At 44.8% G+C, this 144,179-nt stretch overlaps 2 protein-coding genes across 4 annotated transcripts; both read left to right on the top strand.

The window, feature by feature from the left end:
• The first annotated feature begins 44,508 nt into the window (after positions 1–44,508).
• VTCN1 (V-set domain containing T cell activation inhibitor 1) lies at positions 44,509–108,572 on the top strand. Of its 2 annotated transcripts, XM_086717936.1 has the most exons (6): positions 44,509–44,628; positions 78,126–78,190; positions 91,010–91,357; positions 94,214–94,492; positions 104,387–104,556; positions 106,996–108,572. In XM_086717936.1, the coding sequence occupies exons 1-5, from the start codon at positions 44,597–44,599 to the stop codon at positions 104,509–104,511; spliced, it is 849 nt and encodes a 282-aa protein (XP_086574062.1). In that variant the 5' UTR covers positions 44,509–44,596; the 3' UTR covers positions 104,512–104,556; positions 106,996–108,572. The 2 variants fall into 2 exon arrangements, with proteins under 2 accessions (XP_086574062.1, XP_086574063.1); XM_086717937.1 differs by lacking the exons at positions 104,387–104,556; positions 106,996–108,572 and adding an exon at positions 103,964–104,361.
• Positions 108,573–129,506: 20,934 nt separating this feature from the next.
• Positions 129,507–138,993, top strand: TRIM45 (tripartite motif containing 45). 2 transcript variants are annotated; one of them, XM_086717935.1, is made up of 7 exons: positions 129,507–129,611; positions 130,196–130,728; positions 132,383–133,116; positions 134,638–134,767; positions 135,349–135,463; positions 137,505–137,631; positions 138,720–138,993. In XM_086717935.1, exons 1-7 carry the CDS (start codon positions 129,522–129,524, stop codon positions 138,866–138,868), a joined length of 1,878 nt encoding a protein of 625 aa, XP_086574061.1. In that variant the 5' UTR covers positions 129,507–129,521; the 3' UTR covers positions 138,869–138,993. The 2 variants fall into 2 exon arrangements, with proteins under 2 accessions (XP_086574061.1, XP_025767876.1); XM_025912091.2 differs by lacking the exon at positions 129,507–129,611 and having other exon boundaries at positions 129,652–130,728.
• Positions 138,994–144,179: the final 5,186 nt, after the last annotated feature.

Raw genomic sequence — 144,179 nt, 5'->3', positions numbered from 1 at the left:
AGCTCTAACCCTAGTGTGATATACTTGGAGATAAGATCTTTAGGGATATAATTAAGGTTAGACGAGGTCACAAAAGTGGCATCTTAATCTGATAGGACTGGTGTCTTTATAAGAAGAGTAAGACGTAGAAGATTCTTTCTTCCTCTCCCTGTCTCTCTGTCTCTGTCTCTCTCTATCTCTCTCTTCATGTACCCAGAGTAGAGGCCATGTAAGGACCCAGAAAGATGGCAGCTGTCCCCAAGCTAGGAAGAGACCTCACCAGAAACCAACCTTACTGGCACTTTGATTTTGGACTTCTCAGGAAAATAAATTTCTATTGTGAAGCAACCTAGGCTATGGTATTTTGTTATGACAGCCCTAGAAGACTAATATAGTACCATAATAACTCATTTGCTTTATCTTACAAAGCACATAAAATAATACCACTGCTACCACTAATATGATTATTGTAAATAGTTTTAAAATTCTTTATGGGACGCTGGGTGGCTCAGTCAGTTAAGTGTCTGACTTCGGCTCAGGTCACAGTCTCACGGTTAATGAGTTCAAGTCCCACATCAGGCTCTGTGCTGATGGCTCAGAGTCTGAAGCCTGCTTTGGATTCTGTGTCTCTCTCTCTCTGTCCCTCCCCTGCTCGTGCTCTGTCTCTCCCTCAAAATAAATAAACATTAAAAAAAACCTTTTTATTAGTTTTTTTACATAACTTTTTTGTCCTTAGTGACTAGTCAAAGTCACTCTGACCAGTTTCTTTCCATGTGGTTATGCCACCATTTAAATACAAGTTAGAATTGTTTTCTTTTACTTTTCACTCTTAGAGGTTGCTTTTTAAATTTTTAAATTTGTTTCATAATTATGTAAAATATTACATGATTCTAAAGTCAAATCTGCAAAGCATGTTTTATTTATAGATTTCTATCATTAACATCCATATGCCCAATTACAACTCTATTTTTTCAAAAGATTTAGAATATATTTAGGTGGACATATAGCAAACTCTGCCACACCAGTAATTTGTGTTTTCTTTCTGATTACTTCTAATTTTTTTTCTTTGGTGTCTTATAATTTATCAAAATGTGTTTATTTGTATATTTTTCATCACATTGAATATTTAGCATGCTTCTTGAATCTAAGATTTATGTTTTTATCAATTCTGAAAACTTCACCATAATTTTCTCTTCAAATAATTCTTCTTTGTCATTTTCTTTAATCCTTCCTTTTGGAACTAAATTGGTCATTCTTAGTCTGTCTTTCCTGACCCTTAACTTCTGTTTTATATTTTCTATACCTTTTTTATACTTTCTATACCTTCATCGCTTTGTGTTACATTCTGGTTCATTTTCTCAGATTTATCTTACTTCTTCAATTATGTTTAAAATCAATTAAATTATTTAATTTTTCCTTTGAATTTTAATTCCAATTACTAGATCTCCCTTTTATAGAAGTTCTGTAAAAATCTACCTCCTTTCATCTCTTAATCATTTAGAAATACATACTTTATACAACTTCAGGTTGTACTTTTGCCTAAACTTTGCAATATTGTTTTCCTACTATTTATTTAGTTTGTTGACTTTCCTAAGTAATGGATGGCTTTGTCATATATTAATTTTCTTTTTTTGTCACATGGCAATTTTGTATTGTAAGCTGATCTTTAATAACGATATTTTCCCCCTTTGAGCTTTCTTTGTGCTCTGGATCAGAGGTTGGCATGATTTTTCTAGAGCAGAGACAGACAGTGCATATAGGAGCCTCCCCTTATCCACAGAGTATACGTTCCAAGCACCCCAATGGATGACTGAAACCATTGGTAGTGATGACCCCTACACACACTGTTTTTTTCCTATACATACATGCATACCTATAATGAAGTTTAATTTATCAATTAAGCATAGTAAAGGATTAGCAACAGTAACTAATAATGAAATAGAACAATTAGAGTAAACACTGTCATGAAAGATATGTGCATGTGGTCTTTCCGTCTCGCTTTCCAAATGCTTTACTCACTGCATTCACCCTTCTTCTTATGATGATGTGAGATGATAAAATGCCTACTGATGAGATGAAGTGAGGTGAATGGCACAGCCATTGTGACGTAGGATTAGGCTGCTATTAACCTTCTGAATGGATCATCCGCTTCCAGACCGTGATTAACTGTGGGTAACTGAAACCATGAAAGTGAAACCACAGATAAGGGGGGAACTGTATTTTAGTCTTCATAGGTCACATAGAGTCATACAGTCTCTATTTCTCCTTCTCCTTCTCCTCGTTCTCCTCCTCCTTCTTTTTCTTCTTCCCTTTGATAATGCAATAACTATTTGTAACAAACAAGTCATACAAAAACAGGATCTGGGCAGTATTTGGCCCCTAAACCTTAGTGTGCCAGCTCCCACAATTGATTTGTATCATACATTATGTTGCAAAAGTATGCTTCTATCTGCTGAGGTCCCCAGGGATTTGCTAGTCAGAACAGGTTTACCTTAATTTCTTGACTTGGGGATGCCCACACCCCCTGGGCAGCATACATCTGGGCTCCACGCTCAGGCAAAGCACACTCATGCAAAGCCTCCATATTTTGGTTTCGACAGGAAGAATTTTTCCTCTAATGAGAGTTCTAGGCAGATTCAAATTTCCTCATCACTTTTCTGATCCAGGGAATGAAATGTTTCTTGTTTCTAATTCACTGGTCAGGGAGGCAGGGCCTCACCCTTTAAGGTTCCAATCTCAGGCGTTGATCTTAGTCATGGCCTCCCATCTAATGCAGGACCCAAACCATATATCTTATCCCTTAATGAACCAAAAAAATGCTGATTTTTTTTTTACCATTAGAGCTAATATCAGGACTTAATATGTCTCACCCCCCCCCCCCCCCATCTCCTAAATCGTCACTACATTAGCTTATAATTCCGGCTTTAAATTCCTTCATTGTTTAGGTACCTAGTTTTTTCTTTCTTTGGAACCCTACTATTATTTTATTCATTTTTTTAACATTTATTCATTTTTGAGAGACAGAGAGAGACAGAGCACAAGTGGGGGAGAGACAGAGAGAGGGAGACACAGAATCCGAAGCAAGTTCCCGGGTCTGAGCTGTCAGCACAGAGCCCGACGCGGGGATCTAACGAACGCACAAACCGTGAGATTGTGAACTGAGCTGAAGTCAGAGGCTTAACTGACTGAGCCACCCAGGCACCCGGCAGAGCCCTGCTATTATTTTAATTGTACGTGTCATATATTATCTACCATTTCTCCATGTTGGGTGAAGCAAGAGGTCCAAGTTAGCTTTTTCTTCCAAGATGCCAGTAATTCTTAATCAGAAAAAGTGTTGAATTTTAACAAAAGCCTTCATTCATCCCCTGTGATTATAAACTAGGTCTTACTCACTGAAAAAGATATGTCATGTTATATTAACTTTTTTTTTTTCTAATTCTAAATTATCCTTGCATTTCTGCAATAAAGATTTTTTGGTCGCGATGCATGAGCCATTTTAACATACTATGAATTCATTCAATTTAGTGGGTTTATGAATCCAGATGCATAAATAAAATGGCTCTAAAGTTTGATATGCCTTTCTTTCTGGTTAACTTTTTTTGGGGGAGAGGAGGGGTTAAGATTTTATATTAAAGTTGTCTTAGTTCTGTTAAAAATTGGGTAACTTTATATTTACTTTTATATTTTTGTTTTTAAACAATTTTTGATTAGATGCTTATCTTTTTACTTTTCCTCCAAAATAATAAATCTTGGATTTTAAAAAATAAATCTTGCTCTTTTTTGTTTTTGTTTATGCATTTTTGTTACTATTTTTATTTTTCCTTTCCTTTTTAAAGAAATTTTTTACCCTTCTTCTAACTTCTTGAATTGAAATCAGTAATTCCATTATTTTCATTCTTTCTTCACTTATGAGAAAATTTAGAGTGATCAGTTTTGTATTTTCTGCATCCAAGTCTCTAACTTTGATACATAGTGTTAGGTTGTCTCACTGCTGGAATGTTCTTTCCCACATCTTCACATGATGAAATCTTCCCGACCTTCAGATCTCAAAGGCCATCTCAGAGAGGCCGTTCCAACTAAAAGTATCCCTACCCTCATGCCAGTCACATTATTTTGTTTTATCTTTATTAGATAAGCAAAGTGTTAAGTTTCTTGAGTGTTAAGACTATAAGAACAGAGTTTGTCTTTTCAGTGCTTTATATTCTGCTGTTGAAATAATGTCTAGCATCCAGTAGGCGCTCAATAAGTATTTATTGTATAAATTCATAAAATGTGTTCTCACTTCATTATTTAAAAATAGCCTAATATAATGTTATATCTCAACTATACCTCAATTAAAATTAATTTTTTTATTTTAAAATTATTATTACATTATTAAAAATTAACTTTTAAATTTAATTTTAAAGTAATCTTTATTTCATTTTATAGTAACTGGAAGTTTGCTCTCTACATCAAGTGGATGGTTTATTTGCTTGTTTAATTTGTTGTTTTATTACTTTCTTATATGATAAAATGGCTAGAAACTTATTGAGTTTTATGCTTTGAAACTTATTGAGTTCTGGGGTGCCTGGATGGCTCAGTTGGTAAGCGTCCAACTTCGGCTCAGGTCATGATCTCACAGTTTGTGGGTTCGAGCCCCGTGTCGGGCTCTGTGCTGACAGCTCAGAGCCTGGAGCCTGCTTTGGATTCTGTGTCTCCCCCTCTCTCTGCCCCTCCCCTGCTCATGCTCTATTTCTCTCTGTCTCTCAATAGTAAATAAATGTTGAAAAAAATTTTTTTTGAAAAGAAACTTACTGAGTTCATCTTCGCATCTTATTTATGACCACTTTTACTAAATATTCCACAGAAGCATAAAAAGATGGTATATTTTCTCTTTGTAAAAGAAAAATTCTGTCTATGATCCAGGTTTTTTATGTTTTTGACAGTTTTTGTTTATTTCAGCTGTCAACATCTGAGATACGTGTGTTTAAAAGTCTCCTACAAATATTGTATTTCAAGTATTTTTTTCTTACATTTCTAACATACTTTGTTACTGTCACAGAAAGTTTCCAGCTGTTAGGTCTTTATTGTAGATTGTATCTTTGTTCAGCATACCACGTTTTTCTTTGACCCATTTAATGTTTTTCGACATGAATTCTATTTGTCTGAAAGAAGCCACCCTCTGCTTTTGTGTGTTTGTTTGTGTTTGTCTGAAAAGAGAACCTGGGAAACTCTAGCCCTTGGACCCTGATGGCTCCCAGACCCCTTTCCTAACGTGCTACAAAAGGTTAAATTTGAAGGGCAATTTAACACACTGTATGTGTGAAATGCTTCTCTTGTAGGAAAAGAGAGCATATATCGGCGAATTCTCCAGGAGTGCTGAAATTACAACTCTACTGGAGCCAGAAATTGCATACCTGTCAACCAGCTTAGCAATGTCCTCCCTTTGATGTCTCCAGATCCCCAGACTGGCTTTCTGGGACAAGAATGGCACCCTCCCCACTGTTCCTGACAGTCTAAGGAGCAAAAGGCTAGTACAGGGTGGATGGACCACCACGTCTCACGGAAAGCACATTGTTTCCAAGGGAATCTGGGAGACATTGCAAAGTCTGTACCTTTAGTAAGGATGACACCTTGCTTGCCTAGGACAATGGAGAAAAAAATAAATATTATTAATGTCACTAACAAGGAACTACTCAGTCTTTCCAAAGGCCGTTTGCATTGGGTCCTGGCAACATGGCAGCCTCACATTGCTTCTAAAGTTGGCACAGCGGGGATCCCCAACCGACAACTTTGTGATGTGAATACTAGCACTTGTTGGAAGTCTTTCGTCTAGCAAAAATGCCAAACTGGTGTCCCTCTTGGTCAGAAGATGAAACTCTTCGTGCCCCAAATGTTAAATAATGACACTCATTTCTTTGAAAACAGTGATTTTAGTATGGAACGATTTATGAAATAAATGTATTATCGGCTATTAAAAAAAAAAAGGGGGGGGGCTGTCTCCAAAGTGGTTGTACTGGGGATTCGCCGTGGACTGTGTGATTGCCTCTTTTGTGAAGGTGTCCCTGGCGCGGACTGTGATTGGTGACAGCCAGGTTCCTAAGCATAGCTCAGAAAGCAGGGAATGTAAGGGGTAAGGTGTGTGAAGTCCCCTAGTGTCTATTTGCATGAAACCCCCTTGCTTAGTCTGGTTAGCAGTGGTTGGCCCCCTCATCCACTCCCCCCTAAACCTGGTGTTGCTACTGAGACGCAGGAGTGCACGATGCTTGAGAAAGGTCATGACGAAGGCATGAACTGAAGACAGCAAGGCAGAGCCCTGCAAGATCATTATTCTCCACCAAACGAAACCAGAAATCATGATCAGGTCTGGCTTCACGGCATCTGGATATGGCGGCCACATAAGAAATATAGCAATGATGTGGCAGCAGAACCCTGGCCCAATGGCAGGAGAACTGTGCATGAGTCCCTGTCACTGTCCCCGCCTTGCCATATGCCACTTATCACGGTGTGAAAACTGGGCATGAGCAGAGCACAGAGCAGCACCTCACTCCTCAAGAGCCTTCTGCAAGTAGATGAGAAAAATGTGCTAGTTTGTGAAGTGTGGGGAGCTGTTGGGAAGCAAAATACAGTTTAAAAAAAAAAAAAAGACAGGAAAGTACAACTGAGCTGTAGTGAAAACTGTGATCTGCCACCAGCTGCCCCTTTCTTTTCAAGGAAGAGCTGGCTGGCTGTCCCAGCTGCTGGGAAAACTGTTAGCAGTTGACCCTCCGCGACCCCCCGCTACAGAGAGCCTCCCCATCCAGGAGAGTCCCTGTCTCAGGGTGACCCACATCCCAAGACTGATCAATAGGGGATATAAAGTTCTTCTCGTTTTGCTCCAACCCAGGAAACCTTGAAGGTCCATCCAGAACTTCCAGAAGAATCTTCTGAGGCCTTCACTGAGACCACATAGCCAGACTGCTCTCAGGGGGAGCCCAGCTCCCACCTGAGCCATGCAAAGCAGTAGGGATTTTTTTTTTTTCTCCATTACTCTTTCTTCAGAAATTTAAGCATATCCTAAGGATAGGTACACCTGACTTGAAGAAAAACCCATTTTTGAAACAGTGATTTGGTGTTTTGTTTTGTTTTGTTTTGTTTTTTAAGATTCAAACTGAAGGGACATGTTAACAATAGCTACCATTAATTTGGCATTTAATATGTATCAGATCCTGCGAAGTGCTTTCTATCCATTAGCTCATTTGATTCTCAGAATAATCTACCGAGGTAGATACTAATATTAGTTTTTTTTTTTTATAGCTGTAGGGGAGCAAGGCTTAGAAAGTTTCAGTAATCTGCCCAAGTTCACATCTAGGAAGTGGTGGGATAAGACCTGATACCCAATTCTGTCTGACCCCAAAAAACTGGCTAATCAGCAAACACACAACACCATCTCTTGAAACTATGGTACAGCAGGCTTCCCTGTAGTTCCTGTAAATAATAAATTCCTTTGTGGCACTAAGAGAATTGCGTTTGCAAAAAAAAAAAAGAAAAAAAAAAAAACCCAAAAAACCAAAAACAAAACTGGGCTAGGGGAGGAGATATACCATGTTTTCTAGAAAAAAAGGACACTAGGCATTGCATAAATATTAAACCTTTTCTCTTGGTCTATTTCTTCCACGTCCATGAAAAGAACTGGAAATAGAATAAGAAGCATTTCTCAATATTTCAATACACGAGAAATTTATAAACTATTCAGGACAGTAGCGTCCACAGAACAATGCATCTTGAAAATAGGCCTTATCTGTTGTCCAAGAGGTGGGGGCTCTCTGCAATTTCTATGACCCCTTTGGTCTATGCAGAGAGTGTTGGGCAAAAATAACTTTTCGTGCACTTTTTTTTTTAACCTCTTCAAAAGAGAGGTCATTCTATCAAGGCCATTTTCAATGCTTCAGTCCCTCCTGCTGAGCCCTGTGCCTATCCTCCACTAAGGGCTGTGCCCTTTGAAGACCCGCTTGCTTTTGCCGCTGTTGTGTTCCCGGAAGACCCCATCTCTGACCCTTCAGTAAGCAGAAGCAGATCCCCACAAGAGCACCGAGGCCCCCTTAAACCAAGCCGCATGGCCAGGTTAGCATCTCTCGTTCTCAGGTCCTTCCCAACCGTGCTGGGAATGTAACCCCCAGAGCACAGCGTTCCAAAGAACCTTCACCCCCCTTTAAGCCTTCATGTTCCCCAGCAGCCACCGCAGGCCAGATCTCAATCTCACCCACATCATTCACGTATGCCTGACTGGCTGAGACAAAACAGAACAAAATTCTCTCAGGTCACAGGCCACGTGCTTGTATCAGATAATCTGAGCTGTCCCTGGAAGAACATTCATCTCCTAGACCAGGCACCCCTGGCCTCGTATCCGAGGCCAGGCTTCCCTCTGTGCATGCTCGCAGCCCCTGACCAGTGCCTGGCACCTTCCAAGACCCTCCAGAGTGGTTTGAGCTGCCTGCCGTGCCCATTCCTTCCGTTCGTCCAGTCCCTCAGGATAGGTCAGTGCACTGTGTTACCCCAACACAGAATGCTCAGCAGAGATGGTTCAGTTGTAAAGGATGCTGCTCCAGAAACTAGCTGTGAGGGATGATGAGAGCTGACTCTGCTTTAGAGCTTTCTGGGTGGAGCTCTGACTAAGGACCTTCAGGTCTTCTTGATTTAGTGTTATAATAATGGCAGTGCTAACTTTTATTGAGTATTGATTATGTGCCTGGCAGCATTCTAAGTGCTTCAGCTACATTATGTCACTTAATCTTCCCGAGAACGCTATGAGATAAGACCAATGCTATCCTTGCCTTACGGATGAGGAAACTGAAGGTGGGAGGGGTGCCTCGACCAAGGTCACAGAGAGGGGCTGAGCCAGGATCCACTCTGGTCTGTCTGACTTTAGTGTCTGCTTTTGATCCACTGCTATGCTGCAGGTGTCTTATAGACAGCCCATGGGCTGGGCTGTGTTTAGCCTGCCAATGTTTTAAAAGACATTTAAAAATGTGAGCCAGGGGCGCCTGGGTGGCTGAGCCGGTTAAACATCCGACTTTGGCTCAGGTCATGATCTCACAGTTCGTGGGTTTGAGCCCTGCGTTGGGCTCTGTGCTGATGGCTTGGAGCCTGGAGCCAACTTCAGATTCTGTGTCTCCCTCTCTCTCTGCCCCTCCCCCCCTTGTTCTTTCTCTCTCTCTCTCTCTCTCTCTCTCTCTGTCTCAAAAAAAAAAACAAAAAATGAATAAACATTAAAAAAAAATTTTTTAATGTAAGCCAGTATTTAAAATGCAAGAGATTTCACTTATAAACACATATAAAATTCTGTCTCTTTAAAAATAGGTCTGGCAAGATTGGGCCCTCAGTTCCAAAGGCTTTCCTCTACTGGAGGTGAGTATTAGGTGCCTCCTTAGATGAGGCCTGTGCCCCTCAGTGTTCATAGAACCCAGTACAGCAGGCCAACTCCATGGTCACACCTGCATGACCTCCATGTGCTTCTGAATTGCCCAGTCCTGCTAGAGAGTCCTCTCGTCCATGACTTTGGGGTGGTAGGTGCATCCCTGAGCGATACCACCCTGGAAACAGAATTTGGGGCTAACGTTTGTGTCTCTGGCTGGTTAGGAACACAGAGCACAAGTGTAAGCTGGTGATGGTCTGGAGCAATAAGGCAGGTAACTAGAGTTCAGGGTTCACCCCAAAGTCACTTTCTCTCTGAGGAGTGAACGGAAAATGCTGGGAAGTGACGGCACACCAGGAATTTACTGAGTTCAGCGGCGAGCAACTTGGGTGAGCCATGCTGAGTCACTTCCCTGCACCAGGAGACTGAGGTTGGTAAGTTACAGGCAGATGTCAGCACTGAGACTCTTCTGTGCCTCTGCTTGTAAGTCAGATTTTCACACAAGAGGACTGACTTTGGGAGCACACCTTCTGGAAGCGGACAAGTCTTTGTAAATTGCCCTCAGTAGCTACAAGTGAACAGGTAAGGAGCAAACAGCTCTGGCTGGCCAAGGTTCAAAGCAGCTGAGACAGGGGGCCATGGCTTGGGGCACTGCCTCCATTTCAGGTGCCAAATGCCTTGACATTAGTTCAAGGGTCACGTCGAAGCTCGGTTCTTTATTTAGAAAACCATAATAACAACCACTGAACACAGTCCTTGCCAGGGCAAACATCTCAGCCCCAAACAATATCACTGAGAACTCTGGAAGAGAGAATTTCACAATCTTTCTGTGCATTCAGAGGAACCCATGGGAACCGTATTGCTTTCTACTCTCTCTCTTTAAAGCACAACAAAGTGAACCTGTTTCTCAAATTAGAGGAGCCATGAAAATAAATATCCAAAAGACTGCACTGAAAGAAATCAAGGTAGAAGTCAAGAAGTCAGGCACGGGTCCAAGAAAAGCCCTCATAATACATGTTTTCTATATTCTATTTCGTACATCTGTGGGTTTTGTAATTCCCTTGGGCCTGCCACCATCTGTGAGTGTAAGATTCTCTGGTGCCTTAGAGTAAGCCCTATTTTCTCTTTGGCAAAGGTGTTGTGTACCGCCTGAAGTTCAGTTGCTTGTGCGAACATTTGATCTCAAGCACGACTTCCCAGAATCCCCCAAGCCTGGGCAGGTTTGAGGGAGTGGGTGAGGGCCCATAGGAGAAATGCGGCCTACAGGAGAGAGCCAGATACCAACTGAGGCTCTTTGAAGCCCCTTTGTAGGGACCAAGTCGTCCTGGACTCGGCCTACTGGCTTGATCTTCCAGAACTTGCCTCTATATCCAGGGTTTGCTGACTTTGCAGCTTGTGCCAGAGCAGCGACTCTCCTAGAACAGGCACATTCTCAAACTTGAATGTGCATACATATCACCGTTAAATGCGCGTTTTGATTCGGTAGGTCTGGGGTGTAGGGTCAGCCATGCACCCAGGGCAAATGGGCCAGGCTCCTCCTAGTGGCCTAGGTTCTCTAGAGACTGTGCTTGGTGCTTTTCCAGCAGCACATACTAGCGTTCAGGTGAGACCAGGTCGTATGGAGCACTGGGGCTACAGACTGGGGATGGGGGTGAGGGGGGCGGTGCATCAGGGAAGGTTCAGGAGGCAGCACACAGCTGGAGAGCTGAGGAGAAGCTCACAGCCCCATTCCTTGCCTTGGGACTTAGGGGATCAGCTAAGGGCTGGTTATTTATTTCTAAGCCTCAGATTCTTTTTAGGACCAACTGATGACATTTCTGCCCCAAATCAGAAATGCTAGGGGTGGAAGAAACCTAAGGTCATCATGCATAATAACCCCCAACTCCTGCCCTTCAGACTCCTCTAGAGCTTTCTTGCCCTAAAGCCCACCAACAGCTGGGCACATCGGGGGCAATTACTCCCTGCCTCCTGAGCAGGAACTTTCTCTTTGAACTGAATGAAAGTGGATTTTTCTGTAGCTTTCTTCCATCTGTTGTCCCTTCCCTAGAGAATGGTGGCTCCCCATCCCCCCAAACCCCTTTCTCCAACCGATCTTGCTGGGTGCTCTTGGCAACTCATCTTCTCTTTCGGCGCCTGTACCTTCTCTGCCTGTTTGATAGAATTTCTGGCAACGCCAAATAAAATTCTTATGTGAGAGCACTTTGAACAAGTAAATTGGCCCTAGGATATAATGAGTCATGGTGGTTATTGGTTTGCTTAGCTGGCTAGTTCTACCTTCCAGCTCCAAACCCTACAAAAAAACCAGTGTCTTTCCTTTCCTCCTTTTTTTAAGTTTATTTATTTATTTTGAGAGAGAGAGAGAGAGCATGAGCGGGAGAGGAGCTGAGGGAAGGAGAGAGAGAGAGAGAGAGAGAGAGAGAGAGAGAGAGAATCTTAAGCAGGCCGCACACTCAGCCTGGTGCCCAATGTGGGCCTCGATCTCATGACCCTGGGATCATAACCTGAGCCAAAATCGAGAGTCGGACACTCAATAGACTGAGCCACCCAGGGCTCAGTTCTTTCCTCCTTTTCCTCCTGGTTCTCCTTCTTTTTCTCCTCCCCCTCCTTTCTTCAGTAATAAAATGCCAAGATTTATCTGGGCAAATGGTCACTCAGGTAACAACCACATCTCCCAGTGCCCCTTGCAGCTAGGAGGGACATGTGACTGAATTCCTGCTATTAGACAGTGAGTGGAAGTGATGTGAATGACATCAGTACCACATTCTTTATAGAGAAAGGGCTGTGCCCACTCTCTCTTTCCTCCTGTGTGGGGAATGGCAGTAACTGCCACGGCCACATTTAACCAAAGGCGGGAGCCACCATGGAGGATGGAAGAGCTGCCCCAGACCTATACTTCTGATGACCTTGGGGAACAGAGCTGTATGTCCATTACGCAGCTCCAGCCTATCTGTGGACACTTGCAACCAAAGGGTTCAACTCCTGTCTTGTTTTGGACCTCTTTGCAGGGCAGTTAAGCCTGTAACCTAAGTCACGTATCCAGGGTCCACCCCTTGGCATGTCATTAGCTTAGCTCAGGACCACAGAGGCATTTACTCAGTTTGTCATAATCTATATATAGTTACAGCATGAGGTTCTCTTGAGTGATTTTCCAGTTTAAGTGTATCGTGATCCCCATCTGGCCATGATTTCTTTTAACTCTCCAGCCTCTCTTCCTCTGCTCACCTGCTTCTTCTTTCATTGTTCAAGTGCTCTAAATATTTGGAGAAAAATGAATGTCATGGAGTCATGGGTTTTCTTGCCAGGTCACAGTGCCTTGCGGGGGGCGGGCTAGGAGAAAAAGGGTTGTGAATGAGATTCTAAGATTAAGATGAAGACCTTAATTACCTGCAGCCCGGCTAATCACAACTCTCTATTAATGAGAATGTTCTACCACATCTTTAGAAAGAAATAAACTGCAACAACATAAGTTGTTATGAGAGAGATTTACTCAAAATATCTGCTTCCTAAGCCCATGACAGAGTGTCACCCCATTGGCTACTCTTTCTTGGTGGCATCCACAACCAGGTGTGATGGAATAAACTTTTTTTAAGTTTATTTATTTATTTTGAAAGTGAGAGAGTAGGGGCAGAAAGGGAGGAGAGAGAGAATCCCAAGCAGGCTCCTCCCTTTCAGCGTAGAGCCCGGCGTGGGGCTGGATGCCACAAACCATGAGATCATGACCTGAGCCAAAATCAAGAGTTGGACGCTTAACTGACTGAACCTCCCAGGCACCACAGAATGGGCATCTCTCATAATGGGTCTGAAGCTGTCCTTTCCACTCTGATTTATTTCTCCTCTATTAAAGTGGATGCTTTCATAGGAAGGGCCAATGGACTACCACGTCCATTTTTAGGAACTTGTGCTAAAGAAATATCCTACAAATGTACAAAGCTACAGGCATAAGGAAGTTCATTTTGGTGTTGTTTGCATCAGTCATAAAGCTAGAAACAACCTAACGTGCATCAATAGGAAGAAGAGGAAATAAAAAGTATTTGGTTTATCATATGATAGAAACAAAAGGCGGCCACTTTGAAGGAGATAGGTCTATATGGACGACTTGCAAAAATGTATCTGATATATTGTCAGCAAGATGATTGTATCTTTTATTAAAAGGAACAATTGGTGTTTATATATATATATTTTGATATGCCTAGAAAAATAGTCTGGAAGGATACCTGTGAAATTATTAACAGTTACCTCTGGGAAGTAGAATTAGGGGAGATGGGGATAGGTTTTCATATTTTAGTCTATATAATTTTATATTGTTTGTATTTTTTTTTAAATAGTAAGAACTCACTGTGATGCAGGGATCATCTTAGCCTGCCGATTGCCCTTTGATGAATAAAATATAGGAGTGAACAACCATAATAATACTTAAAGTTGTGTGCTAGGCACTGTCCTTTGGACTTTACATATGTCAGTCGATTGGATTTTTGTAAAGATGCTATGAAATAAACACCATTACCATTTCTATTTGATAGATGGGGAGACAGAAGCACAGAGAGGGTGAGCAAGCTGTCCGAGGTAACCAAGTGATGGAGCTGGGGTTGAATACACAGTTTGGTTCCAGAGACTGCTCTTAGCCCTTCTGTCATGTTGTTTAATTGGTAGAATGAACTAATGAATGAATGAATGCTAAAAGTAAAAAAAAAAAAAAAAATTTTTTTTAAAGTTCTGGCGAAGTCTCTGATAAGTAGAAGAGTCAATGAACCAGTAAAGCTCATTTCCAGAGCATTCTGCTTAATCAAGGTTCTACAATTTATCTTTCATTGCAAGGTAATGGGCTGTTTATACTCAGAGCCTTCCAATGCTGAAAAGACACTGATGTTAACAGTTGTTGATGAGTGGCTGGGAAAGGCTGAACATTTTAATTTAAAGTAAGTGAAAGAATTAATTGCCAGCAAATTAAAAGGCTTCATCTCCCATGTCTCTGCTCCTTGGTCATCTGCCTTCCACCCAGAACAATAACAAGGGCGTTGTTGAGCACAAGCGCGGTGGGCTGGAGCTTCTTTTCCACGCTGCCTGGTTTTTCAGCTTGTGCTCACACCTGAACGTTCAGTAGAAGCACTTCTATTCCTTGAAGGGGTGGTTGGGGCTCCTCCCTCGGGGAAAAAGGCTAAAGTGTAGACTGTGAGTTTCTGGAACAGAGAAAGCAGATTGCATCCTGTTTGTAACCTCAGCAGCTGGAAGGGTGCCTGGCACATAGTAGGACCGTTACATAGGACTGGCTATCAGCACTGTCTGATCCGTAGGAATTTTGATGGTATAGAGGACGTTCTAAGAAAAATAATAAATACTCCTTAATTTTTTACATATGTTTAAAAATTTTTTTTTGAGAGAAAGAGAACACGTGTGTGTGAGCAGGGGAGGGGCCGAGGGAGAGAGAGGGAGAGAGAGAGGGAGAATCTTAGGCAGGCTCCGTGCTCAGAATGGAGTCCAGTGCAGGGCTCGATCCCAGCACCGTGGGATCATGAGCGAAAATCAACAGTCAGGTGCTCGACCAACTGGGCTACCCAGGCGCTCCACTCCTTAATTGAAATAGCGTTTTCTAAATTTACAAATTACAGTTATTCAGCAAATAGATACTAAGCATATATGATGTACAAAGCACTGTGGGAGATACAGGTGAATACGAAATAGTCCCAGTGTTCAAGAAGCCTATAGTAGAGTGTGAGAGATATATACACGATGTTGACACTGGGCCTTGGGAATAAGGAGAAGAAATTTGTAAATTTGAAGTCAAGGAAAAACAACATCTCTCTCTCTCTCCCTCTGTCTCTCTCTCTCCTTTCATCTATCTGTCTGTCCCTAATCTTAGAATTTATACAGGAGTAATTGTGTGGGATCTGAAATTTGTATATATGCCTAAACTGATTTTTTGTAGCACAAGTAGAATTATTTCCCTAGGACAACTGAATATAGCTTCCCAGCAGAGTGGAGGTTGACTGATCGGTGCACATCCAAGTTGGGTGTAGGACTGCACACGAGCCAAGCACTCTTCCAGCTGCTGAGGATACAAATGGGATGAAATCTACTTCCTCTCTCTCAGGAACTCACAGTGTATGCTTCAGCCTTTTTCGCGGAGGGAAGAGTCCCAACATCTCTTAAGAAATAGAGATGCTTCTGGAGTACAGAATTCTTTCCCATATTTCCAGGTCCCCAGCTGTAAACGTAAGCTGCAAAACCAGGCAGCTTGGAAAAGAAACTACAGCCTTGTTACTGTAACTGTTACTTGTTACTGCTCTGGGTGGAAGGCAGAAGACCAAGCAGCAGAGAAATGAGAGTGAAGCCTTTTAATTTGCCGGCAATTAATTCTTTCACTTACTTTAAATCTCTTCCGTGGGAAGTCACAAGAAAATCCCACAGGAAAAAGGCATGCCAGCCTGTTTGATGGGACAAATGACCTATTTGGGGGAGAGGAAAGGGGAAGAGTGCTTAAATTAACAATCGTGTTGGCTACTTGATCCTTAACAATCTTCTAGAAAGGGTTGAGAGCGCTGAGTAGCTAAGACACAGAACTGTGGTGGAATCAGAAAGGTACTCAGCCAAAAATTTGGACAACCACACCTCTGTCTTTCTTGAAGCGTATCTGTACAAGCACCGAAGTTCTGAGCAGCAACAAACCAGGGACGTTGCAATTGTTCATTTGTTTCCAAACAGAAATAATACCACCTCATCGAATATTTTTCGTGAATCTTTGAATGTGGGGGAAGATAGCAGAGGGCAGTGGTAAGTAGGGCAATTGTTGGTGTCAGACTGGCAGTGTTGAAAGAGCATCCTCTGTGTTACCCTGGATAAGGAGACCTTACGTAGGCAGTAAGACATTCAAAGGGTTATTGTTAAGATTAAATGAGGGAGGCCTGGGTGGCTCAGTTGGAGAAGCGTCTGACTTCGGCTCAGGTCATGATCTCACACTTCGAGGGTTCAAGCCCCACCTCGGGCTCCGTGCGGACGCTCAGAGCCTGGATCCTGCTTCTGATTCTGTGTAACTCTCTCTCTCTCTCTGCCTCTCTCCTTCTCATACTCTGTCTCACTCTCTCAAAAATAAATAAACATTAAAAAAAATTTTAAAGATTAAATGAGATAATATGGGTGAAATACCTATATTGTAAGTACTCAACAAATGCCAGCTATGATCAGTGTTCCAGACTAACAACAAGAAGTACTATGTGCAGAACCTGAGTTTGCAACGCGTGTTCTGGGATGAAGCACAGATCTTAAGAGTCAGATTTCTGGCATCATACAGATCTGAGATCAACTACTAGTTCCCTTCTCACCAACTTTTCAAACACATGCAACTCAGTTAACCTCTAAGCCTCGGTTTCTTCCTCTGTGAAATGGGATAATAGCAGTACATAAAGTATATAAGAGAGCAGTGAAGGTTAAATTAAATAACGTGCGTAAGCTGTTCAGCACATTCTAAGGGCTCTATAAATGTTAGCAATCATTTATTATCCTGTATCTCCTCCTAACAGCTCTGTGCTGAGGAACGTAAAACTCTGTAGGTCATAGTTTCTCATGTTAGCTGGCAGCATTCCAGAAAGGGGCTGAGCTCAGACTCCAGTGCAAGTGGAGCACCTGGCTGAGGACATTTTCTAGTGGTGACGTAAGGGAGGTGTTTCTGCAAGTGAGTTGGAGGCTTCAAAGAGACACACCAGATACCTGAGCCGGGAATGAAGATTCTAGCCCCAGAGGCCGTGAAGCCAACAATGGAAATCTGAAGGGAGGAGTCCATTTGAATCAGGCGCAGGGACCCAGTGAATCCCTTCGCCTCCCTAAAAGAAGTCATTCAAGTGGACATTTCTCTTCTGGTCGTAGCTCTGGTTATTGGGAGTGGAGAGGGGAGGGGTCATAACAGGTCTTTGATGTGCCCCAAAGGTTCTTGGCTGTCCTCAGAACTCTGCAGATGGACTTCAAATTAAAGAGTGTGCAGATAGGGGCACTTGTACCCCGATGTTTATAGCAGCACTCTCAACAGTAGCCAAATTATGGAAAGAGCCTAAATGTCCATCCACTGATGAATGGGGAAAGAAATTGTGGTTTATATACACAATGGAGTACTACATGGCAATGTGAAAGAATGAAATATGGCCCTTTGTAGCAACGTGGATGGAACTGGAGAGTGTGATGCGAAGTGAAATAAGCCATACAGAGAAAGACAGATACCATATGTTTTCTCTCTTATGTGGATCCTGAGAAACTTAACAGAAACCCATGGGGGAGGGGAAGGAAAAAAAAAAAAAACAGGTTAGAGTGGGAGAGAGCCAAAGCATAAGAGACTCTTAAAAACTGAGACGGGGCGCCTGGGTGGCGCAGTCAGTTAAGCGTCTGACTTCAGCCAGGTCACGATCTCGCGGTCCGTGAGTTCGAGCCCCGCGTCGGGCTCTGGGCTGATGGCTCAGAGCCTGGAGCCTGTTTCTGATTCTGTGTCTCCCTCTCTCTCTGCCCCTCCCCCGTTCATGCTCTGTCTCTCTCTGTCCCAAAAATAAATAAATGTTGAAAAAAAATTAAAAAAAAAAAAACTGAGAACAAACTGAGGGTTGATGGGGGTGGGAGGGAGGAGAGGGTGGGTGACGGGTATTGAGGAGGGCACCTTTTGGGATGAGCACTGGGTGTTGTATGGAAACCAATTTGACAATAAATTTCATATACTAGAAAAAATAAAATAAAAAAAAATAAAGAGTGTGCAGAAGTGGACTCATGGGGGGCGGGGGCAGTGGGGCACTCTTGAATGAGCCCCCACGATGCTGCAGAACCAGGTGACTCAGCCCTGAGATCTGCTGAGTCAGGGAAGACCGTCCCCAGGCAGGTACCTATAGTGATTGCAGTAACAGTCAGGCAGGCACAGAATTCTATTGATCCCATCCCCCTACGGCCTATTCACTTTCCCTCCCCCTCCAGTCACCTCCCAAGTCCCACTTCCTCAGACACTGCATTCTTCCTCTGTAGAGACTCCCACTCACTCAACTCTATTTTTGAGTTATGTGGGTACAACCTAAATGAGTGTCTACGCGTGTTCATGTACAGCGTTACCCCCAGTGTGCTTAATATTTGTATCAGTGTGATCTAGATTTGTAGTCCTCAGGGACTTAAGCCAAAATCACGAAGCCATACCTAAAGGAAACATGCTGGTGTCCTGAACTAAGGCAAATCTGAAAGCTAAACTTTTCTTAGAAGAAAAGCTTAGAAGAAAATAGCGTGGTTCCGTTTAAGACAAGCAATAGAATTTTTCAAAAATCACTTGATCTTTTAAGTAGATAATACACTTACAGGATTCAAAGTTAAATAAATATATATGCACTTATATAGGTATGCATATAGCTCTATTTCACCCTCACAAATGGGTAACCATGTTAATATTTCCTGTGGATTCTTCCAGAGATTTTAAACGCATGCAGAAGCAAATACGGATTTACAATGCAATCTCCTCCTTTCTACACAAATGAGAGCATGCTCCGTGTATTATTTTGTTAGTTTTTTTTTTTTTCGCTTCATAATCCATCTAGGAAATCTTTCAGTTCAATTCGTAAGAAATGCCCTCATTCTCTTTTGACAACTATACAGTATTTCATTGCACGGATGTACCATAGTGTGTATGACCAACCCCTATTGGTGGACATTTAGGTTGTTACCAATGACTTGCCATAGCCAACAATATTATAATGAATAACCTTTTCTGATGGTTATTACTAAATTGCCCCCCTGTGGGTGACACCAATTGACGCTTGGAAGAACAAAGTAGGAGAATGCCCATTTCCCCTTTCCTTGCTAATACCACACACTAATACACTTAGATTTTTGCTAAGTTGATAGTGAAAAATGGTATTTCATTGTAGTTTGAACTTGTGTTGCCATATATATATATAACATTAAACTTTGTCTGTGAAATGAGTAACAAATAATTTGCTCCCAATTTGACATTTGTATTTTTACTTGGCTCGGGGGTTTTTTTTTGCTAAGCAAAGATTTTTATATTTATGGAATTTAATTTTCAAATATTTTACTTTATGCCTTCTAGATTTTGAGTCCTAGTTAGAAAGGTCTTCTCTAAATTAATACAGACATTTTCCTTTCAGGATTTATTTTTTTACATTCAATATTTGATTCATTTGGAATGGATCCTAGTATAATGCATTTCACAATTTTAGCATGAACCTGAAGAGTAGGACAAGGAGGGAAGTCAGAAGGATGTTTCTATGTGGGCTGAAGGCTGGAATTAAAAACATCCAGAAGGTTCTCGTAGCTTTGCCACATCTTTCATGGGTCCCTGCCCTTCCAGCCACAGGCTTTTGGCCGAGAGGTGACTATCTAACCCGATACAGGTCAATCAGAGTCCTTAGGAATTTCTGACCTTGGGACCAGCATGAGAATCAGGAAGTGCTTGGTGGAGACAGCCATTAAAAGTAAACCCTGGGACTTCCATGGGCCAGGCTTCCTTCCCTATGAGATGGCAAGGTAGTAGTGAAAGAGTATAATTAACCCAGAGAAAAATGGTGGAAGTGATAGAAACTACTCAGCATTAAAAAGGAATGAACTATATAGATACACACAACAGTATGAGTCAATCTGAGTGAAAGAAGCGAGACCCAAATAAGTACCTACCGTATGATTCCATTGACACAAAACTCTTAAAAATGTAAACTAATCTAGAGTGACAGAAATCAGGTCAGTCATTGCCAGGAAGAGCAAGGTAAGGAGAGGCAGAGTGGGGTGGGAGAGAGGAATTACAAGGAGGCATGGGGAACATTGGAGAGTGATTGATATATGTACTGTTTTAATTGTGGTGATGGTTCCATGGATGGGTACATATTTCAAAACCTATCAAATAGTACACTTTAAATTTATGCAGTTCATTCTATGTGAGTGGTACCTCAACAAGAGTGTTTTTTTTTTTTTTTTAAATCAGAGATGAGAGGAAAACTTAACACAGAGAGAAGCAGGAGGGAGGGAAAACAGGAGATAGAATGATATTAGATAGTATCTAGTTCTCCTGTTCTAAATGCCCAGCTGCTCCCCAGTTTGGTGTCTTAACCCAAACTTGTATTCTTGGGGCAATATGTTCATCACTTTGCCCAAGCTGAGTTTCTATGCTTTGCAGAGAGAATGATAGAACCACACTCACCTTCTTCCCAAGAAATAGCTCAAAGATTCCATTTTGGCTCTTTCCCTCCTTACCTGTCACATCCAGTTTATCACCAAGTACAACCAATTCTACCTGCAAGCATTTCTTGCACTTGTCCTGTCCCATCCAGATCTGCGGAGAATCCTCCAATATGGAGGCCCTACCCTCCATATTCTTTCCAAAGTTGCATAATCAAAGCATGGATCTGAGCCTTCTACTGCCCTCTTCTTAATAGTATCAACCTTTGGTGATGACAACTTCTTGCCCACTGCAGTGCCTAGCTTGGCCCCAGTATCCCCCTCCAGGGCACCTCGGGGGTCCCCCACTTCCCTGGCAGGCAGCTAACTCCAACTACACCAAGATTATTTGCCCTTGAGTTCTCCTATCCTATTTGTCCTCACCTGACAAACTTCTTACACAGTTACAGCCTGACTCAAGTATTACCTTTTTATAACTTTATTTGGCTCTCTCAGGCTGAATTAATTGCTCCTTCCTCTGTGTTCCCATAGCTCTTATCACCTCTGCAATGGTGATTGATGAATCTGTCTTTCTCACAAGATGATAAACTTGTGAAAAGCAGGAAGGGTGTCTTACCCATCTTTATAAACCCAGAAACCAGCATGATTCACAAAATTGGAGCAGGTGCTTAATTAATGTCTTTTAATTGATTTAAATTGAGGGAATCAAAATAGATCAATGATTTTCAAGTCTTTTGGAACACTCCTTAATACAACTCTTATTAAAAACAAAACGTTACAAGGAATCTCAACTTATAATTTGGATAAAGGTGGAACTGATCTGGTTGAAGAGCAAATTGATGAGTTTGATCCCAAGGCTATTTTGTCATTCAGGTTTTCTTTCTATCTGCAGCCACGTGTAAGGGATTTGCTTTTCTGCCACCTTCCCCTGTCTGCACATATTTTCCACCACCTGATGAAGACGCCACTCACCCTGTCTGGAAGAATCCCTAATGCTCACAAAAAGAACCCCCAAAGATAACTCCCCTGTGTTACCTGGCGCCCCCACTCATAGCTTTCCTGTGCCACAACAAATTCCCAATTATGGGGGGGTGGGAGGGAGGGAGAGACGTTTTTGGACCGAGATTCCTAACCACAAAGAATATTCTTATAAAGAGGCCTCTGGCTACTTGCTGAAATTACTAAGCTAGTTTCCAGAAAGTTACATGAAAGAGAAAGTGTATCTCCAAAGTGCCAAGGAGTCTGGGAATTCAGCCATTGCTGTCGAGTGCTTCTCCCATTTAGTCTTCCTGCATGCAGAGTCTTAATTTAAAATTTTGGGTCTGTGGTCTTTTATTTCCAGAATTCCAATTTATAGAGCTGATTCTCATATCATTTTCTGTCTAGTATTATCCAAGGGGTTGCCATGTTTTAATTCTCCCGACAGTTTTATAAACAAAGCTGGTTCAATATAAAAACCCAATAGGCTACATTTGGAACCCACAGGAAGCATTCACAACATTTGTGGCATATTGAATTTATGATAAAGATAAAACTTTGTAGGCAAAGTGAGGACATTGGACCAGATGATCTCTGAGGGTTCCTCCAGCCTGTAAGTTTATGATTTCTGGGCAGATGAGAACAACAGCATGGGTTCCAGGTGAACTGTGTAAGAAATAAATTGTTCTTTGCACAAACAAATAGCATACAATGGCAATAAATCTCAGAGAGAACATCTCAAAACTTATTTTCAGTGCCTCATGATACGTAGCTTCATTTTGTCTTATTTTTCTTACTTTCTAAAAAATGCCACTTGTGTGAGGTTTCCACTGGGATTCAGCAAATGGTATGTGTACTTATAATGTCTTCCAAACCCCCAGCACAGAGGCCACGGGCTCTAGAGCCATTTTGCAAGGTCAATGGGACTACGTAAAGGAAGGGGAGGATTTTTTCCAGCTGCGTACAAATGTGAAGAAAGGGGGTATTTCAAGAGTCGATCTGTTGGTGGGAATCCAAACTCCATTTGCCCAGACCATTGAGGTTATATGGCTAGTTTACCAGGCTAGATCCCAAAAGCCATTTCACCCAAAATATAATTATAAAAGGACCATTGAAAGCTTTATTTTTATATATTTAGCCTCATTTATAGCATCATTTTCTTAGGGGGGAAAAAAACATTCTGCATTCCCTACTGCAATGCCATGGGCATATCTCCCTCAGTCCAGCAGTAGAAACAGACCTGCCATGGTAGGACAATTGTGGGCCGGTAATGGTAGCCATCCACAGTTTCTTCAAGCTTTACATCTGCCTAAGAGAAGACAAAGTTGTCCCACACTGGGGAACAAGGAAAAGTCATCTAGAAGGGTGGAGTGGTGAATGTCAACTCTCCCTAGTCTTACTTTTTAAATTATTCTGTAAATCGAATATTCACAACATACTGCTTGTCTTTGAATTAATTCAGAACCTGTTTTGTGACCATGATTGAGAACTCAAAGGTTTTTTTTTTTTTTTTTTTTTTTTGGTCTTTGTTATATAATTAGTAAATGGTTTTATGTACCTTCATTATAATAAATTTGTTTTTGAATTTCATTATGATATCTAAATTGATCATTATCATAAACCAATGTCAGTATTTGGCTGTCAGTATTTTTCTTCTAGCAGAAATGAATGATGCAAATTTTTTGAATTAGTTTGTTGTGGGTTTCTTTTTTAACTACTTGAAGAGAAAAAAAAAAACCCAACACAATGATAAAGTATATTTTGAACCAAACATGAGCTCAATCATTCATTCAACAAACATTTATTGAGTACCAACAATTGGGCTGAATCCTCTGGAGTATACTAAGATGAATAAATCATATTTCTGGTACTCATAGAACTTATGAATTACAGCAAATAAAAAAAGATAAATAAACAGCCCCTACTTAAGGTAAAATGAAGAAGTACCATCAGAGACGACAGTTCTTTGGGCAACAAAGGAGAGGAAGAGGATATTCAGCTGAGACAAGAGAAGTTTCCTGGAGAAATTGGTGCATAAACTGATCCTTGTTGGAGAAGCAAGCCCCAAAAAGTGATGGGAGGGGGCTCCAAGGAGGAGGGAATGGAAAACCATTGACTTTAGAAATCAGAAGTGACATGGGTTAGCTGAGTGGTCTGGAAAGCAGACAGATGCTGGCTCAACAATGATTGCCGTGATTCAGATGAACTTTACATGCCTGAACCATATGAGACTTGTGTGAATGGACAGCGCGGATTTGAGGGATGCTAAGGGAGCTGGATCAATAAGCCTTGGGGATCATTTAGAAACAAGATGGAAATACAGATTTGGAAATCAGTAAAGGTAATTACTGAAATGACAGAATAGTGGTTCTTAAGCTTTTGAAGCAGAAGAATTACCTGGGAGCTTATTTAATGCAGGTTTTAGGCTCTGCCCTATGGACACAGAAACTGAGTAAGATTCAGGTTTGGGTCTAGGAATCTGTATTTTTTTTTAAGTCACATCCCAAATGATGTCGATGCATGTGGGGCACTGATCACACTTTGAGAGGCAGTGCTATGGACTTAGGGACTTCCGAGAGTGTACAAAGAACAAAAGGTGACTGAAAATGGCTATTTAAGGACCCAAGGAAGAGAATCTGCCCACGGGAGCTCCAACATTTGCCACAAGCTTCTGCATGTCCTGGCATCAAAGTCCTCACCTTCTTGGAGCTTCTGTTCTAAAGTGAAAGAATACATGCACAGGAATTAAAAGGTTTTAAATGGAGCCATGGAGAAAATAAAGCAGAAGAAGGCTAGAAAGTGATGAGGTTTGGGGAAGTGAAGGGAGCAAAATAAAGTGGGAGGGATAGTATGGGAAGCACTTTTTTTTTTAAGTTTATTTATTGATTTTTGAGAGTGGGGGAGGGGTAGAGAGAGAGAGAGGGAGAGACTCCCACGCAGGTTCCATGCTGCTAGCCCAGATCCCAAGGTGGGGCTCCATCCCAAAAACCATGAGATCATGACCTGAGCTGAAATCAAAAGTTAAGAGTGGGACAGCCAAACAACCGAGCCCTGACTTGCTTTCTGGAAAGGTCGCTCTGCCTGCTATGAACTGTAAAAAGCGGGTGGGGCAGTGAGAGCCATCGAGGAAGCTACTGAGGGGGTCCAGGTGGCGGTTGCGGCAGTTGGGACACGGATGGTGGCAGCGGAGATGGTAAGAAGATGGGAAACCTGACATATGTTTCGAAGGTAGAATGACATAACTTGCTGATGAGATACGAGGGAAATTTCCAGATTTGGGGGTTTTGTTTGTTTGTTGGTAGAAGGAACAATTGAACATTTAAGAGATCAGGATGACAGTATGAAAACAAAGGGGGAGAGGGCTCCAGGGCTCATCGGTTTGGGTATTCCTAATGCCTTGAATCACGATGACACACAGTAAGATCCTAACAAGTATTTCTTGAATGAATTTTACTGAAGGACTCAACATTGCAGAATATCTAAGAAGGTGAGGACTAGAGAAAGCCATTAGATGGTATAATTAAGAGGTTGCTGGGAGGAAGGGTGGAGGATGGGGGTATTAGCCAAGGGAGAGACACAGAAGAGGTTGCAGGGTGAGGGCCAGGAGATAATCGCATATGGCGGCAATGAGGGAGGTCAGCAATGGAGAATGGACCTGGCTAGGGCTGAGCCAATACAGATGACAGGAAGGAGGGGCTTGGGCCTTGAGTGGTACCAAGACACTTGAATAATGACACCTGAAAGAAGTCCTGAAACTATGTGCTAAGTGATTCTTTTTCAATCTCTTATAGGAATGTGTGTGAGTGTGTGCAGATGAGTGTGCTTACACAATTGTGGGGGGGGGGGTGCGGATCCACAATGGGAGTGTCTGTTAAGAGGAAAGCATGTTTCTATCTTCATGGATATATATTTGCGCCAGCAAATTGCAGTTGCTTACACAACTTTCTCCCCCTCCTCTCTTCCCTCTCTTCTTCCTTTTCGCCTTCCTTTCTCCCATTCTTTGATGCAGACTTTTAAAGACTTTGAATCAACGAGCTAAGATGCTCCTTTGAAAAAAGATTCTAATTTAAATATCCTGGTAATCAAGAAGGGAATTCTGACCAATGTCATACCTTAACAGATGAGGGTGGATGTTATCTTTCCAACTTGTGATGTAAAGTGTTTTTCCAAAGAGCCTGCAGCTGCTTTCTGACTGATAACGTTGGTGGACTGCCTTCTTACGAATGCGTTTCTAGGTGGACTTGAGCCTTGTGTTCTCTCCCATCTGCGCCCCCTTTGAACTATTTTGGTCAGAAAATATGGTTATGAAAGGCTTGCGCCATTCCAACCAACAGCATCCATTATCACTTGATGGATGGAATCCTAAAGAAGTAGTTCAATATGTGTAACATTTAATCTTTTTCAAAGTGGCCCATGAAATTAGTTTTAAGCATCTCATAAAACAGGGCCATATTCCAAGTTTGTGTTGCTATTAGATTATCTTTAAATAAAATATCATAAAGACATTTTATCTTGACATAACAAACTGCCTTCCGCCCATATTTTAATACAATTTCCTGAATTTCAGTACATGCCATAACTAATAGAGTAATAACTTCTAAGCGGTCAATCTGCCTATTTTATGCAGACTTGCGATAGCATGGCTAATACCACGCCTCAGTAGTGCCCCACCTGTTTTTAATGACCTTGAGCCAACTAGCTATGATCCTCCTTTGGAAAGAAGTTCTAATTCAAATAGCCTGTTCATCAAGAAGGGCATATTTACATTGAATTTAGAAAGTTCTTACCAACCTTCAAGTCGGCAGTTCTTGACTGCAGACACAGTGCCTTGGGGGAGTTCGGAAATGCATAGACACTTCTGGTTGTCACGGTGACTGGGAGATGCTATTGGCCCCAGTCACCTCAGATCTGTCAAAGGCAGTTTGAAACCGGGCAGTTTCAGGTGCACAGGTATATTTTTGTGTGTCATTCCCTCTTCCTGCAATGTTCTGCCCTATCCCTGTGTCGCTTGTGTGTGTGTATTACGCAACCATTATCACTACCTAGTTCCAGAATATTTTCATCACCCCAAGAGGAACCCCTGTGCCCATTAAGGAAACTCCCCATTTCTATCACCAACCCCACCCCCTGGAAACCATTAAACTTTCTGTCTTGATAGATCTGCCTATGATAAATATGTCATATGGGTGGAATCATGTGATCTGTTGCCTTTGTGTCCGGCTTCATTCATTTGGCACGATGTTTTCAAGGTTCATCCCTGTTTTAGGATATGTCAGCCCATCATTTCATTTTATGCGTAAATAATATTCCTCCGTGTGGATACACAATATTCTGTTTACCCAGTCATCTGTGGATGGACACTTGTGTTGTTTCTACCTTTCGGCTCTTGCAAATAGTGCTAGTACGAATATTTGTTCACAAGTTTTTGTTTGCACTGGTTGTCACTTTGGGGGGTTATATACCCAGGGGTGGAGTTGCTGAACCATATGGTAATTTTATGTTTATCAGTCAATTGGGCATCTTTTAAGAAATCCACTCTGAAGTTTTTGGGAGACTGTTTTTCCCCACCCACCCAAGTCAACCTACCCTCCCTGTATTACCACTGCTTACAATGTACACATCTCTTCTGGCACCTGAACTTGAGTTTAATAATCTTCTGTTTCCTGCTTCCTGTTGGTAGATTATAAACTTCTTCAGGGCAGAACCCAGGCCTTAGTTTTCTTTGTATTGCTTACTGCAACTCCATTTATCTTTAGTGAATTGTAAGCTCTCAATCTCTGCTGAGAAAATGACTGTTCGGGTGCAGAGAAAACTTAGCTTCAAAGGGGCTGACTTTTCATTTGGAGAACCGAGAACTTCAGATGCGACAACATGGTACTTGCTGTTTTTAACTGTATAGGTGCTTGGGCTGTGCTGGCACACCCAGGTTGCTATTATATTTATTTAGGCAAAGAAAGGGAGGGCGTATGCGTGTATATGTGTGGGCAAGAGGAATTTTTTTGTTTTTTTTTGTTTTTTTGATGCTGCAGCTTTTTGACAGTTAACCTACATTTGCAAAATCTGTCTACCAGCCAAGTGACCTCAACCTATGTAGGAGGAACTTCTCAGAACTTCATCTTTGAACAAGCCTGAGTTGCGGGTCTCCTCTCCTGCTATGCCGATATCTGAAAATGCTGCATTTTATAAGCCATAGGTCTGTCTAGAGCTATAGCATTTTTGGCAATCTTGCAAAATCACAAGGTTTTAATTAAATTGCTTTCAAAGTAGCTTTACTTAATGGGTCATAGGACAAAATGTTGAATTAACACAAAGAATTTCTTAATGGAGTGAAAACAAATGGGGGGGGGGAGCGGCTTCTCATGTGAGCTTCCTGTAATTGGAACCACCAATCAGAGGTGGTGCATGAGGGCTCCCTAATGGAATGCCTTTTGTCTCTGAATCAGCATACCACGTTAAATGCTGGAAAAGAGTTGACTTTCCAAGTGCAAAAGCACGGGGTCAGACAGAGAAGTATAAGGCATGGCTTCTCCTTACTAAGAACTTATAACCTAGCCAGAGAGGTGAGAAATAGACATGTAAAAGATAATTATCGGGGCGTTTGGGTGGCTCAGTCGGTTGCACGTCCGACTTTGGCTCAGGTCATGATCTCACGGTCTGTGAGTTCGAGCCCCGCGTCGGGCTCTGTGCTGACAGCTCAGAGCCTGGAGCCTGCTTCGGATTCTGTGTCTCCCTCTGTCTCTCCGACCCTCCCCCGTTCGTGCTCTGTCTCTCTCTGTTTCAAAAATAAACATTAAAAAAAAAATTTTTTTTTTTTTATAAATTTTTTTTTTTTTCAACGTTTATTTATTTTTGGGACAGAGAGAGACAGAGCATGAACGGGGGAGGGGCAGAGAGAGAGGGAGACACAGAATCGGAAACAGGCTCCAGGCTCTGAGCCATCAGCCCAGAGCCCGACGCGGGGCTCGAACTCACGGACCGTGAGATCGTGACCTGGTTGAAGTCGGACGCTTAACCGACTGCGCCACCCAGGCGCCCCAAAAAAAAATTTTTTTTAAGATAATTATCAATGTAGGTCACATGTGAGAGCTAAAGGAGAAGTATAAACACTCGGCAGTATTAAGTGAGGCAGGGGGCTAAGAAAAGATGCTACTTGAGCAGTCCATGAAGTGTGGAGAAGTACTTAAGATAGGCAGAGAGGCTGTGTGTTCCAAGTGAAGAACATGGTGAATGTCAAGAGCGTGCCATGGTCAAGGACCATTGAGCAAATTAGTCTAAATGGAGCAGGATATTCAGGTAAGGGACTAAGGGGGTACAGGAATGGCACGGGCAAATTGGGAATCAGATCGAAAAGAGCACTGAAAACAAAAATCAGTTTAGACTTTATCCTGGAGGGATTGGGAAGCAGTTGGGGCTTCTGAGCAGGAGGGTGACACTTTGACAGTTATATTTACAGAAAAGTAATCTAACAAGATTTTATAGACTAGCTTAAAGGGAGAAAATAATGGGAAAGAAACAAGTCAAGAGACTGTTGAAATAGTCCAGCCCAGACTGAGAAGCTGGACTAGAGCAGTGGCCATGGGGATACAAAGAAGGGTGAGAGAAGGAGGTGGGTTCATACATAAAAGAGCGTTTTCGTTAGTTTTAGACAGACATCAAAAAGTATTCATTTTATGTTGAATTTATCCATCCGTGCTTCATAGCTTCCACACACTGCTCTGTTGGAAACGAGCACCTCCTTAGCTGATGAAGGAGATCAGAATACGACACCCCAAAATATGCCACTTTGGCTTAAGGATTATTTTGAGCGCAAGGCAATTAAAAACCAGCAGACCCAGGAGGAATTCTCTGCCCTCCCCCTTACTGCCTGAAAGGAAGGCATAAGTTTTTCTTTGTAAAGGTAGCACAAATTTCCATTTGTAAAGGTGTCTCCCTTTCTAGCACCAGGAAGAGGAGAATACTTTTAATCACTGGAGATGACACTTATCACTGGAGACAGCACTAACTTCAGTCTGCATAACAAACGTTTTTGAACAAACATCTACCGTGAATTTCCTGGTTACCTTCCCACAAGTTACTGTCCCTAGAAGCCCAAACCGCCCTCCTTCTTTCCTCTGTCTAGTCACTTCTCCACTATCATTCTTTGTTAAAGTGATATATAAACCCCTGGGTCTAAACCCCTTTTTGGATTTTCACTTCTTTTCCAGTATAAAATCCAATATAAAGACTAAATAAACCGTTCTCCTGTTAATCTATCTTTTGTCAGTTTAATCTGCAAGATCTGGGAGCTGAACCTAAGACAGTAGAAGAAACTTTCCCTCCCCTACGCTGACCATTCAACAATGCTCTCAAGCAACTGACCAATAATCACAATCATGTGACCTCTTTTATTTACACTCTGATGCCAAATCTCATCCTAAGTGCTGCCTGACTATCTGAATACATTTCTCTAGTAAATTCACTGGAGTGTGAGCTCCAAGTGGGCAGGGATTTCTGTTCTGTTCACTGCTCTATTTCAAGAGCCTAGCATAGGGCCTGGTACATAGCATGTACAGTGAATGTTATAAGTATTTCACACTTTCTCCTCTTTCCAAAGACCTTGAACCCTTTCACTGCAGTCCACCCTCAGCTACTTAGTTGACTGAGAAAATAAAATGAGTCTGAGAAGACTATCCACACTCTCCCGCAGCAAAAGCAACCACCCCCTTGCAAACTTACCCATATTTGCTCCTTTCCACTTATCACAAAGAACAATTTCTCCCAGCTCCTATCCAAGGCTGACTCTTCTGATTGTACGTGGCATCCTAGCCCCTGCTGCATACTCAAGACTTTGCTCTTGCAGTTGGCTCTTCTCTCTCCTGCATCACCAGTTTTTCCTCTCAACTGGATACTTCCCATCAGCATTCAATTGGTTTAGGAGAAAGCTCTGAGGCAGAAAAGCAAAGAGATGCTTTGGCATGTGCTTGGGTGCTGGCAGCCTGCATAGCACCGTCCAATAAAGCTGTCTTTAGGTGGCCTGCAGGCACCCAAAGCATCTGCTGAAGGAGCTGACTACAGTTTTTCTAACGCATAATTTTGTATCTGAGAATTAGTAGGTGTTCAATAAATATTCACTGAAGGATGGATAAGATCTCCCATCATAAATTATCCTTCTTTTTGGCTATAATCCTGCCAACTACCACCCCATTCCTCTTCCTCTTATTTATTTTAAAAATTTTTTATGTTTATTTTTGAGAGACAGAGAGACAGAGCATGAGTGGGGGAGGGGCAGAAAGAGAGGGAGACACAGAATCAAAAGCAGGCCCCAGTCTCTGAGCTGTCAGCACAGAGCCCAACATGGGGCTTGGACTCATGAATTGGGAGAGCATGACCTGAACTGAAGTCAGAGGCTTAACCAACTGAGCCACCCAGGTGCCCCATTCATTCCTCTTCTTTCCTAACAAAATTCACAAGAGTATTGTTTATATATTTGCTGTCTCCACTTCTGACCCCTTTGTCTCTCTTGATCTCACTCCAATTGTACGTTCGTTTCTACCACTCTACCGCAATTTTGAGATCACCAATGACCTACACTTTGCCAAATTCAGTTCTTAGACCTCATCCTACTTGACCCGTCAAGCAATCGTTTAACCCAGGGAATCATGTCTCCTTCCCTTTTCGTCATCAGCCCTTCCTTCTCAGTCACATTTGCTGGTTCTGCTGGTTCTTACCCAGCATTTAATGTTGGAATATTCCCATTTCTGCCTTCAGACATCTCTTTTCTATCAGACTCACTCCCCTACTTTATAGCTTCTTTACATTATGATGACTAAAATTCATATCCATGCCCTAAATTCAAGACTCATGTACCACCTCTTAGATTTCAATAGACATTTCTCTTTCTCTTTTTTCCTCTAAATTTCAGGTGCACAGAAATGAATTAATCATAACCTTTGGCTGATGACACACTAATTTTTTTTTTTGTCAATGCTTGGCCTTCTTTTAAAAATCTTTTATTAATTATTTTAAATAATATAACAAATATGTATGAACCCATAGCCCAATACAGAAAATAGAATGTTGACGATAATGGAAACCATACTCTATGGTCTTCCTCCGTCCTATCCCTGTATCCCCACCCCCACCCCCCACAGTTAAACCCCTCTCACCAGCTCCATCACCATGAGTGTCCCATACACCATCAGCTGTCTCCTGGACTCACACAATAGTCTTCTAACGGATCTCCCCGCTTCTTCTTTTGCATCCCACCCCCACCCCCAGCCAATCTATTATTTTCATTGCATCTGGAGTGATTCTTCAAGATCATCTCACATAAACCCTTGCTTCATAACTTGCAATGGCTTCCCATCTCATGCAGGATAAAATCCAAAGTCCTTACAATGGATTATCAGAACTCATATGACCTGACTCTCGGTGCTTATCTGCTACCATCCTCCTCACTGTTCCTTTGGCCTAAAGTCTTGGAAGTTGCTATTCCAACTGCCCAAAATATCTTTCCCAAAATATCTTGTCACTCTCTTATTTTATTCAGGCTGCCACTCACCAGGGACTCCTCAGCTTTCATTAGGAACAGCATCCTTGTCTACTTCCTGAGTCATTTTCCAACTCCCTTATTCTGTTCATGACAACCCCCCACCCGCCTTAACTTCTTATATGTGTATTTGTTTATTGTCCGTCTTTTCTCCATAGAATAAATGCTCCATGGAGGCAGGGCCTGGTATTGTTCACCACTCTAATCCCACCACCTAGAGTAATATCTGACACTTGTTATAGGTTGGGGTGCCTGGGAAGCAGATTCTGAGATAGGGTTTGGTGTGCATGACTTCTATAAGGGAGTACTCTTGAGATTAGTGGCTATAAAAGGGAAGAGAAAGAAACGGAACTGGACAGAGGGAGCAGTTGGGTGATGATACCACCTTAATGAAGGCCTTAGACAAACCCATCAAGCTGGGATTGCCTTTCAGAGTGGTACCAAATTGGGGTGACAAGCCTGGGCCTTGATAAGCCCATGTAGATCAGTCATTCCTGGGGTTCCCTGAGGAAAGGGGCATGACTTTGGAGGAGGGGCTCTCTTCAGCTCGGCAATTGTGTAGTGGGCTGACAGCTGAGTGCTGCCTACAGCACTCCCAGGAGCTGGGGAAATCATTCCTTCATTTCTGAAGGGAGATCTGGGTGGCGTATCACAATACCCACTATAGCACTCAATAAGGTAGTTCAACAAATAAACTTAATGGGATCCAAGAACAGAACAGATGGCATGAGGATCCATGACGTGTGAAAGAGGAGAGAAAGGAAAACAGGTCAGTGAATCCTCATGCCCAAAGTCCTCCATTTGCCTACTATGGGGAAGGCCCTGTGGTGGCGCTCTACAGGATATAATGTTCAAAACAATGTCACCCTTGCTTTTGAGAAAGAGAATGAAACATAAGCACAAACATCTATGGTACCAAGCAGTGTATTTTAACTTCCATGTGTAGCACAAACCAGTGCTCATAGTGGGAAAAGAGGAGGAGGGTAACAGGTGTAAAGATCATCACCAGTGTAACCTTACAGATGAAGGAACTAAGCTCAGAAAGGTAAAGGGACTTCCTCAAGGTCATGCAGCAGATCAGTGTCGGAAGTAAAACCTTATGATAAATACACAGCCCCCCTTCCCCTTAAATTATTGCCTAAATATTTGGCCAGAGCTCCTTATGTGATGTCTGCTTCCCCATTCTTTAATTACTAGCAATGGGGGTCACTGGCCAACCCAGTTGCTGGGTCAAGTAAGAGCTCTCACCTAACTGTTACCACTGCAAAGAAGAATGACATCACTTGAGTCAGCTCAGAGTCTTATTTTCCTGTAGCTCATGAATTTGTTGTTGGGGTAACAGGATGATTTAGAAGGCTCTAGCAGAGGTGTGATGGGAAAAAGAAAATATTCTAAGGTTGTGATTTCAGAGAGGGACAGATGGTCACTTGAAACCTTGGCTTCAGCTTGAGGTTCCAACTTGGCTTTGTGTTTTCCCTCAAGTTAACCAATCTCCATTTGCCTAAGCTAACCAACCTGAATAGCAACCTCCTGATATGCTTCTAGAACAGCCTTCCCTTCCCCTCCTTATGTCATGAGGAAGACCAAAAAAACCCCTTTTGTTGAGTGTTTTCTATGTACCACGCTCTGGGTGGCCTTTTACATACTTAAGTTTACTTACATAGATGATCAATACAGTCTCTGACCATAAGGAACTAAACATCATTTACATTAAAATAAGACAAATACATAACAAAAAGGTAACTACCCCAAGTGTTGTATAAAACTAAAAATCAAGACATTAAGAGCAATGAGAATTTAGAGAAAGCAGAAGTCACTGCTAAGGGATGGGGTCTTGAAAGTCTTAAAAAAATTTATTTATTTATTTTGAGAGAAGCAGAGAGAGAGAGAACAAGGGGGTAGGGGCAGATAGAGAGGATGAGAGAACTCCAAGCAGGCTCCCCGCTATCAGTGCACAGCCCAGCATGGAGCTCAAACTCACGAATTGTGAGATCATGACCTGAGCCAAGATCAAGTGTTGGTCACTTAACCGACTGAGCCACTCAGACACCCCTGTCATGAAAGTCTTTAGGAGGAAGGATGGATTTGATATGGGCCTTGAAGAATGGGCAACATTTGGGCAGGGAAAGAAAAAAGGAGACCACCTACTCAGGTGCATGAACAGATCCTAAAATGGGAATGAATCTCAACTGTGCCCATGAGACAGTGAAAAGCCATTCCTGAGGATGGGGTGGGATGACCCCCACTCCCCATGCCAATAACCAAGAGGTAACTGCTTCAGTGTCAAACAAACTTGAACTCAAACCCCACTCGTGTCACACAATAGCTAAATTAATAAGCCTGAGTCTCATTATCCTCATTTCTAAAATTGGAATAAAATACTTCATTCCTAAGTTGTCAGTTGAGGATTCAACGAAATGATAATGTGCCCAAAGTACCCAGCCCTTCATGCTGGCCATAGTGAGACCAGAAAAATGGTTAGACATCATCTAGTATGTGCAGATCAATTGAGCTCTCATGGTTAGAGCCTCCGGTGGTTTGCAAAGCACTCTCACAAACATGAACTCATCAGAGTGAACCTCCCAATAGCACTGCTGGGAAAACTGGAGTTTAGAGAAGCCTTGACTTTCTCCAGTTCCTATCTTTAGGGGCAGACAGACCTGTGCTCAGAAGCTAACTCTGCTACCTCGGCTAGCTAAGGCACCTTGGGACACTTGGGCTCTCTGAGCTTCAGCTTCTTTGCATTCTGTGGTCAACTTTTCACATCCATATCTACATCCTTTCCTAAATATTTGATTTGATTCTTTACATTTTGAATAGATCATACATTATAAGCTTCAAAAATTAAACAGTACAAAAGCTACAAGATGAAAAGTCTCCCTCTCACCCCTGTCCATTATCCACCCTTTGAACCACACCCAGTAAGTAACCTGTGCATTCTCCAGTAATTTGCTGTGTATCCTTTTCTGAGTCTTTACGCACATAGAAGTCAATCTAAATGCATATAAATATGTTTCTGCAACTTGCTTTATTTTTTAATAACACATCTCAGATATGTTTTCGTATCAGAACGTACCAGCTCCTTATTCGTTTTTACAGTTGCGTGGTATTCGATTATATGAATGTCCCATAATTCAACTAGTTTCCTATTGACGAGCATTTAGGTTGTTGCCATAGCCCTTTGTTATTACAAACAATACTGCTGAGAATAGCCTGTACCTAGGCCATTTTGCGAGTGAGTACATTCATAAGCTAAACTCCTAGAAGTACAATTACTGGGTCAAATAGTTTGTGCATTTGGCATTTCCATAGCTATTGCCAAGCTGCCCTCTATCAGGTTATACTTCTGCTTGCAATGTCAACATATGAGGGTGCCTGTTTACCCAAACCTTGCCAACTCTTGTTGTCCTTGTTGCCAATCTGACAAGTGAAAATAGCATCTCAGTGTAGTTTCGATTTGAATTTATCTTATTAAAAAATGAGTTTAAGGGTGTATTCATAATTTTTAAAAGCTATTTGTATTCTATTTACTTTAAATTGTATGTTCATATCCTTTGCCCCCTTTTCCATTGGGTTGTTGACCTTCTCTATTTGTAATAAGGAAATTTCTAGAAGAAAAATTTTATGTCAGAAATACCAGCCCTTCATTTGTAGTATGAGTGGCAAATAACTTTCTCAATTTGCCATTGGCCTTTTGATCTTGCTTACAGCATCAGTTGTGTGTGTGTGTGTGTGTGTGTGTGTGTGTAAGAAACCATCCCCAAACATATTGGCCTAACGTAACATTTATTTGCTCATGATGCAATGTTGTGGCCTCCACTGAGACCACTGTTCTCTGTTCCACGAGGTGTCAGCTGGGCTCACTTAGGCTTTAAAGTCACTCGGTGGTTGACGGCCTCAATTACAAGTCTGCTGTTTGACTGACTGTCAGTAGAGATGATGGAGATCACTAGCCATCCAGGAGGCTAACCTACTCTTCTTCTCATGGTGGCCACAGGTTTCAAAAACAGCAAGAGAGCAAGCACCAATGCCCACATGTTTTTCAGTGTCTGCTTGTGTCACATTTGTTATTGTCCCAATGGCCAAAGCAAGTAACATGGCTAAGGTTGGAGTCAGGGTAGGAAAGGAATAGCCGAGGGTGTGAATAAAGGGGAGACATTTGTAGCTATTTTTGCCTACCACACTTACAGGAATTATTTGTTTTTGGGTTTGGGTTCCTTATCATGAGGTTACTATTTGTTAGTTTGTCTTTCCATGCAGTTTTTAATTTTTATATAACACAATATCATGGGTTCCGAATTTTGAGTCATAGGTAGAAAGCTCTTCCCCAGTTGAAGGTTATAAAGGTCATTCCTATTTTATTTTTTTATGGCTTCATTGCTTACATTTGAGCTTTGATTCATTGGGAATTTATCCTGTGTTCACTCCACATTTATATTCTTGACGAACAAACAGTCCTCCTCTGTTTGGGAAGGTTGTTGCACCAGTCAGGATAGGCAAAGTTATACCCAATTACAAAAAAATCCTAATGGTAGTGGCTTTTAACAAGAAAAATCTACTTCATGCTACATGCCCATCAAGGTTTGGCATAAGCTCTGCCCTGCATCAACTTTACTCTGGTGCCCAGACTGATGAACCATCCTCCATCTAGATCGTTGCCAGTCATGCACAGGAGAGAGGCCGTGAGCAAGCACAGACTGCCTTTCAGCTTCCTCTCAGAAGTGACATATGTCCCCTCCACCCTCATTTCATTGGCAAAGCAAGCCGCACAACCCATCTTGATGCCAATGGGATTCTCCCCCGAGGAGGGACAGCAAATATTTGGGAACATTTCAGTCTTTCATAATTGTCCCTCCTGCCAATGTGCAGATTTGCAAAGAAATGCACGTGGAGCCTGAGGCAGGCTGGGAACTCCATCTCGCCAGCTAGCTCAGGAACATGACTGCTAGCCTGTGGTTCTACCTGCCAGGGGCAAATGAGGCCCACCCCAACATTTCTTCCCCAGATGTTATATCCTGCTCAGACTAGGGGGCACACATATAATCCAGAGCAGCAAAGGACAGAACGGGAGGAATAGGGGGCCTCACCTATGGGACTGTTGAATTATGTCTCCCTCAAAAGACATATTGGAGTACTAACCCTCACCCCCCAGTGCCTCAGAATGTTACTTTATTCAGAGATAGTGTCTGTACAGAGACACGCAAGTTAAAATGAAGTCATGAGGATGAGTCCTGATCCAATGTGACTGGTACCCTTACAAAAAGGGGACATTTGGACATGGACACGTGCCAAGGGAAGATGAGGTGAACACACAAGGAAAAGACAGCCATCCACCAGCCAAGGAGGGAAGCCTGGAACAGACCCTTCCTTCAGAGCCCACAAAAGGAACCGAGTCTGCCAACACCTTGGTGTCAGACTTCCAGCCTCCAGACCTGTAAGACGATAAGTGTCTGCTGCACAAGGCACCCAGGTCTTGGTTATGGCAGCCCTAGCAAACGAATACAGGGAACGTCTCCAACGGCTTGATGGGGGCGTCCTGGATGCTCTTTGGAAAGGGCTTCTGGTGCCACGCCAGAATAGCAGGAAAGAAATCTGTGATCAACTAGCAAGGTCTTCCATGAATGTGACGTGGGGAGCAGCATTGAATTTGGAGTCAGCTGGCCAGGAAGGGCTCCTGCACACTGTGACTTTGCGATGAAAACATGGGCTTTGCTGAAACGATGAGGGAGGGAGAACGGAGAATAGCATGGCATCCGCGAGGATATTGGTCCCTGGCCTGCTCGAAAGCCATCCGCCCGTTAACTAATAAGACAGCACTAGCAACTAGCAAGAGAAAGTCAAAGTCTCAGACAAAATGATAGCCCCTTAATATTTTACCAGACATCAGCATCCCCTTCAATGACTCTTTTTGAAGTTTGTTATATTAAGACCACAATGTCTGCTCTTCTCAGCCCTGCTGAGTATTATGAAATCTCTCCCCCTCCAGCAGAAGTGATTCCAAAACCCTGCTAGCCGCGACGTATTTCTCAGAGCAGGTGTCAGAGTGTGCGAGGGTATGAGAGGAAGCCTGAAATATGCATGAAGAGGTCCAGAGGCGTGGGGATAGTGGTTGCTTTTGGCAGCGGAGGGCCCCTCTTTGTTTCCTCCCTGAAGGCAGATTCACCAACAATAAACTGTTGTATTTTTTTTTTAATTTTTTTAACGTTTTTATTTATTTTTTTTGAGACAGAGAGAGACGGAGCATGAACGGGGGAGGGTCAGAGAGAGAGAGGGAGGCACAGAATCTGAAACAGGCTCCAGGCTCTGAGCTGTCAGCACAGAGCCCGACGCGGGGCTCGAACTCACGAACCGCGAGATCATGACCTGAGCCGAAGTCGGACGCTTAACCGACTGAGCCACCCAGACGCCCCAACAAACTGTTGTATTTTGAACCTGAGGCATTAGTGTGCATGCATGTGCGTGTGTATGCGTAACATGTCTTAGTACACTGGGTGCTCCCTGGAACACCATCCCAATTTGGAAGCAAGACAGCACTCTTGCCATTGATGGCAGGGTTGACTCAGCAGGCCCCAGCAGTGGTAACATGGTGAGATGGCATCTGAAGTGACTTCAGAGGCAGTGATCTCCAGAAAGAAACATGATGCAGAATAAGACAAAAGAGGAGGGGCGCCTGAGTGGCTCAGTTGGTTAAGTGTCAGACTTTGGCTCAGGTCATGATCTCACGGTTCGTGAGTTCGAGCCCCGAGTTGGGCTCCGTGCTGACAGCACAGAACCTGCTTGGGATTCTCTCCCTCCCCCTCTCTCTCTCTGCCCCTCCCCCAGGTGTGCCTTCTCTCTCTCTCAAATACATAAACTTAATAATTTTTAAAAATACGTAGAAAAGACAAAAGAAGAGTGTATCTATTGCTTATGTAACAAACCACCCCCAAAACTGTGGCTTAAAACAACCAGCATTTTATTTGTTCATGATTATGTGGGTCAGTAATTTGGGCTGGGCTCAGCTGGGTGATTCTTCTATTCACCCAAGGTCATTCACGTGGCTGCAGCCAGCTGGCGGGTCACCTGAGGGCCAGCTGACCTAAGGGATCTCAGCTGGCTTGGCTCTTCTCTGTTACACAGGCTTTATCACAAGGTGGCAGAGGAGTCCTCGGCAGCCCAAGTTCATTAGCATTTTTCAGGCCTCTGCTTACATCACCCCTGCTAATGTCCCAGTGGCCACACCCAGAGCCAATGTGGGAGGGGATTGCACAAAGGCTTAGATACAAGAAGCCATGATCCCTTGGGGGACTTTCAGCATGAGAATCTTCCACAGTTCGCTTTTCTGAGAATTTTGTAAAAGTCGCTGAGATTCTCAAAGGTAAAACTTGCAGACCACTGGACCTCCTGCCTTAGAAGGTAGTGAAATCTTTGTTACTTTCATTACTATGATCCCATCTATACACACAGGCAAGTAAGCCTGGGGAAACTCAAATTGTGGGTCTTGGATAAATCCGTTAATCTCTGAGACTCAGTTTCCCATCTGTAAAACTCACCCCATAGGCATCATCAGGGAAATACAAACCAAAGCCACACTGAGATACCACCTCACACAGGTCAGAATGGCTAAAATGAACAAATCAGGAGACTATAGATGCTGGAGAGGATGTGGAGAAACAGGAACCCTCTTGCACTGCTGGTGGGAATGCAAACTGGTGCAGCCACTCTGGAATCAGTGTGGAGGTTCCTCAAAACATTAAAAATAGAAATATCCTATGACCCAGCAATAGCACTGGTAAGAATTTATCCAAAGGATACAGGAGTGCTGACGCATAGGGGCACTTGTACCCCAATGTTTATAGCAGCACTTTCAACAATAGCCAAATTCTGGAAAGAGCCTAAATGTCCATCAACTGATGAATGGATAAAGAAGATGTGGTTTATATATACAATGGAATACTACTTGGCAACGAGAAAGGATGAAATCCTGTCATTTGCAGCAACGTGGATGGAACTGGAGGGTATTATGCTGAGTGAAGTAAGTCAGTCAGAGAAGGACAGATATCATATGTTTTCACTCATATGTGGAACTTGAGAAACTGAACAGAAGACCATGGGGGAAGGGAAGGGGAAAAAATAGTTACAAACAGAGAGGGAGGGAGACAAACCACAAGAGACTATTAAATACAGAGAACAAACTAAGGGTGGGTGGAGGCTGGGGGAGAGGAGAAAGTGGGTGATGGGCACTGAGGAAGGCACCTGTTGGGATGAGCACTGGGTGTTGTATGTAAGCCAATTTGACAATGAATTATATTAATAAATAAATAAATAAACAAACAAGTAAGTCAGTCCTAGGGATATAACGTAAAAAACAAAAACAAAAAAACTCACCCCATAGGGTTATGGTAAGGATCGCACCAGCTCAGGGACTTTTGGGAAGTGCAAAGCCCTCAATGGGTGTTCTTCTATCAGCCAGGAGATGCCATGAGGGAAATTTTAAGCTGGTACACAGGAAAATGTGCAGATCCTCAATGAGAAAAGAGAGTTCTGGGAGACTGAGCTGTGTAGAGAATTTTTTTTAAAAATTCATGAGATGATCTTTCGGTTCGAGGGACGTTAAGTTCGACTTGGTCTCTCTGTCTCTCTCCCCAAGAGTGACAAGGAGAAAACAGATTTTGTCTTTGTTTCACACATCTGTTTTCCTCTTGTGCTAATTCTAAATTGTTCCTCTATCTCAAACGCAACGTGTTCCCTCCTGCTCCGAACAGCGCTGATCCAGCTTGCAAGACATCTCCTCCAGAAAGTGTTTGTGGCTCACGCCCCAAGTCGATCCCTGCTCAGCCATCCATCAGATAGTACCACGTCCTTTTTATGTGTCTGGCACAGTGCTAGGACCTGGTGACACAAAGATGAATGAGGCACAGTTTTTATCCTCTCGCTGCTCAGAGACTGGTGATGAGATAGATGCATAAACAGGAAATAGCACTATCATTGTGTGCTGTGAAAGAAAAATGTGTTTTTTTTTCAACGAGCACGTAATGATCCCTTCCCCTATGCGTGCCTTCTGCTGGCGTGAAATACAAAATGAATTAAGATGCCTTTCCTGGTTTTGAGGGGTGTCTAGAGCAGGAGTCAGACAAGTCAACGGTCACAATCCAGGAACACAGAAGCAAGCATGAGGTTCACACGGGAGCCCAGAGTACAGCACCTGCCGGATTGAAGCATTCGGGGAATGTTTCCCATAGGATGTATATCAAACAAGAAGAAGCAGGGGTTGGATTCCAGGCAGACAGAGCAGCGTGTACAAAGGCAGAGTGGCTTGGGGGAGTGTGGCATTTTGGAGAAACCCAAGCTGCTCAGCGTGCCTGGTACACAGAGTGGGGGGGGGGGGCGGGATGTGAGAGCAAAGCAGCAAAGTCTGGAGGGGTGGCAGAGGCCAGACCACAGGCCCTGGGGAACCGTTGATTATTTCAACCCAGGAAGTGGTCTGGTTGGATTTGCATCTTAGAAAGATCATTGTAGCCGAGGTGGGTAGGTCAGCACATATACGGGCAGTCGGGGGGCAGGACAGGGACACAAGAGACTGTTTAAAATTCCCTTCAAATGGGAAATTATGAGGGACTGAATCTGGGTAATACTACTGGGGGACAGAGAGAAGGGGGTGGATTTGGGAGCCAGAAAGAAATGTCATGGGCTGAATTGTGTCCTCCCGTAAAAAAATTCATGTGTGAAGTTCTGGTACCTCAGAACGTGACTGTGTTTAGAGAGAAGGCTTTTGTTGTTGTTGTTGTTGTTTGAGAGAGAGTGCGATCACACGTGTACAAACAGGGGAGGGGCGGAGGGAGAGAGAGAGAGAGAGAGAATCTTAAGCAGGCTCCATGCTCAGCACGGGGCCTGACACGGGGCTCGCTCTCTGGAACCGTGAGATCATGACCTGAGCCAGAATCAAGAGTTGGACACTCAACCAACTAAGACACCCAGGTGCCCCGAGAAGGTCTTTAAAGATACGATTAAGTTAAAGGTCATTAGGAGGAGCTCTACTCCTGTATGACTGTTGTGCTTATGAGACAGGGACACAGAGACACATAGGAAGAAGACCATGTGAAGGCACAGGGAGAAGGCAGCCATCCACAAACCAAGGAGAGAAGCCTCAGAAGAAACCAGTCCTGCTGATACAGTGTCTTAGACTTCCAGCATCCAGAATCATGTGAGAATAAATTTCTGTTAAGCCACCCCACCTACAGTACTTCACTGTGGCAACCTGAGCAAACAAATACAAGGAGGAAGAATCAGGAGATCTGGGGGTTATGTGCCGGGAGGGGCTGAAGGAAGAGAGTAGAGGGTGACTTTCAGGTTTCTCACTTGGCCGTCTGGCATGTGATGCTGCCCCTCTCCAAGAGGTAGAACTCAGGAGGAGCAGTGGGGTTGGAGAGAGAAGATGGTGCGTTCCAGGTCGGACATGTCCACGGTCCCTGTAGAACAGTGAGTGGAGATGGCCCACCAAGCAGCTGGAGGTGTGGGGCTGGAGCTCACACAGGAGGTATGGGGATACAGGTAATGAAATGTTCAGACAGAGGGGCCGTTGAAGCAGAGGACAGCGGAGGTCACGCAGGCAACACGTGTGCTGGGAGAAGAGAAGGCAGAGGCCACTTATGGGAGAAGGGAACAGAGATGGCCTGGGCACGGGACAGAGTGAGAGGCATTTCTCAGAGAAGAAAATGTCAAGAGAGGCTCTCAAATCCTGGAGAGCTCAATGTCTCTGAGTCCCTGTCTCTCTCTGTCTCTCTCTTTCTCTCCCACACACGCACACACACAAGTTCATGTTGTTCTACCATTTTGTGATATCGGTCGGTCGCTTTGCAAAGATTTTTCCATTGTTTTCCACGTGTTGCTCTTCAGGCTTCAGAGTCAGAACCAGAGCAATGTCTGTCTACTTCTTCAGAGGCCACAGAATGCTCTTGGCTCTGGACCCCTGCCTGCTGGGGCCTGCCCTGGCCTCTAGCCAGCCCCCCAACAGAAGCTGTCCATTGGTCACTAAATGTCACCCTCCGGGAGGTTGGCCCGGTTTTTCCTCCAGGGCCGTCTTAGCCCATCCTGCAGTGATTACCTCACTGAAGGACACAGACTCAGTGGCCCTGCTCCAGGGTGTTTGAGGTGAGACTGCTCTTTTTAAGGCTTTTTGAGGAGTTGGGCAGAAGCCTTGTGCCTCTGGGGTGGGGCCAGATGTACGGGAGCTATGGAAACCACCGCACCCACTTAGCCCAGCCTCCCAGACCTGGGTAGAACCATTTCATTGGTTTACTTACTCTGGGAAGGCACCTGGACCCCCTCTCATGGACTCCTCCCTCCAGTCCAGGGAGAGATGCCTTGAAGAAAGGTCATTTGTCCCGGGTTGTGTGATTAATTAAGAACCCAGGATGTGGGGGTACCTGGCTGGCTCAGTCAGAAGAGCATGAGACTCTTGATCTCGGGATCGTGAGTTCAAGCCCCACCTTGGGCATAGAGATCACTAAAAATAAATAAATAAACATTAAAAAAAAAAAACCCAAACTCAGGACTTGGCTCTGGGTGACTTTAAAGTTCTCTCCGCTGTTAAGTGACACTGTCTCTTGTCTTTCCGCCACCATCTGGTTCTCCCTTCCTTCCCGGGCATACTCCGTGCTGGTGAAATCCTGGGGTGCTTTACCCTGAAGTAAACACAGTCGGCCAAGCAGTAGCTGGTGAACCAGTCAGCCAGTCAGTGGATGTTTACTCTCCAGGGCACTCCTCCAGGGTGTGGAGGGGATGGATGGCACAATACGAAGAGAGCACGAGAAAGAGCTTTCTGCCTTAAGAACTTGCCGTCTCCTTGGAAATCGGAGTGCTGGGCACAATGTCAGAGATCGGTGCTTCTCACCCACTCGGCAATAAACTTCGGTGCAATGCCAGGCAGGGTCCTTTGTGGGGCCGACAGGGCAGGCCCTCTCACCCTTTCACCGAGAGGGAGCCTGAAGGGGTCAGCCTGCCCAGCTGGGCTGTCTCAGGGGCCCAAGGCGAGCTCAGTCCTCAGTGACAAGCTCAGCGCCCTCGTCCTTCCGACCTCAGCCTTTCTGAGTTCCCTCGGCATGAATCTCCCTCGAGAGACCCCACTGGTGGTGACGGGCCTCTGTCTGAGCACGGCCTGCCCCCAGCGATAAGGACTCCAGCCTCCCAGCGTCCTGAGAGAGCCCAGTCACTTTGAGCTGTTCCAGTCCCTTTCTTCTTTGAAGATTAAATCTCCATGCCCAGTGCTCCCTTCCAGCATCAGGAGGAAAAGACATGTGCTGAGCACAAGCCCTGAAGCGGGGGCCTGGGAAGCTTTCCCCTGTCGCCCGCTCACCGGGTCAAGGCCTGGAAAGCAACCCTGCGTGCATGGCCTCCCCGCCTGGCTGGGTGCGGGCAGCCTGTGTGCCTGCAGGGACTTCTGCCCAGCAGCGCTGTTTCCTCATACCTGAGCCGCCCGGGCCGCACGCACCACTCCCGGCCTGAGCACACTATTTAAGGCCGGCGCGCTAGAGCCTGCTGTGAGTCACGGCACCGGGAGGGCGGCGGCAGCTCCACGCACCCGGCTCCCTAAACGCACGGGAAGGGGCGCTCCCCCGGCCATGGCCTCCCTGGGGCAGACCATCTTCTGGAGGTAGTGTGCTCTTCTCCTTCCTTCCTGGTGAAGGGGACAGGGGTGAGGTGTCTGGGGAGTGCTGACGACAACTGGGCTGTCCCACGGGACTCCACCTATACCCTTATCTGCTCCAGCACTGGGCTGGCGGGAGCCTAACTGGACTTGACTTAACATCACGCCCCAGCCACTCAGGGCACCCATTCGGGGTGAGGCTGGTTTTCTGCCATGGAGGGCCGGGCCCCCCGCCAGGGCAGCTCTGGATCAAGGCTTGTATGCATCGGGCCGAGAGCTCCACGGAGACATCAAGGCTCTTGTGGGGCACCGAGCAGGGCTGTGTGGGGCTGTTTGCTGGGATGGCAGGGAGTCAGTGACTGATGCTGGATGGGATGTGAAGGTGCTATATACGCTATCTGGTCCCCAGGATGAGGCAGGCGAGCGTGCTGTGACCCTTCTCTGTGGGCGTGACTTCCCAGTACTGCTGAGTAAACCACACCAACACCCCTCCTCCACTCCCAGCTGCAGGATGGGGTCCCTAGTTGTCATGGGGGTTCCCAGGAGACGAGACCCGAGATGCTGCTGCTGAGAAAGCAGGCCTTTGCTAAGGCCTGGGTCTGACCATCCTGGGGACTGGGGCAGAGTAGGGAAGGAGAAAGAAAGAAAGAAAGAAAGAAAGAAAGAAAGAAAGAAAGAAAGAAAGAAAGAAAGAAAGAAAGAAAGAAAGAAAGAAAGAAAGAAAGAAAGAAAGAAAGAAAGAAAGAAAGAAAGAAAGAAAGAAAGAAAGAAAGAAAGAAAGAAAGAAAAAAGAAAGAAAGAAAGAAAGGAAAGAAGGAAGGAAGGAAGGAAGGAAGGAAGGAAGGAAGGAAGGAAGGAAGAAAAGGGGAGGGGCACCTGGGTGGGTCAGTCAGTTAAGCCTCCCACTTGAGCTCAGGTCATGAAGTCAGTTAAGCATCCCACTTCAGCTCAAGTCATGATCTCATGGCTCATGGGTTTGAGTCCGGCGTAGGGCTCTGTGCTGACAGCTCAGAGCCTGGAGCCTGCTTCGAATTCTGTGTCTCCCTCTTTCTCTGCCCCTTCTGCACTTGCACTCTGTCTCTGTCTTGCTCTCCCACTCAAAAATAAATAAACATTAAAAAGTTTTTTTAATTGAAAGAAAGAGTAGGGAGGCATGAGAGGGAAGTAGAAAATGCAGTAGGCACGTAGAGCTGACAGGATGGAAGGCCCAGAGCTGAGAGGAGGAACAGGGTTCACGAGGAAAAAAGAAAGCCCACCCCTCACATTTCCTCCTCTCACTCAGCTACCTCTAGTTGCCTCTTTTTCCCTCAGAACGTCACTTCCCTTTCTGGAAAGAAAGAGCTGGAAAGTGAAGGATGGGTTTTCCTGAAAGGGTTGATGATTCTATGTCCATCATAACTCACGATGGTGTTTAGGAAGATGGGAAGACTGGTACACGAGGACTCTAGGGGTCGTTGGAGAGACCAATCCTCTGATTTCTAGGTGTTTTTTTTTTTAGAGAAAGGAAAAGGAGGGAGGGAGAGAGGAAAGGAAAGCTCAAATTAACAAGGAAGTTTGTGAAGAGGCTGAGAGAATGTTACTTCCCAGCGGCAGCCTAGAAAATTCTTTCCCTTAGGGGTGTCTGGGTGGCTCAGTTGGTTGGGCGGTTGAGCATCCAACTTCGGCTCAGGTCATGATCTCACTGCTCATGAGTTCAAGCCCCGCGTTGGGGTCTGTGCTGACAGCTTGGAGCTTGGAGCCTGGAGCCTGCTTCGGAGTCTGTGTCTCCTCCTCTCTCTGCCTCTCCCTTGCTCGCACTCTGTGTCTCTGTCTCTGTCTCTCTCAATAATAAATAAACATTGTAAAAAATTTAGGAAAGAAAAAAAGAAAATTCTTTCCTTTAAAAAAAAATGATAGCTCCCTCACTTGGGTCCTTCTGGAGTAGCCAGTCCTGCAGTGGGGGGGGGGGGGGGGGGGGTTGGGGGGTGGGCTCTGTGTGGTCAACAAGGCTGTCAGACAGCACTCACCTCCCCATGCCTTACTCCCAGGGGAAGGAGCAGGTAGTGGAGAGCTTCCCTTCAGGCTTTTCTGCCCTGCAAGAATGTCCCAGGAAGCACCTACATCAGAGGAACTGGTGTTTTGCCAGCACCTTCTATCTCCACGCCCTGGGCTAGGTGCCTTACAGAAGTCCTTTAATCCTCATCTGAGCCTGTGAGAGTTCATTATCACCTCAGAGAAGTTCAGCCATGTGCTCAAGGCGACACAGTATGCAGGAGGCAGGGCAGCATTTAAATCCACTCTACCTAACTCTGAACCCCAAGCTGTCTCCTCTGGGCCGTGCTTGACCCCACTCCACCCTCCCCTCAGACTCGCCTCGCCTTGCCTGTCCCAGCTCTCCCTCCTCCACCCCCATTCCTCCGTTCTGGTTCCATAGATGTGAAACACTCCTCTAGCAACAAGTGGGTCTGTTGTTCCAAGGATGGATGTGTGGGCTTTCTAATAATACATTACAACCAGCCTGACTGGTTCTGCTGGAGGATTAGCAGGAGGTGGGTGTTCAAAATGCATGTTCCCCCACCCTTTAGAGACCCAAGGGAATCAACAGAGGCTCCTCTTGTTGGCCCCAGCATGCCTCATTAGCTATTCATGCTCTGCAATTGCAAAGGCCATGACAAGTCACAAGAGCAGATCTTTTGTGTCAGGAGGCCACCAGGAAGAGGACCAGTGGGCAGGCTCAGTGGGAAGCAGGGGCTGGAGGACTCATCCCACCCTTGGCCCTAATGAACCCTCTTTCTTTGCCATAATTTTCTTAATTCATAACAATTCCTTTTATTGAGGTGATCATGACCGTCGGTGATGTGGGTGAGCGTAAGAGAGGGCCTGCCAACCTCCGCAGACCCGGTGGATTTCTCTCTTAAATAATTACCAGGGAGCTTAATACCTTCAAATCTCACGCTCAAAAATGGATGCCACTCAGGGATGGAATACCAATATGCAGTTTCTGCTGAACCTGACCTTGGTCTATTTCAGTGCTGTGTGATCAGAATTTTCCTCCCCTCCTCCCATTGTAGCTGACAGTGGGCACAGCATTTGCCCATGGAGCATTTGTGCAGTACCTGCTAGGAGTTCAAGGGTAGAAAGGTCATGGCCCCTGCTCAAAGGGGTTATGTTATGGTCAATAACATTAACTCAATACCTTCTGTGTGCATCAGACTAGGCACTGGGTCAAAGGCGGCTAAGACATTGATGATATTGTAGCCTAATGGAGAAGAAAGACTCCCAAACAGATAATTCCAGTATGCTGTTCATAAGCCATGAGACAATAAGGCAGTGTGCAACAGCAGCATTTCCTTAATCTGAGGCCTTAGGGAAGGTCTCCTGAACCAGGTGATGGCTGGGCCAAGCCTTGAAGGATGAGTTAGTGTGATCCTGGTGAAGAAGGGTGGGAAGGACACTCTGTGCAGAGGAAAAAATAGAATAGAATAGAATAGAATAGAATAGAATGCAATGCAATACAATACAATAGAACTCATGAACCAGCTACTCTCCTCTCATCATCAGAGTAAGAAGCATGAGGCAGGAGGTACTGGGATGAAGCAGGAGAGGCAGGGCCAGGTCATGGTGGGTCTTATCTGTCAGGCTCAAAGTTTGTTGTTGTGACGAGAAGCCAATGAAGGCTCTCAAGCAGGGGGAATCATGGTGGTTTTCATCTTGGGTGGGTTATTCCAGAGGCAGCATAGAGGATGGATATGAGGGCAGTGAGCCTGAAGGCCAGGAGAAACTGGGGAAACCATTGCTGTCAGAAGTATAAGGGATAACGAAGACCTGAAGTGGAGAATGATGGCTGGGATCTGGAGGGGAAAATCAATTCCAGACACATTTAGAACTTAAAATCAGTAATATATGAAAAATGAATGGAGGGGCAGGTAGGGTGGTACAGAGTAGGAGTAGATGAGGCAAAGGGCGGAGCCGGGCATGAGCCCCACGTTTCTGGATCGCACAGAGTGAGTTGGAGAAGAGCGAGGAGAGATGAGAGTTGTTTCACTCTGGTACATGTTGAATTTGAGGGCCCCCTGGAACCTCCAGTTGGAGATGCTCAACTGGCAGCGGAAAGCATGAAACTGGGAGAAGTGAGGTCTGGAGATAGCAGTTGGAGAGCAGTTGAGGGAATGGTCACCTGGGATTCCTTCTGAGGAGAACACGTAGAGAGAGAGAGAGGGCAAGGAGCCAGCTAAAGAAGTGAGCTAAAGAAAACTAACTTTTATGGGTGGGCAAAGGAAGATGAGTCAAAGAAAGAGCTGCGAGTACACAGTGGAAGAGGTAGGAAGAGACCAGGATGGACAAGTCTCAGGGATGTCAACAGAGCAAAGTTTCATAGAGGTCCTGGGGCTGGAAGCGGTGTCATTCAGGCTCAGTAAAGTCTGGCACTGACAGAGAGATCCAATCCAGATAAAAATATGGCCTATGCAGCATTTAAGTGAAACTCACATGGCTTTGCCCAGAAAATGAAGAGGGCAGGCTTCCAAGTAGATCCTGCATGCAGATGAGGTCAAGCAGGGGCAGGGACCCTCTGAGTCAAGCCTGAAGAAGGGCTCTGAGTGTGCACGGTCAGCAGAGAACATCAGATTGCTATGACACCTGGTAGCTCTCTTTCCAGAAAGCAGAGACACAACTGTAGCAGAAGTGAGGCCCAGTTGGCACAGATTTCAAATTGTTATTCCACTTTCCTCCCCACCATCCTTCTTTCCCTCCCTCCCTCCCTTCTTTCCTTCCTTCTTTTTCCCTAGATTCTTCATCTGTCCTATTCTGACTCTTCTATCTGAAGTCAACTCTTTGGAGCCTCTAAGACTGGGGGAAATCACCAGCAACCAGAGTGACGAAGACATGTCCAAGGAAGGAAGTTACTGGGTGGAGAAGTAGCAGGAATCTTTTTACCAGAAGAAGGCACATGAAACAGAAAATAAGGGAAACCAGAACAAAAGCAGCTCAAGGGGCTTCGCTCTGGAGGCTTCGTTTCCCACTGTCCCTGAGTTTTCAAGCTGGTGGCTGGCTCAGACCTACCAGACCTTAGTGGCCAGGGAAAACAGCGCTTGGCAACACAATGAAAGTTCGCCTGATGAGAAAATCATGAAAGGTCTGGCTTGGGGAGGATCTCAGCACAGGCCATGCTGACACTTGAAACCCCACTGAGATAGGAGATCTGCCCAACTTTCAGACCCTCTGAACCTACAAAACCTAAGGTTTGGGGGCCTTCAGGGCCCATCCCCGTGGACAGGACAGGAAGTTAGAAAATAAGATAAACTGCACATCAGAAGAAAGACTTAAACAGGTGGCACCTGTGTTGCTGCCCCTGTCTTTCCATTCAGCTCACAAGGCGTTTCCACCTCAAAGTCTTCCTGGATCTTTCTAGCTGCTGTTAACTGCCCCTTTTATGTTTGCGGTTGCCCATGTTGATGAATTTCTGTTCCTGGCGCCCATCTGTCTCCCTCAGTAGGGTTTTAGCCCCTCGAGGGTCTGGCCTTCACCTTGTTCACTGTTGCGTGGGGGCTCCACCATGTGTGACACCATGGCTGCACAGCGGGGCTCTGGAATCAGACTGCCTGGATTCAAATCCTCCCGCCACCTTGAACACTTCTTTTCTGTGAGCCTCAATTTCCCTCGTTCTAAAACGGGGTGACAGTAGTACCTAACTCCTAGTGCCATGTGGATGACACGTGATGATTATGTGCCTGGCACATCCTAAGAACTCTATAAATGTTAGCTATTGCTAGTTAGTTGCCACTCTACAATGCTCGGTCCGTGACCGGCTCTCCATAAGAACTTGTTAACCTCAACTCCGTGACGCCACTGGCTGTCCCATCCCTTAAATAGGTGTTCTAGGGAGACTACACTTGGATAAATTGCCACTGGGGTCTCTTAAAGACAGTTAACTCTAACAACACTCTGGAGAATATTCAGTTTTCTAGAATCTTGTTTTGAAAAAAAAAAAAAAATCCAGCCCACCTCACTTTGTTGTCTATGAGTCTGACACGTAATCCTTCTCTCAACCTGAGGATGACTACGGTTTAGAATATATGTCTGGCTTTCCCAGTATCAAGCATGAAAGCAGACAAGGTGAGTTGGGAGACCCTTGGGTATACAAGCTCAGCATCTACATCTTCCTGACGAGGCACTGTTGACATCAGGAGCCACAACCTTCAGGGAGCAGTTGGAGCTATGGAGATCTGACCAAGCACTAAGTAATGGTTAATTAGCTAACCCACCCCACAGTCCTGATTATCTCCATTTCAAAGATGCCAGTGTTGAGGCAAGAAGATTTGCTCAGTGTCCCCCAGCCAGCCAATGGCAGGAACCAGCTAGTTCCCACTTAGACCTCTATGCCGACTGTTACTAGGAAAGTGTCTTTCTACTCAGCTCTGCCTCATCTTGCGCGACTTAAAAAACCCCAGCTCCTCACTGGCAAAACTCACATCCTCAGGGGCAAGTGACTGCCGGGATTCTTAACCACCAAGGAAGGAGCTTCCTCCAAACAGGCAGGAGCCTGTGGACTGTTGGCCCCTGGTTTGCGTTGTTTTGAGTAGCTGCTCTAGGTGAGTGAGCTCAGGAGGAAGAAGTGACTGAAACTCAGTGAGAATTACATACTCTCAGAGCTTGACAATTCAGACGGTACACCCCCTCGTTTTATTGCTAAGCTAATAAATTGTGCAACTTGCCCATGGGTCATGCAGTTTTTAAAACATGGGTACAACAATAAGCTTATATTGTCCAGTGTCCCTAGCTGAAAACTGCGTTGGACCCCAGCCAGCCACAACTGACCAAACAGCAAGGTCCCTAGACCTGAGAGACCAAAGCTTCCTCCATATTTACCTTTGACATAGGAAGACGTGGAGATAAATGTTGGTACTGGAATTCGTCTGACCTGTGTTCGTATTCCAGCCCTCCACTCCCTCGCTGGGGGACCTCAAGTATGTTACTTAACCTCTCTGTGTCTTCACTTCCTCCTCGGTAAATTGGGATTCATAACAGAAGCTATGTCACAGAGTTGTTGTCAAGACCAAATGAGTTAATGCACGTGAAAGTTTCCAAGCAGCACCTTGTTTGGGTTAACGGTTGGGTGTATGAGTTATCTCAGTTATTCCCTCCCACTGTTTTCACAGAATAACTAAGTGATTTGGAGATAGGGAGCCGAATGGCAAGTCCCACAGTGGCAGCTGGGTTTAAGGGACCTCAGTGTCTGAATTGTTCTAGGATTTCAGTCAACTGGAAACACTTTCTTTTCTAGTCCCTGTTCTGTGAGATCCGGGAAAAATCCGTGGCCGCCTGAGGTGGCAACATACCCCATGATACTCAGGGTTCAGTCTCCTGACGGCAGAGGTGACATCACCTGGGCCTGTTAGAAATGCAAATTATCACACACAACCCCCCCTTACCAATCCCCCAGACCTACTGAATCCCAACCTGGGGGTGAGGCCCAGCAATGTGTTGTGGTTTTTTTTTTCATTTTTTCAAGTGTTTATTTTTGAGAGAGAAGCAGGGAAGGGGCAGAGAGAGAGGGAGACACAGATACCCGAAGCAGGCTCCGGGCTCCAAGCTGTCAGCACAGAGCCCGACACAGGGCTCGAACTCATGAACTGCGAGATCATGACCCTCAGAACCAAAGTCAGACGCTTAACCGACTGAGCCACCCAGACGCCCTGCAATGTGTTTTAATAAGCCATCCAGGTGATGCCGACGTGAGCTCAAGTTCCAGAAGCTCTGTATTAGCGTTCTCTCTGGACTCCTTGGTTCCTCAGGGAAACCACAAGGATTTCATCTGGACAGAGATAAATTTCACCTGGGCTCATTTATCATTCCACATTTCTCCTTAAGAAATGTTCTAAAGAGGGACAGGTGGGCCTTGATGAAAACAAAGGGAAAAACATGAAGTTTCTGCAGGTAAGAAACCCAGGTTATATTTCTCTTTATATTAGCTTTCCGCAATCCCAAACCATCTGCCTGGAACGTTTCAGATTTACTAGCCCATCACTTCCAAATGTATTCCTACTGCTCCCAGCACAGCAGTAATGGGGGAAAGGGCAGACGGTTTCCCCTCTTTCTTTTCCTGCAGGTTTAGAATGAAAAATTTCATACACTAAAAACCATGAAAGATTTGAGAAAGGGAGAGAGCATCCATAAAATTTAAAGTATTGAATTGTCTCTTTTAGCTTCCTATGGCCTCCTCATTGTGCTCTCTTCCACCCCCGCCTGAAATGGCCATTTCATACCTCTCTTCTCTTCAATCCTCTTGTAAGCCCTCCCCTCCCCAGTCTCAGATGATTATCTTGCTTTATCCTTCACTAAGAAAATAGGAGGCAGCAGACAGGTATCCTTTATCTTTTCACTCCCAAAACTACCTGCTACACCCATCCGCGTCCTTTTTCTCTGCTCTCGCCTGCTCGAGAACACCTCCGCCAGCCAACATCCTCGGTCTCCCCTCTGCTCCTCTGTCATCCCTGTCCCCATCAGCCCATTGCTATCTTAAAGGGAAAAACCCTCTCTCGCCTCACAGACTCTCCAGCTCTCACCCCACGTCTCTTTTCCCTGCTCAGCAAACTTGTCGAAAGAGCTGTCTGGGGTTGCTGATGAGATCTGCGGCATCAGAGAGGGAGTATGATGTGGTTCCTAGCGCAGACTGGAGCCAGGCTGCCTGCGTGCAATCCCAGCTCTGCCACCTTCCAGCCATGTGGCCTTGGGCGGGTTCTTGGTCCTCCCGGTACCTGGGCCCTGCATCTGTAACATGAGGATGATACTAGAATCTGCATAATAAGACTGTGAGAATTATGTGAATGAAATCACATAAAGCGCTTAGCAGATCCTTACTGCAGAACACAGCTTTGTCCCCACTATTCCAAGGTATTGCTCCTGTCCCTGCCAAACCTGATGTTGACCTCTCTGTATTCATCTTACTTTCACAGCGGCATTCAACACAGATGTCCCACTACCTACTTCATGATTTCTTCTCTTGGTTTCCATGGTACTACACTCTCCTGATTCCCCAAACCCCACCCCTGCTTCCCACCCTCCTTCCCCTGTGGCACTGGTATGGTCTCCTGGGGTTACCTCTGCCTCTCCAAGCCTGGGCCTAGTCTGAGGGTAGCCATCCCTCTGCTGCCCCCCCCCCCCCCCACAACTGGAAACCACCAGGATCTTCCTCCGGGAAGCCTGCCTCCGGTATGAGGACTTCCATTCATTTTCTATATTTAAAAAAAAAAACTTTTTTTAACATTTATTTATTTTTGAGAGACAGAGCACAAGTGGGGGAGGGGCAGAGAGAGAGGGAGACACAGAATCCGAAGCAGGCTCCAGGCTCTGAGCTGTCAGCACAGAGCCCGATGCGGGGCTCGAACCCACGAACCGTGAGATCATGACCTGAGCCGAAGTCAGATGCTTAACCCACTGAGCCACCCAGGTGCCCCCATGTCCTATATTTGATGATTGGCTCTACTCTGCTAAAAAGTCTTAGGGCCCAGGAACAAAATATAATGGCATAGGGACAATTATCCTTTAAAGGGGCTGGCATAAGCTTCAGGGTTGGGATGAAGTCCCATAAGGATGGTAGGGTAAGTTGTGTACTAGAAAGTGCTATATAGGAGGATGGCCATATTGGGCCACGCTTCCCGGAAACAGCCCTAACGCCTGTCAGAATCCCCCCATCTGTCTTCTCACTCCACTGGACCATCATCTGGTCACATCTGAGCATCATGGGGTCCAAGCAACATGCTTGATTCAAGCCCCTAATAATCTCTGTATTTAAGTACCTAAGACCGTGGTTCCCCAAATGAGTCTAAAGGGCACTGACGCTGCAACAAAATTTTTCCTGGAAGAGTCCTGCAGTCAAGCAAGTTTGGAAGTGCTGAATATTATTAGGTTGGACCATGTGAAATTGCCAATGTTCAATGGCTTTTGCCCTATGGAAATGGCAATTTCAAATGGTTCATCCTGTGTTCCTCTGGGACATTCACTTAGGCGTATTAGCATCTTCACGTCCTAACGGTAGAGAAATCTGTTTGATTGCGGTTGACCCAAGGTTATGAAAATGTAATCCTTTTTAAAATAATACTTATTAATAAACACCAGACACACTTTGGGAAACTATGGGCCAGGGTAATTGAGAACGGCAGTCATGAATAGAAAAAAAGTGCAAGAAGGTGGGAGTGTGCAAGCAGCAGCCAGGCCTGAGCAAAAGCACGGGAGAAAAAGAGCAGGATGGGGTTTTCCTTCCAGGGAATGCCTGCCCGTCTTTGAAAGCCGAAGTCATATTTTTTCAGATATTCCCCTTATACAGTCAAGCTCTTCCTTGATGAACCTTCTTCCAAATAAGCTTTTTTTGTAACTGACTTCTGCCCTTCTCTCCCTCCTAAAGGGTGGGGAGGATCCATGAGGTGACATCAATGGCTCATGCCATATTCCTCAAATGACAGATACTAAATAAACATGGGTATTATTTTGACTGCCCTCTCATTATTATAATTATTAATTAGTTCATCGTTTCCGGGTATTATCATCATCCCAGTTCATAGGTGTTCATCTAATCTGCTTACACCAGTGAGGTGAGTTAAGCACATCTGGATGCAGAGAAGAGACTCAGCCCTGGCTGCCGGTGCCTCAGGGAGCATCTCACACATGCTCTATAAAGAACGTGGGCACATAGCCAATGTGAGTTTGTTGTTCTCCAGGCACTGGAGCCAAATGTCCATGACAGACAATGAAATTGTTGGATGGGGTAGATTCAGGTAGAGTAGAGTGAGACAGGGGCTTGGCCAGGACTAGATCCCCGGTGCTTCCACTGCCCCCCACACCATGCCACTGTCTGGAATTCTTCCCATGAGAGAGCCTCTAACAGGCTTCTCTGTCATTCATATGCTACCTAACGGCCACCTGTGACTGACCCTCTGTGGAGGGACTAGGTATTTTGACATCAGTCAGCCCCTCTGGTCACCTAGCAGGTGTTAGGCATTGGTAGGCACTATCTAAGACTCTCTGGGAAGTAGAAGATGAGAGTTGAAGGATAGGGTGTTGCTTTCTTAGGACAGCATAGCGTTAATCAAAGTTGTGAATCGTGGCTTGCTGGGACTAACGACATTGAATGGTCCCCTGACAGTTTTGTGTCCTGTGGTGGAAGACAACTGTCTAGAGTGAGCATCCTTACAAAGGAAATCCCTAACCTGTCAGGGGCATGGCTACAAACATTCAATTGCCAGGAAGGGTAACAACAAGCCTTTTTGATTTCTCATGATATAAGTGAAAACAAAGCCTTTGACCTAGGCTTGCCCAAAGAGCACACACGGATAAGCCTTGAACAGGCCACATCATCTTGCAGGCCCTCATATCTCTTTTGTCTTCTCCCCATAAAAGTCAAATAGTCTTACAAGCATTCAGAGAGCTCTGAGAGCAACGGGAAGGGGTGTGGGCATTGCTACTTCTCTCCTGCTTCGTGGTAGATTGGAAGAGGGTGGGATTTGGAAGCTGGGGGTCCTGACTTGACTTCCCTTTCCAAATTTATATTGGGTAATCTTATGCCAGTCACTTGCTTAATTTCTCCTGTTAAGTAATGACAATAAATGGACCTCCCAAAACTGCCCTAAGGCATCTCTTGCATTGCTTGACATGTCTACATCTTTAATTGAGAAGCTGTCTCACCCATTTGAAGAAGAGAATTAAAAAAAAAAAACACACACACAAAACCCATACACCATGAACTTTAAAACAAGCAGAAGGTCAGAGGTGCCTGGGTGGCTCAGTCAGTTAAGCCTGCAATTTCAGCTCAGGTCATGATCTCACGGTCCGTGAGTTCAAGCCCTGCATCGGACTCTGCACAGACGGCACAGAGCTTGCGTGGGATTCTCTCTCTCTTCTCTCTGCCTCTCCCGCACTTGCTCTCTCTCTCTCTTTCTCTCTCTCTCTCTCTCTCAGATAAATAAATAAACTAAAAAAAAAAAAAAAAACAGGCAGAAGGATTAAAAGCAATGGTCATACATGTCCTATTGTCCATTTCCCTTTGGGTCCAGCTTCAAAGAGTCTGTGCATATCAGGAATGTAGCCCCACGTTCTGGATCTCTCAGACAGCAACTTATGTCAATTCTAGTGTTGGCCTTCTACTGGGATCACCCTATGAGAAGCCCCACAACCTTTAATCATGGCCTCCAAATTTGGGTTCTTCCTGTGTATCAATACAGTTCCACAAGCTCCACATACATTATTGATGAATTTAACAAATAGTTATTTGATCATCTACTTTGTACCTGGCAACAGAGATCCTAGGATTATAGTCGTGTATCAGGAGACGGATAAGTAAACACACAGTTATGAGAGAGTAAGCAAAGTGCCACTGCAGGCCACTTTCAGAATGCTTTGGAATCAACTTCTAACCCAGCGTTGATGGTAGTGATTATGGTGCATGGTCAGAGAGACTTTTTGAAGGAGGTGGCTGCTGAGTGGGAATTAGCAAAGCAAGGAGAAGTGGAAAGAACATCCAGGCGAAGTGCAAGGCCTACGAGGTGATGCAAGATGGGAAGACAAGGGGGAAGGCAGAGCAGGGAACAGAGTGGCATCTGGAGAGATCAGCATGAGCTGGATTTAACCTCAACAACTGGAGATGTTGGGTTTTATCCTCCCACTTTCCAGCTGAGTAAATTAAGGCTTGAGAGTGCTAGGAGAAAGTGAAGGTGGATACTTGGGGGGAAGATTAGAAGACGTGCAAAATGAGCAGATGAGATCAAGTCACTTTTGAGAATGATTTTCAAATGAATGTGGAGAAATGATGAAGTCAGGAAGCCATTGGTTAATGGCAGGACTCTGTGAGGCCCATTACTTACACTTTCTGCAAGGGATCATAAATTTCACTGCTTATCCATTGTCACAACTGTTGAATATAATATATACAAAGGGAATTGAGAATAGAGTGTAGATCTATCTGCCTCCAAAGTCTATACCCTTTCCTAGTTTAGAAAGAAATTTATTTTATTTTAATACTAAGATTAGGTGGTTGGAGGAGCTAGGGAAGTTGGGGTGGCCCGCTGGTGGCAAGTTGGACCTCATGAGGCCAATCCCTTTAGGTCCAAGAGCTTGATGGCTGTACTCTGTCAAGAGCTCTGGAGTCCAGCTCCCCAGGAGCCTCTGTGTAAAACCCTAAATGCCACTGCCTTTCTTTAAAAGCCCTTAGAAGTAAAACTCTAAGTGTTAGCAAAAAGGGATATTGGTATAAGAAGGAGGTGTTTTGATTTTGCAAACCTATAAGCTTCTTGGCTCTCTTGAGGTACCAGAAGGACCTTTTCCTTAAAGAGGTCCCCCCAAACTTCTTAACCATGCTCAAACTCTAAGAGAAGACTAAAATTTCGAAAGTGTTGTGGTACCTGGCTGGCTCAGTCAGTGGAGCACACGACTCTTGATCTTGGGGTTGTGGGTTCAAGCCCCACATTGGGTTTAGAGACTACTTAAAAATAAAATCTTTAAAAGGAAAAAAAACCCACAAACAAATCCCAAAACTTTGAAAGCTTTTGACCATGACAAAAACTGAAAAAAAAGATAAATCTGGCTGTTTTCTCATATTTCCAGGTTGACATTTTCTCATAGGCAAATTCCTAGATCAACAAAATGCTCAACTTAGCAAAGAGGTAATTATAGTTTCCCTAATACTGACCCCAACATCTTCCATTTATTCTAATAAAGATGTAAATGCTAATTTTCAGAGGCAGAAAAAATGGGGACTGTAAGAGAATGTTTGATATGTGTGAAGGATCCTGCTACCTTCCCTGTTTCCTACCCTTAAGGCAAGTACAATTGTAGAAAAGTGAGTTGCAGGATGGTGGGCTTTCATTGGCATTCCCAAAAGGTGTCAAACTATGAAGGAAGGGTTTTTCATTTTTCTGAAAATTCTGGGGGCTCCTGGTGCTGCCCAGCTGGGCTTCCTAGAGCTGAGGCTGTTCTTGAACCATCATGCAGGGCAGCTGTGAACAGCCTATTGTGTTATGAAGAACATGTCTGCTCACATAAAGGAAGGCAGACCGGTTATGTATAACTTCTAGCACATGTTCGCTGGGTCCTGGCTCTGCCTCTGAAAGTGCAACAGCTGACCCAGGAAACTGTTGGAACTGCTTCCTGAGAGCATCACTTTGAAAGATGCCTGCTCGCCCACCATCTAAAAAACAGGTCAAACCTAAAGAAATTAGTGTTTTCTCTTGCAAAATGTGTTTCCCTTATTTGTTCTACAAGTGTAATGTGGGATTAGTGTGGAAACTTTGGAAAATGCAGAAAAGCACAAAAGAAAAAAATTATCAAAATCTCTATCATCCCTAACCGAGGGATACCCACCGTTATTATGTCCTTCCAGTCTTTTTTCTTGGTATCTATGTTTAATAAGTGACACCCTACAGTGCATATTATTTTAGAAACTACTTTCTACATATTGGTTTTGTGAACATTTTTCATATAGATAAATATTCTTGGGAAGTGTGATTCTTTACCACTGCATAGTACTGCCTCTATAATGAACCCTAATTCTCTCGTTCACTTCTCTGTTCTTGGACATGTGGGTGCTTTCAATGATTTGCCCACAATTACTATGCTAATTTTAACCAACACTATAGTTACTATCCTTGGAAATCCATCCCGTTGGGGTTTTTTAAATTTTTTTTTAAATTTTTATTTATTTTTGAGAGAGAGAGAGAGACAGAGCACAAGCAGGGGAGGTGCAGAGAGAGAGGGAAGCACAGAAGCTGAAGCAGGCTCCAGGCTCTGAGCTGTCAGCACAGAGCCCAATGCCAGGCTCAAACTCACAAACTGTGAGATCATGACCTGAACTGAAATTGGATGCTTAACTGACTGAGCCACCCAGGGGCCCCTAACCAACCGTATAGTTACCATCCTTGGAAATGCATCTAAAGAACCTGTTGGTTCTTTATAATGAGTTCTTAGAATTACAGGATGGAAACTCACAAGGTACACCGTATGCCTTCTGATGCATGTGAAGACGCTGTCCCCCTTCTCCTCGCCCTAAAGTTTGCACCAACTCACACTCCTACCAGCCATCTAAACTTCCCAAAATAATAGTGTCTACATAGGCCTTTTCCAGGACCAGCACTAACCCTTTGCCACCGTTTTGAAAAAGAAAATGGCAATTTTTTTAATGTTTATTTATTTTTGAGAGAGAGAGAGAGAGAGAAGTAGAACGTGAGCAGGGGACGGGCAGAGAGAGAGGAAGATACAGAATCTGAAGCAGGCTCCAGGCTCTGAGCTGTCAGCACAGAGCCCGACGCGGGGCTCAAACTCACAAATTGCAAGATCATGACCTGAGCCAAAGTTGGACGCTGAACCGATTGAGTCAACCAGGTGCCCCGAAAATGGCAAATTTTATATCTCATGTTCCCACATTTCCCTGTTGTTGAGGCTTTCTTTTTCATGTCTTAGTTTCCTTCTTAATTTCTCATCCAACCCTACTCTCGGTAAAGTCACTAATATACTCATTTACACTCAGGCACACTAGACAGTGATTAATGAGATAAAATATTATACTATACATTTTAATCAGTAACAAAACCAAAGGGCTAAATTTCTTATAGGGTTTCATTTTATTATCAAGCTAAAGATGGGAGGGACCGTGGCGTGGAGAAAGCCCAAGAGGTAGTAAAACAGAGGGTCAGTTGTCCGCCATACTCCTACTAGAGCTGCCCTCTGCGAGTCTCTTATATGGACAGAGAAAACAATGGAATATTCACAGGCTATTCCTTCTCTACCCAACCCCTCAGGAGAATCTTGGTGTTTTCTGCTAAGTCTCCCCACCCTCCAGCTCATAATTATGAATTCAGTGGAGTAAGCCACACAGGCAAAACTGATGAAGGTGGAAGAGAGAGGAGAGAGGATTTGCTGGTGAGAATAGATAGAAAGCTACGAGGGAGAAGAGACCAGGGAGTAGACCTCAGAGAGAGTTTTGGGGAATTTCAAGAAGGGAAAGTTTGAGGGGCGCCTGGGTGGCTCAGTCGGTTGAGCGTCCGACTTCAGCTCAGGTCACGATCTCGCGGTCCGTGAGTTCGAGGCCCGCGTCGCGCTCTGGGCTGATGGCTCAGAGCCTGGAGCCTGTTTCCGATTCTGTGTCTCCCTCTCTCTCTGCCCCTCGCCCATTCATGCTCTGTCTCTCTCTGTCTCAAAAAAAATAAATAAACATTAAAGAAGGAAAGTTTGGGAAGCCAATAGAAAGGATAGAAGTTGCAAAAGAGGGTGTCTTTCTTCTTCTTTTTTTTTTTAAGAAGTTTTGCCATGCACTGTCCATGTAATGCCTTTTGATGTTTTCCTACATGTCCAATGGTTTCAGTGAAGCTTTTCCATTGGGTCAGTATTTCTTTGTGACATTGTCAAAAACTGGACCACAAGATATCTGGGCTTTATATAGATTATAATAAGATCCTCTCCCTCGAGCTAGACAATATTTATGGATAATAATTAAGAGCTGATTTCTAAATGCATGTTTATATTTAGCTGTTAATTTTAATTATTCATGTAAAATCTTTTATTTAAGGAGAGATAACCCTGAAATAAAAATATGGACCGCCATTCCATCGGGCTGCCTCGTGGACATGTTTTGGTTCAGTAGAAGAAGGATACGTTCCAAAATTAGATCAGCTCAGTTCGGTATTTATCGAATGCCTAGGATTAGTCAGGCACTATGTCTGACACTCAGGGGAATAAATGTGACTGATACATTGATTCAGCATGACCAGCAGGTTAATAATTTATAATCAAAGCGCAATTTTATTTTTATCTCTCTCTGCCATTTGAAGTGCATTCAAATAGTAGGGAAATGCATGACAAACCTTTTTTTTTTTTTTTAATTCAAGTTAGTTAACACACAGTGCAGTCTTGGCTTTAGGAGTAGAACCCAGTGATTCATCTTTTACGTATGACACCCAGTGCTCATCCCAACACGTGCCTTGCTCAATGCCCATCACCCATCTAGCCCATCCCCTCACCCAACACCCCACCAGCAACCCTCAGCTTGTTCTCTGTATTTAAGAGTCTCTTATGGTTTGCCCCCCTCTCTGTTTTTATCTTATTTTCCTTTCTCTTCTCCTATGCTATCTGTTTTGTTTCTCAAATTCCACATATGAGTGAAATCATAGGATATCTGTCTTTCTCTGACGGGCTTATTTCACTTAGCATGATACCCTCTAGTTCCATCCAAACCTTCTGAAAGCTGTCATGAAAACTTGGCCTCTCCTTCAGATGGCTGATGCCTCCTTGGCCCCTAGTTCACGGCAGGCGCACTTCTCACATGACTCTCAGCGCTCAGGTGTCCTCTCCCACGTATTGCTTGTGGTGAGGACTCAAAGCTCTAGGGTATCAGGCCCACCGGACAAACTCACATCTTCCTTGCCTCGTGAAAGGGTAATGACCCCCAAATTCAGCTCTGTGTTCCGTCTCCCCCAACCTGAACCCCTGTCTCTGTATCACTCACTGAGTTGTTCTAGACCACATTAAATCCCTGAAGTATGATTTCGGTTCTAGTGGGTGTTTCACTGCTGCACCCCAACTTTGTGCTTTGTGCATTGGGGAGGAGTTACAGCCTCAGAAATTACCTCACGCAACTTCTCTCCCTACACTGAGCCCCTTTTAAATCCTTCACCTGGTTGAGGCGGCTAAGATTTCTGGAAGTGGTTGTCAAAGATCCCCTTTTAAAAATCTGCATAGTGCTGTGGTATCTTGCTTTGGTATGCAGCGTCTACCGTATCTTGGAGCCTCAGCTGAAACGTTAAACTTAACATCCAATTACACGCACACAAAAAGATACACTGCCCGTTACTGAGAAGTTTAGAGGAGACCAAAGGAGACACAAGTGTATAAACAGATCATTTATACACTTGATATATATGAAGGGATGGGCATCGTGATAGAAACATGTACCAGGGACAATGAGGACACCGAGATAACTTCTGATACACATTGCCACCGTTTTCCCTCAAGCACCATCCAGAGTTAGGCCGTACACAAAAGAATGAGGAGGCTGTCTGGCTTACAAGTGAGCTCAAAGAATGTGGTGTCTTCCTGGGAACTTCATGCTTCAGCACAAAGGCCACGGAGTTGCCCCCTAGTTACTCCAGTACCTGGAGAAATGATAACATTACACATTTGGGGTAACACCGTATAATTGGTTAAAGTGGATAGGGGAAGGATCCTTTCTTAAGGGTTTGAAAGGAGGCCCAGAAATCTTGGCAGCCACATCTAAAAATAGTAATCCTCTCTGAATCTGCCTGGAGGCATTGTAGAGATAGGACCGGTTGGGGGGCCAGCGCCACTCAGATGCGTCTCCTTGCTGCTCTCGGCTCCATGGTATCAGTGCCCATATAGAAGACATCTGCACGAACACAGCCCCAGATTTTGGGGGTAGAGAGGGAATAGAAGGGGCCCTGTCCACTGAAGCTACCTTCTCCTACCTTCTCTGCATTTTATCCACCATCCAATTCTCTCTCTCCCTTTGCAATAAATAGCTCATTGCACTTTCCCAGCCCCCACCTCCCACCCAAACACGACTTTACAAAACTGTAAGGAAAATACTGAACACGTCTAAGAATGAGCCTGCTCCGCTCGTGGTGCTAAGGCAAGAGGAAAAGGGAGCTGTGATCTGTTAGGGTCTCAACTGCAGTTTACGCTGCTGAGCCCTGGGCCCTAGAGACGTCCTCTCCAACTGTCCGAACAGGTGCAATCCACTCTCCACGCCACGAGAACCCTGCCCTGGCTACAAGTCCACAGGCCTGTTGTAGCTTTAGTGATTTTACCCATTGCACGTCCCAGCCATTGGAATAGCCCAGGAATTCAAGCAGTCAGGAATGGAAACTACCTCTTTCAGAACTCTCACACCCACCCAATCCCATTTCCCATTTTTAGAAAGATCGCTCTTGTAACCAGAGACCATTTCAGAGCAACGAAGCAGCATTTCATGCCCAGGGTATCCCCCACCCTGTTAGATTGTGACTCGTATGGCAGGCCGTGGCGACGTCCTCTGGGAGACCATGGTAGCAAGGAAACTGGCCAGAGGGAGATAGTTCCAGCATCCCCAGTCATTCCTACCTCTTGTCTTCTGGGCACCCCCATCTGTGTTGCCACATCCCGTGGTCACCCTGGGTTTCTCAACTCTGTGGCCGCTGGAATGGTCACATTTGACTGCAATGTGAGACACTGTTTCTGTCCTCGGTTTGGGTAAGATATGCCTAGAAAGAGCGGAGAAACTAAGAAACCATTGTAAATATGAACCCAACAAAACTAGTTTCTGATCCTGACTTCTGAAATCTAAGTCAAGGTCGATGTGGCTGGTGCAGCTTTAGGGGCACTGGAATTATCCTTTGTATCCAGGCTAGTGAGAAACGAAGCCCATCCATTTCTAGACCAAGGGAAAACCGGGGACGCATTTCTCCCAGGCCTGGCAGGATTCTCAGTCCCTGACAGAATCTAAGTGTCTCCACAGGAGACCTTCCCCTCCTAGCTCCACCCTCCACCCCTTTGGCCTGGAAAACAGCACACTGTGTACCCACAGTCACCCTGGTTCTTCACATGGGCCTTAAAGGAAAGGGATGCAGCCTTTTTAGTGCATTTGCTACCTGCCAGGCACTGTTCTACAGGTGTTATATATATCATGAAGAAAGGCACCAAATGAAGAAGGTAGGTCCGACGTTGGCCTTCAAATATTTCTCCCTCCCATTCAGAGCATTAAAAAGATGGTAGTGGTGCCCCCTAATGCCTCACCGACCACCAGGTAATTCACGTACGAAAACCACTAAACTTTAAAACAAAAAAAAAGTATACACAAGTTAACATTAAAAACACTTCCTTCCAGTTTTCCTGATTGTAAAGTCCACTGAAACTTAACTTTGCTCTCTGGTCCCTTTGTGAGTGTTGGTCGGGGCTGGGAGGGACAGGTTGCCATTCCTGCTGGGCTAAGGCCATAAGGCCACGCTTCGTGGGCCTAATGAATAGCCCAGGGCTGCCCAAAAAAGCTTGCTTTGGCCCATCTCTTGAAGTTCTGATAGCTTGGACCCCTGGACAGCGAAGCTTTGTCTGTCACTTGTTTCTCTAACATGTTCAATATTGCCTGAAGCAAATTCTCTGGATGCCCATTAAGACTGATTCTACCCTGCTGTGAAGGTATAAATCTTACTTTTAAGTTTTTGGAGGCATCATCTAATAGTCTGTTGATTGTGCAGGAAGTGTTCACGTTGGGTACCATATTCCCTCCATGGCGTATCTGTGTCTGTGATACCTGCTGGGCACTCGAGCTATACTTCATACCTCGCATTTCCTTTTCTCTTAGGACTTTGAAGATACAATCCCATCATTTTTCTGGCATCCCTTGTTACTTTGGAAAGCAAGCTATTAGTTTGCCATTCCTTTCTAGGTAATTTGTCTTTTACCGCTTTTAAGATCTTTTCAGTCTTTGTTCATCAGTTGCGCTATGAAGTGTCTTGTAGTTTTCTTTTTACTTACCCTACTTGAGATACACTGGCCTTCCTGAATCTGAAAAATTGGGATCTTTCCTACATACTAAAAAATACTCGGTCTTTTTCTGTTTGGATAGTGCCCCTCTCTCATTCTCTACCTCTGATTAGATACATATTACATGTTCTCATTTTGGTCATGGTGTGTCCTACCCTCTTTTTTATATTTTTAAAACCTCTTTTGTTTCTATGGCTGGAAATTTATATTTTCATTCCCTGAAAATTTCCTTTTGGCTTAGAGGGGTGTGTATATTTTGTAAATCATCTGTGGAGAGAAATGACTAAAAGGACCCAAGGTGAATAAGTGATCAAGCACAGCTATTATCAGTTAATTCCAGGTTTGCTTCCTGACCCTGGCCAACTAGGTCTTCTACTTTTTTGAGCCCTCCAAAAAGCATTGTGCTAGAATTCATGGCACCAGCAAGATTTCATATGCTGTAATTTTTTAAAAGATTATTTTCCTTTAGAGAGGAATATAAATGATCATTTCTCCCATAAAAGGCGCCTCAAAAGTGAAGACTGTGTTAGTTTCCCTTAGTCTTTGATTTATCCATTAATTCAATAACTTTTAAGTACTATGTGCTAGATACTCTGAGGGATGCATTCTCTAAGGCGAAACATTTACTCAACAAACATTTATTAAATTCCTACCATGTTCTAAGACCTGGAAAAACAGCGTGAACAAAACACAGAGGCAAGAAACAGCCTGGGATCTTTAGAGGCCCAAATTCATTTAGAATAGATGAAACATGGAGGTAGGGGGCCAGAAAATGGAGCAAGAAATGGGATAAAGTATCCACAAGTTCAAAAAAATTTTTTTTAATATTTATTTATTTTTGAGAAAGAGAGAGAGAGCTTGAGTGGGGGAGGGCCAGAGAGAGAGAGGGCCAAGAAGATCCAAGCACTGTCAGCACAGAGCCCGACATGGGGCTCAAACTCACGAACCATGAGATCATGACCCGAACTGAAGTCAGACACTTACCTGACTGAGCCACCCAGGAGCCCCTAAACTATCCACACATTTATGTAAACTCTTCTTGAGCTTGTATTTGGTTTCAAGATTTTTTAAACTTTCAGAATTCATATACATTCTTTACTTTTTATGCTCAAATCAATATTTTATATTTAGATGTAAATCTTAAGCTGTTACTAAAATATGGTATCTGAATATGTAGAAGTCTAAACCAGAAGATAAAACAGAAATTTTGTGTTTCATTGTAGCCCTGTAGCCAACCAATCCCCGGGTTAGTGCCAAACCCCTGGGCCAGGCACAGGCTGGGATGGGGAGTTGGGGGTGGTACAGGAGAATACAGCGGAACCTTCTTGCATGTAGTACCAGGCTAGCAGGAATGCAGGAACCATGAATCTACAGGAGAGAGCTGAGGCCTGTGCCCTAGAAGTCAGGCTGGGCCAGAGGGAAATGACCATGCAGCAGACTCAGAAATCACAAGGAGGCCCTGGATTCAAGCCCAGCTCCAGGGCAGAAGCAGGGTGCAGATTCCAGGCTGGAAGGCCGGGGAAACTTTCTTGGTATCTGTTACAGACAAGCAAGTCCACAGAGTTGTGTAAGTCAAGGATGACCGTGGATCCTAGGACAGGGTGCGTATCCCCTACCGTCCTCAGTGTGAGCAGTCGAGGCCTGTCATGTACTGGACAGGGCAGCCCCAGGGTCTGTGGCTAAGGAGTGCGGCTCGATCCCTTAAGGGATGGGCCCGGCAGCCTAACTTCCACAAGTCCGTCCATCCTCCCAGGCTTCATACAGCCACACTTTCAGCCACACTTTCAGCCACACTTTCAGCACTGTATGTCCACATCTATGCAATGAGAATGTGGGTCCCAGCAGGTGAGGACTTGCCTGCCGTAGAGTCCTGGGTCAGACTTTTGGAAGACCGAACAGCATATCCCTATTGATTCCCAGGATACAGCGGTCTGCTTTTCATTGGGGAGATTTCCTGGTGTTACTGAAATAAAGAGTGAATGACAGAAGCCTTGGGGCATACAAATATGACATTGTATCCCATTTCAGAAGACAGAGGCGTCAGACCACCTAAGACAGGTATATGTGCTCAGGGAGAGAAAAGTTCTGAGGGTGACAGATAGACTTGTTCCCAGACTTATTAATGAATAAACAATGAACTGATCCCAGGGCTAGGCTTTCTGAGAGAAGACAGCCCAAGTTCTTCTCTGAATCTCTTCAGTGACAGTGTAGGTTTCCTGAAGGCAAGAAAGGGATGAAAAGTCACAACAGTTTTTGTGGCTTTAGGGTGTTGCAAAGTGATCTAGATTCTAGATCATTTGCTCTGTGGGCCACCCATGTGCCATCTGTGGGCCACCCATGGGGCCACCCATGAGGCCCAGATCACAGTGACCGATGGGGACAAAGGGTTGAGGGAAATGTACCTGCCCCAGAGGGAGACTGCCCTGTCCTACCCCATCAAACTTGCTAGTTCCCATGCCGGCCTCCCAGCCCCCATCCTAAACCCCAGTGCCTGACCCTCCTCCTCTCGCTCAGGCCCTGCCCTCTGAGGTTCCCCTTCCTACCTCATCCCCTTAAATCCACTAAGGAAAGAGAAAAGAGAGCACGCTCTGGGCTGGGCCTTCAGGAAAGGCGTCAGAGTCAAGGCAGAGCTCTTTGAGTGGGGCCTGCCTTTCACAGCCAGAGAGGGGTCAGAAGAATGTTACAGACGGAGGACAACAGGGGACAATGCACTCATCCGCTTGGTAAGGATTCACGGCTCCAGAAGGGGAGAAGGGTCACGTAGATACAATGGGCATTTTACAATGGTCTTAAATTCTAGACTCGATTTGAACTTTGATCTATAAGCAACGAGAAATCATTTACATTAGGAGACATAGGGGTGCCTGGGTGGCTCAGTCAGTTGAGCATCCGACTCTTGATTTCAGCCTAGGTCATGATCCCAGGGTTGTGGGATCAGGCCCCATGTCATTTCTGTGCTGAGTGTGGAGCCTGATTAAGATATTCTCTCTCTCTCTCTCTCTCTCTCTCTCTCTCTGCCCCTCCCAGCTTGTGTTCTCTCTCTAAAATATAAAAATAAAAATAATAAAATAATAATAATAATAATTGGGGGATACTGGGAAGGGATAGGAATAAGAATTAACATTTATAATTTAAAAACAAAAACCAGCATCTATACAAAGCCTAGTTTGTTTCTCTGACCCTTACAGCAATCCTGTAGAGGCAAAGTGTTGATGAGGACACAGGTAGAGGAAGAATTACAGGACTGCTCAATCATACAAGCCCCCTGCTCCCATCAAGTCTTCATTAGGAAAATAACGCCAGGTTCTCCACGGAGTTGGTGAGGGGAAAGATAGAGAGCACCTTCTCTTTGCATCATCCATTCCAGAAATGACCGTCATCCATACATCCATTCACTGTCACTGAGCAGTGCTCCAGCCCTCATCTGGACTGGGCTGGAGCAGGAGGGGTGAGGAAAGCAAGGTGATGTGGGACAAGGTGGGAAGGAGGCCGTGCATGATAGGAGAGCGGCCTGAAAAACAGGAGCCAATCATGTGAAGGACGTGCTTATTAGCGGCCAAACCTCACTCCAGGTGCTGTGCGCGCCCCTGGAAATCTCTCCCAAACTTTGGTTTGGAAGACTTATAATTAGGCTGTTTCAGTTCCGACCACACAGACTGCTCAGCGGCTGCCCAGCCCTTCCTACAGAGCAGACACTTCATGGGAGGTTCATAACCGGCGTGAAGTGTGTTTGTTATTAAACACAATGGGATCAGTTATACTGCTGAAGAAATCTTCTGGAAACGTTATTTCCTCTGCAGTGAGAATAAGGAAGAATGGGAGACACAGGTATGATTAGAAAAAAGACTAGCGATCAACCTGATATTGACTTTTGTCCGGCTCTGCTTGTGCCACTGGAGAACAGTGTGCACAAGGCTGATGAAATGCTAATGTGTGCTTCATGGGCAATCAGGGGACAGTTATAAATAGAGCAGGTTTAAGAATATAATGGGGCACCTGGGTGGCTCAGTCAGTTAAGTGTCTGACTTCGGCTCAGGTCATGATCTCATGGTTTGTGGGTTCGAGCCACGTGTCAGGCTCTGTGCTGACAGCTCAGAGCCTGGAGCCTGCTTCGGATTCTGTGTCTCCCTCTCTCTGCCCCTCCCCTGCTCACGTTCTGTCTTTCTCTTTCTCTCTCAAAAATAAATAATAAACATTAAAAAAAAATTTATGGCTCTGCCACAAAATCAAATATTGTTTAGGGAATGGTATCTATCTGTTAACATTCAGTAATTTTCCACCTGATACTCCCCCTTTCGGGTTTCCTTCCAGCATCTCAAACAAAAGATACCACCTGCGAGAGGTGGGCTTCTTCAGTCTGTGGAACATCAGGCCCGATGGCCTCCACAGGTTATTAACTGCACAAACCATGAACCCAGCAACTGATGGGAACCCTGGGAGTTAGAAAATTTGGATTTATGTAACATACCGTACGATAATGAAGGCCATGCATGATGGAGTATTAGACCCAAGTCTCATCCTGCTCTGATTTAATAATGTAGGGGTGAGCCCGTGGATGAGTTACTTAACACAAGGCCCCAGTTTCCCCATCTGAAAAGAAAGATAACAGTACCGATTGGGTTGTTGCAGGGATTAAATGAGATAAGTGAGGCCCTGCCCTCAGTACATACCAGCCATCATTGTTAAGTTATTAATAAAGGTTTTAGGAGGCATAATCAGAATACATAACTGTGGCAAGGGCAAGGCCAGAGCAAACCCCCTGGGATATCAAATTACAGAACTGTCTATTTGAAAGGGACTTTCAAAACTGTTCCAAGTCCTATCCGGTGCCCCAAAATGCCCTTCCCCACTTCTGTCCCTAAGTACTTACTCAGCCCCTGCTTATAGGCACATGTCCAGTGACAGGAAACTGCAGTCTCAGGCCCGTACCAGAACCCTCATTGGAAAGGTTCTCTGGATACTTGATCTAAATCTAACCTCCTGGAACTTTCACCTATTGGCTTCATTTCTTCCAGAGTGATAGAGAATAGGCCCGTATGGCGCCCTTCAAATTTTGAAGTGATCATCACTACATCTGGACGTCTCTAAACTAAACTACCCCAGTTACTTCAACTACCCTTCAAAAGAAATGTCTTCTAACCACCTCACCATGCTGGTCCCACTTCTCCTAGATCAACAGTTCTCAACCAGAGCAACATGTCTCCAGACATTTTAGGTTGTCACAAAAAGGGCAGGGTACTGCTGGCATCTAAAAGAGGCCAGGGTGGGGCGCCTGGGTGGTTCAGTCGGTTAAGCGGCCGACTTCGGCTCAGGTCACGATCTCGAGGTCCGTGAGTTCGAGCCCCGCGTCGGGCTCTGGGCTGATGGCTCAGAGCCTGGAGCCTGCTTCCGATTCTGTGTCTCCCTCTCTCTCTGCCCCTCCCCCGTTCATGCTCTGTCTCTCTCTGTCTCAAAAATAAATAAAACGTTAAAAAAAAATTTTTTTTTTTTTTAAATAAAAGAGGCCAGGGATGCTGCTAGAGAACCTACAGCGCACAGGACAGCCCCGGCAGCAAAGAATTATCTGGCCCAAATACTCAATATGGCTGAGCGTGAGAAACCCTGTCCTAAACAAACACATTAATCAGTGTTCTTTTTATTTATTTTTATTTTTTAATGTTCATTTGTTTTTGAGAGAGAGAGAGAGCACGAGCGGGGGAGGAGCAGAGAGAGGGAGACACAGAATCTGAAGCAGGCTCCAGGCTCCGAGCTGTCAGCACAAAGCCGGATGTGGGGCTCAAACCTACAAACCTTGAGATCATGACCTGAGTTGAAGTCAGACTCTTAACCAACTAAGCCACCCAGGTGCCCCAGTGTTCTTCTTAAAGTGTGGGCCAAAAATGTGCATAGAGGAGTGTCAGCCATTTTACTGTCATTCTTTTTCTATTAAATTCGGCTAAGACTCTGGTAGTCCGTGGCTAGTGGTTAGCTCAAGCCCCCTTTTCATGTGTCACTGCTAGCCCAGAAACGGCACTCCTGGGGCCCACGTGCTCACCCAGAAATCACCCATCAGTGGTGGCACTCTCTCCTGCTGAGCCTGGAGGCAGCCTTACAATCTTCTCTAACACAATATACTAGGCCACCACCACTATCCATCATTCAAAAGAAGTTGGCACGTAAGATGCAATCTGCTTGTTGGTCATGTCTTCCTGGTTTTGTGGCATTGGGGCCTGGGTATGATGTAACCCTGGGTCCTGTGCTTTGGAGGACCCCCATAATGCTGCATCACTATTCTTAGTGGAAGCTTGAAGGAACTCAACCTGATACTCAAAAGCACCCAAGTGTCTTACGGGCAATTTTTGAAAATGTCTTTCCCAAACAGAAAGCCAGGCTGCCCACTGCCAGGAAAGCCATGTGGACAGGGCAGGGCTGCCCAGAAGGATGCCCACTCCTCCCCTTCCCCTCACGCAGCTAAAATTCCATGGAACAGCCCCCTCTTTGCCAATTGCTTCCCAACCCTCCATTTACCAATCTCAAATGGTCATGTTCTCAGTTCCCTGGATCAATGCTGGCCTTGATTTTACCAATACAGATAAAGCAGGGGGATGTAGAGATGGGGAAAAAAATGTTTGAGGAGACAACAATCTAAGCCTCTCAGAAACCTAAAACCTGTACTAATCAATATCTGGACAATAATTGTACCTTGAAGCCCAATGCTCTCTTCTACATAGTATTTAAAAATAATTCCTTTTCACCTTTCTAGGGGGGAAGAAAGAGAGAAATGTTTTGGATAGGCTGAAATGAATGTCTTCAATTTCAGCGTTCTTTATAATAAACTCAGTCACTTGGTTAGTTTATGAACAAAGTAATATATTTGATTTATTCAAATATTTACTTGATTTACTCAAATATTCTGCTTGCTATATTTAATTTAAAAGTGTAATTTATTCAGATTAATCATACAAGTGATAACTTAATCTACGTTTCAGAGCCCTTAATCATTTATCATTTATTCAAGTGGAGGTAAGCTGATGATCTGTAAGGAACGTGCTATCTCTCAGTTCAGTCAGTATTTGGGGAAGGAGGCAGAAACTAGAGAGCATAGAAACCATTAATGTCTGGATAAAACAAAGGGCGCTTTATGCCTTCCAGAATGAGTGCTCTACGCACCGTGGAGCGGATCCAGAAAGCCCTTGTTTTCTGAAATGGAGCTAGAGGAGATACACAAGGGGTGGGGACGAGGGGAACCTTCTGACCTTGTGGCCTCCTGCCACGTGGGACCTTTGTGGCTTGCTGTGGCTTGCTGTGGCTTTCAGGTTTGTCTGTGTTTTGAATTTCAAATCAACACCTGTGCTTGGGGCTGCCTTCCCAGATCAGCACACCCCAGTCTGCACCTCCCCACATCCCCACCTTCCCAGAAGACCCCCTGGCTTGCAGCACCCTCGGTCGGCACAATTGTGTCTGTGCAGTTTGAATAATGCCCGGAAGCAGATTCTGGCCCTACTGAGCTGCCCACTTTGGCTGCCAGAGTTCTCTCCAGAGAACATTATTCCTGTTGGTAGACCAATTACAAGGTCACACAGGTTTTGAGCGGTCAAACCTCTACCCTGTTTTTCTCCATAAGCACTGCCACGTTTGGTGTGTGATTTTGTACAGTGTGAGGTTTTGCAGGGATGCATGGATCATGTCTTCCCAGAAATGCCTCATTTCTTTCAAGGCAGCAGCAGCGGAGACAAAGGTATGTGAGGGAGTTGAACAGGGCCATCCCTGGGTAGCATGGATGTGTTTGGCAGAATCTAAGCCCCTCCCCTGGAAGGCTCTGAGTCCTGCAGCACCTCAAAGCCCCCTTCTCCAAGTCCAGAGCACTGAGTGGGGTCCTGACCCCGTCCCTGCATATGTGGTCTTTCTGGTGCTTTGGGTTGCTGCCTTGGAGAGAGAGTACGTTGCAGCATGAATTAGCTAAATGCATTTCTCAAGAAAACCTTCCTTTGTACTTTCCTTGAAATTGGTTCATGGAAACACACTTCGTGGAAACACTCTTGGATTCTTCCTATTTCTCTCTGATGTAAATACTTCCTATGCCCTAGAATTCCTGCGAGAATTTGTTGGTCTTTGTACTGAAGCCCTGACTATGTGTCTTGTGTTATTACGGCATACATATGTGCATGTGCATGCATGTCTGTGTATGTTGTACGTGCATGTGTGTGTGTGTGTTTTGCCTCAGTTACACTATACGCTCCTTGAGGGCAGGCACCCCATCTCTACATTTCCTCCATATTGCCCGGCAATGCCTTTCATACACTCGACACTCAATAAAGCTTCCTAAATGAGCCGATCCTCCAAAAGCACTGATTTTCATGTGGGTCCTTTTGTAAGGAGGATCTACTTAAATGTGCGCCGTGAATTCCAACGCAGTGGTGAAAAGACAATTTTGCAATAAAAATTTCCCACAGAGTCGTTATTGGAAATCATTCTGGCAAAGTAAAAGCCAAAAAGCAACGTAAGAACACCTTATGTGAATATTTTATTCAACTTTAAAAAAAATTAGTAAGCAGCAGACAGGAATTATTTAATCTGGCAGCTCCGAGAGTTCCTGCCTCTCTTTCCAAGGCGCTAGAGTTGAGCTATTTCCCAAGGGAACAGCAGCTCGGCACAAACCTCAAGGTGATTCCTGCTTAGGGAGATTGCTGACAGACAACAGGGTTCAGCTTCCACGGTTAAGGAAACATGCGGGTCTGCTGGTGATGGACACGGGCTCAGCCGCTTTGAGTGACACACACGACCTCCACTGTCCCATCCCTGCCGGTGAGTGTGCAGGTGTCTGTTCTGTGTCTTTGCTTTTCCTCAGAGAGGGTAGGGGAAAGCACATGTGATGGCTTGAGGCAGGGGTATCTATGATGCTTCAGTGTGGTTGGAGGGCAGGAACCCAGGGGGAGCGTGGGGAGAGGCAGAGGCAGGAGAGAAGGCAAGATACCCCCTTTCGAAGGCCACATGGCCACATCCAAGGGTGAATTTTTATCACGAGGGAAATGGAAAGGCACTCAAAGTTTTCAGCAGAGGACTGTTATGACTATATCACAGTTCGGTAATCATTCTTACAAAGAGCTCAGTCGCTGAACGGAGGGCCAATCCCCAGACCAACTTCCATCAGCACCACCAAGGAAACATATATTCCAACTTAAAAACATGAGTTTGTTACATAACCACAGCAGAAAAATAAGAATTCATACTTATGGAAGCTTCCCATGTGCCTGGCATTATTCTACATGGTTTTTAAAATCACTCAACTCGTGTTAACTCATTTAATCTTTTTAAAAAAAATTTTTTTAATGTTTATTTTTGAGAGAGAGAGATAGTGTGAGTGGGTGAGGGGCACAGAGAGAGGGAGACAGAATCTGAAGCAGGCTCCAGGCTCTGAGCTGTCGGCACAGAGCCTGACGTGGGGCCTGAACCCGTGAACTGCGAGATCATGACCTGAGCGGAAGTCGGACACTTAACCGACTGAGCCACCCAGGCGCCCCCAGCTCATTTAATCCTAACAGGAAGGAATGGAAGCTGGAAGTCACATGACTATAAGCGGTGATGCTGTGGCTCAAATCAAGCAGGGCTCGGTCCAGAAGCCATGCTTGGGACCTTGTCATCATACTCTCCCCGTGATCACTGAGGCTCCCACCTCAGTCACTCTCATACAGAAACTCTGAAGTCACGCTGATGGGGGCGGTATGAAGAATGGGCAGGAGGGGCCAGACTGGAAACAGGGAAGACTGTTGGGAGAGCCTTGTAAGAATGCTAGTGACACACGGTGGTGACCAGGGGCCCTGAAGACAGAAATGAAGAGACTGGGAGAGAAATGAAAAGGATACTCAACAGGACCTGATAACTCAAAGGAGCTCGTTGAGCCCTCGCACACGCCTGGTACACGGTATTTCTGATGTATCAAAATACTCTAATATTGTTAGGATTACCAGTTGGACTGTTCCCAGGTGTAAGTCAGCTTTTAATAACAAACTTACAGCAAATAGCTTCGGGTAAACGTTTTTATGGTAAAATATATATACACAGCCTTTCATGGATCATGCCACATCCACTATCTAATTTGATCTTAAAACAACCCTCTTAGATCGGTCTTCTCAGTCTGCTGTAACAAGGAACCACTGACCTGTGGCTTAAACAACAGAAAGTGCTCTCTCACAGCTCGGGAGACTAGCAAACCACTTGCGGGGCAGGCTTGATTCCTTTGGAGGGTGAGGGAGAATCTTCTCCAGGCCTCCCCGCCAGCTTCTGGTGGTTTCTGGGCAATCTTTGATGTTCCGTGGCTTGTAGGTCTCTGCTTTCATCTTAAAGTAGTGTGTTCCCTAAGTGTGTGTGCATGTCTGTGTCTAAATGTCCCCTTGTCATAAGGACACCAGTCATACTGGACTGGGGGCCCACGCTACTCTGGCATGACCTCATCTAACAAATTCCTTTTGCCATGACCTTATTTCCAACTAAAGTCACATTCTGAAGTACTCAGGGTTTGGACTTCAAAATATAAATCTGGAGGGGTGGACGCACTTCACCCTGTAACACCCTTCCAGCTGGCAAAGCAGGGATGGCTCCTGTGCCCATTTTAAGGAAAAAGAAACCGAGTCTCAGAGAGATGAAGTAATTTCCCCAAGGTAAGTGAAACCCTGAGCCACAAATGCGAGGTGGCTCCCTGGCTCAGTAGTCAGAGAGAGCCAGGCAGTGCCGCCTGCTGGGTGCGTGTGGCTGTTCTCACACCCTTCGAGCGGTCAGAACCGAGGGTGTAGAGAGAGCAAAGTGGTCAAATGTCGTCTCCTCTTAGAATCAATGGCAGATACCCCGCTGTTAAAAGCACCATTTTGCTTTATTCAGTTGCTGCCCCCACAGCCGCACCTCGTGAGGGCTTGACCTCCGGGGAAACTGTTCACTCACATTGTTTCTTGCACGTCTGTTGTTTCTTGCGGTGGGTCCGGCCCTGAGCAAGGGGAGAGCTGGGCACAATGCGCGTATTCAGGGCGGAGAGCAGAATGCCCTGCGCCTCCCTTTTCTCTCTGTGGCACCATTCTTTGCCTCCCTGTGCCTTTCTTTTGTCCTGTTGTTGAGCAACATTGGTGTGGGCGTGGGGAGCGTGCGGCTTGCCAGCAGTGAGACCGCGTGCCCGAGGACGCCTGCCTGATGACTTATGCACAAGGGCGCGCAGCGATGGGCGAGCTTCCCAGGAACCGCTTTGCCAACACGCCGGCTCCGACCTGGGCCTTCTTCTCTGCCCGCGTCACTCTCGACAGCGAGAGCTGGTAGCCCTCCAGGGGCATGGGTCCACCCGGAGAGCGGATGGCCGTGCCCCATGTGTGAACCCCCCTCCTCTTGGGAGGCAGCGTAGGAAGTAGATGAGTGCAGCTTCCAGAGATAGATTCTAATCCCAGCTCTGCCACTTACCGACAAGGTGAATTTCAGGAAGATGATGAATCTCCCTGTGTCATTTCCTCATCTATAAAATGGGGATAATACATTTGTTTACCTCATAAGGTTATTGAAAAGATAAATGATATAATCCATGGATGGTGCCTAGAACAACATGTCTGCCAAGTTATTCTAGCGCTCGGCACTTGTAAACAGTACTGCCTTAGTTTTCCCCCAAGTGTCATTTGTTAATTTGTTCATTGAAAACTGGCAGGATACATTTTTTTTAATGTTTATTTATTTTTGAGAGAGAGAGAGAGAGAGAGAGAGAGAGAGTGATCACGAGTGGGGGAAGAGCAGAGAAAGGGAGACACAGAATCCGAAGCAGGCTCCAGGCTCTGAGCTGTCAGCACAGAGCCCAACACGGGGCCCGAACCCACGAACCGTGAGATAGATCATAACCTGAGCCGAAGTGGGACGCTGAGCCCCCCAGGCGCCCCTGCAGGATACATTTCAAGAAGTTAACAATGGTTGTGTCTGGATGACGAAATTGCAGGTCATTTTATTGTTCTATTTAAACAAAAAAAAAATACATTTGTATTTTCTAAAGTTTCTGTAATAAACATGTAGTACCTTTTTTAATAAGAGGAAACAAACTCCCATTGAGGATCTTCAGGGTGCAATGGACTAAGGATGGGTGAGTACAAGGGAAGAGATGACCATTGTCTTTCGTGGAGTTTAAAGCCAATGGAGGGTGGGGAGCCTGGGTGGCTCAGTCTGAAAACCGTCCAACTTTGCCTCGGGTCATGATCTCATGGTTCACAGGTTCGAGCTCCACGTTAGGCTCTGTGCTGACAGCTCAGAGCCTGGAGCCTGCTTTGGATTCTGTGTCTCCCTCTCTCTCTCTCTGCCCCTCCTCTGCTTGCATTCAGTCTCTGTCTCTAAAAAATGAATAAACATTAAAAAAATTGTTTAAAGTCTATGGAAGGAGACAAGGCAGATAGATCAATGCTGGGCATTAATGCTCAGTGTGGGCTGAGTATGGAACCAGTCCCCCCGCAGGTTGCACCCAACACCACAGAGATGCCCTCAGTTTTGTCCCAACGATCTTTGTATGCGGTCTTCCCTGATCTGGAAATAGGACAGTAAGATGATACAAAAAGTCACTGCTTTCATGACCCCCGGCACCCCCAGGGACACGGGGATGGAATTGTTGAGACCCCTTCCAAAGGCGCCTGTTCCTAGGAAGGGGCTTATGGTGAAGAAGAAAGTTGAGATGCTTTCTGTGGCACCTCTGACAAATGACACACATGAACCCGGGTCACAAAGCAGCATGTCGGGGCGCCTGGGTGGCGCAGTCGGTTAAGCGTCCGACTTCAGCCAGGTCACGATCTCGCGGTCCGGGAGTTCGAGCCCCGCGTCAGGCTCTGGGCTGATGGCTCAGAGCCTGGAGCCTGTTTCCGATTCTGTGTCTCCCTCTCTCTCTGCCCCTCCCCCATTCATGCTCTGTCTCTCTCTGTCCCAAAAATAAATAAAAACGTTGAAAAAAAAAATTAAAAAAAAACAAAAACAAAGCAGCATGTCAAGTGAACTGAAGAGTAATTTCCTGTTTCTCTATCTCTCCATAGCATTATTAGCATCATCATTGTTTTGGCTGGAGCCATTGCACTTATCATCGGTTTTGGTATCTCAGGTATGTGATTTCTTGCGTTATCGTGATCCATTCACCCCTTACCACTTAGGTGCCCGATTACTCAGCGCGGTCGAACGGAAAGAGCACAGGGCTTGGACCCAGAAAACCTCAGAGCAGAGCACTGCTTCTTCTACTTATGGACTCCGCTCTCTCCAAATTAGTCATTTAACTCCCCGGGCCTCAGTTGCCTCATTCGTAGGATGGGGGAATTAATGCCCAGGTCCCCAGGTAGTTGCGAGAGCCAAACGGGATGTGTACCAGGGTATTCTACCTACCAATCAGCGCTGAAGGTATCTGGCATCACAGGTAAAGGGCTACGGCGAGCCATTCTAGCAATGGTTGGCCTGGGTGGGTGGTTCCTTTGCAGTGAAACGTTGCTGAAGTGTTAAAGAAAATCAGGTCCTTGTGCACAGGGGTCCTAGGTAGCGGGAAGACAGGTTGTGACTGCTGTTTGTGCAGGAAACTGACGCCACCGTGCGTGGATGGTGAGATTCCAAAGGCAGCTGATGTCAGTTGCAGGAATAGTCTTCTCTCCCCTCTTCTGTGTGGACCGTGACTTGGAAGCGTCTATTATGGATGCCACTTAATTAAAACATTGAGTGAGTTAGGCCACAGCTGTCTTCTCACAGCAAACTGTTTGCTCCATTTCCCTTAAGCTGCCTGACTCAGGCCAACATTTCTATTTTAACTTAGTCTGGGGCCAAAGCTGTCGCTTTATAACTTCAGTTTCTATAGTCCCAGCTGCCTGTTGTCTCTGTCACTCTCCTCTGGTGGGGATGTGCTGCCACCAAACAGTGGTTGTGGCTTAAGTGAAGAAAATGGTAGCTGGTACATGTATTTGCCTAGAAAAGGCATTAGCACCTTTCCCCACTTCCTTGATCAAAAATAGGTATTTTGGGGGCCGCCTGGGTGGTTCAGTCAGTTAAGCGTCCAACTCTGGCTCAGGTCGTGATCTCGGGCTCTGTGGGTTTGAGCCCCGCCTTGAGCTCTGTGCTGACAGCTCAGAGCCTGGAGCCTGCTTCGGATTCTCTGTCTCCCTCTCTCTCTGCCCCTCCCCCGCTCACACTCTGTCTCTGTCTCTGTCTCTGTCTCTCTCTCTCAAAATTAACAAGCATTACAAAAATATTTTAAGAGAAAAAATAGGTATTTTAGGGTGCCTGGTTGGCTCAGTTAGTAGAGCAGGATACTCTTGATGTTGGGGTTGTAAGTCTGAGCCCCATGCTGGGTGTAGAGATTACTTAAAAAAACTAAAAACTTTAAAAAAAAAAAGGTATTTTTGTCTTTCATCCATTTTGATTGGATTATCTGCCTTTTTCTTTTTGATTTGTAGGAATCCTTTATATATTTTGGATGCAATTTGGTTATATGCATTGCAAAATCTCTTCTACACTATGGCTTGCTTTTTCCCTCTCTTAATGATGTCTTTCAATGCGAGCAAAAGCTCTTAATTTTAACCTAGTCCATTTTATCCATCTTTTCCTTTATACTGGAGCTTTTTGTAGCCTGTTTGGTTAAAAAAATATTTGCCTATCCCAAGGTCATGAAGATTTTTTCCCTAAGTTATCTTCTAGAAGCTTTCTTATTTCACCTTTCTCATTTATATCTATTAACCATTCAGAATTAATTTTGTGTGTGGTGCAAGAGAGTGGTCAAGATTCATATGTTCCGTGTGGCTCTCCAGGTGATCTCGCACCATTTGTCAAAAATACTGTCCTTCCCCCACGTCTCACCAAGTGCTATTTTTATCATAAATCAAGTATCTAAATGTGTATGGATCTGTTTCTGAGTGTACTAGCCTGTTTTATTCTAATATTCTTTTATAATTCATTTTCTTTTTATGTTCTCTCTCTACCTAGTCCTGATCTTGGGCATTTTATCTGTCCATCAGTCTGTGAGTATCTCTCTCTCCTTCTCTCATCTTAAAGCAGGTTTACAGGGCATTATTAGCTCAACAGTAGTTTTGAAAGAGCCACGTTTAGGTTTGTCTCTGATTGTTTTCCTATTTAATTAGTTTTGGCTTTTATCTTTATTAATGTCCCTCTTTCTGCTTTGTTTTGCTGTCTTTTCATTCTTTTTTCTAGTATCTTAAAATAAACACTTCTCAAAAGAGTATGTCCAGGAAAGCCAACATGGCCACCTGTGACTCAGTCAGTTAAGCATCTGACTTTTGATGTCGGCTCAGGTCATGATCTCACGGTTTGTGAGATCCAGGCCTGTGTCAGGCTTCCCACTGACAATGCCAAGTCTGCTTGGGATTCCCTCTCTCTTTCTCTCTGCCCCTGCCCCACTCACTCTCTCTCAAAATAAATAAATTAACATTTTTTAAAAAGAAAGCCAATTAATAGCGTTTAGGAGATGCTATCATTCAGCTTTCCAAAATGTTTACCAATTTACTCTTCACCAGAAGTGTATGAGAGATCCAGTGTTTCATGTCCTCACCAACCCTAGATACTATAGAATCCTTTTGTGGTTTTAATTCCTATTTCCTGGTGACTGAGGAGACTGAGTGCATGTTCATATGAGAATCATAATGTTGAGTGACAGAAGCATACACAAAACAGTACGTTCTATATGATTCCACGTATATATAGTTCAAAAACAGGCAAATGAATCTCTATTAGAAAGGAGAATAGTGGTTACTACCCTGGGAAGAGTTGAGGGGGTAGCCTTTAGGAGGCAGCATGAGGGGACTTCTGTGGGATAGTCAAGTTCTAGTTCTTGGTATGGGTGGTGGTTACGTGGAAATGAAAATGTGATAATTCTGCAGACTGCACAGTTACGATGTGTACATTTTTATGTAAATGTGTTGTACTTTAACACACTCATATAGGGGCGCCTAGATGGCTCAGTCAGTTAAGCATCCAACTTTGGCTCAGGTAATGATCTTGTGGTTCATGGGCTCAAGCCCTGCATCAGGCTCTGTGCTGACAGCTCAGAGTGTGGAGCCTGCTTCGGATTCTGTGTCTCCCCCTCTCTCTGTGTTTCCCCCACTTGCACTCTGTCTCTGTCTCTCTGTCTCTCAAAAATAAACATTAAAAAAATTTAAATATATTCATATATACACACACATTACAAATATATATTATAAAATATGTGTATATATACATTGGGAAATAAAATATCGACTGATAAAGTGAATATTTTGAACTAACTTTTAAAGATATCAGTATATACATTTTGGTAACTTCTTCACTAATGCTTAATTAGCTCTTCCTTAGTTATAATTTACCCATTCTGGATCTTATACACCTCCTTGAATTAAAACCCTAGGCACCTGGGTGGCTCAGTCAGTTGAGTGTCTAACTCTTGATTTTGGCTCAGGTCATGTTCCCATGGTCATGGGCTTCACCCTTCATCAAGCTCCACGCTGTGCAAGGAGCCTGCTTGAGATTCTCTCTCCCTCCCCCCCGCCTCTCTCTGTCCCTCTTCCCTGCTTGCACATTCTCTCTCTCTAAAAATAAAATAAAATAAAAAATACACTGCCTTAAAAACAACAAAAACAACAAAAACAACAGCAACAACTCTAGTGTTTGTCCTGCACTCTAAATCTTGGTGACGAACCTTTTTTGGGCTTAGGGCTAAACGGCTTGGCATGACACCCCTTATGGAATTATCTTTTACTTGACCACCCTAGCAAGAATTTTCACATTGCCACAGCTTCCCTGTGACAGTCAACATTTTGCCACTCACACTTTTCCTATTGTATGACTACAGCGACCTCAGTACTTAGCTCCGTCCCCTAAAGAGGATGCTCAGAGGGTACTCCCTAAGTGCTTTTTTGAACGGACAAGTGGATGGGTGCTTGGAGAAGCAAATACATGGATAAAAGCTAGTCTACCCAGTCCAGCAATATTCCACCAGTAATATTAAAGCCCTACTGCCAATAAAGAGGTTTTCTGCCTCCATCCTATTTCATGGGGTTAAAGCTGGGCATTTTGAATACAATAGGCTGTTTATGAATGTAACACGCTTTAGTTGGATTTTTCTCAGTTGCCTTTATTAAAACGCCCATAACCCTTACCCGAGAGCATCATATTATCACACTTTAGATAAATTCAATAAAATGTTAGCTGGCTTGGGGCGCCTGGCTCAGTCAGTTAGTGCCCGATTCTTGCTTTTGGCTCAGGTCATGATCTCACGGTTCGCAAGTTTGGGCCTCACGTTGGGCTCCACGCTGACAGTGTGGAGCCTGCTTAGGATTCTCTCTCTTCCTCTCTCCCTTCCCCTCTCCCACCCGCTCTGTCTCTCAAAATAAGTAAATCCACTTTAAAAAAACGTTAGCTGGCTTCATACACAAGGCAGTGAAATTAAGGAAATGGCAATACGTAGGTGATGGTGACGACGATGGCAATGTCTTTTGAATCTTTCCTGTGTGCACCTCACTGCAGTAAATAACTTTGCATACATTATCCAATTTACTATTCACAACAAAGAGGAGACAAGTATTATTCCTACCTCCCAATAACTACTCACCCAAGGTTGCACACGGCTAGCAAATGGCACAGTTGTGTTTCAGGCCCTGGTAATTTGCTTCCAGAACCCACACTCTTCCCTACCTTCCCTACCGGTACAGATAACGACTTTCGTACGGAGTTGTGGCAGGGAAGGGTGTTTTCTGGTGTGCCTTGCAGGCATCATTCCTGAGACCGCAGCTCAGACATAGAGATATTCCTAAATACAGAAGACAATTCCACCTCTTCAACACTCTCCTGAGGTCACATATGCCAGCTCCTCATCGCCACCCCACTCCTGAACAGTACTAAGTATGGACCCCAGAGCACATAAAATGTACGTGAGGTGAATTATTTGGAAGAGAGGTTGAGAGGCTCCCATTAATCCCTGGTTACAGGACAGCCTTTGTGGGTGGCCCTTCGAGACGGGGGCGGGGGGTGGGGGCGGATGCCGTGGAAAGGTCCCTGACCCTCTGCAGCCCAGTCCTCACACTGTCACTCACTCACTGGATGACTTGGAACAGCTCTGTGTAAGGGAAGAGTTGAGGGATCGGACAGAGACGTTCTCATCTCAGGTCTTAACTTTCCAGAAATGGTTTCCTCGCTGGTAAAAGAGCCGTTGTGGGAATTCAATGAGAAAAGTGTTTGCGAAGTACCTGGCCCATGAGTGTAATAAATGGCTGTCACTGTTATTTAGATTGATAGCGTCGGTGCTATTAATAATAAATTGTTGTTATTAATGCATTTATATGGCACTTCTTAAAAACTTCCGCAATTTCCTGGCCATGCCAGGGCTGGACACCTCCTCTGAAGTTAGGCCAGGGCAGGAAGCCACAGGACACGGTCTCATAATAAGTACTCCATCTTTGGACACTGGATAAGCCAACCAGGCATGTCCTCATGGCACCGAAACAGGAGACTGAACAAATTGTCTGCAAAGTATTTGAGAGGCATACAGATCTATATATCTAGAGCTAGGTCTAGATAACCTATCTAGATATCTAGATATAGATATAGAAATAGAGATTTTTTTTTTTCAAAGTTTATTTATTTTTGGGACAGAGAGAGACAGAGCATGAACGGGGGAGGGGCAGAGAGAGAGGGAGACACAGAATCGGAAACAGGCTCCAGGCTCTGAGCCATCAGCCCAGAGCCCGACGCGGGGCTCGAACTCACGGACCGCGAGATCGTGACCTGGCTGAAGTCGGACGCTTAACCGACTGCGCCACCCAGGCGCCCCAGAGATATTTTTTAATTGTAGTCATCTGAGAAACAGTTGTTGGCCTTTCTTACTTTCGTTTCATGGTTTTCAATCGTTTTTAATTTTACGTAAGGTAAAGATACCGTCTTACTGGATGGGCTCTCTGTGCGTCTCAAGCTGGTCATGGATATAAGCCAAATGTGGTAGAAAGAGCACAGGGTTAGTTCCAGACAAGATTGTGTTTGATCCTGGCTCCACTACATGCTAGACAGAGCTTCGGCCAGCCATTTAATCCCATGGAGCCTCTTTATCCTCAGTCATAAGAAGGGCATAATGGGAATTCTTATCTTTCCTGGTTCTTACCAGGCTTAAAAGGAGTCACTATAACTGAAGCACTTAGTAAAGTCTTCCTGTCCTCCTGGTGCTCTGATCTGCAATCTTTCCAAATGATTCTAGTTAATAATGGTTATCGAAAGCATTAAGATTTAACATGTGGCAAGTCAGGTGCTATGTTAAGCTCTTTGCCTGCGCTGTATCCTTTAGACCTTTCAGGGACTGTCTGAGGGAGCTACTATCATTAACATCTTAATTTTAGGGGCGCCTGGGGGGCTCAGTCGGTTAAGCGTCCAACCTCGACTCGGGTCATGATCTCGCGGTTCATGAGGTCGAGCCCCACGTTGGGCTCTGTGCTGACAGCTCAGAGCCTGGAGCCTGCTTTGGATTCTGTGTCTCCCACTCTCTGCCCCTCCTCTGTTCATGTTCTGTCCCGTCTCTCAAAAATAAGTAAACGTTAAAAAATTTTTAAAAGATGAAAAAAAATGAAATAAAGAAGTCAGAAAACTTGCCCAAGATCACATATCCAGTAAGCGGCAGAGATGAGACTTGAATCCAGACAGCCTGATACCCATTCTCAAACACCATATTCTACGGTGGCTTCCCACATTGTCCCTTCATCTAGCATGGCCCAGCATCCCTCCTCATTTCTTCTCACAGAAGCAGCCGTTACCCCCAATCCTGCTCTCCTCTCTGGCAAGAGGGGCACTCACATTGGTGCCAGCTTAAGCCTACGTGTTACCACCTTTAAGCCTTGTGCTATGGTGTCCGTCCAGGTGGCTGGGTGTTTCCAGACAATGCCGAGCAACCATTCCTGAAAGCTCCCAGTATGCTGTCTATGCTACTGGAATGTACAGGACTTGTCTCACTGAGTCATTTCAAAAGAAAGTTCATTTTCCAGGTTTTATCCAGTGGCACTGGACATCCCAGATTATAATTTCTGTAAAGAAGTCTTGCCTTGTGTCACCTATAACCTCACTTTCCAAGAGATTTCTGCTCCTACAGGGCAGGGCAATTGAATAGCGCTCACCCAGTGTGAAAACAGAACCGCTCAGATTTTGGCCTGCTTCTCTTTTACAGCTACTCTTCTCCGATGCAAACCAGAGCTGTCAGAGCAATTAGCCCTCAAGGGCTAGAGAATGCATTTTCAGTAAGTGGCAGGGCTTTCCAACTTTAAAGTTGAAATCTTAGAGGCCAGTGAAATTCCTAAAATCTGTGCCTGTTTCAATTAACAGAAATCTCTATCAATAGATAACCACCTTGGGGCGCCTGGGTGGTGCAGTCGGTTAAGCGTCTGACTTCAGCCAGGTCACGATCTCGCGGTCCGGGAGTTCGAGCCCCGGGTCAGGCTCTGGGCTGATGGCTCAGAGCCTGGAGCCTGTTTCCGATTCTGTGTCTCCCTCTCTCTCTGCCCCTCCCCCGTTCATGCTCTGTCTCTCTCTGTCCCAAAAATAAATAAATGTTGAAAAAAAAAATTTAATAGATAACCACCTCAAACCCATCTCCTGGAGTCCTCTTACCCTCCGGCTCACCAAATCACACAAGAGCCACTGGTGGTTAAGAGGCCTGGAGAATACTACCAGGCCAGATTGTGTTTCCTAAAACAATTGGCTCTTTGAGCCAATATTTGCTTGTAAGTTTGAATACAGATTTCTTTCTTTCTTTTCTTTCTTTCTTTATCTCTTTCTTTCTTTTTCTTTCTTTTATTTTCTTCTTTTTTTTGAAAAGCAATATTTGTATGCTATTGCTTGCAAATGAAATTTCCTTTAATCACTTTTAATCATCATTTATTCAGCTAACAAGCATTTATTGATTGCTTTCTGGGTGCAAAGCCATGGCTAGGTCCTCATGGTTTTTTAAGTTCTCCCTAGTTTTTATTCCTCCTCTTGATTTGATAAGGGAGGGGAGCATTTAATCGACATTATGCTCATTCCATCTGCCACATCTTTAATGCAACCTTAAATGGGCTAGAGCCTTGCAGTGGGTCCCTGGGGCACTCCACACTTGCCTACTTTCAATCATTAAGTTCTCTAAGAGATATTTCAGCAAATTCTCTACCTTTGGGCTCAAGGCCAACACATTAAAATTAATTCGGTAGCACAATTACCAAACTCAGATATGTCATTACCATTTCATTCTCTCTATAAACTGTGTTAATCATGTATTTTTTCTGAAAAGTAATTTTTCTTTTTTTTTTTTTTAATTTTTTTTTCAACTTTTTAAATTTATTTTTGGGACAGAGAGAGACAGAGCATGAACGGGGGAGGGGCAGAGAGAGAGGGAGACACAGAATCGGAAACAGGCTCCAGGCTCCGAGCCATCAGCCCAGAGCCCGACGCAGGGCTCGAACTCACGGACCGCGAGATCGTGACCTGGCTGAAGTCGGATGCTTAACCGACTGCGCCACCCAGGCGCCCCTGAAAAGTAATTTTTCAATTCAACTTTAATGGCACATTATAAACTACAATCAAATTTATCCCTGCTCTAACATAGTTACATTTGCTCCATGATTGTATTGAGAATCTCTGTATTTTCATTGCCTTCTTTTTCACTGGCTCACGTTTCCCCAAAATTTAGATGCGGTAATCCTGCCCAATATTCCTTATTCCTATAACCATTTTGGATAGTAGCATGATCTCATATAGTGCCTTGATTTCTACTCATTTCCATTCACTCATTCATGTATTCACTCAATGAACAAACACTCTTTTTCTTTGTAGAAATGTAGCATTAGGCACTTGTCTTACTTTGTTCAGGCTGCCATAACAAAATATCATAGACTGGGTGGCTTAAAAAACAGAAATTTATTTTCTCACAGTTCTGGAGGCTGGAAAGTCCTCCCCAGGTTTTAGGTGGCCCCATCTCTAAGGCTACAATGGTAGTGGTCCTCTGGCCTGTTGAAACACAGACAATGGCCCTCATCCTTTGAAAGGAAGGAGGCACACCCGATGATCTCTGCGCATCACCTTTAGATTGTTTTTCCCTTTTCTGGAAGAATAGCACATATTTACAGCTCTATGGTCTTGGCCTGCAGGATCTAAGAAATCTGACAGCCTTCCTTCATTTGTCTCATTTTTTCTATCCCCTTTAGTTTTTCTGTCCCCTGCTGGTGCTGTTGCTGCTGGTATAGTCCCCATTTCTATTCCTGGCTTCTGCCGAGGTGGCTAATTAAACCTTTCTCATTTTTTTGCAATATGGATAGGCTGAGAAATTTCCAAATCTTCAAGTTATGGTTCTTTTTAATTTAACAATTCCTTCTTCAATTCATCTCTTTCCTTTCTTAAATTTTACTATAAGCAGTCAAGAGTAACCAAAATGCTCCTTCAAACCTTTGCTTAGAAATCTCAGTTAGGGGCACCTGGCTGGCTCAGTGAGTAAAGCATCTGACTCTTGATCTCGAGGTCATGAGTTCGAGTCCCACATTTGGTGTAGAGATCACTTTAAAAATATACAATCAATTAATTATATACCCAATTCCATTACTTGTAAATTCAAAATTCCATCACTTATAAATTCAACTTTCCACAAAACACTAGAACATAGTTTAACCAAGTTCTCTGCCACTTTATAACAGAATGACTTTTCCTCCAGTTTCCAATAACATGTTCCTCATTTCCATCTGAGACCTTACCAGAATCACCCTTAACATCCATATTTCTACATGCATCTTAAAATTCTTCCAGCCCCTACCCAGGACCCTGTTTCAAAGCACCTTCCACATGCTTACTAGTCTATTACACCAGCACCTCACTTCTTAGTACCAAAATTTGTATTAGTCAGGGTCGTCCCGAGAAACAGAACCCAGAACCAATTGGAGTGTGTGTGTGTGTGTGTGTGTGTGTGTGTGTGTGTGTGTGTAATGAGAGAGAGGGAGGGAGACATTTAGAAAGAATTGGCTCACACAATTGTGGAGGCTAAAAAATCCCAAGATCTGCTTCATCAAGCTGGAGACCCAGACGGTTGAGTTCCAATCTGAGTCCAAAGGCTTGAGAACCTGGAGAGCCAATGATGTAGTTCCAGTCCCAAAACTGGCAGGCTCAAGATCCAAGAAGACAGTGTTTCAGGTCTAGCCCAAAGGCAGGAAAAGACAAACGTCCCGGCTGAAAGCAATCAGGCAGTCGGAGTTCCCTCGTACTCAGGCTTTGTGTTCTATTCAGGCCTTCTACTGATTGCATGACGCCCCCCAAATAAGGGGCGGGGGGTGACCTGCTTTACTCCGTCTACTGAATCAAATGTTAATCTTATCCAGAAACATCCTCACAGACGCCCCAGGATGTCTGACCAAATGCCTGGGCATCCCGTGGCCCAGTCAAGTTGACATATAAAATCAGAGCATTATAGGGCTTACGAATATCATGAAGACAGTCTCCGTCCTTGAAAAGCTGACAAATGTGTGCCAGGGACAGGCTAGACACAAGGTGGAGGGAGACAGCTGCTATAATAAAGGCAAGGGAAAGTATTATGGGAGAGTAGAGAATCTATTAATTTTGTCTTGGCAGATCAAAAGAGGGCTTCACGCAAGGGCTGCCATCTGAACAACCTTGCATAGAAGTAGAATTTGGATAGCTGGTGATAAAGGAGAGGGGGGGAACTATAAATTGGAGGTGCGAGATGAACAGGGGTGTGAAGATGCATAGTATAATGGTATAACCAGTACTACCCTGGAATGTCTTGGATATTAGTCTGTCAAGTAAAAATAATTGAAAAGCAAATTAAATCTTTAAAGCAGAGTTCAAGAAAATGCCAAGGCAGGGGATGGGGCCTGTTGCATTCATATAATGCATTGAAACTCCGTACGGTCGTCTTTCATAATTTCTCTCCCAGATCTCCCACGTGAATGGCCACTGCGCATGGCAGCTGCTCCCAGGTCTCACTCCCCCCACACTCAAAAGTCTGCGCAACTTCCTCCCAAGCCAGCCTGTGCACAGGTTTTGTTTCCCCTGCCTCTTTTTTACCTAGAACTTTTCTTCTATCAGTAACTCTGTTCTTTCTAAATAAACCCATTGAGCTTAGCTTCTTCGGGTCTGTCTTTCATCCAGTACCTTCACCTACTTTCCATAAAGCCTACGAGCCAATTAGTTCCAATCCCTAATGGGCTAGGAGAGGTGAAATGCCAAGGATATCCTTATGTTCATAGCATTTACCTCTTAAATCTGAAAAATAGCATGCATACCTTGTGTATTTTTTCCAGTGAAAGCAGAAAATCAATAAATCACTTGATATACATAAATAGTAGAGACTATGGAAGGATGTGTTAGGAAATGAGATTGGAAAGGCGGCGATAAAAACTAATATCTATGGGGCACTTACTATGTGCCAACCAGGATTTAGCTTTGAAGGCCATGCTAGTAAGTCTGAACTTTATTTACTCCACAGCCTTTGGGAGCCGTGGAAGATTAGTGATTATAAAACTGATGTGTCCAGACTGTATTTTAAGGTCTACCCGTAAGATGAATGCATGTAAACTAGATTGGATGGAAGCAAAGATGAAGCGCAGAAATACCAACAGGGAAGCCAAGAAATGCTCAGGACCCATCAAGTAGGACTTTTTTGGCTCTAAGAAGGAGAGGTGTGTGCCGACTGTTTTAATATAACAAACAAAGCGTTTGTTTAAAAGGTACTCAGATATTGGGACAGGAACTAGACGTGGAACACCTCAGGATCTAAGACAGCTGTAGGGGTGGAGGATTCTCTTCATCTTTCTCTCGCATGTTCTCTCCCCCACACTTTGGATCGGCTCCACTCTCCTCTTGGGCTCAAATGCCCCTCCCCCTCCTTCACTTCACAACCAACCACGGAAGGAGTCTCTCAAGAAGATTCGGTTAATAAGAGACTCTTAAGTACTGAGAACACACTGAGGGTTGATGGGGGGGTGGGGGAGAGGGGAAAGTGGGTGATGGGCATTGAGGAGGGCACCTGTTGGAATGAGCACGGGGTGTTGTATGGAAACCAAATTGACAATAAATTATATTTTAAAAAAAGAAGAATTAGATTTGGTTAATTAAATCACCCCTACAGGCATGCCCAGTCATTCAGTTGGTCAGTCCTTCACAGATTGCACAGGCTGTCCACTGGGCAAGTGGGGGAGAGGCAGTGGACACGTCTGGCATCATAATTAATATTTCTACTGGTGGTATGTTTGGAGGGCGGGGTGGTATCTATCTTAAGCCAAAAATCAATTAAATTAAGTACCATTCTTCATTACACCATAGCTAGCACTATAACTTTGACCAAGTCACTTATCTCCTCTTTGCTTTGGTTTCTTCATCATCCAAATGGAGATCAAAGTAACAGCACTTTAGAATCTAGCATTCTCCAGAATCACTAGCCACATTTAGTTAACGTGAGGTCTCACTTCTGTGCCACTTCTGGTTAACCAAGAGTAACAATACCTGATGTGTGTCATTGCAGTTTGCAAATCAAGTTCACGTCCATTTGATTTGATCCTCATAAGAACCCTTTCAGGTGGGGAAGACAGATATCATTCCCTCCATTTTTCTGAGACCCAGAGAGGTTACATGATTTACTCAAGCTCACACAGCTATTAAGTCAGAAAGCCAGGACTTGAATTCCCATTTCAAACTCCAAGTTCCGTATGTTCTCTACTTGTCACCTCTCAAGTTTGGGTTGCCTGTTCCCAAACAGCAGATCTGCTGTAGATCAAGGCTATTGTGTCCCTGTTCTTTCTATTCTTATGTCTTCTTTTTTTATGCCTCTCCTGTTCTTCTACATTTCTAATTTTTTCCAGAAGTGTTTGGCCTTCAGTAATGAAGGGTTTGGTTGTAGACATTCCAAGACTTCCCTCAGCATTGACCCTTGCTTCCTGAATTACAGGGAGACACTCCATTAGAGTCACTACTCTCACCTCCGCTGGGAACATCGGGGAGGATGGAATCCTGAGCTGCATTTTTGAACCTGACATCAAACTTTCTGATATCGTGATACAGTGGCTGAAGGAAGGTGTTATGGGCTTGGTACATGAGTTCAAAGAAGGCAAAGACGACCTGTCAGACCAAGACGAGATGTTCAGAGGCAGGACGGCTGTGTTTGCGGATCAAGTGATAGGTGGCAATGCCTCTCTGAGGCTGAAAAACGTGCAACTCACAGATGCTGGCACCTATAAATGTTACATCATCACCTCCAAAGGCAAGGGGAATGCTAACCTTGAGTATAAAACTGGAGGTGAGTCACTTTGGGAAAGAGGGAAAGAAAGTGCCCAAAGGTAGGTGCCCAAAGGTATTTGGGGCTAAAGACCATGGATGGCTGATGGAATATGTGTGCCCAAGAGTGACCAATAAGACGAAGGCTGTCTGAATTCTGCCAGCATCCATCCTTGCTGTCCAAGGCCCACAGCAACTCCAAAAATAGCCCCCTATCATATTAGATCTTAAAATCTTCTGTTCTGGACTCTAGTCTTTTCCAGATTTTCAGGTATATTCCCTGAAATATCTTGCCAAAATAAACGTGGTCTCTTTCATGCTAGCCTGTGTCATTACTAGCAAGAGAAACCTGTGATCTGGCCTGAGACTTTTCTACAAGAAGTAGGCCCTAGCCCAAGTCTGAATTCAGTACCTCCAGGGGCTTATGGCAGTGGAACCCATTTTAGGAAGACTTCAAAAGGAACTAATGAAAAACAGTATTGTCCTATAAACTCACTAATCCTCCCCCAGTGAAATCCACCCTTCCTTATCAACTCAGCTTGGTGAATTACTGTACAAGGAACTCAGAAATGTACTGTGAGGAGTAAAAAGATGATTAAGAAAACTAGATGATTGTCCCCCGTCTTGAAGAGCTCTTTGTATAGAGCATATAGAGTTGAGGGCCGGGGCAGAGATAAGAAAAATGGGTAAATAACTATAATACTTGGTAAAGTGTATCAAATGCTTTAAGAGAAATACACAGTGATTTGGGGATTCAGAGGGAGAGAGAGATAACATCCAAATGCCTAGAGAGGGGATGGATAGGAAAGCCCCCACGGAGAATTTGGCATTTGAGAAAGGCCTTGCAAGATAGGCAGAAAGTATCCCGAGGTCTCCTGGCCTGCACAGGCCTTCCTTGGACACTTCATAACACGTGTTTATATTTGTTTGAGGCACAGATCTAGAGCCAGACCTGGACAAGTATAGTGACCTAGGCAAGGCAACCTGACTGGGCCTTAGTTTCTTCATCTTAAAATGGGGATTCCTAGGGTCATATCAAAGGGACACCGGAGCCAACTGAAAGGGCTTCCAATGGCAAAGCTGGAACAGTCTGAGCAACCATATAGACAGCATGGTATTAAATTAGAACTCCAAGTACAAAACAAACATGCGAGTCCATACTTCTATAAATATGAGGGAGACGGCCCAAACCTTTACAGATGAATTCCAAATAATGTATTTAGATCTCCCCACTCCTGGAGGTAGAGCTTAACACTTCCTCCCTCCCCCATGACCACACAGAGTGTGTGTTTTTCTCAGGAAGTCCAGCTTCCAGAGAAAACTGCCTCAGCCGGGTGATCAAAGTTAACCTCATCAGTGATAAGTCATGTTGATAGCATGCCTTCTGATGTGACATGATGAGGAGGATGCTCTTCCTCCCACCGTCTTCGTCTCCAAAACCCATAGCACCAATCTAATCATGAGAAAAGCATCAGACAGATTCCAAGAGAGGGGCATCCCACAAAATATCTGACCAATACCACTCACAACTGTCAAGATCAGGAAAAACATGGAAAGACTGAGATACTGTCACAGGCCAGAGGAACCTAAGAGGCCGGGAGGACCAAATGCAACATGGGATGCTGGGGAAGAAAAAGGACATTAGTGGGAAAACTGGTGAAATGCAAACAAAGTCTGGAGATAAGTTAATAGTTATGTACCAGTGATGGCTTCTATTAAAACTACATAATAGTTATGTACCAGTGATGGGTTTCTCTGGCACATTTTGACAGATGTGCCACGGTTATTTAGGATGTTAACATTAGGGAAAATGGGGTGAGGTGTATACAAGATCTCTGTGCTATCCTGGCAACGTTTCTGTAAATCTAAAATCATGCCAAACTTAAAAGCTTATTTTTAAAATGGTGATAATAGATATCCTTGTAACTGTTGTGAGGATCAAATGAAATAATGTCTGGAATTTGGTACCTGACACAGAGAACACCCTCAATAAATGGTGGTTCACTGTCATGTACACTCAGTTCCTTACATCATCTCCCGGGAGCTCATTCCCTGCCTGCTGGGAGGGGATGAGTCCCATCTCCCCTGCTAGATGGCAGACTCTTTAAGGGCAAGGCAAGGTCTTTCCTTGTACCACTCACTCAGTTCCAGCACAGTCCCGGGTGAAGGAAAGTGCTAAATAACTTAATAAATTATATCCTGGCATAATAAGCATTTTACAGTCAAAAGTCCAGGACTTAACATTTTTCCATAAGTATCTTTCTGCCTGAATATTAGAAGAAGCTAGTCTTAATTTCCAAGTTCACTTACCTCCCCAAGAAGGAGAACTATCTTAGAAGAAGACAAATGCCTGCCTCTACCCCTGGACACCAGGGCTGGAGAGGCTCCACCCAAGAAAATCCAAACCACCATGATGGGAAGGCCTGTATATGGAATTTCTGTGGGCGACAGGTGAATGCTGTTTGTTTTTTCCTTCTCCCTCCCCCTCCCCACCCTAACTTTATCCTCCAGGCAGAAAAATACATAAAAAAAAATCCAAGAGGCTTCACAGGTACCTGAGAAAATGCCCAATTTCCTTAAGGGATACACTTTCTTGTGATCAACTTTATCCTTTATCTTTAAAGGGATAAACTGGAACTCATCTTAGTTGGAGAGATTTACCTGTTATAACAATGATACCTAAAACTTAGGTCTTGGCCAAAGGGTTGTGTAAATCTTTACTGGAAACTACTATACAATGGGCCATGCACAGACAGCCCACTGGGGAAGTATTGAGTCACTTCAGTGGTGGAAATGACTGTGTTTTTAAGACCTTGCACTTCAAAGGCTATATTGTTTTATTGGTATGACCTTGACATCTGCCCCTTTCAACCTGCAGCCTTCAGCATCCCAGAGGTGAACGTGGACTATAATGCCAGCTCAGAGAGCCTACGGTGTGAGGCTCCCCGATGGTTCCCCCAGCCTACAGTGGTCTGGGCATCCCAAGTTGACCAGGGAGCCAACTTCTCAGAAGTCTCCAATACCAGCTTTGAGCTGAACTCTGAGAATGTGACCATGAAGGTTGTGTCCGTACTCTACAATGTCACGATCAACAACACGTACTCCTGTATGATTGAGAACAACATTGCCAAAGCCACAGGGGATATCAAAGTGACAGGTGGGTTTCTCCATGCTTTTTGTACACTTTTCGTATGGGTTTACTGGGGGTGAGAATCAAATCTGAATTAAAATCTAATTTCTTTAACAGATATATTATGTATCAGGGAACGGAAAGCTCTAGAGTCCTCTTCATGGAGACCTTAGCCACAATTATAGTGAAGAAGCCTAACACAAGACAATATTTATGGCATATAGGTCAAAAATTGCAATGAGGCTTCATCTTGTATGCCTTCTCATTGACTGGGGGTGGTTCCCTAGAAAGCAGTATTTAGGAATCTGTGGCCCTAACTCAGTAGGTCTGCTTTGGTGAAGCAATGAGGAAAATGACAATTATTTGACATCTTTGACATATTCAGCTGGTGATCTACATGCCTAGCCCCCCAAAACTGATTTGGTTCTAGCCTGCTTTTGAGAAGACTTTTTTAGGGTCTGACTTAGTCTTATTCAGCCCATCTAGGACTGGCTCATGATCCCACTAACACTGGCCTGGGATTTATCTGAAAGCTCTGGCATTAAGTGGCCTCCCAGGCTGACACGACCAAGACTCAGAGAGGCCCAACATGCTAGTTTCCCTGCTTTCATGCACACACACACACACACACACACACACACACACAAAACCTAGGGTTAACCTAGTGTCTAGAAAATGTACAGACTGGATTATGACTTTTAAGACTGTCCCTACGGCAGCTGAATTAAAAATTCAGTCTAGAATGGAAGGCGTATGTCAGGAGCACTGCTGTCTCATATCCAGCCCAGAACCAGTGGAATACCTTGCACATGTAAGAGCCCTATCAAGAATGTTTGCTGAATTTAGCAGATCCTGCACACCGAGAAAACTGATTTGAGGATTAACACAACAATCTGCACAACCTGAACCACAGGTTCAGGGAGACGATGGAGAATACAGGAAAAGCACTCCCCCTCAAAAACAGCTGGACAGAAAGCGGAAAAGTGGAAACAGCCGCAGGGACTGAACTGAAAAGGGAGAAAGGAGAGGAGAGGGTTTAAATTCCATTATAATTTAATGGATTATTAAACAGGGAGCGCAGAGTCTGCAACTCCGCAGCTGATACCTGGCGGTGCTCCGGTGGGAAGGGTGAATCCCCAGGAGCAGAGTGGGGTCCGGGGCTCTTCGGGCCACACAGGGAGAGGCGGTTCCCCTGCTAGGAGGACATTCGGTAGAGGCTGTGCGGCCACCCGGAGAAAATCAGTATTCGCTGGTGCTGGAACAAGTTCGCTGGGGGTGAAGCCAGATGCGGGTTGAGATTTTCCATAATCCCTGAAACGCTGCTGCCACCTGATCGCGGGAACTTTCTCTGGGGCGGCTGGCACCCAGCCAAGCCGCAGTCTCTGGGCGTCAGCAGCACAGTCCCGCCAACGTTCCTGGGGGTGGCGGCACGCGGCCGGTGCTCGGTGAGACCCTCCTAAAGAGGGGCGGAGCGGGTCAGAGCCGCGGTCCCTCGAAAGTGAGGGGTCGGGAAACACAGTCTCATTTGAGATAAAACTCAGGAGGGAAGTGCCGCCTGGCACCCTGATGGCTTGGTCACACAGGGTATAAAAGCAGGGAGCCGCCACAAACCAGAGACAAAGGATGGGTGTGTGACTAGAGACGGGGTAGCTGGGTGACACCATTTTCGCCCTTCCCGCGCATGCGCATATGCACCTACAAACGCCACAACAATCCACCCTGGTAAGCCAAGCAGCACCATCTAGTGGAGAACGGAGCCATTACACTGAGCCTCGCCCAACTGGGCCAACCTCGCTCTTCAAGAACATGACCAATCTCTCCACCTACTTAGTTTACGGACTATGAAGTACTTCATAGTTTGACTTCTAGGGGAAAACGGTGTAATTTCAATTGTATTTCAGTCTGTTCACTGGCCCATCTATTCATTTTTTTTCCTTTATTTTTCTTTCTCTTTTTCATTTCTTCTTTTTCTTGAATACAGAAAGAGAAAAAATTTATTTTTACTTTCAATTTTTATTAAAAATATTTTTCTTTAATTTTTTCTACTATATTTTTTAGTCTTGTGTAAATTTTTTCAAATTCTATTTTACTTCCATCTTATCATTTTATTCTATCTCAGTGTATTCATTTTTTCAAATTTTCAAACGATTTCTTTTTTTTTTCTTTCCCCTTTTCCTCTAATCTATTAAGCCCCTTTCAACACCCAGACCAAAACACACCTAGGATCTAGCACCATTTATTTGATTTTGTGTGTTTGTGTTTGTTGTTTTTAATTTTTTAATTTTAATTATTTTAATTTTAATTGTTTTTAATTTTTTTAAAAAAAAATTTTTTTTTCAATGTTTATTTATTTTTGGGACAGAGAGAGACAGAGCATGAACAGGGGAGGGGCAGAGAGAGAGGGAGACACAGAATCGGAAACAGGCTCCAGGCTCTGAGCCATCAGCCCAGAGCCCGACGCAGGGCTCGAACTCCCAGACCGCGAGATCGTGACCTGGCTGAAGTCGGACGCTTAACCGACTGCGCCACCCAGGCGCCCCTGTTTTTAATTTTTTTACCTAATTAATTCCTTTTCTCCCTTCAAAATGATTAAACAAAGGAACTCACTCCAAAAGAAAGAGCAGGAAGAAACAACAGCCAGGGACTTAACTAACACAGACACAAGCAAGATGTCTGAACCAGAATTTAGAATCACGATAATAAGAATACTAGCTGGAGTTGAAAATAGATTAGAATCCCTTTCTGTGGAAATAAAGAAGTAAAAGCTAGTCATAATGAAATAAAAAGTGCTACAACTGAACTGCAATCTTGAATGGATGCCACGGCGGCAAGGACTGATGAGGCAGAGCAGAGAATCAGCGATCTAGAGGACAAACTTCTAGAGAATAATGAAGCAGAAAAAAAGAAGACTAAGACAAAAGAGCACGATTTAAGAATTAGAGAAATCAGTGACACATTAAAAAGGAACAATATCAGAATCATAGGGGTCCCAGAAGATGAAGAGAGAGAAAAAGGGGTAGAAGGGTTATTTGAGCAAATCATAGCAGAAAACTTTCCTAACCTGGGAGAAGACACAGACATCAAAATCCAGAAAGCACAGAGGACTCCCATTAGATTCAACAAAAACCGACCATCAGCAAGGCATATCATAGTCAAATTCACAAAATATTCAGGTAAGGAAAGAATCATGAAAGCAGCAAGGGGAAAAAGTCCTTAACCTACGAGGGAAGACAGATCAGGTTTGCAGCAGACCTATCCACAGAAACTTGGCAGGCCAGAAAGGAATAGCAGGATATATTCAAAGTGCTGAATCAGAAAAATATACAGCCAAGAATTCTTTATCCAGCAAGGCTGTCATTCAAAATAGAAGGAGAGAGAAAAAGTTTCCCAGACAAACAAAAATTAAAGGAGTCTGTGACCACTAAACCAGCCCTGCAAGAAATTTTAAGGGGGACTCTCTGAGGGGAGAAAAGACTATATCTAAATATATATCTATATATATATATCTATATATAAAAATATATATATATATAAATCAAAAGCAACAAAGACTAGAAAGGACCAGAGAACACCACCAGAAACTCCAACTCTACAAGTAACATAATGGTAATAAATTCATATCTTTCAGTACTCACTCTAAACACCAATGGACTAAATACTCCAATCAAAAGATGCAGGGTAACAGAATGGATAAGAAAACAAGATCCACCTATATGCTGTTTACAAGAGACCCACTTTAGACCTAAAGACACCTTCAGATTGAAAGTAAGGGATGGAGAACCATCTATCCTGCTAATGGTCAACAAAAGAAAGCCAGAGCAGCCATACTTATATCAGACCATCTAGACTTTAAAATAAAGACCGTATCAAGAGATGAAAAAGGGCATTATATCATAATTAAGGGGCCTATCCACCAAGAAGACCTAACAATTGTAAACATTTATACTCCAAATGTGTGAGCACCCAAATATATAAATCAATTAATCACAAGTATAAAGAAACTCATTGATAATACCATAATAGTAGGGGACTTCAACACCCCACTTAAAACAATGGACAGATCATCTAATCAGAAAATCAATAAGGAAAAATGGCTTTGAATGACACACTGGACCAGATGGACTTAACAGATATATTCAGAACATTTCATCCTAAAGCAGTGGAATATACATTCTTCTCCAGTGCACATGGAACATTCTCCAGAATAGACCACATACTGGGACACAAATCAGCCCTCAACAAGTACAAAAAGATCGAGATCATACCGTGCATATTTTCAGACCACAATGCTATGAAACTTGAAATCAACCACAAGAAAAAATTTGGAAAGGTTACAAATACTTGGAGACTAAAGAACCTCCTACTAAAGAATGAATGGGCTAACCAAGAAGTTAAAAAGGAAATTAAAAAGTACATGGAAGCCAATGAAAATGATAACACCACAGCCCAAAACCTCTGGGATTCAACAAAGGTGGTCATAAGAGGAAAGTATATAGCAATCCAGGCCTTCCTAAAGAAGAAAGAAAGGTCTCAGATACACAATCTAACCTTAAACCTTAAAGAGCTGGAAAAAGAACAGCAAATAAAACCCAAAACCACCAGAAGACAGGAAATACTAAAGATTAGAGCAGAAATCACTGCAAAGGAAACAATCAACAAAACTAAAAGGCAATCAACAGAATGGGAAAAGACATTTGTAAATGACATATCAGATAAAGGGCTAGTATCCAAAATCTATAAAGAACTCACCAAACTCCACACCTGAAAAACAAATAATCCAGTGGAGAAATGGGAAGAAGACATGAATAGACACTTTTCTAAAGAAGACATCCAAATGGCCAACAGACACATAAAAAGATGCTCAATGTCACTCCTCATGAGGGAAATACAAATCAAAACCACACTGAGATACCACCTCATGCCGGTCAGAGTGGCTAAAATGAACAAATCAGGAGACTATAGATGCTGGCGAGGATGTGGATAAATGGGAACCCTCTTGCACTGTTGGTGGGAATGCAAACTGGTGCAGCCACTCTGGAAAACAGAATGGAGGTTCCTCAGAAAATTAAAAATAGATCTACCCCATGACCCAACAATAGCACTGCTAGGAATTTACCCAAGGGATACAGGAGTGCTGATGCATATGGGCACATGTACCTCAATGTTTACAGCAGCACTTTCAACAATAGCCAAATTATGGAAAGAGCCTAAATGTCCATCAACTAATGAATGGATAAAGAAGATGTGGTTTATATATACAATGGAATACTACTTGGCAATGAGAAAGAATAAAATCTGGCCATTTGCAGCAACGTGGATAGAATTGGAGAGTGTTATGCTAAGTGAAATAAGTCTGGGAGAGAAAGTCAGATACCACGTTTTCACTCATATGTGGATCCTGAGAAACTTAACAGAAGACCATGGGGGAGGGGGAGGGGGGGAAGTTACAGGGAGGGAGGGAGGCAAACCATAAGAGACTCTTAAATACTGAGAACAAACTGAGGGTTGATGGGGGGTGGGGGAGAGGGGAAAGTGGGTGATGGGCATTGAGGAGGGCACATGTTGGGATGAGCACTGGGTCTTATATGGAAACCAATTTGACAATAAATTATATTTAATATAAAAAAAAGATTAGAGCAGAAATCAATGCTATCGAAACCCAAAAAAACAGTAGAACAGATCAATGAAACCAGAAGCTGGTTCTTTGAAAGAATTAACAAAATTGACAACCCCCTAGCCAGTTTGATCAAGAATGTTTGCTGAATTTAACTGAATAAATCATATTTCTGTCAGTTTACTTTTTAATTTAATATTGTAAATATGAAAAAGCAACCTGTGGCATGGGAGAAAGTATTTGCAAATCATATATCTGATAAAGGGTTAGTATCCAGAATCCATGAGGAACTTCTACAACTCAACAACAACAACAAAAATCAAATAACCCAATTAAAAAAATGGACAAAGACCTTGAACGGACATTTCTCCAAAGAAGATACAAACAAATGGCCAACAAACGCATGAAAAGATGCTCAATATCACAAATCATCCAGAGAAATGCAAATCAAAATCACAAATCGCCCCACAACCATTAGAAGAGCTAGTATCAAAAAAAAAAAAAAAAATCCCAGGAAAAAACAAGTTTTGGTGAGGATGTGAAGAACTTGGAACCGTTGTACATGTTGATGAGATTTTAAAATGGTGCAGCCACTCTAGAAAACAGAATGGAGATTCCTCAAAGAATTAAAAATAGAACTAGCATGTGATCTAACAATACCTTCTGTGTATATATCCAAAAGAATTGAAAGAATTGAAAGAATTGAAAGCAGGTTCTCAAAGAGATATTTGTTTACCCATGTTCATAGCAGCATGATTCACAATAGACAAGAGATGGAAACAACCCAAAATGTCCATAAGAGATATATGAATAAACGAAATGTGGTGCATGCATGCAATGGAATATTACTCAGCCTTAAAAAGGAAGGAAATTCTCTCACATGCTGCAAAGTGGGTAAATTTTCAGAATATCATGCTACATGAAATAAGCCAGTCATAGAGAGACAAATCCTCTATGATCCTACTCATATGAGATATCTAATGGAGTAGTCAAATTCATAGAAATAGAAAGTAGAATGGTGTTTACCAGCAGCTTGGGGGAAGAGAAAGGCAAAGGGAGTTGTTTAACGGGTATAGAGTTTCAGATTTGCAAGATGAAAAAGTTTTGGGGGCGCCTGGGTGGCGCAGTCGGTTAAGCGTCCGACTTCAGCCAGGTGGCGATCTCGCGGTCCGTGAGTTCGAGCCCCGCGTCAGGCTCTGGGCTGATGGCTCGGAGCCTGGAGCCTGTTTCCGATTCTGTGTCTCCCTCTCTCTCTGCCCCTCCCCCGTTCATGCTCTGTCTCTCTCTGTCCCAAAAATAAATAAAAAACGTTGAAAAAATAATGTGAATATATTTAAAACTACTGAACTGTACATTTAAAAATGGTAAAGATGGTACATCTGTGATATGTTTACCACAATAAAAAAAGTACCTAACCAAAAAAAAAAAAAAAATCATACATATGAGAAAAAGAGAGCTCTTCTGCCATCCTGAGGAACAAATTGGTGACTGTACTAAATAGATGCTCTTAGTTGACTGCAACAGAAAACCAGCTCAAACAGGCCTAAGGTAAAAGGGAAATTTAATAAAAGAACATTAGGGTATCTTGTAGAACCAAGGACACAAAGTGCGGTTTGGCTTCAGGAAGGGCTGGAACCAAGGATTTAAACTCTATTGGGATTGTCAATTCTCTAGTCTCTCTTTACTCTCTAATTTGGTTTCTCTTGTTTTAGTCTCTAGGGCAGAATGTGAGTGCCAAGAGTTCCTAGTTTAAAAGTCTCTCTCACTCAGTAGAGTAACCAGAGTGAGCCTTAATCCCTCAGTCCTATCCTACATTCTCAGAAAGGCTCAACTTGGGTCAGCTGCCCACACACAGACCAATGGGATAGTACCTGATGGAAGGCCTTCCTAGAAGGAAAGGGGGGAATGAAGCATTGGGCATTTAGAACAACGGGTGTTAACACCAGTATCTCAGTTCAGATCTCAATAAATATCTCCAAACTGTGTAACTAATGCCTTCTAATAGAAAGGACAATAACTGAACAAACTGCAGAAATTGAGCACACGTTTTATTCTGTGAGCAGATTCTTTTTCCACACGTGTTTATTGAATGCATTAGGACAAGTGTCCCATGTATCAGTACTAGGACTGACTACCATATGGCAGCATGACATAGCTCAAAATTCAGAAAATTAACACAATTCCTTCTTGCCATGTACAAAGTAATGACTCCATACATGTTTTTAAACAATCAGATGAGACCATGAAGTTTATATCCTGTGTTCTCTGACTATACTGCTAATTTAGGCCATTCATTCAGCAAGTATCTATTGTGTGCCAAACATGTACAAAGCAGTTTTTCAAGCCCTATGAACTACTGAGATGAATAACACAAATGTCATAAGAGAGGTCAGTCACTGTGTAGACATGGCGTCTAGGGGAAAGCGCTAATTATGACTGTGGCTCAGTAGACGAGGCAGAGTTCAAGCTAGGCTTTGAAGGACAAGAAGAATGGTTTTGATAGAGTAGGAAAGTATGAAGTCAGGAACCTATGGCAGCGGTCCAGGGGAGAAACGATGAGGGCTTCACCTGGTGCAGTGAGAGTGGAAAGGAAAGAGGAAGAATCAAAGGTTAATGAAAAAAACGATCTTGGTGACACAAATAGGACGGACGACAGCAAGAGCGAGTCAAAATGCATCTGATATTTCTACCCAGCTTGCTTAGGACGTTAGTAATGCTGTCGACAAAAAAAACAAAAAAAAACAAAAAAAAACAAAAAAACCTAAAACACAGGAGAAGACACATGAAGACGAGGGTTCTAGAGATGTGGAGCTGACAAGGCCCATTGTGCACACAGGTACACATGTCCACTGCTTAGCACATTATCCAGCATGTGACAGCATTCTCCCCCAAACTTTCAACTCTACTCTGCATTTTTCCTTCCATGATCAGGGATCCCCATCAGTGTAACCCTTCTAGCCTCTCTCTTCTCTCCCTTCCTCCCCTTCTTCCCCGAGGAGGAGGAATTAATTTATCTGATGGGTGACCTTAATAGGAGAAGCTAGACACAAGGAGTTTGGCTCCATTCTTTCCTTTCCTCTCTAGCTAACCCCCAGGAAGTCTACATTCTATTCCGCTCCTCTAAGCCACCAGTTTTTCCCAGGCGCAATCTGCCCTTGTGACGGGAAGCCTGTCCCTGTCTGGTGCTGCCCGTCCCTGGGACAGCCTGGGCTGCAGCCCATCTGCCTGAAGACGAAGCTTCATCTTTTATTGTCGCCCTTGCCAATAATAAAGGTGCTATTCTGGTCTTCCAGCAGCCCCACTTTTTTTCTCCCATCCTTTAATTGATTCAGAACTCAGCTGGGGAAGAGAGTGGGGCTTTTGTTTGTTTGTTTTGTTTTTTTACTGGACTCCTTTGAACCCCAATGGCGGGTGCTCAAAAAATATTTACTGAATGATTAAATTTTTAACTGACATATTCGGTAGCAGCCGTAAATCCAGAGGTGGAACTCGGGACGGGGGTTCACACTATGGAGGTGGGTCTGGAAGCGATCATCAGCCTAGTGGAAGTAAAACTTACTGGGCTGGAGTGGGGTCACTGTTATTGTTGTGCCAGGTGATACCTCCTGAGTGCTTAGTACGCGCCAGGTCCTGTTCGAAGTGCTTTACACGTATTAACTCACTAATCCTCAGAAGTTGTCTAGGGAGTAGGTTGTTATTATTTTTAGCCTGGTTTTATAGGTGAAGAAACTGAGGCATGTACAGATTGAGTAACTTGCCTAAAGTCACACAGCTAGCAAGTGTCACTGCTGGAATGAACTAGATGAGACTGGGGTGTCTAGGAAGGAAAGAGAGTAAAAGAAGAGTAATTTCATTTCTTCACTTCTACCTTTCTCTGCTTCAAGATGAGGACGATACTTTCTCAACGCTTTGTAGTGCTGTGAGGAAGCAAAGGACACAGAGCCTGCAAAGGTGCCTGCCTACAGGAACGAATACGTCTGAAAGCAAACACTGGCCATGACTGCTCACCCTATTCATTGTTTGCTGAGCAGTAACAATCTCTGTATTGGCATTGTTTTTCATTTGGCTGAGTGTCCGCTGGAGTGGACCACAGAATGGAACTTCCTTTGAAGAAGGAGAAAGCTCAGATTTTAAGCCAGTTTCGAGGGGTAGAGAGTAGGGTACAGAACTGCCCCCCAACTGGGGTGTAAGGTGTACTAGAAACAACTTGTTGAGTCTTTCAGGTACTTTTCTTTGCTACCCAGCCATGCGAAGAAGACCTCCAGCTTTTCCTCTGTGACCCTGAACTTGTTTCTGTCCCTTTGTAGACTCGGAGATTAAAAGGCGGAGTCACCTGCAGCTGCTGAACTCAAAGGCCTCCCTGTGTGTCTCTTCTTTCTTTGCCATCATCTGGGGACTCCTGCCTCTCTCCCCTTACCTGATGCTCAAATAAGGTGCCTTGGCCACACGGAAACATGCACAGTCACTGGTACGACAGGTGAGATGAATCACGAATGGGGTGGGGGTCGGTTCCGTGGGTGCTGGTGTTCCTCACACGAGGCAAGCAACCTCCGGCGTCAGCCTCAGAGAGAAACACTGGACGGTGCCGGGCCAGTGGGCACTATTCCCACCGGTATTGTGAAAGGTAAATGTTTGTGAACAAAGAGTGTAGCTCTCATCGATACGCTTAGGGCAGAAAACAACGATGCCATTCAAATATTTGTGTAAATTCAAACATCTTTTCATTTATTGAGTCACCCATCCACAAGGCAAAAAGAGAAAGAGAAAGAGATGTTTGGCCCCGAGAGCTCCCCTGGATTTCACCGTTATTTTCCGAAGCATCATGACATGAACATCATTGCTCCCACAAGTGACCTCCTCCTACCCACCCCAGCAAATCTCCTCTTGACCAGAAATTTGACAAGTGACTCAGCAACCAGCCTCCCCTGTTGAGGCTTCTCCCTGTCACCTCAGTCCTCCGGCTCCTATCACTGGCAGGACGTTTCTCTCTGAATCACCTTCTGCGTGTGGAATTTGTACACGGCTGAGCTCATGAAGCTCCAGTCGGCACGACCACATTCGGTGGCATCACCACCATGGGCCCAGGCTCACAACCTTAGAGCTATTTTTGTCCCCCGTGGCCTTCGTGTCCATTTGCTACCAAGCCCTGCAGCACTGTCCCATGTTGTCCCTCAGATTGACCCTAATCCAGCCTTCATTGCTTCACACGCCAGCCTAGTTCTAAAACCTTATACTGGCTCCTTCCTTTCCCTGTTTCCGGTGATGGGAAGCAAGATAGCAAAATACAATTATTCAAATGCCATTCTCATCACAGCCCTCCTTTGCTCTGGGACCTCAAGTGACTCTCTGGGCACTGTTACGTCAAAGTTGAAGTCCTCCGCCATGCGGTCACAGCTCTCTAATGGTGTCTTGCCCTGAACTTCCTCCTCCTCTCAGCTGCCCACTCCTCTCTCTGGCTCTGCTCCCTCTCTTCACTGCTCCTTCCTGGAGGTGCCCTCTGCTCTATGGCAACCCAAAGCCATGCTTCCTTCACCCATTTCAATCGAGTGCTTCCCAGCTTATGGCCCACTTTCCTGATGGTCCCTTTATTCCACATCCCCTTGGCAAGCATGAATAATGTATGATATCTTCCACTCTCTAAGGCACATCCACTCCTTGCCTAGATTGTTAAGTAGGGCAGGCGAAGCTCTGTTGATCTGCTTTTCATTCTTTCTCCTGCTCCAAACACAACCGCGCAGTGCACAGAAAGGATTCTCTGTAAGGAAACCAGCCAGTTCCCGCCTCCACCGCTGCCAGCGGAGGGAGATTTCCCTGAGGAAACTCTCTCTTGAGGATCTCACTAGTAGAAGGAACGCTTTCTTCTTTCCTTCATGCCCCACAACACTGTAAATACATTTTTAATATCCTGCAACTAGATAATCTGACCTATAAAGGATAGCTTATTCATCTTTACCTTGTATTCCCTTCAAGCAGTAATTTGCAGGCTTTTTTAAAAGCCGTGACATACATGTAGGGGATAATGTTCACATGCAGTATGTATAGGTTATATACTGTTAACTGATTAGCTCTTTCTCCCTAGAACTATAGAGGGATAACCTTGAAATATTTTGTTTAATAACCAAATAGATCATTACTTATGACACACATTATAAGTGACGGTTGGGGAAGGTCAATGAAAAGACGTGACTGTCAGTTGACCTATGAGCTAGACCCGGGTGATCAGAGGCTCCTCACCTCCTCCTCTGTCCTTGGAATGAGGTTCCCACTTGCCTTTCCCACTCCCAGAGGCTGCTCCAAGAACATGGCCTTGAGATGATGATGTGGTGTTGAGAACACCTTGCACGGTATTTGAACCTCCTGAAGGCCCCTTTATGTATAAAGATTTGCAGGGATCCACTCATCTTGTTGTCGCCCATGACAAGCCTCATATGTAAGTGCCCTCTGCTCACTGACACTGCCACCTACCAACCTGGAGTAACCGGCCTCCTTGGATCTCTTCCTGACCTACATGTTGAGGGCGGGGGGCGGGGAGCGGGGGAGGCAGTGTCGGATTACACCCAGGAAGCTCTGAGACAGCTGCCAACCAACACGGGTCACAACACTTTAGGTCACATGCTTTCCTTGGTTGGAAACTCAAGCAGAAGTCATCTTTCTGCTTCTACCCAAGAGCCTCATAGTTCATCTCTCAGTTCCTGTTTGCTCTAAGGATGATCCCCTCCCTTAAGAAGAGACTCAAGCCATCTCCTTTCCCCCAGCAACCCATGGTACCATGTGGTCTTGGTGGAACACCATCAAAATACAGAATAACCAGCCCATTTCTGAACAAGAGATACCCATATACAGGGGCAGAGACCATCAGTTCTCAATAAATGTTTGCTGAGTGGTTGTAATGATAGCCTATTTCTGTTATTTTCAGAAGCCCAGGAATCTGCAGAAGTATTTCACCACAAGATATGACCTAGTTTTATATTTCTGGGGGGAAATGAAATTTGGAGTGAACAAATAAGATCAAGAAGCAAAAAAAAGCCAAAAGCAACCCACGGAAGACTCCAAGATGAACAAGATAAATCTATCTTCAAAGATGTATATTTAAAGCTGGGAACATAATTCACCTGAACTGGAAATGTGTTAAGACTGAGTAAAATGCATGTGGAGACAGGTGTATCCATACCTCAGGGACCTCCCCTTACCCCTGCCCATCCAGGGAGTGAGAGGAAGGGATACTGTATCTCCCTCGTCTCTGAATCTTTATATTGCTGTAATGTTGCCCTAAAATCCCAGAACGTTCTGACTGCAATAGATCCACATCTTCTACTCTATGAATTAAACTGCAGTGGATATAATATGAAGCTGCCAATTGGGTGTCCCTTCACAATTCAGAGATGGCTGAATTTTAGTGATGGGTCAAGTCACTTTTCATTAGGATGACCCAAGAGCGCCTTGGAATCTCCTTCCACCTGAAAAATGCTAAAGAAATGTGGAGAAGGTCATAAATGTAACACAAAAATTATGACACGGATTTTCTAAATTACCTGAGCCTCTTGTTTTTAAAACAAACAAATGCCATTACATTTCCCAGATGATGTTCATCCTGAACGGTCCGGGAAAGGACCTCTCACCATCACTGTATAGGGCACCGTATCATCACGAGGTGTCAGGCTTCTGCTTTGTATCCTGTGTGGACGGCGATGACCTCAACTCTCAACAGCATCTAGAGCATGCTCAGCTACTCAACGATGGTGATTTTTCACACCCATCCCCACACACAGGGGACATCTGGATATGTCTGGAGACAACTGGAGGTGTCACAACTCGGGGGAGAGGGGAGGGTGCTACTGTCACGGATAGAACTCAGGGAGGTTGCTCAACATCCTACAATGTACAGGACCCACAACAAAGAATTATCTGGCCCAAAACGTCAGTCGTGCTGTCACAAGAAGCCCTGATGCAGAGTAGACAAGGATCTAGAAAAGAGGGGAGCAAACAAAGCTGTTTGCTTCCCACAAACAGGCCCTGTCCTCGGTCTCAGCACAGAGGTGTCAGCACAGACAGCCAGAGCTCAGTGTCAGGCAATCAGGCATTCCCGATGGGGTTATCTTCAGCTGGGTCCTTTCCCTCTGTCCTAGTGTACAAATCAGGCTCTGTGAGATCGGCCTGCACTCCATCTCAAGTTCTCGTGCTCCAAATTTGGAGCTCAGGACCTTGCCTGGTCACACTTCAAATTAAGGCAACAAAAACATGTACCTTCCTTGAAACACACAGAGACTTCTGAAAGCAGGGGCGATGAACCTTTGAAGTGAGACCCTGAGGAATGAAGCTCTGATCGAAAAGAATGTTCTGTTCACAACACCCCTGCCCATACTCTTCATGTGTTGACCACTGGCCTCCCGGCACTTTGGACCCACCTAAATGTGACTGTATTACATTTTGTTATAGAAAACTTGATTTTTGAGTTCTGACCATTCAAGAGAATGATTAAATATGCATTTCCTATGCTGTTGTCTGTCTGGTCTGTCAAACAAAGCGAGCGTAAGGGAAGATGGATAAAAAGCCAGGGATCAAGTTCTGAAGCTTAGAACGTAGCACATAACAGGCCTTCAACAAGTGTTTGTTGAACGAAAAGATAAATGAATAGGATGTGAGCACGGGCCAACTGGCTGGGCCTAGTTACTTGAGGAAAGTCTATAGGCTTTACCAGCCTGCCATGTCTCTATCAGGGAAAGGTTTCAGTGGCTTGAGGCAGATCAGTTTGGGAGAATACATAAAGGTGGACAAACCCATTGCTCTAGTGTCAAAAAATCTGATTTTTACTATTCAGGAAGTATCCAATTCTAAATCTTAGAGGTGGAGGACTTCAAAATCGTCTTTCCTAATCTCTTCACTTTTCAGATGAAGACCCAGAGGCCCAGGGGGAAGTGTGGATAATTGGCTATAGTCAGGTTACGAGACTTGACAAAAACTGCACTGGTAGTTGTTAGAGGGTTAAAATCTATAGAAAATTTAATTGCCAAAGGACACATTCTCAGGAAACTTTCAGAATGCTTCCCTGTTGTATTTCTAGCTTGGTCCCAATAGGCCTTCTGCAAGAGGAGACCAATGCCGAAGCAAACTGAGAGAGCAAACTGTGAAAGCATAAACACTCCCAACCCAGGTTCGTTCTCTGGCCTTGTCCATGAGCACACGGCAGATGCGTCAGACAACAGATGCATCATATCCGCGAAAGCGCAAAGACCAGACTATGATACACACCACAGACATCTGGGGAAGCTCACATTTAGATGCCAAACGTTAAAACATGTCGGAAATATTAACACATTTGACCGACCAAGTCAAACTTCAGTGGACGTACTGGCTCCCAGCTCTACCCAGGCTGTTTGAAGATTTAAGCACACGGTGGCCTCTGTACGTGCATTGTTAATTGGGGGAAGGGGTGTTCGTGGTTCACTACTGCATAATAAAACTTCTGCCCGATGGCATATGCAGTGTGCTTTGGTTCTATTGATGAAATGTAACTCACCAATCTCCCCCCAGCTGATGAAGTCTCTACCCATCCAACTGGCTGCTCTAATTGAGATGGTCTTACAATGTGCTTGAGCTCCTGGTTCCTCTTAACTTTGTCTTAGTTTCTCTTTCACATCAGTCATCTCCAGGAGCTTCAGTATGAAAGCCATGAGTGAGAATTTACAAGTCACAAAAACAAAGGCTTAGCTATGCTCTCTCCTGTCTTTCTTTAAATCCTGCTTAGCCTCCGGCAAAAATTCTTCCCCCATGAAGCTGTTTCTGAGCAGTTCTACACGCCACGATTTTACTCTCGCCTTTATACATGCAATTTAGCACAAAATCACACACTGTTTTGTCTATTGGTTTTCACTGCTGTGTACTTGGACTCCCTTGAAGATGATGACAAAATAAGGATGGGGGTCCAGGCAGCCCCTGGAAGGCTGCTATTAAAAGAGGGCCAAGCGGATAAACCCAGGAAGGCTTGCTTCCTGATGGTGTTTGCTGGGACAAAGCAGTTAAATCGCAGCCTAGAAGGGGGGTCTGCAGTAATCACTACAGGAGCCCAAGTGCGCACTGAAAGGTATGGCTCCCCTGGATAATGGTATGTCTGTGTCTTCTCAAAGTCATAGCCTGACCTTCAGCATTATCTCATCTCTCAGCACAAATCTAACTGTCTGGCCTAAGATGCATCCTTAGCATTTTCAGTTATAGGGTCCCTTGCCCCAAACTCTAAACAACATATCAAATAAGAACCTGATGAACACCTTGGTCCTGTATCACTTCTTCAGAATAAGCCAAGATGCTCAGTGAATCTAGCCTGCGGGCAGTTCATAGCAGAGTGAGAGCCTTTCCCTTCCCTTCACCTTCTATATTTGCAGTTACCAGATGTTACTTCCAAGTATTCACGTGTCATTCTAGGGACAGCGATTTAGGTTTTGACAGATAAAATTCCAGGACCTTATGATACTTGACAGGATTTTGACGAGCCGGTTCAGGTAGCCATATGTTACTTAAGTGGAGCATCCAGGCCTCACACCTAGGGTAGGTGAGACTAGAAGTAGGACAGGGTTACAGCACACAGAGAGCAGTTTCTATTGAGAGGCAGTGGTGCCCCAGGAGAAGCCGTGTCACAGCTGCAGAATGAGAGGCTATGAGAAAAATGATAACTGTCTCCAGTTCCCCCTCCCTTCCTTTTTATCCATTTTCCCCGCCATGGCCCAATCAATCCTCCTGTAGGCCCTGAGTACACTTTGTGTTTCCATCCTCCTTTCCATTAACTGCCCCGCCTCTGAATTGCCCAAGAAAAAATGCATCCTGGCACCTAGCTACACATGAGAAAGTAATCTGTGGACTACCTTTTTGATTAGCTTAATGTATTGCCCTCCCATGGAGGCAAACCCTTACTTTACTGAAATAAAGCTATGAGTGAAAATATCAAACAAGAATATCCAACTACTGAGAGATACTCGGGATATCGAAGTGTAGACCAGTGATCCGTGATCCTCAGCAAGGAAGACTGGGGCCGGGGTGCAGGTGCTTTTTAACAGTACAGACATCACCCCCATTGCTGCAGTTAAGAATCACCATGTAACTTGAGACACATTTGAAGAGAACACGTTTCCTTTATAAACATGCAACCATTGTGAAAGTTTGAGGTCAACCAATGCAAATAGCTACCTTTAGAGAAGGAAATGCAGTGCCCCCTGTGGGTCGAATGTCATACTAGGTATTTGTCTCATTCAAGCCTTATCCTGTAAGGTGGGTCTCACCTTGACCCATCACCATCACCATCACCATTTTACAGAGGAGAAAACAGGTGCTGAGAGGTTAAGTAACTTATTTAGGATCACACAGCCAACAGGTTGAACCAGAATTCAAACTCAAATCCATCATCACGACCCATACTATTTCTAAAAGAGTAGGATCATGTGTAAAAGTGCTACAAGAGGTTTAAAATATTACATAAATACTGGCCATCACATTATTACATGTGTTAACACATGAGGATTCACCGGGAGCTTTCGGCTTCGCTGCTCACGTGGATTTTCAGCTGTCGGTGAGGACAGCTCTTCTCCCTGGAGGAGACCGCAATGCTTCCTCAGTTACACTCGGGCCATTTTCCATCACAGCACTCCCCTGGTTCGCAAAGGGGCTGGCAGTGGAACCCGCAAGCCTCTCCCAACTGGCTCTAATGACACCACCTTGTCGTGTCCCCGAGCATCCTTTGGGGACCACCTCTAAGCCTTCAGAAGATGGGTGTCATCTGCTGAGGTGATGCCTTTTCCGGTTGGTCCAACCTGGCGTCCGAGACCAGCTTATGCGTTCATTCTTGTTCAGCCTCAAGGACACCTGGAAAGAAGAGATTTAATTATTATAAATTCTTCCTTGAATCCACTAATGTTGAGCACTGGTCCTACCTCCTCTGCCATGGCCGACATGCCGCTTTTCTGCAATCAAATCTATCACTTTTTCCAGTTTTGTTTCTTCTTTTAGGACTTCTGTTTACGGATGTTTAGACATAACTTCTGCACCCTGAGATTATATTAAAATATTTATCTTTACATTTTAATACTTCCATGTTTCTTCTTTAATATTTAAATCTTTACTCCATCTTAACTTAATTTTGGGTATAATCTGTGAGGTAAGAGAGTTAACTATTGTTTTTTCAAATTATTCTCCAATACTATTTATTAATTAATCCTTACCCCACTGACGTTTTACGACATTACACTGCATGTTCTTATATATACTTGTGTCAGTTTCTGTACTTTTGACAAACTTTGAGACCTACAATTTTAGCCAGTCTATATAGGAAAGGAAAAATAATAGGTATATGCAAACACATTTTTCCCAGCTATTCCCTGGATCTGGGTAAGAAAGAGACCAAAATAGCGGGGGAAATTAAAAACAAATAGTGAATAATCAGAAGGGACTTACCAGCTCAATAAATAAAAGCTTGTAAGAATTTGCCCCGGTGTAAATGAAGTGTTACCGTTCTCCTTGAATGTAATGAAAAAGGAGTAAGCATAATCAAGATAGAGACATGCCTGTCAGAAAAATGCTTGGCTCCGTTTAATTCCTCTCCCCACCTCACCTATTCGTGAGCCAGCATATTTTATTTACTTACCCACCTTCAGGGTCAGGCCTAAGCATACTCTGAACAGAGTTCCTGCTGTGGGCAAAAATTATACTGGGAGTCCCTGTCTCAATAGGACCTGCCCCATTTGGTAACTGCAACTATTAAAGAGATAATTCATGGAAAGCAGTTACTACATGGCCTGGCTGTATCCATTTGCTAGAACTGCCATAACAAAACACCGTAGATTGGGCGGTTTAAACAACAGAAATTAAGTTTCTCACGGTTCTGAGGGCTGGAAATCCAAAATCAAAGTGTCATGAAGGTGCGTTTCTCCTGAGGCCTCTTTTCTTGGCTTGCAGATGGCACCTTCTCACTGTGTCCTTACACTGCCTTTTCTCAGTACACCTGCCTTCCTGGGGTCTCTTCCTCTTCTTTATAAGGACCCGTCATATTGGATTAGGGCCCACCCACGTGACTTCATTTAATCTTAATTACTTCTTTAAAGGCCCTATCTCCAAGTACAGTCACAATCTGAAGCATACTGGGGGTTAGAACTTCAAAATACGAAGTTCAACATATGAATTTTGGGGGGATACGATTCACACAGTAACACGGGCATATATGAAGGAACGAATAAAAATTAGCGATTAGGAAGTACACGTGTTGGGCAAGGCAAACGAATACTGATGCAACCACATGAGGAAACATATGAACAACTTCGCTCTTTCCTCCTTTTTGACAAAGAATAGATGTCTAATGTTCGAACAGCTGGGACACAACAGAAAGCCTTGTCCAAATAGCTACTGATTCAAACCAGGTCAGAGGATACTTGAAGACTAGAGCACAACAGCTCAGCGGGTGGACACTGCTAAGGGAAATGAATTGGCTAATGGCCTCCCCAAACCATAGGTTACTATTTTAAATGTTACAAAAGACCACGGAGCATGAGAAGATGAAAAATAAAACCAGTGTGGGTCCAATCTTCAAAGGAGGAGAACTGAGTGATAGGGGCAGTTTGGCTGCATGTGACTAAACTAAATTGCTGAGTACTAAGCCAGCTCTGGGCTAGAGGTAGATCACAGTCTTTTCTGTCCTGGGGCTCTCGGGAGAGAAAAGAGCTTTTTCCTTTTTTCTTTCTTTCTCACTAAAATCCTCTTGCAGTCCTTGAAGATGGAAAACGTCTGTGTGTTGGGCAAAGTCATGCAAAAGGGGCACAAATACGCTTACCCCTAGTGCTACATAATGTGAATGTAAAAGAGGGCTTACTTGGGGAAAAAACTTCCAGGCAGATCTGAAGGAGCCGGGCAAGCCTCTGTGCTCTTGGTAGAGTTGTAAGCTTAGGCAGGGCATAGCTTCACTAGACTTATCAGGACCAAGCATTTAAGTAGAGAGTAGTCACCCACCTCCCATTACAGTGAAAAGTGACCCTCCCCCCAACATCGCTCTATGTATTTGTAGAAGAAGAAGAGTAGGTAACTATGACGCTATGGAAGCCCCCAACTGAGAAAATGGCCTTGTTAAAAAGGGGATCACCCAAAGCTCAGGACCTGGTATTAGGTCATTCTCCCTCCAAGGGCTTTCAAGGCCCTCCACATGGGCTCTGCTCAGTCAAGGAAAAGAATATGTACCTGCCATCATAGGGAGGGCAATCCTCGCTACCTACAAATATCACTGGACTACTGCAGGTCAGTTGAAATGGCAGCACGTAGTGTAACTGATTTTCTTTAACAGCTCTTGCATAGGTGTGGCCACACACGAAGGGTGAGCCGGGACTCTGCAGGACTCTTTTTTTGCATTAGGCCCAAATTATGATTTAAAAACCAACAAACAAAAAAGCGCCTGGGTGGCTCAGTAGGTTGAGCGTCCGACTTCGGTTCAGGTCATGATCTCACAGCTCGTGAGTTTGAGCCCTGTGTCGGGCTCTGTGCTGATGGCTCGAGCCTGGAGCCTGCTTTGGATTCTGGGTCTCCCTCTGTCTCTGCCCCTAACCCACTCGCATTCTATCTCTGTCTCTCTCAAAAATAAATAAACATTAAAACAAACAAACAAAACAAGAAAACCGTCTGGAGTCACATTGTGAGAAAAGGCCATGAACAAGGGATGTGCAGATTCCTTTTTGTCATTTGAAGACCACCAACAGTCTCTCATCCCTGGAATACAGAGAGCCCTCTGAGTTCACTAAGTGATGAAATCTCTTCCTTTGATTTTCCACTCTGCTTCCTGTGCTCAGTTGCTCCCTGGACCCTGGACGAATGGTGGTCCAAATGCTATCATTAACACTATGAAGACAGTAAAAATGTCTGAAGCATATATTGTGGAGCAGACACAATTTACATCAAAGGAAGAGTGTCGCGGGGCGCCTGGGTGGCGCAGTCGGTTAAGCGTCCGACTTCAGCCAGGTCACGATCTCGCGGTCTGTGAGTTCGAGCCCCGCATCAGGCTCTGGGCTGATGGCTCAGAGCCTGGAGCCTGTTTCCGATTCTGTGTCTCCCTCTCTCTCTGCCCCTCCCCCGTTCATGCTCTGTCTCTCTCTGTCCCAAAAATAAATAAACGTTGGAAAAAAAAAAAAAAAAAAGGAAGAGTGTCGCTTTAACCAAAAGATTGCATACATTTTTGGTAGTTACCAAAAACAAACAAACAAATAAACAAACAAAAATCTGATGATTCTCAAATTTTTATCTCCAGCTTTCATCTCTCCCAACCCAGACACGTTCCCAACTACTGCCCAGGCGCCCCCATCTGAAGCTACCTCATTCGAAGCATATCCAAAACAAACTCAGTTTTGTGAGTTATACTATCTACCGAAGTCATCCAAGTTAGAGCTTTCAGTCATCGTTGACCCCTAGGTCCTAATTAATTGATCATCAATTTGTATCAATTATACTGCTCAAGGGCCTCTGTTTTCATACTATTACAGTTTTGATCCTTATTGTTCCTGCCTTAGTTCAGTATCTTCTCTCAAGTAAACAACTGCTCAGCCTCTGAACTAATCTTTCTGCCTCCAGTTTCATTTTCATTTCTGAGTTTTGATCAGAGAACCACCCCTGTGAAACATGGTGGGTGGGAATATAAGCCTGACCTCTCCTGAACAAAGTACTTTGCTTCAGGAGGGACAAAGCAAGAATCCATTAGGTCCAATTCACAACAGAAAAGTGACAGAGCTGAGGAATACAGGGACAAATCTTTCCTGGTCAATGTAACTTGATGCTATGGTTTGACCCAATGATTTTGGCAGAGTTCTATGCATTCTCTTGAGAGGAGATGTTCTTGATGAGAGATGGGAAGACAGAGGGAAAACGGCTACTCAACTAGTGGGTTAAATTAGCCAAGACTCTATTAGGACTCAGGATAGGTGACCCTTACCCGTTGGGATGAGCACTGGGTGTTGTACGGATACCAATTTGACAATAACTTATATTTAACTAAAAAAAAATAGACGACCCTTAGCTTTCCTTAATTAATATGCAAAAGAACTCGGATATGTACACACTCTAAAAATCATAAAACAAATTTTAATTTATAGAGAAAAAAATCACTCCTAAATCTACCACCTGGTAATGACTACCATGTCTGTGCATACTCGTCTAGTCTTTTCCCAATATGCATACATATTTTAGATAGCTTCAATCATAGCCTTTGTCTTCGGTAAATATGTAGAATTATATATCTAAAGATGCGCTAAATTAGAAAAACAATTGACCTTGGGCACCTGGCTGGGTCAGTCAGAAGAGTGTTACAACTCTTGATCTCAGGATTATGAGTTTGAACCCCACGTTGGGTGTAGAGATTACTGAAAGTAAATAAACTTTAAAAAAGAAAAACAATCAACTCTACCTAATCTCATGCATTTCACTGGAGGACTTTTCAATCTGGAGTAAGGACAGCATTCATTAGAGAGTAGTTCCTAATGGTGAAGGGTGAAGTTGGAGCCTGGTTGTACCTACACAATTTTGTACAAAAGGAAGGGTGAAGAGTTTGGTAAGGTGCTACCCATTTAAAATCAATGGACTCCAGATATGGGGAACATGCCTAAAGTCTAGAAAATAAAAAAGAGAATCTCTTACCTTCATAACACATTCTAATTAGCAGCATCCTTAAAATAGAGTTAATAGTACCGGGTTCAGGGGCGCTTGGGTGGCTCAGTCGGTTAAGCGTCCGACTTCAGCTCAAGTCATGATCTTGCAGTTTGTGAGTTCAAGCCCCACGTCGGCCTCTGTGCTGACAGCTCAGAGCCTGAAGCCTGCTTCAGATTCTGTGTCTCCCTCTCTCTCTGCCCCTCCCCCACTCACACTCTGTCTCTCTCTCCTTCAAAAATAAATAAACATTAAAAAAAATTTTTTTTTAATAGTACCTAGTTTACAGGGCTTTTGTGAGGAATAAATGATGTGAAATTGAGCTGTAAACTATTAAAAAATGGTACAAATGTAAGGAAAAACTATTAGTATCACTCCTAATCTGTATCTCTCACTAAACTCCAAACTCCTAAAAGACAACACCCTTGCTTTTTATCTCCCCACCGAATCCCCCAGAAGGCTATAATATAGAACCAGAAACAGAGCTCTGTTGGAGCTGAGAGAAACAATTTTTTCCGGAATTGTCAGGGACATCTCGCCAAGAGTTTTACAGGGGTAATAATAGGGACCAGGAGCTATTTTTAATATTTATAAAAGTCTAACCTGATATTATACTATTATCAGCAGTACAGCTTTATAAGCTAAATAAAACATCAATGCCTTCTTTAATTTTTCTTGTTTTCCCTTTTATATGCAATTATACAAAACAAATGTGTATCTCATAGAAAAATTAATTGTTGCTTTATTTAATAAATACTGTGTGAGGCCCTGGGGTAACTGCCAAGGAAAAAAAGATGAATAAAAGAAGTCATAATCCTTGCCTTCATGGAACTCAGTCCAGGGAAGACAGACAAGTTTAATGTGCGAGTTGGCATTATACGACAAGGGCAATCACAATAAAGGGAATATATGGAGGACTGTTAACCTAGACTTAAGTGGGGCTGGGTGGTCACGAAAGGCTTCCTGGAGGAAGTCAAACCTTAAAAGACTTCTGGGAGTTATCCAGGCAAAGGCTGTGGGTAAAGGAAGAAAAAGAGGCCAAATAATATGTCCAGGAAGAAAGGAATATATGCAAAAGACAAAAGGAGACAGAAAACACTTTACCAAGAAACTTAGTTCAACAGGGTCCCCATGTAGAATCAGGGTACCGAAGTGGGTAAAGATAGGATTTGCAGAAGGATGACATTTTACCCCACCTTTTATTTTGAAAATTTTCACACCCAGAAAACACTTGAAAAACTAGTGCAATGAATAGCCATATACTACCCCCCCAGCTACTCCAGGGAGTGGTGGAGGGGGTCAGCGGGGAGAGGGAGAGAGAGAATGAACGCATGAATCAACCAATCAGTAATAATCTGGCAGGGGCGCCTAGCTGACTCAGTTGGTCGAGTGTCCAACTCTTGATTTCAGCTTAGATCATGATCCCAGGGTTGTGAGATCGAGCCCCACATCGGGCTCTGTGCTGAGTGTGGAGCCTGCTTAGGATTCTCTCTCTCTCCCTCTGCCCCTCTCCCCTGCTTGTGTGCTCTCTCTCTCTCTAAAAATAAAAAAATTAAAAAATTAATAATCTGGCAAAATGTTAATAACTGTTGATCAGTTGGGATTTCTAGCACTCTTCAGATGCTCCTTCTCCTCCAATCTGTAAATAGAAATCTTTCTAGATCTTTCCTCCAGTTTTTCCTCCCCTCCCTGAGAAACTTTTAAGATTAACTGGTCATAAAAACATTCTGCTGTAATGTGCAGGCAATGGGAATATTTAGCCCAGATAAACCAGTGTCTCTCAACACATCTTTCATAACTAAGCCCCTAAGGAAAATTTTCAGACTTTTTTTTTTTCTAATTGCCTCCTCAGGAAACTTTAATACACAGATAAGCTGTAATTTGGCTTTGTAATGTGCATATATGTGTATTATATATACATATACATTATATATATTATGTATATATAATACATATGTTTTATACTTTAAAAAAGATTTTTTTATACCCCGAGAACCAATTTTTGCCTTCTTGTGGGCAATATCACTCCCAATGAGAATGCATGGATGAACAGATCTAACACAAAGAGGAATAAATCAGATTACGATAGAATGAATTCCTATTCCAATTAGTTTCTAGAAACAATATTAATGTATTAGCTACTTCTCTAAATGTAAAGTAAGATAAATTCAAAGATTTTGTAACCAAAAAAAGTTCATTCCTAAGTCTTTGGGTCACATCTTCCATGAAAAACTTTTTATTATAAGCCACTTGGCCACCATAATTAACACCATAATTAAAATGCTCCAGAGAACCCAACAGAGTGAAAAAGGACCTAATTCATCAGTTGTCACCTGGTCCTGACAAAATGAATTAAATAACATAAGTCTCTTTTGGGAAAGGTAGGGGGAGAACCATAGTAATCCCAAGTAGTTTGGGGGCAACGTAGAGGGACCGACCCAAAGTATAGAAGTCCTAGAGATGGAGAATGCTCTTTGTAGGGGCAGCAAAATTTAGGCAGGCGTTGGAATGAGAAGATTTTATTGAAGACAAACTATCAACGACACCGTCTTACCAAGGTCTAGAGCAGTGCTGTTCAGCACACATTTAATGTAAGCAGTCTACCCAATTTTATTCTGGAAGCCACATTACGGAAGTAAAAAGGAACAAGTGAAAATAAGCTTAATAATAGATCTTATGTACTAGAGTTCTATGAAAAGATTACCACTTTCATATATTGCAACAGTGGCCAGTGCAAAAGAAATAATAATAATAAGCTATCAAGTCATGAAAAGATGCGAAGGAATCTGAAATGTCTGTTACTAGGTGAAAGAAGCCACTCTGAAAAGGCTACATACTGTATGACTCCAGCGATACGTCATCGGGCAAAGGACAAGCCACAGACAGTAAAAGGATGAGGGCTTTGCCAGGAGTGTGAGGAGAGGAAGAGGTGAATACGCGAAGCACTGGGGATTTTTAGGGCAGTGAGATTACTCTGTGTGATACTGTAATGGTGGATACACGACATCATACATTTGTCAAAACCTACTGAGTGCACAACACCAAGAGTGAGCCTTAATGAAAACTGTGCACTTTGGTGATAATGATGTATCAATATTGGTTCAATTACAACAAAGGTAATTCCTTAGCAGAGGATGCTGATGGTAGGGAGGCTGTACGTGAGAGGAGAGGGGATCTATAAGAACTCTCTGTGCCTTCTGCTCAATTTTGCTGGGAACCTAAAACTACTCCAAAAAATAAAGTGTCTATTTTAAAATACACGTATATTTATAATATAGGCCATTTCAACATGCAATCCATATAAAACGTTACATTTGAGATATTTGACATTCCTTTTTTCATTATAAATCTTCTCAAACAGGCATGTTTGTACACTTAGACCATTTCTAATTTGTATTAAGCACATGTCAAGTGCTCAAAAGCCACATGTGGGACAGCGCAAGTCTAGACAGTGGCGGCACCAAGCCACGCTGGATACGTACATGAGGAAAATGTTTTTGCTGTGCAACCAAGCTTCTGAGTCTTCTTTCCACCCAGGTCACTGCCTCTCAGCTCTTGTCATATAGATATTTAGGAACAGCCTCCCCAAGGACCCCCTCCCCAGTCCAACCCCCCAGAGAGTATCACTCCAAAGATTTTCCTGATGGGACTCTGTCTAAAAGAGAGGTGTGAACACTGAAGAATATAAAGGATATATCACACCAGAGTTTCCTGAAAACACCATGAACTCCTCATTAATAAAAGGACAAAAAGCTTTCAGGTCCTGCACACTGTGCAAAAAAAGTGAAGAATTTATTAAAATGCAGTGCAGATTGGAATGCTACCTAGAAAATAGGTACTTAAGAAAACAATAGTTGCTGTCAATATAGAAATAAATAACTGGGCTTTGCCTCAGTTAGTGGAGATTATATAGATTTCTGGGCAACCAGGAACATTATTTATATATATTTCCTAGCAACATTCCTGGAACTAATGTATAGGCTTCTCTCTAAGCCATGATATATTATAATCTACTCATGTTCTAAATGCTATTACCAAGATGTGGGTGCACCTCAGCTCAGAAAAGTTAGCAGTCATTTGAATTAGAAAAGGCACCACATTAAATCATAATCTGCCCTTTTATATTCATCATTTTCAGGTTCTATCACTCAGAGAAGCGAGAAGGAAAAAAGGGCATTTATTTGCTTACCATTTTGAACAGCTCTTCCGAAGGAAGGGAAAAGAAAAAAACAGAAAGTGGCCTGACTATCACAAAAAAATATGCAGTCCCACAGAATCCTGAAAAGAAAACAGCATGATATAACACAGGCTGTACACATGTAAGTTTTATTTATAGTCACAAAAACCATTTTTAAATGCCTAGCTCCCACCCGAGTCCTCTTTGAAATGAAGGAGAGGATTTAAATTAGTATTTAACCATATATGGTATTTTTCTTTTTTTTTTTAATTTATTTTTTTTCATATGTGGTATTTTTCAAATTAAGAATTCTACATGAAAAGCCAAAATATTTTCCATATTTATAATTAAACCTCTCCAAATAAGTATATTAATATAATCTTAACATAATTTAATAAAATGACATGATATCTTGGACTTGATTTAAGATACCCCAACAAATAAAAATAATAATAAAAGTAACAGTGGTGGAAATATATGAAATAAAAATGAGAGAATGCTATGAACTGGTGACACCGAATGATAGATTCTTGGAGGTTTGTTATTCTCTCTCCACTATGTATAGCTCATATCTAAGGTTTTCCAAATAAAAAGGTTCAAAATTGTGGGTGGTAAGTTTTAAAATATATGGGTATCTTTAACAAAAGAAATTGTTAACTGGTTATTTCTGACTCAGGGCCTGGCACATGAGATTTACTATTTACTTACACCCTTTTAAACTGTTCACATGTTTTGATCAAACATTATTTTCTCACTAAAAAAAATCTACACACACACACACACACACACACACACACACACACACACACACACAGTAGTGTTTTGGTAAGGGTAGAACACTTAACACTTCCTGAGGATACTGGTTCTGCATTTAGCTCTGTACCTGATTAGTTGTGGGTCCTTAATCAAGTTACTTCTGAGTCTTATTAAATAAGGAGAACATTTCAATGAAAAAATACATTTGAAAATACCCAACACAGTGTCTGGCACAATATAGGTATTCACACAGTGTTGATTTAAATGACATCTAATACTTGGGGACAACTAGATTTACTATGGAGACAGGCCCACTCATAACATGTGGGGGGGCCAGGAGCAAAAGGAGAAAAAGAGGCATTAGCCCATATTGTTTTTCTCTTTCCACCCCGTGGAGGACATCCCAACAAACTCCATCAAGCTCCACCACCCCCAGCAGCTGCCCTTTGACCACTCCTGAGGCCAAGGTGAAGGGGGTAGAGTGGGATCATGTATTCTTAGTATTCCCTGTCCCCTGGGTAGGGATGTGACTGCAGAGGAGCCTGAGTAGTTCCTTTCAAAGCAAAGAGCTCAGGGTAGGGGACCCAGGTGCCTGAACTAAAAGCTGTACCGATCTGGGGCACCTGGGTGGCTCCGTTGGTTAAGTGTCTGACTCTTAATTTTGGCTCAGGTTATGATCTCATGGTTTGTGAGATCAAGCCCGCATCAGGCTCTGCACTGACAATGTGGAGCCAGCTTGGGATTCTCTCCCAGTCTCTCTCTCTCTGCCACTCTCCTGCTCATGCTCTCTGAATGAATGAATGAATGAATGAATGAATGAATGAATGAATAAGCTGTACTGAATAGAGACGAGCTGTTATACTGAACAACTCAACAGAGTAAGAGTCAGAAGACATGGATTCATGTCCCAGTTCTCCAGTAATTTCATGTGACCTCAGGCCATGTCTTTACCTAGCTGTGCCTCAATTTTCTCATATATCCATCTAATAAATATTTATTGGGCTCCAGTCACGGGCTAGACATGCATCTAGATACTGTGAATACACAGAGAACACCACAGACAATAGCCTTTATCTTCAGAGACTTACCATTCTGATAGGGAACAAGCCATGAAGATATCTGGGGCAAATGTAGTCCAGACAAAGGGTCTCTTCTACATCAAAAGTTTCGTGATTAATCTGGCAAGTTGACATGTTCATTAAATACAAATAACAAAAGAATCCTAAGGGAAAAAAACAGCATATGTTAAATTATAATGCAATATTATAAAGAGTGCAAAACATGCCTTTTATTTTTTCTTCTTTTTCATTAATTTTTTTGAGTGTAGTTGACATGCAATGTTACCTTTCAGGTATACGACACAGTCATTCGGCAAGTCTAACCATGATGCTATCCTCACCACAAGTGTCGCTACCATCTGTCGCCATACAATGCTATTACAGTATCATTGAATATATTCCTTATGCTGTGCCGTTGATTCCTGCGACCCATTCATTCCGAGACTGGAAGCCTGTATCTCCCACCGCCCTTTATTCATTTTGCCCTTCCCCCCTTCCCTCCCTTCTGGCACCCACCAGTTTGTTCTCTGTGCATACAGGTGTGATTTTTTTTGTCTGTTTACTCACCTAAAACATGCCTTTTAGTATCTGTTCTCTAAGAACATTCACAACTACTGCTCTAATTTTTATCACAAGAATTATCACCATCCGCAGTACAAAATCCAATCTCAAAATGTGCCATTTTCTTTGTATTATTACCCAATTTATTTATGTATATTTTATGTGGAAGATAAACTTATATAAAAGATAATCTAATCACAAAGTGTTTATCCACATTAATTTTTTAGTAAATATGTTAATCTATCAGGGGCTTCATAAAACATTTATTTCAAAAAAGGTTAATAATGAGCTTTATTATTTCATAAACACAGAAAAAGGAATTCACAGAAAATGAATAAAATGAATAAAGTGTGTAATCAAGTACAATCTAAGAATAGCTTATATTTATGCCAAACCAATTAAGATTGGGTGCAGCTTCCTGACTATATCCACTATGGGGTGTTTGGGGTCAGGGCAGAGCATTTGGTCAGGCAGCTAGGAGTCAAGTGAGATGTTAAAGAAGACTGTGGAGAATTTTTTCTGAAACGGTGAGTAATAAGTAACAACGGATATTATGAGTCGTTTAGTTCCAGTCTGACCTGAAAGTAGTTACACAAGGAGAGCTCCAAAGCTCAGATCATTCTAGGCCTTTCATCCCACACCTTCTCAAGAGTGAAGAGCTGCCCAGTTAACGTAAAATCTCAGCTATAAGGAACTATTTATACTTATTAGATCTCACAATTAGAAACATCTTGGGGCACCTTGGTGGCTCAGTCTGTTGAGTGTCCAACTTTTGGCTCAGGCCATAATCTCACAGTTCGTGAGTTCAAGCCCCGCAACCTGGCTCTGTGCCAAATTATCTGTCTCCCTCTCTCTCTGGACCACCTCCCTTCGCGTGCGCGGGCACTCTTTCTCAACGATAAACATTTAAAAAAAAAAAAAAAAAGAAACATCTCAAGCACGGCGAATTTCTAGATAAACTGCAAAGCAGCCATAATGCAATGGGACCAAGTTTTCTCTTACCCATCTCAGTTCAAAATAAGCAAAATAGAAGTGTGCGCTGTCTAAGCTTTGGAAGTAGGAGAGCATTTTATTGCAGCTACTTCCACTAGATGGCACTAAAGACTCTTTTAGGAATCAGGCTCTCTTAGGAAAGAAAAAAAAATCAGGATGAGGCAGTAGGAGAAATGAGGTTGACTAGGCCTAGGTTGCAGAGGGAAAAGGTAGAGTTAAGGGAAGCCCCTCCTAGAAGATAGATTCCATGAAAGCAGGGATTTTTGCTCTACACAATGATGTATCTTGGCACACAGTCAAAAGTCCCTGCCCTCATTACCGTTCTAGTGGGGAGCAAGCCACAAAGACATTTGGGGAAAACATACTCCAGGTGCTCAAAGAATATCTGATGAAGAAATGAAGGTCCTGAATAGCCACTGAAGATCATGACCAAATTAGGGTTTCAGAAAGATTTTTGACAGGGTCATAGAGAATGGACTGGAAACAGGGACAGTAATTAGTAATCCAAAGAAAGCCTGGTAAGGACTTGAACTAAAAAGCAGGAATAATAGGCATAGAAGGGAGGGAGTAAATTCAGAGATATGATGTGGGCAATAATGATAACAGTAAAAAAAAAGAGCCCCCATATAAAACATGGGCTAGTGCTCTATAAACGCCACCTCCAAATCTCACAACCATCAGGGAGGATGAAGATTTTTTTTTTTTTTTTTTTTTAAATAGGGCTGAGGACCCTGGGGAATACCAGTGTTTTAAAAGCCCGGGGGAAGAAATAGTGCACTGCAGGGAGAAAGAGAAGGATTGGTTAGAGAGGCAGGAAATGGAAGGAAAATCGAGAACAGTGTTATAGCAACCAAGGGAGGAGAAAGAGAAAGTTTCAAGAAATGAGGCAGTGTTGAAAGCAGGGGCACCTGGCTCAGTTGGTACAGCATGTCGCTCTCCAAGTCTTGAGCTCCAGCCCCACGATGGGTGTCTCCTTCTCTCTCTCCGAGAGGGAGCTTACTTTAAAAACAAACAAAAACGATAGCAAATTCTGTTCGATCATAACTGAAAAGTATTCACTGGATTTAACAAGTTGGAAGTTACCAGGGACTCTGGCAAAAGCAATTTTCAGAGAAATGGTGACAGCAAAAGCCAGATCCTAGTGTTTAGGAGTAAAATGCAAGAATTAGAGAAGCAAGTGTAGACTCTTCTTTTTAAGAGGCCACGGGAAATCAGGAGCTAGAGAGGGGCATAGGGTAGCAGATTTACGCATGAGTAGGAGTTGAAAGAAAAGTCCACCAGAAAGGAACGGACGAAGACAGAGGAGAGAGAACAGGCAGATGAGGCTGGGCCTCAGAGCACAGATCCTAGGAGAAACGATTCTCTTTCCCTTGAAGGAAGGAAAAAGGATGGGGAGTGAGAAAGAAGTTTAATGGTGAAAGGTAAGTCTGGCATAGCTCTCTGGTTCACCTTCTATGTATATTCACTCAGTCTCTGCTGGTGCTAATCGATCAAAATGTCCAAGCAAGCCCTGATTTCTTGATGAGTCACCCTGCTTTTCCATCCTTCCTGCCTTTGGTACTTTCCCTGTCCTGGGCTACGAGAGTGGGCTGAAATTCTTTAGACACCCCGATGGACCTGATCACTTTCATCAGTCCTATTCCTCTGACCCTGTGACTTCTGTCCTTCCCTGTAACTATTTGCTGCCTGGGGTCCTCAGAAAAGATGAAGTAGTCTGTTAGCATGGAATAAAACACTGAGCTGATTCCGGGAAAGGAGAATCCTTAACTAATCCTCGCCTGTGATCTCACACCATTATCACCTATGGTCTGCACTAGCCACAAAACTCTTGGTTGCCTGTAGTCCTGTTTATCCTCCTTAATTGGACATCATCATTTCCTGCCTCGCCAATAACAAGTCCTTATTACATGTCTACTGATTAGGCACTAGGTTGGTTCCCAAGGGTTCTCATCTTAATAGAGACACAGTGTATTTGTGCGTGTGTGTGGTGCATACATATATACATGCACCCACACACACATACATAATAAAAACACTTAATACTACCATGTGACACAAACTGAAAAGAGAAAAGTAGAGGAAAAGAGCCACTGGAGCTCAAATTTGGGGCTCTGAAGCAACAGGGAATTTCGAGGCAGTTGTGTAAAGCAGGCCTGACCTCAAAGGACGGGGAGGTTTAAATAGTAAAGGTGGAAGAATTCTGCAGACAAAACTGGCAAAGGCCAAGAAGTGCGTTTGACCATGTTTAGGGGGGTAACTAAAAGGCCAGGTTTATCGACGTATTAGGGAATCCAGATTTTATCCTATGGCGATAGGGAGCTAGTGCAACTTTCAGAATGAAGACTGCCTTGTACCATGTTTTCACATGTTTTTACAATTAATTTGGGAAAAATCATAGGAGTGGTTGAAAAAAAATGGAGGGCAGGGATAATTCAGAGACTACCGTAACATCTGAGGTGAGGGTGTAATACTACAGGTAAGGGTCCTGTATTCATCCTAAAATTCTATGCAGTATGATGTTGGCAGTGGGCATGGAAAGAAATTGGTACCTGCCTGGACATGGAAAAAGAGAAAGGAAGCCAGGAACACTATAAGGTTTCAAGCTGGAGAGAAGGGGGAATAATGATATCCTTGAGAGAATAAAATAGGGAAGTTCAGAGAGCACAGTTTAGTGAGCAAAAAAGTTCAATGAAGTTTAAGGCATGTGGGGTTTAGGAAGATGGGGACACAATGAGTGCAGATTTAGAACAGCTGTGACCAAAGCTCAGGGGAGAAAGTGTGGATGTGGGAATCATCTATGTAACATGACCAATAGAGAAAAAAAGGTAGGGTATAAAGAGGACGAAGGGAAACCAGGGAAGGAGAGTGTGAGAAACAGCCCAAGAGATTAGGCCAGAAGAGTAGAGGATTCAGAAAAAGAAAGCAAGTTTTAAGGATGAGGAAGTACATAACAATGGTAAGTACTAAAGAGGCTGTATATTGGGGAAAGTATATTGGCGAAAAGTGACTTGGTCACTTGTAATCTACAAGTGAAAAGTTTCAACAGAAGAGAGGAGTTGGGGCGCCTGGGTGGTTGTCGGTTAGGCTTCCGACTTCAGCTCAGGTCATGATCTCACGGTTCATGGGTTCGAGCCCCACATCGGGCTCTGTGCTGACAGCTCAGAGCCTGGAGCCTGTTTCAGATTCTCTTTCTCCCTCTCTGTCTCTGCCCCTCCTCCGCTGGTGCTCTCTCTCAAAAATAAATAAACATTAAAAAAAAATTTTTTTTTTAAAGGAGGAGTTTGTTTATTTGAGGGAGGAAAAAAATGGGTGGTGATGAACACAGAAAGCAGGACAATTCTTTTGAGAAATATAGTGGTGAGAGTCACAAAAGTCAGCTAAATTGAAAGTCAGCTGAGTCGAGGGGGGATGTGCATCCCCCTTTAGGACTTGATCACAACTCTTGGCAGAAAGAACATGCTAGTAAAGGAGTGACTGAAAATGTAGGAGCAGCAAAGTTTTGAAGAGCCAGGAGAGGTTGGAGTAAAAGAGCAAAGGTCTTGAGGAAGAGAAGAAAGGCAGTCAGGATGGGTGTGAGAGGAGGTCGACAAACCATAGATTTTTAAGCAGAAAGTCAGTGAGTTTTCCAGATAGTCTTGCTTTTCTCACCCCATTCAAGTTACCTGCTGAGTACATAAGGTATTAGATGCTAGAAAGGAGAGTCTGAGTCAGAAGGAGGAGGAGAACCTGAAGATATCCAGGTAAGGACTATTTTTTAAGACCTTCGTGGTCATACTCATTTTTAGAAATCACAAATCATTTTTATGTAACAGTGGCATTGGACTCATTGCCATGCTGTATTTTGGAAATGGCCAAACATTTCCATTTTTTTTTTTTTGGGACAGAGAGAGACAGAGCATGAACGGGGGAGGGGCAGAGAGAGAGGGAGACACAGAATCGGAAACAGGCTCCAGGCTCTGAGCCATCCGCCCAGAGCCCGACGCGGGGCTCGAACTCACGGACCGCGAGATCGTGACCTGGCTGAAGTCGGACGCTTAACCGACTGCGCCACCCAGGCGCCCCAAACATTTCCATTTTTAAAAACGTTTATAGTTTTCATACTCTAAAGTCAAGTGTTATTTTGTCTTGGGTTTCAGATTCCGTATTTTTGTAAGCTTAGGCTCCAGGCTAAGTGTGCCTCTAGCATGAACTCAATACAACAGCTGCCCATCGGGTCCAAATCAACTAGGGAAGGTCAGGAACAAAACCAGCAGTGAGAGAACCAGGCATACTGGACAAGCTTAAGGGACTGGAAATAGAACAGTGGAGGGGAAGGAGCTAGAGGGTTACCATTTCTGGAAATTGTGGAGATACAGGTCCCAGATCTCGGGTGTGGCAAAGCCCCCAGAGGGCCGAATAAGGAGACTCCTGGTGAGGATACTTGAAGAAGGAGACAAAGAAATTGCCAAGGCTGCCTGTCGCGTTCATCTTCCCAATTATTTTGTGAGCCCACAAAGGGTTCCCTCCCTCTTGGCCAGGAGCCACTCTCCCATTGTGACCAGTCACGGCCCCCCTTGGACTGACTGATCAAAACAGCCGGACAAACTTGCTCCGTTTCTGGTGTACGAAACTGTAGGCTTCTGGGTGACAAATACCTAACCCCTCTGGCCTTCCGCGCCCCTGGCCCCGAAGGGTCACACAAAGACCCACCCCAGGGGAACCACGAAGCCAGCCCTCGGTTCAACGGTCTCCCAGACGGGTCCCCAGAACCTCGGGGCCTGAGCCCCGGGAAACGAAGCTCTTGTAACCTGCAATGCTGGGCCTGGGGGATTCCTGGACTAAAATAAGCTGAGGAGGCCCAGGAGGGAACTCGTGGGCTCAGGCCGGCCGAGCAGAAACGTCCTTCATAGCGTCCGAAGCCTCTGGGACGAGGACCCCTCGTCCTACAGCTCCCAGCAAGCTGTGCGCTGAGCAACTGACAGCACCACCGCCAATGGAAGGGCCCGGTCTGGGTCCGTGGGCCCAATCCGAGGGCGCAAAGGAGGCCGTCCCCGGGCAGACCAGCGGGGCTTTTTAAGTGGTCCTCTGGCCTCTCTGGTCGCCACAGCGATAGAGGGATCGTCCCCGTAAAAGGGTGACGCTGCTTATACTATGCCGCTCACTCCCAGCCTCGCTCTTTTCCTCCCCTCCGCCCTAGCCCTCCTGCCGCCGGACGCCGGCACTTAGCTAGATCCCTCCTCTACCCGTCGGAGTGGCCCGGCGAAGATGTGGAATTTCCAAATCTTATTGGATGCTGGTGGTGTCACTCTGGGGGGAGGCGGGACCCCCAGCGGCGAAGGCCGCCCCTCTCGGACGGTGATTGGACTCGCCTGAGTAGACCGGGCTGGGATTGGTGCGAGGAGGGGCCAGAGCCATCGGGCACCTTGAGCCGAGGTGTCGGGGAGGCGGCGGCCGCCGAGAAGCCGGCCGGACTCGCAGCTCCTTTTCCCGCCGTCTGCGGTCCGCGAAGGGCCGGGTCGAGGGAAGGAGCGGGAGCCCCCCTCCCCACCTCATCACGCGGGGGCGGGGGAGGCGCTTGTCGCGTGTCCGGCGCAGGACCCTTGGGGCCGGAGGGGGGGCCGGGACGCGGGAGGGGGGCGGGTAGTGGAGGAAGGGAGAGGTGCAGGGGTCCAGGAGTTGGCATCAGGACCAGCTCAGGATTTAGACCTGGAAGTGCTTCCGGGGCGGAGGACTTGGGGGGGCAGAGGAGGGCGTGGGTGCGTCTGGTATGGGATGCCATGCAAAGGAGGGGGCCCTCCTAAATAGATCCGTGGGTGGTTCCTTTGACTCTTCTATCATTTTGCCCTTCGCTTTGCCGAAGAGAGAGTCCCCATGGTCTCTGCTCAAATTCTGGAAACTTTATCTTTGGGTGGGCTTAATCACCTACTACTTTATTATAGAACTACCCAGAGCCTTTCCTGATACTGGGCACAAACGTGGGGAATATGTCAGAAAACAGGAAGCCGCTGATGGGCTTGGTGGGCAAACTCCCCAGTGGGACTGCACTTGGGAACTCAGGCAAGACTCACTGCCCTTTGTGCATGGGGCTTTTCAAAGCCCCCAGGCTCTTGCCTTGTTTGCACACAGTTTGCACCACGTGTCTGGAGCAGCTGGAACCCTACTCGGTAGTGGACATCCGAGGGGGCGACTCTGACACAAGCTCTGAGGGGTCAATATTCCAGGAACTCAAGCCACCCAGTCTGCAGCCCCAGATCGGCATCCTCTGTCCGGTATGTGACACTCAGGTGGACCTGCCCATGGGTGGAGTGAAGGCTTTAACCATAGACCACCTGGCCATGAATGACGTGATGCTGGAGAGTCTTCGTGGGGAAGGCCAGGGCCTGGTGTGTGACCTGTGCAGCGACAGGGAAGTGGAGAAGAGATGCCAGACCTGCAGAGCCAACCTCTGCCACTTCTGCTGCCAGGCTCATAGGTAAAGATGGGATACCCCACCTGGTGTAGCTTAAGAGAATAAAAAAAAAAAAAAAAAAAAAAAGTGGTGTCAAGCCAGAAATCCCTTGTGAACAGATGGGAAGGAAAGCGCTCTCAAGTGCCATGTAAGGTCAAACAGCAATATATGCTGTGATAAATACTCTAGAATGGTAGTTAACTCCTGCACCCTTACATGATACCTGTAGTAATAGTGGAATCAAAGGTTTGCATAGTCCTTTTGCGGTTTGGGAAGCACGTTCACAGTTTCCTTGGGTCATTAATCGCTTTTTGTATAAAGGATAATGGTAGTGGGTGCTGGCTAAACAGAAGAATATAAGAGCATAGCCCCTGGCTTTGATCTCATTTGATGCCTTGCCGCTCTTATAGAAAAGCAGGCACTGTTTTCACTCCCATTTATTATTTGAGGAAACTGAAGCTCAACACTGTGATTTGCCAAGGTCCGCCAGCTGGGAAGGAGTGCGTAACAGAACCGAATTTTACATCTAGGGCTTCTGCTGCATTCTGTGCTCTTTCTGCTAATCCACGCTGCCCTCCAAACAGCATAAGGTGCTATTTGGTGGCGCCCCACCTCAGCCTTTGCCTTGTACTACCTAGAGTCACTCGAGCTTGGTGAGGTGGGCCGGTAGGTGCTTGTTGGGGTGCAGATTTAGGTCTTTCGTGGCATTTGGTGAAGTTTGCCACATGGATCACCCTTTGTCCCTTGTCCACCTTCTCCCCCATTCCAGGGCATCAGAATAGAAAATAGCCATGATTTTAGGATTAGCTTAAAATAGTTTCTAAATTCTGCCTTCCATTTGTTTTCTGGTCTCACCCACAGAACAAGTTAGTAGTCTTCAGTCTATTTTTAACTGGTAATTATGACTGCCTTGCTGCCAATCAAACAGCTGATCTTGTTTTCTCTACAGCCACGTTTCTGGTGCCAGAATAGGCATGTGAGCTCCAAGTTGATATAATGCTAACTGGGGGGATTGCTCAACAGTCATCAGGTTTTCTAGAGATTTCCTTGAAACTCCAGAAGGCTACAGAAAAGAGGAATTAAGAGAACTGTGATCCTACTGACCGTTGATTTCACTCTTTCTAATAATTTTGATGACTCGAGGAAAATTCTAGCTTGCTGCTTTGGGGTGATGGAGGTGCTGGTCATGGAAATGCTTTACCGAAATCTTAGGGAGACTTAATGTCACGGCCAGCCAGACACTTTTTAATTGCCTAGGGTGTGCTGCTGTGTCCTCTTGCATAGTTTCTGTCTCCTGGTGCTGGGTTACCACCATGCTCTCACCTCTAGCTTGCTGAAGGAGCAGGCCATGGCTGTTATTGAAACTTGCCAAATTCACTCTTCGGAGAAAGTTCCAGGACATAGCCTTAGTGTCGCAACCTTTGGCAGAGTCCCGTTCCAGGCCAGAGAGCCCTAGTCCACTATCGCTTTATTCAATATAGTAGCCCTTTCAAGTAGGTACTATCCCCCCTGGGACAGATGAGGAACTGGAATCAGAGAGGACCCTGTGGTTAGTAAGAGGTTAGAGCAAGGGACCGAACTCAGGTTTCTTTGACTTCAGCGCCCATGCTTTTGAAACTGCCCGTTTCCCAACTGAATTGTCCCCTAATGTCCCGATCCTGGCTCTGTTTGCCCCTAGGCGGCAGAAGAAAACAACTTACCACACAGTGGTGGACCTAAAAGACTTGAAAGGCTACAGCAGGATCGGGAAGCCCATTCTGTGTCCCGTGCACCCTGCAGAGGAGCTGAGACTGTTCTGTGAGCTCTGTGACCGGCCCGTGTGCCGGGACTGCGTGGTGGGCGAGCACCGGGAGCACCCCTACGACTTCGCCAGCAACGTTATCCACAAGCACGGGGACTCCGTGCGGGAGCTTCTCAGAGGCACCCAGCCCCACGTGGAGGCCCTGGAGGAAGCCCTGGCACAGATCACAGAGATGAACAGTGCCCTCCAGAAGCGAGTGGAGGCTGTGGCGGCTGATGTGCGAACGTTCTCCGAGGGTTACGTCAAGGCCATAGAGGAGCACCGGGACAGGCTGCTGAAGCAGCTGGAAGACATCCGGGTCCAGAAGGAAAACTCCCTGCAGCTGCAGAAGGCACAGCTTGAGCAGCTGCTGGCGGACATGCGGACGGGCGTGGAGTTCACTGAGCACCTGCTGACCAGTGGCTCGGACTTGGAGATCCTCATCACCAAGGGGGTGGTAGTGGAACGGCTCACGAAGCTGAACAAAGTCGAATATAGTGCCCATCCTGGAGTAAACGATAAGATACGCTTCTCTCCTCAGCAGAGAGCAGGCCGATGCCGTGGCTATGAAGTTTATGGGACCATCAATACGAAAGAGGTCGATCCAGCTAAATGTGTCCTTCAAGGAGAAGGTAGGAAGGCATTTGAGAGGGCAATGGATGGGGACATGGTGTTGAAAGAGGTACGGCTTTTTCAGCCGGGGCCTTCATCCAGCTAGGAAGAGCTTCCTCCTGACTGGTTTACCAAGGGAGAGAGCCATACCGGTCCAAAGGACAGCGACCCCTCCCTTGCCGTTTCATTCTGTTTCCTTCTGGTCAGGGTATGGTGCATAGCCCATACAGGGGTGAGGCTTGACCCTTTTCCAGTTGAGCAAAGTAGTAACTAGCAAGGACCTCAAGGAGCGTGCTATTTCTATCAGATGACAGAGGAGCCCGTGCCCGTAGAAGACGACAGGATAGGCCAGGGCGAAATCCTGCCTGCTCGGAGAGGAGACTGGCAGGCCCCAGAGTACTTGGATCTGGTTCTGAAGAGAGTTTCGGAGGAGTGAGGAAGACAGGGTTATAATGTACTTTCTTCTATGCCCTTTGTGGTTCATGTAAGTCACATCTCAGCATTGAAAAGATTATGATAAGCATTCCATTCAGTAGGGGGAGAAACGATTTCTTTTGACCATTCTGTCCCTAAAGGAGGCATGTCATTCAAACATATAGTTTAGAGATCGGTCCTGACAGCAAGACGGTACCGTAGGGGCAGGCTGACTCTGGCGCGGGAATTCTTTTTTTTTTTAATTTTTTTTTTTCAACGTTTATTTATTTTTGGGACAGAGAGAGACAGAGCATGAACGGGGGAGGGGCAGAGAGAGAGGGAGACACAGAATCGGAAACAGGCTCCAGGCTCTGAGCCATCCGCCCAGAGCCCGACGCGGGGCTCGAACTCACGGACCGCGAGATCGTGACCTGGCTGAAGTCGGACGCTTAACCGACTGCGCCACCCAGGCGCCCCCTGGCGCGGGAATTCTTAACTGTTTGGAGGTCACAGATCCCTTTGAGAATGATCTCTCCCCAAGGAACAGCTATTACTTTGGGCACACCATTTCAGGAGATTCTTAGACCCTTCATAAGCCTCTCCAAAGACCACATGGTAGCTCATGAACCGCAGGTTAAGAAGCCGTGTTGCACCTGCTGGACCAGAGTCTGTAGCTACTGAATATTCCCCGCAACACGCTGGCGGGAGTGCCAAAGATTCGAAGCTGATTAACCGACCCCCCTGCCTGTTCCAGCATGATCCACAGCTCAGAGAGAGCGGTTTGGGGGCTACTACCTTCTCTCACAGGGTCTAGAGCTTCTCTTCTCTGAATACGTAGGTCTGTCCTTAGGATTAGCTCCCTTAGGGCTGAGGTTCAGGTTCAGGATCCTGCGTGATCCAAGAGCAGCTACTGGCTGAGAGACAACCAGGCTCGCCAAGAGGGAGTGCCAAGAGGTATGCTCTAGGGGAAAGAGCCAGAAGAGAAGAAAAAGGAAGCAGGGCCATCACAGTAAACGGGAAGCACAACTGTTTGTTCTAAAGAGAAAAAGCAAGATGGTGTCTGATCTGGGGATGCAGTCACCAATGGTTGGCCTTTGAGACGAGGACTGAGTGTTTATCTTCTGCAGATCTTCACAGAGCCCGGGAGAAACAGACAGCCTCTTTCACCCTGCTTTGTAAGGATGCAGCAGGAGAGAGCATGGGCAGGGGAGGAGACAGCGTGCACGTCGCTGTAGTCCCCAAAGATAAGAAAGACAGGTTTGTATCACACAGTCAGGTGTCAGGGGTCATAGGGGGTGATGAAACCGGAAACTTGAGGCCCTTCCCAGTAGTGATAAAACTGCATGGTTAGATCCCACTCCCCTGACGCTGTTAAAAAATGTGATAGGACCTGTTGGAGCAGATGTGTTTTCTTGTGTGGGTTTTATGCCAGTACTCAGTGCTCTGCCCCTCAGATTGTCTGAAAAATATTCTGTGTTGGACTGAATGGCCCCCTTCTCGAAATTCAGCCCCACTTTGCTACTACATTGTGCTGGGAGTGTGTTTTTATGTCTCTGGAATCAGGAGAGAGGAGAGAGAGCGGGAGGGTACAACAGGAACCCCTCAAAGAACACAGTAACGCTTTCAAGGAACTCATCTGTACATCAGGTTGGATCAGCATTTATGCCGCTTCCCTTCTGCTGTAAAATTAATTTCTGAGACCAGTGGAAGAAGTGTCCTGCTGGGGGATATTTCAAATGAATATCGGGTTGAATGGGGTAGAGTTTACACCCTACAGTAGCGGGCAGTTGCGGCGGGCTTGTGAGAGTGAGTGGTTATTGAACTCCATGTGCATTCAGTCCGGTCAGAACGCTGGTACAAGATAACAAGGACGGGACGTACTATGTCTCCTATACTCCCAAGGAGCCTGGCGTCTATACCGTGTTGGTCCGCGTCAAAGAGCAGCATGTGCAGGTAAGTGAGTGGGACCCACGTGTGTGCCTCCCTGGGCTCCTTTCCCCTTGGCTCCTCTGGCTTCTACCATCTCAGAATGCGGGGACATGTCTCATAGCATCAGCTGTATGGAGGGGCCGAATAGAATTCTCTTTTTTACTCTGTTCACATTAGAAATGACCCAGACTTTGCTACTTTTAGCCTTACTAAAGGATGCTGGCGACCAGAAGAACTCTATCCCTACTGTACCTCCTGGCAGTTAGGCTTGCCTTTCATCATTCTCCCAGTTGGAGACTTCTTGATTTGGGAAAGATACCTCAGTCACAGTGGGCAGTCTGCCTGGGAACAAGTATACACATTCAAGCAATATAATCTAGCTCGGCATTTTCCAGCTTTCTTCGGACTGTGACCGGACGTACTGGAACTTACTGTAACGCAGTTTGGGAGAGTTAGGCCCTCTCCCCTCAACTGACCAGTCTTCTCTCTGCCTGGCCATCTGCCCGCGTCACTCTTCACATACGTGCTTAGCCATTACCAGGGTTACCACACGACCTCCGCAGCAAGGGTAACACCTTCTGGTTTAGAGATTACAAATTTTTAAAAATTGGGCAATACTCAGCATGTCCAACAGAATCTCAAGTAGTCACAGGTGTTCCCCGACCAGAAAGCAATACTGACAGGGACAATAAAATACCATAGTGTCGTGATATGTTGGGCCTGTGGCGTGTGCACCAGGAAGACTCCTATTCAGCAGCCACTTCCTGCCTGTCTGATTACGGCACACTGGGGTGGGCCAGGTCCCTTTGCAGACATTCTCACACCTTTTTTCCAAACTGTTCAGGCATAGCGATCATTGTCCACTCTGACTGAGAAACAAACTTGCTGAAATACACAGTCCCTGTATAGCAGGATCAGAATTTGAACCCATTTCTTTGAACTCTGCTTTGTTTTTAAAACAGATCATAGGGGCACCTGGGTGGCTCAGTTGGTTAAGCGGCCAGCTTCAGCTCAGGTCATGATCTCGTGGTCCGTGAGTTCGAGCCCCACGTCGGGCTCTGTGCTGACAGCTCAGAGCCTGGAGACTATTTCAGATTCTGTGTTTCCCCCTCTCTCTCTGACCCTCCCCCGTTCATGCTCTCTCTCTCTTTGTCTCAAAAATAAATAAATGTTTAAAAAAAAAAACAGATCATAAACTAGGGGCGCCTGGGTGGCTCTGTCGGTTAAGCAACTGACTTCGTCTCAGGTCATGATCTTATGGTCTGTGAGTTCGAGCCCTGTGTTGGGCTTGGTGCTGACAGCTTGGAGCCTGGAGCCTGCTTCGGATTCTGTGTCTCCCTCTCTTTCTGCCCCTCTCCCCCTCCCCACTCTGTCTCTCTTTCAAAAACAAATAAAGATTAAAATAGATCATATACTCTTCAAGGGAAGAGAGATGGAACATTTGAAAGGCTTCTAAGGTGCCACACTCCTCTGCTTGGTGCTTTTGCAGACAGCACGGTTCCCACTCAGGGACAGGCACGTAAGCAACACTTATTAAATATTTGTGGTCTAACATAGGATAGAAACTGGAGAGTGGAAGTTGTCCTTGAAGGAAAGGGGCAGGCAGGTAGGAGAGTTTCTAATTTGAGAATTATTCACCTCTCTCCCTTGCCTGTATCCTCATAGACCTAGACTAAGTGGATGGGTAAATGGATATGTCCAGGGGGGACGGGTGGAAGGAAGGGAGTGACGGCCCAGCCTCGGGGTTGCAGCACACCAACACCCCTCCGGGACGGAGAAGACCGTGACATCCGTGACGCAGGAACACAGATTGGGTTTACTCGTGTATCAGGTGGGCCACGTGCCAGAAGGGCCACACACATTCCTCGACTCTCACGGCATCTGTACCTGGCGCCATCCAGCCGAGCACCCAGCTAGTTACCGTCCCTAGTCTGTTTCCCTGCTGTGGTCCCTGTCCTCCACGGCCAGGCCCTGGGACTTACACCGCATTTAGCACATGTGACGCTCAGCACACCCCTGTTGACTCATAAGGTGCTGTTCTCTGCTCTTGGTCTAAACACTGAAGGGCTCACCATTCACTGTGACCGTGAGGAAAAGGCATCGCTCACACACAGGCGTGTTTCACTGCTGCACGTTCTGCTCCAGCGGAGGCCAGAAAACCGCTCGCTGTGCCTGTGGAGGCACCATGCCAGGTAAGGAGGCTCGCTCTCCAAGTCCTGCCCCTGTGGGCCTGTCTCCCAGCAGTGGGGGTCACCTACTGCACAGCCACTAGGTTTAGGATGTTCAGACATAGGCTTTCTTGCTGGGAATATAATCTGTGCCTGTAAATATACCACAGTTCTAGAAGTTTCACTTAACGCTTCTTTATTCTGAAAAGTGAAATCGTAAGCTGAAAAGTTCGGAGTTCTTTTAGTTTTGATACAGTTCGCCAATCTTATGAGCCCTGTGCTCCTCCCCAGGACTTTTGATTTCCATCTGTACCCTTTCCCTCAGCCTGGCACTTAAAAACTATAAGTCTACTCTGTTCCTTTTAAAACCTTAAAGAAATTCCAAGCAAGGCAGGGATGGGGAGAAGGTCTGGCTCTTTCTTTGGGGCTAGGGGCATCAGCTCAGGCAAGAGATCTAATTATTTCTTTTAAAGTATTCTACTGTGTTTGTGCTCTGATGGTGGGCCTTAAGATGGGCTCAGGCACCGTTTTGCATAAACACTACAGGAACTACGTTCTTTTTTACTTCTGCCACTCTTCCCCTCTCTCTTATTTCAATTCTTTTTCAGTGAAAATCCAAACCAGCTCATCTCCTTGAGTTAGCAGAACGTTAAAACAACACTCTTCTTTTTTTTAAAAAAAAATTTTTTTTCAACGTTTATTTATTTTTGGGACAGAGAGAGACAGAGCATGAACGGGGGAGGGGCAGAGAGAGAGGGAGACACAGAATCGGAAACAGGCTCCAGGCTCCGAGCCATCAGCCCAGAGCCTGACGCGGGGCTCGAACTCACAGACCGCGAGATCGTGACCTGGCCGAAGTCGGACGCTTAACCGACTGCGCCACCAGGCGCCCCAAAACAACACTCTTCTTAGCTAACTGACAGTCTTGACTGTCTTCAGCCCTTGGGAGTCCTCCTGCTATGGAGGTGACAGTTTGTTCTCCTCACCGGGTTCTTACTAAACGTTTTCACATCCATGAGTCTAAACGTTGCCAGAAGCTTTAGTTTCCCTGGTGAACTTCTGGACTTCACTCTAATGGCTGTCTTCTGTCTCCTCTCTGAACCACCATGCAGGTGGGTACCTGGGCTGTGGCCACGGACATAAAGGTCACCCAGGCCGCCCGCACTGGTCATGCTGCGGGAAGTTTGCTGAGAAGTCGGAATGCACATGGACAGGTGGGGAGAGTGCACCAAGGAGTCTACTCAGGACCGTAGCCCTCTGATGCTTTCCTGGCTATGCGGTCAGCTTGTCCGAGCGGTGCCCAGCGCAACTTCAGATGACCAGAGGACCCCAGACATTAATTCTGAAGAATCTGATAGAATTAAAAACAAAGTGCCTTGTCTTATACTCTCGAGTTCCAAGTCCTTTTTTGTCAGTTCCTCACTGATCATATGTGTGGATGGCTGAGCACAAGGGACCAGCACATTTCTCTTCGTGGTGATTGGCAGTGTTCGCTCTTTTGTACGGGAACCAAGGGATCTGTGCAGTTGGAACTTATATCATGGGGATGTTTAGTTCCTTACTTTTTTTGTTTTTGTTTTTAATGTTTGTTTATTTTTGAGAGAGAGAGACAAGGTGTGAGTGGGAGAGGGGCAGAGAGAGAGAGAGGGAGACACAGAATCTGAAGCAGGCTCCAGGCTCTGAGCTGTCCACACAGATCCCGAGGCAGGGCTCGAACCCACGAACCACGATACCATGACCTGAGCCGAAGTCGGACGCTTAACCAACTGAGCCACCCAGGCGCCCCTAGTTCCTTACTTTTGAATGCGTAACTCTTTTACTTCTCCCTGAGCCACATTTTTGCTATTTTCATCAAGGAATGAAAGCCTTTCATCATATCCACTTTTTGCTAGCGCACTCTACATGGATTATAATGTGGTCTTGCTGTTCAGGTGGAGGTCCCGGCTTGACCCGTACACCACGCTCATCTCGTACTCGTAAGCCTGGATTACTCTTTGGTCAAGGCCATACAAGTAGTAGGAAAATAAAGGAACAGTGTTGAAATACCACCTCATAAATTTATTGCAGTTCTACTCACGTCAGGCAAACTTGATACGTTCATCCTGCTCATATCCCTCAGCCCCGTGTCATTTAGAGAGGAGTCTTCACTTTTGTCCGAAAAGCTAGGGAGTTAACTAGAAGCTTTGAGTCCTACAGTGCACCTGCTTAGCTGTCAGAGAATTCTTGGAAGAGGAAGCACACAGTGCCGGTGCCTCATCCCTGCCCAGGGCTTCACTGTATATATTTGGTGTTTCCTTCTGGACTCTTGATTTCTTATGTGGCAAAAACTCAGCATGTATTAAGTGTAATTACTGAAATCGGCACCGCAAGATCCATTAAGAAGTAGGTGACTCATTTGAGCAGTGAATTGGGTCAGGCAAAGGAAGTGAAGTTAGCAGATGAAACACACGACTGTCAGGTCGTCATGGAACACGTTCATTTCCTCCTTAGGGCTCACAGATAGGAGCTACGTCGGAGTCGTAAATCCAAAGGTGTTCACTATATTCTCATCCTTTTCTGGGAAGATTCCCATCCATGCTCTCTAACCCACATCTGACCTTCCCAGAAGACACTGATGGCCCCATGACCCTCATGAAGTGTTAGCTACTTGCTTTTCCTCACTCCTTCCAACTGCTCCAACCAGAGCTCAGGTAGGTGCCCTGTTAGCTCATCATTGCTGCTTTCCGATCAGTGCTTCTCAGCCAGGCGTGACCTTGGGGACATTTGTCCTTGCTACAACGGGGGCTGGTGCTCGCTCCTAGCATCTATTGGGTAGAAGTCAGGAACTGCTCAGTTTAGGACAGCTTTCTGCAACAAGGAAATATCCAGTCCAAACTGCTAATGGGCCGCTGTTGAGAAGCCCTGTTCCTGGCCATTACCGCTCTTTTTTTTTAAAAGTGGCCTGCCTTGAAGCTGATGCCTTTCTATATATGACTGCCCCTCCGTGGTTCAGCATCTACACAGCCCCACATCCCTCCTCGTTCCTTGAAGATTTTAGCACCTAGCTTGCTGCCGCTGCAGAACCAGAGTAATTCAGTATCCACACAGCCTTCTTAATTCCATGACCCGTTCTCTGTTCTTGTTCCCCCTACCTCAGCCAGTCGGTCACCCCCCGGACCTGGCTGGATTCCAACTGCACCATCTGCAGAGTTTGAATTTCCAGCCTCCTACGACCACAAGCTCCCATCTCTCTGGCTCACCCGCTGTAATAATCTGACTCTGCTCGGGAACCCACAACGCAGTGCCTCCACGTGCTTCCCACCGTTCCCCTCCTGCCCCCATGTGCCTTCCTTCATCCTCTCTCCGCTTAGATTCTCCAGACCATCATTACAACCTCTCCTGCCTGTGGGTCTCCCTGTCATTCGTGACAAAGCCCCCGCTTGGATCCGACTCTCCACCCAACCCTGCAGAAATGATCTTGGAGAAAAACACAAGAACACGAGGACTAGCCTCACTTTAAATCCACGACCACTAATTTCAGTGGGCCCTTAGCATCGCCCAGTTGCCTGACGACATCTCTCTAGTCTGTTCGCTCCCCCACCCTGAAAAGGTGAAATTATTTCTTACTTTCTTCTCAAACTCCCCTTTCCACCCAACTTCCTCTCCCCACTCATGACCCGGCCTCCTATTTCACCAAGAAAACCAAAGGATTCAGAAGAGAATCCCCTACCTTCCCACCACATCTACGCATCTGCTGGTATTTGTGTCAAAAGCAAACCTCTATACACGTGGGGTCTGCACTAGACCCCACTCCATCTCTCCAACCCAGGAACCTTGCTCCCAGAACTCCCCACTCTGCTCACTGCTCGTTTCAGAAAATAAACATGCTACAGTATTCCCCCGCCCCACTCTCCAAACAACAGGTTTCCCTTGATTTTTGTATTAGTCTGTTGCGGCTGCCATGACCAAAACCCGCAGACTGTGGGGCTCAAACAACAGAAATTTCTTTCTCCCATTTCTGGAGGCTGGAAGTCCAAGATGGAGGCCGGAAGTCCAAGATGGAGGCCCTTCTCCCTGGCTTGCAGATGACTGCTGCCTTGCCTCCATGCAGATACGTACATCCCTCATGTCTCCTTCTCTTCTTATAAGGACACCGGTCCTACTGAATTAGGGCCTGTACTTCTCCCCCCATTTGACCTCAGTTATTTCCTTAAAGGCCCTGTCCCCAAATACTGTCACACTGGGGATTAGGGCTTCAACCTATGAATGGCGGGGGGGGGGGGGGGGGGGACAAAATTCAGTCCATCAAATCTTTCATTACCCTGACAACCGCTCCATTTTTCTGCTTCCCTTTTTAATTTTTTTTTTTCAACGTTTATTTATTTTTGGGACAGAGAGAGACAGAGCATGAATGGGGGAGGGGCAGAAAGAGAGGGAGACACAGAATCGGAAACAGGCTCCAGGCTCCGAGCCATCGGCCCAGAGCCCGACGCGGGGCTCGAACTCACGGACCGCGAGATCGTGACCTGGCTGAAGTCGGACGCTTAACCGACTGCGCCACCCAGGCGCCCCTCTGCTTCCCTTTTTAAAAACCTCGAAAATAATTGTTGTTTGCTATCCCTGCTTGTCCTTGCACCCTCTCTCAGATCTCACCCAGTCAGCCCTTCTTCCTCACCACTCCACTGAAAACACTTATCAAGGTCTCCAGTAATGTCCACATTATGGAATCCAATGATCAGTTCCCAATGTTTCCATCAACAGCATTTAACACAGCTGATCACTTTTCCCTCCTTGAAACGTTCTCTTCCCTTGGTTCCCGTGGCATCGTTCTCCTTAATCGTCCATCTCACTGACCTTCCCTGACTTTTCATCTTTGCTAGTTCCTCCTCGTCTCCCCAAGCCCTACACATTGGACAGCCCAAAGGATCCATTCTTGCATTTCCATTTCTTCCCCCTCCCTTGGCTATCTCATCCCCTGCTGACCTGCTAAATACCATTTAGACACTGGTAACTCCTACGTTTATCTCCTCCAAATTCCAAAGGATTATATCCAGTGGCTCACCCCCTCTACTTGGATGTATCACAGGCACCTCAAATTCCAGATGTCCACAGCAGAACCCCTAGTTTCCGGTTCTCACTTCCCACCTGCCTACACTGCCAACCTGCTTCTCCTGCAGTCTGTTCTGCCTCTTTAAAAGCAAAGCCCCAATCCATTCTTACAGGCGGTAGAGCCCATGGCCCTGCAAACATGCTTGACTCCCCTCTCGAGCACCATATCCAATCCATGGGCGAGTCCTTTTGGCTGTCCCTTCAAAATACACCCCCGGAGCACTGCTACTGTCCTGGTGTAAGACACCAAGATTCCTCCCCTGCCTTCCTCCCCTACTCATTTCCCTGCTTTCAACCCCCACCCCCTCCTGGGGCCTGTTCTCCCCTCAGGAGTCAGAAGGGTCCTTCTGAAATACCTCGGATTATGTCACTCTTCTGCTCAACACCCGCCAATGGCCTCCCATCTTACTCAGAACAAAGCCAGCGTTTGCAGCGGCCTCTAAGAGCCTGCACCCCAGCTCCCTGCTCTTGTCTCATTTCCTACCCCCATCCTTCCGTCACTCTATTCCAGCCAGACCCAGCTGCCCCGGGCTCCTCAAACTCTCCAAGTAGTCTGTCTAGCAGCCTTTACAATCACTGCCCCTCCATCTGGAGTGCTCTTCTCACAGACACTTAATGATTCACTCTCTTTCTCCTCAGGTTTCTGCTCCTGTGTCAAACATCGCATCGGAGCAGTCTCTAGCTACCTTGGATAAGATAGCATCTCCCCACCCCAGGACTCTGTATCACCCTTATTCGGCTTCCTCACCACCTCACACACATACTCTACTTGTTTAATGTCTGTTCTCTCATATGACACTCGGCTCTGTGAAGACAGGGACTTGACATTATCGATTATATTGTCCCCATGTAGGACAGTTCCTGGCACACAGAAGAGGCTTAATCATTTTGTTGAATAAAGGTATCGTTTGGTACACGTTTTAGTTTGGATCTCCTTGTATCTGTTTCTACAAGCCACACTGCCCTTCCCCCAAACTCCAATATTTGTCATGTCACCAAATCCCACTTGGAAAAAAAATCGCAGCCTTCTCTCAAACCTGCTCTATAAATTATATGCACCTTAGGAACCAGCCTTGAATTTTCCAATTACCTCAGACATCCAGGGAATAGCTTTGCCATGAAGAAGCCTGTTGTATTACATCATTTTTCCCTGTGTGTCTTTTAATGAATCAGATTTCAGAACTCAGGATAAAAAGCTTACCATTTATTTCAGTTGGGAAAAGCGTCTGGTAATTGTATAACTCTACTATAGATGAAATTATATTGCAACAGAAATTTTCTAGGAGACATCCAGGTTCTGGCAAGTGCCCTCGCCTTTAAGCAATATTAATAGTAACAATTCTGAAACAAATAGCATGACAGTTTGTGTGGGAGGTGGGGGGGGGGGGTGGCCTGTTCATTGGCCTGCGATACAATGGAGTCTAAACTCAATTCAGTTGCCCTGCCAGCAAAGTTAAGAGTAATCTGCAGAGCCCAAGATCCCC

The sequence above is a fragment of the Puma concolor genome, chromosome C1, assembly GCF_028749965.1.
Source record: "Puma concolor isolate L17-30 chromosome C1, mPumCon1.1.hap2, whole genome shotgun sequence".
NCBI lineage: Eukaryota > Metazoa > Chordata > Mammalia > Carnivora > Felidae > Puma > Puma concolor.
Note: the sequence above shows the minus strand (reverse complement) of the source record. Positions and strands in the feature narration are given on the sequence as shown.

Bases quoted from the DNA above. Each gene is read 5' to 3' on its own strand.
- VTCN1 (XM_086717936.1), top strand. From the start codon at position 44,597: ATGGCCTCCCTGGGGCAGACCATCTTCTGGAG. The intron at 44,629-78,125 runs GTAGTGTGCTCT...ATCTCTCCATAG, and splicing joins GGGCAGACCATCTTCTGGAG to CATTATTAGCATCATCATTG. The intron at 94,493-104,386 runs GTGGGTTTCTCC...GTCCCTTTGTAG, and splicing joins AGGGGATATCAAAGTGACAG to ACTCGGAGATTAAAAGGCGG.
- TRIM45 (XM_086717935.1), top strand. From the start codon at position 129,522: ATGTGGAATTTCCAAATCTTATTGGATGCTGGTGGTGTCACTCTGGGG. The intron at 133,117-134,637 runs GTAGGAAGGCAT...TATCTTCTGCAG, and splicing joins ATGTGTCCTTCAAGGAGAAG to ATCTTCACAGAGCCCGGGAG. The intron at 135,464-137,504 runs GTAAGTGAGTGG...TAAACACTGAAG, and splicing joins TCAAAGAGCAGCATGTGCAG to GGCTCACCATTCACTGTGAC.